This window comes from Zootoca vivipara, chromosome 14 (assembly GCF_963506605.1).
Source record: "Zootoca vivipara chromosome 14, rZooViv1.1, whole genome shotgun sequence".
NCBI classification, from domain to species: domain Eukaryota; kingdom Metazoa; phylum Chordata; class Lepidosauria; order Squamata; family Lacertidae; genus Zootoca; species Zootoca vivipara.
Window position 1 is genome coordinate 29083915 of NC_083289.1, and position 124803 is coordinate 29208717.

At 49.0% G+C, this 124803-nt stretch overlaps 4 protein-coding genes across 6 annotated transcripts in view; 2 read left to right on the plus strand and 2 right to left on the minus strand.

Moving 5' to 3' along the window:
• Positions 1-2557, plus strand: part of LOC118092847 (heparan sulfate glucosamine 3-O-sulfotransferase 2) — a 12138-nt gene extending 9581 nt beyond the window's left edge. The window contains exon 2 of the mRNA XM_060282770.1: positions 1219-2557. Coding sequence (XP_060138753.1) covers positions 1219-1840 — 622 coding nt within the window. The 3' untranslated portion in view covers positions 1841-2557. The remainder of the gene's footprint in view (positions 1-1218) is intronic.
• Positions 2558-41634: 39077 nt separating this feature from the next.
• On the minus strand, positions 41635-82350 carry USP31 (ubiquitin specific peptidase 31). Of its 3 annotated transcripts, none has more exons than XM_060282942.1 (17): positions 81424-82350; positions 61947-62081; positions 61417-61505; positions 60648-60740; positions 59714-59849; positions 59183-59327; positions 58671-58857; positions 56005-56116; positions 55479-55573; positions 54802-54879; positions 54047-54176; positions 53169-53288; positions 52605-52830; positions 52040-52198; positions 51412-51564; positions 50930-51037; positions 41635-50294 (listed from the first exon to the last, which is right to left on the minus strand). In XM_060282942.1, the coding sequence occupies exons 1-17, from the start codon at positions 82228-82230 to the stop codon at positions 48733-48735; spliced, it is 4335 nt and encodes a 1444-aa protein (XP_060138925.1). In that variant the 5' UTR covers positions 82231-82350; the 3' UTR covers positions 41635-48732. The 3 variants fall into 3 exon arrangements, with proteins under 3 accessions (XP_060138925.1, XP_060138927.1, XP_060138926.1); XM_060282944.1 differs by lacking the exon at positions 81424-82350 and adding an exon at positions 78995-81415; XM_060282943.1 differs by lacking the exon at positions 50930-51037.
• Positions 82351-84038: 1688 nt separating this feature from the next.
• LOC118079431 (uncharacterized) lies at positions 84039-91706 on the minus strand. Its single transcript, XM_060282771.1, has 3 exons — positions 89179-91706; positions 85396-86977; positions 84039-84128 (listed from the first exon to the last, which is right to left on the minus strand). The coding sequence occupies exons 1-3, from the start codon at positions 91503-91505 to the stop codon at positions 84039-84041; spliced, it is 3999 nt and encodes a 1332-aa protein (XP_060138754.1). The 5' UTR covers positions 91506-91706.
• Positions 91707-100256: 8550 nt separating this feature from the next.
• On the plus strand, positions 100257-120530 carry SCNN1G (sodium channel epithelial 1 subunit gamma). Its single transcript, XM_035131988.2, has 13 exons — positions 100257-100334; positions 105484-105814; positions 106969-107272; positions 108313-108506; positions 110473-110576; positions 111836-111999; positions 112860-112961; positions 113249-113366; positions 114744-114822; positions 115044-115101; positions 117453-117514; positions 117666-117741; positions 118420-120530. Exons 1-13 carry the CDS (start codon positions 100292-100294, stop codon positions 118822-118824), a joined length of 2040 nt encoding a protein of 679 aa, XP_034987879.2. The 5' UTR covers positions 100257-100291; the 3' UTR covers positions 118825-120530.
• The last annotated feature ends 4273 nt before the right edge of the window (positions 120531-124803 follow it).

Here is a 124803-nt window from a genome sequence, read left to right on the forward strand (position 1 = left end):
GCAAGTAATATGGAGACGATGTTATAGAAAAGGTTTAACATAAGGACCCATAGAGGGCAGGTGGGAAGTCTAGAGATTTGGAGGAATCTATAAATGTGAATGGTAGTTTTGCTATAATTATATACTTGTAAAATCAAATAAAAACTATTTTTAAAAATTTTTAAAAGTGTGCTCGCTTTGGCAGCACATATACAGTACTAAAAAATTTAAAAAGTTAAACAAGGGGGACGGGGAGATGTCCGCAGCAGAAGTCCAAATGGGGGTTTCTGGACATTTTGTGACAAAGAAGGGCTTCCAGTCACCTCCTGACCGTGCAAAGATGATTGCTGGTTCAAGGGTTTTGCTGGCAGAGTCCAATGGCCCATCTAATCCATCATTCTCTTCTCACATGGCCAACCAGATGCCCCAATGGGAAACCAGCAAGCAGGACCAGAGCACAAGGGCAGTCTCCTCTCCTGTGGTTTGCAGCAACTGGCATTCAGAAGCATTGTGGCCTCCAACACTAGAGGGAAGCCATAGTCATCTTGGCCAGCAGCCATCATATTATAGAAAAGTAGAGTTGTACAGGTCTCTGTCAGGTTTCAGGGAATCCGATCCCTCCCTCGGTGGCAGCCAAAAGGCAGATAAACAAGAGGAGTTCTTACCACGTAATTTATTCAGTATCCACAGAGAGAGAGAAAGAAATGAAGTCTCTGTTAAATAATGGCGTTGCTCCGAGTAAAGCCCAACCCCTTCTGTCTCTCTTATCCTATGTCATCTCTGCGCTGGCTTATCTGAGCTTTCTGCCTCTGAGCTTCTGTTCTACTACTCTCAATGCACACCTGGTCCGGGGTGGGGTGGGGAGAGGTCAGGAATGCTTTCTAGAGACACTGAGTCTGTCAGTTGTCTCTCCCCCTGGTGCATCTTCTTCCTGCTGTTCCTCTCCCAATATTTCCAAGCTTCTCCCCTCTGCAGCCTCTGAACTATGACCTTCTGCAAACCACTGTTCTAAATCTATACTGTCCTCCTGTTCTCGGAAAGGTTCAGGAGAAGGGGTGCGGCTCCCACCGTTCCTCCTCACTCCAGCCCCTGACAGTCCCCAAGGGTCATCTACCTCACACACACACACCCTGCAGTAATAGCCCTCTGCCTCCTGTGGGAGGGAGCCATGGGCGAAGAAGTCCTCTCTTTTTATTTGCTTTGCAACTGACCTCTGCCTGCGCTGCCTTCCTCTTGCAGGCGCCTGATGCCCCGCACCCTGGAGAGCCAGATCACCATGGAGAAGACGCCCAGCTATTTTGTCACACGGGAAGCCCCCCGGCGGATCTTCAACATGTCTCGGGAGACCAAGCTGATCGTGGTGGTGCGCAACCCAGTAACGCGGGCCATCTCTGACTACACCCAGACGCTCTCCAAGAAGCCTGACATCCCCACCTTTGAGGGCCTCTCCTTCCGCAACCGCAGCCTGGGCTTGGTGGACACTTCCTGGAGCGCCATCCGCATCGGCCTCTATGCCCTGCACCTGGAGAGCTGGCTCCAGTACTTCCCGCTCTCCCAGATGCACTTTGTCAGTGGTGAGCGGCTCATCACCGACCCGGCGGGGGAGATGGGCAAGATCCAGGACTTCCTGGGCATCCAGAGGCTCATCAGCGAGAAGCACTTCTACTTCAACAAGACCAAGGGCTTCCCCTGCTTGAAGAAGGCCACCCCCGGAGGCACGTTGCCGCGCTGCCTGGGCAAGTCCAAGGGCAGGACTCATGTCCAGATCGACCCCGAGGTCATTGAGCAGCTGCAGGACTTCTACCACCCCTACAACGTCAAGTTCTACGAGACGGTGGGCCAGGACTTCCGATGGGAATAAGCACTTGGACAGGGAGCAGCTGTGGGGGTTTTTTTTGGGGGGGAGTTTCATACAAACATAGGAAGCTGCCTTAGACTGAGTCAGGCCATTGCTCCATCTAGCTGACTGGCAGTAGTGGCTCGACAGGGATTCAGGAAGGGGACATTCCTAACTCTTCCTGGAGATGCCACAGGAGGGGATTGAACCTGGGACCTTCTGCATGCAACGCAGGTTGCTCTGTCACTGAACTACGGTCCTTCCCCTTAGGAATAAAGACCCCAGTCCTCATTATTCTGAATGAACGAAGGAAGCTGCCTTCTGCTGAGTCAGTGTCCATCTAGCTCAGCATTGTCCACACTGACTGGCAGCGATGGCTCTCCAGGGTTTGCAGGCAGGAGTCCCTCCTAACCCTTCTTGGAGAGGCACCATCAGGCATCGAACCAGGAACCTTCTGCTTGCAAGGCAGGTGCTCCAACCCCTGAGCTACGGCCCTTCTCCCTCCACCCCCTCCACTGGGCTGCCTTGGCCTTCCTCTTGGCCCGTGGCAAATGGTTGGCAGGAGCAAACATCCTGAAGTGCCAAGGGGTGCCTGTCACCACCACCCTAAGTTCACTGGTTTGTGGCCACACACTGCCAGTGCCTCCTCCCCTGGTTGCATTTTTGCACATGGGCAGCTGGGGTGGGGGAGCTCAAGAAGGTCCCTTTGTTTGGTGCAATGAGGGTGTGTGATGCCCAAGGATGGATTTTATTTTTTAATAACGATAATACATGCATATATATAAATATATATTATATATACATAAATATAGTCTATAAATCAATATCACTGCCTAGGCACTACTTGGCACCTGAGATATCCAGGGTTTCTGGTTTAAGACCCTTCAGAGCAGCCCACGGGCAAAGGAGCCAGAATGTGAGATCTGGTGGGGGAAAGCCATGGTGGGGGGTCTCAGTCCTTGTCCACCCTTCCACCTGCTGATAAAGTGAAAGGGGTCCCACACCTGCTCAGGGGGTGTAAACCTCATGCCAAAGGACTGGGCCCCTCTGCTCCTTCTCTTTGGGAGGGGGGGCTTTTGCGTGAGCCCTGTGTCTCTCTCCGCCCCCCACGCACCATCCTGTTATGACATTTCTGTCCTGTGAATAAAGCACAGATTTCTGCTGTTACGGGTACTTCAGGCACAGCCCCTTCCTTCTCCTTGTTCAGGATGTGACCCGCCCCACCCTCCTTGTCCCCTCCCTCCTGTGAAATAAAATAATGCAAACATCCATCAGAGAGAGATTTTTCTCAGTGACGCTGGGGTGGGGGTGGGGAAAGGGAGGCAACTGACCGGGTCCTTTTCTTAGGTGAGGCTCCTTAGAGCTTCTCTCCCCTTTAGGGCAAAGGGTGTGGAGGGGCTGCTTCACCAGTCCCAGTTGGGAAAGACTCTGTTTCACTTTCTACCAAAGCACTACATTCAGAAGCACCCCAAAGGCCACAGGGGGTGGGCATTGTGGGTGCCCTGACCCTGGGCACAGAGAATGAGCAGGCCCTGGTGATACTTGTGAGCAGGACATCCTGAGTGCCAGAGTCTCTCATGACCACCCTTTCACCGACCATGCCCCTGTGAAGGCTAGTCAATGAAGATGCCCTTTGACCAGTGTAGATGTTCTGGCTTCAAGACATCAGCTACGCCCACACCTGGCATTTGGAGCCCATTTAAAGCACATGCCCCTCCAGAATCCTGGGAAGTGCAGTTTGCCACCACAGAGCTACAAATCTCAGTGCCCTTAAGCTTCATGAAATGTATGGTGTGGACACAGCCAGAGAGAGCAACTGGCTTCGGGTCACCCAGTGACTGTTGTGGCTGGTTAGGGGGTTGATCCAGGGTCTCTCCACCTACCCACCCCATTTTAACCCACTGGCTTGTCCTCTCTATGACCTCCTGCTGGAGGGACGCAAGACCCAGCTGACTTTTGGTTCACCTGAAGCAACTGTCAAATCAGGCTCCTTTATAACGTGGGAGCAAAGTGTCCCTTTCCTTCCCCTCTTTGATCTTTCTCTTTCTCTCTTTCTCTTTCTCTTTCTCTCTCTCTCTCTCTCTCTCTCTCTCTCTCTCTCTCTCTCTCTGTGTGTGTGTGTGTGTGTTTTAAAGAATGAGCCCTTTCCCCTTGAACTTTGCTCTCACCCTCCCAACAGCCCCACAGGGAAGCAGAATAACTTGATCATGGCAGAGGAGGTGAGGATGTACGTAGGAACATAGGCAGCTGCCTTATACTGAATCGCACCTTTTAGCTCAGTACTGTCTACACTGACTGGCAGCGGCTCTCAAGGGTTCCAGGCAGTGGGGTCTCTCCAAGCCCAACCTGGAAAAGCCACTAAGGATCCCAGGGTTTTCTCAGGTGCAGGCAGAAAGCAGAGCGGCGATGGTGGCAGCGGCAGCAGTTCCCCTTCCTGGAGCAGGAAACAGGTGACAAGGAGAGGTGATGGCTGCATTTGTGCCAAAGTGTTGCTGCTGCTGGTGCTGCTGCTGCTCCCTCCTCCTCCTCCTTGTGCCAGGGACAAGGCAGGCCGCGCGGCTTGGTGCACAGCCAGTGGGGATTTATGGGCATGCTTAATAGTCTGTTTTATGGGAACCCGCAGTCCTAATTGAATGTCAAGTGCTGCTCTGAATTGCCTCCGAAGGAGGAGCCTCACCTCCTCTGCTCCCAAATTAGTTCTCGGCTTTAATAGGGGCTTCTCCGTTTGCAACCATGTGGGGGACAAACCAATGGTTCAAATGTAATTTGGGGTGGAAGGGAGAGGAGGAAGAGGCGTGGGTTCTGCTCAGGGTTTCGAAATTGTCCCAAATATGGGGGAGACACACTGGAGTCAGGGAGCTGGTGGAAGTCTGGTTCCTGGAATGTCCTGGCTGGAGTTGGCTCTCCTAAAGAGAGCGAGATCCCAACTCTTGGCCGCAGCTAGGCAGTACAGTACAAGCTGAGCTGAGGCTCAAGGTGGGAACTCCAGCCCCCACAGCCTGGTGTGTGCTTTTTCTGCATTTGGTGAAATAAAATGTTGTTTGCCATTTGGACTTGAAGGTCTGATTAGTACATAACAAGGTCAAACACATGCATGTCAACTGATCTTGGATTTCAGTCTGAAAGTGAAATTTAAGAGCAACTAGATTTACAATGAAAGAGCCTTGCCCAAGCCAGCTTGGGGGAGAGGGGCTCCCCCTGGAGTTGCGGTGCCTCTGTTGCCCTGTAAGGTGCCAAGCAGGAGGTGGGCAGAAGTGCCAGCATGGTTTAATGTCCCACAAGTCTGCCCTGTGTGGGGTGGGTGGCAGCAGGGTACAGGGCAGCTTTGGGTGCCAGAGTCACCCCACCCCTCAAGAGACCCAATTAGGAAATGCAAAGGGGGGAGGTTGTTCACTATGGCACACAGAAAAGGCTATACCCCAAAGTCACATCTCCCCTGGGCCTTGTGAGGCGAAATGGGCAGGAACCAGTGGGAGAGTCCTGGGCTGGGACCTGGGAGACCAAGGTTAAAATTGCCACTCCAACATGAAGCTGACTGGGTGACCTTGGGCCAGCCTCTCAGCCTAACCTACCTTACAGGGTTGTTGTGAGGATAAAATATAGAGCAGGAGAACAAGGGGTGCCACCTTGAGCTCATTGGAGGAAAGCGGGGGCTGTAAATATTATTATTATTATTATTATTATTAATGCCCCGCCCATCTGGCTGAGTTACTCCAGGCACTGGGTGGCTCCCAATCGAGTGTTAATACAGCATTAAATATTAAAAACTTCCCTAAACAGGGATATTATCAACAACCACAGCTACCACTTGGGTGGTCTGTTGCTCACCCAAGATGTTCTGCTCTCTGATCACCCTCCAGTCTCTGGAGGGCTAGGCTTGGCATGGCCCCTGGAAGCTGTCCCACTAAAACCCAGGCATCCATTCCAATGGGTCTACTCTCAGGAGGACTCGCATTAACTACAAGCCATAGTAGGCTGTTAGCCACACTAGCAATGAAGTCTTCTTGTAAACTGGCCAATGTTTGTGGAACGTGCTCTCTCTCTCTCTCTCTCGCTCTCGCTCTCTCTCTCGCTCTCTCTCTCTCTTTAAAGATGATTTTATTAAAGCCAGAACATGTTCTGAGACACATCACTAGCATCACTGCTGTTTGGCACCTGGGATCTATACCCTGGGTACCATGCCACCTTCAGGGTTGTTTTGGCTCGAGAATTAGGGCCACACAGTCTGGGTGCCCCCCCTTGCCAAAACGACACTTTCGCAGCCTTATCCACCCTCTTAGCCCCGATGCTGCCTCTCACTTCCATATTGCATTGGCTTTTTAATCATCTTTTGACATTTTAAAGCAGTCTGATCATGCTCCCATCTGCCTGTTCCTAAATCTTCCCTCATCCTCCTTGAGGGAAGCCCTGGCAGATGTCCATGGCAGGAGGGCACAGATAATATGCTCAGGAGGCAGGGCTCAGGCACCTGCAGGATTGCTCTAGGGAGGCATCCTGGGGGGGGGGTGTCAGCTGGGTGCCCCACCACTGCCCCTCAGCCATTCCCAAGATGCCTTGGGCAGACTTGCCAGGATTAAAGGCTCCTTTTGCAGAGACTGCTGCCTTGTCAACGGAGCAGAGGGCAGCTTTGTTGCATCCCCCAGCGCAGACACCTCCTATGGCAGCCTGCCTCCCCCACCCCGCTACCCCCACCCCGGCCTGCAGCGTAATGAGTCCCACCTTTCACTGCGAGCCAATAAAGCCACCTGTTGGCAGCTGATTTGCCTTGCTGAACACAGCAGACTCCTTGAATCACCCATCGATTTCTGCAGGAAATCTCAACAGCTCCTGTCAGAGGTGGCAATTTGCCACCAGCATCTAAATCACCAAGGAGCCGTTGCCACTTCCCGTTGCAGAAATGGTTAAATTAGAGCCATCTTGCAAAGGAACGGGGAAGGTTGTTTTTTTTTTACGTGGAGGAGGCAGCTCAGGAAAGATCCTTGAGTCGAAGAAAGTGCCATTGCTGTGGGAGAGGGGGAGGCAGAGAGCACAGAAACCCAGAGCCAGGCTTAGGGTGCCCCCTCCCTCCGCACTCTTATTGGTGCAGCTCCGCCTCCAAGCAGGCCGTTTAAGACCCTGGACTTCATTTGCTTGCTTTACTCAGGTGATTTATAACCTGCTCTTCATTAAAATCAATCCCTGAGCAGGGAAATGAATCCCAGGGTGGGAACTTAACAGTCTTATGGACAGAGACCCACCTGTTTTCGATAGTTATGTGGACAATTACACAGTATCTCTTTGGCTGACCCTACCAGCCACAGCGCCTCCACCACAATTCCATGCTATGCTTCGGGTTAAGAACTGTCTCTACACTCCTAATATGAGCAGCGAGGTGGCCAAATTTGCTGATCATAGAACTGTAGAACTGCAGAGTTGGAAGGGCTCGCAAGAGTCATCTAGTCCAACCCCTGGCAATGCAGAAGTCTTTCACCCAATGTGGGATTCGAACCCACGGCCCTGGATTAAGAGTCTCGTGATCTACTGACAGAGCTATCCAGCCTCGGTGTCCTAAAACAGGCATGTCCAACAGGTAGATTGTGATCTACCGGTAGATCACTGGACGTCTGTGGTAGATCACTGGCAGATCACTGTGTCCCCCCAAAGAGGCTCAACAACTTTGGCTCCCCTAAAAAAAGCTCAACATTTTTGCCCTGCACCCCCTAAAAATGTGGCTTTCCTCCTCTCTGAAAGAAGCTCAGCAACTGTGACCTGAACCCCTTAAAAACAGGGCTTTTCTTAAAAAAAAAAGCTCAACAACTTTGACCTGAACCCCCCAAAAGGGGGTAGATTACTGCCTGTTTTTAACTCTGTGAGTAGATCTCAGTCTCTTGGGAGTTGGCCACCCCTGTCCTAAAAGCAGAAAGAGATGAGCTCCAAAAGGACCACTGCAAACTGAGTGAATGGATGGTAAATGTAACTGAGTGTAATCAAGTGTAAAGCAATGCACGTCAGGGCAAACAAAGTTTAATTTCACATATACTGCAGGGGTCTGAACTGGTGGTGACTGAGCAGGAACAAGAACTTGGGGGTCTAGTGGATAGTTCAAGAAAGAGGTTGAGGTAAGGCTGCAGCAGCTTTGAAAAAGGCAAATTCCAGGCTAGGGTTCATTTGGAAAGGAAGTGAAAATAAAACTGCCTGGATCATAATGCCAAATCTATTCTGCAGTCACCTCGCCTCAAACGCAATAGAGTAGAATTGGAAAAGGTTTGAGAAAAGGGCAAGCAAAACGATCAAGGGGATGGGGCAACACTTATGAAGAAAGGCTGCAGGATTTGGGATGTGGAGGCAGAGCATAACCCTTGTGGTTGCTAGCCACTGATAGCCCTCTCCTCCACGAGTTTCTCCAATGCTTTTTTAAAGCCATCCAAGCTGGAGGACATCTCTGCCTCCTGCAGGAGAGAGATCCACAGTTTAACTATGTGCTGTGTGAAGAAGTAAGACTTTTAAACATTGGGCAGAATGAGACAGTAGGTCCTGGGGGACTGGGGTGAGGGGAACAGTGGAACTTCAGAAGCTGCCTCATTCTGGGAAGCAGACCATTGGGCCACTGACCTCTGAATTACCTCCTACACTGAGCGGCAGCAACAGCTCTACAGGGTTTCAAGCAGGGAACATTCCCAGCCCTACCTGGATAGGCCAGGCAATAGCTGCAACATGGAGGTTCCCAAGGCAACAGAAATGCAAGGAGCAAGTTTCCATCATCCTATGCCCCCCCCCCACCGCCCAAACACCCTGGGAGCATCCCCCTTGAGGTCCATGCATATAGGATCAGGCTGCTCAGCAAAGAAACACCCTATCATGAATCCCAATTAATGATGCCATCTTTATTTCACACCCGCCAAGCCAGAGTCCATCAGTGGGTGATTCCTAAAGGATTTTGCTGAGGCACTACATTACCCTACATTGCCCGTTGTTTTCTCAAATTAGCTATTGATTTATACACGGAACCGCAATTATTCTCTCCGGCAATTAGGAATTTAACTAAGTGGCATCTCCTCCTCCTCCTCCTTGCTGTCTTCCACCCCAAGAGAAAATTGGGTCTGATGTTACATTAGGAAGTTGGGAGCATATTGGTCAAGGAGGCTCTAGCTTATCCCCAAGGTTGTCCCACAAGGTGAATGGTATAGAGCATCGGCGGCTTTGAAGTCAGAAGGTCCCAGGCTCAATCCCCAATGGCAGGGCCGTGAATGTCCCCTGCTCAAACCCTGGAGAGCCATCGCTGCTGGTCAGTGTAGACAATATTGAGCTCAATGGACCCTGATGGTCTGAATCAGTCCAAGGTAGTTTCTACTATTGCAAATGTTCATAGGAGCCAACTCCCAGGGGCCAAAGTTCCTTTGCCCCTCCCCAATAAAATATTTGAGGGGGCCCCCAAAGTTGATGGACATTGCCATTCAAATGGTGTGCATGTGCAGTGCCTTGTGGCCAATTATGAAGGGCGGGGCTTACCTGGAGCTCCCAATATTTCATTCAAGTTGGCACCCCCACAAAGATTAATAACTCCTCAAACATTGGGTAGGTGGGGTGAGGGGGTGAATGGGCTTTAAATGGTTTAATTAATGATATATATTTATTTGATTTAATTTTTGTAGCTAAAAAACTGAAGATCAAACTGAAACAGTATGATTTCCTTGGATCACTGTCTCGCATGTCGTTATAGTTTATAAAGATAAAAACAGTTATATTTCGCCCGTTGGAATTGGTCGACGTGTTGCCTCTTTTTTTGGTAGTTTGACTCAAGTCTGCAACACAGGGGTCGTTTCATTAGCATTAGTTGGCAAAGTGGCACAGGAAGTGGCAGAGATTCTACTCCAAAGCCCAGAGGGGACCCTGAGAAGCTGACCAGGGTCTTTCCACCCTTAAAGGCAGGGGCTCCTAGTCTGCTGCCTCCATGTCTCTGTCGGTAGAGCTGCCCTTACCGAACTCTGTGGTGGTCAAGGGTCTCCTCCTGTTCCCACCCAAGTGGTGTGCACTGACTTGTCCCTCTGCCTTCTGGCTGCTGGGAGAACAACCCCTCCTCCTCCTGAGTGTTTGTGCATTCCTGGGCAATGGGGCTGGCTGCTACTCTGTCACTTTGGTATTCAGCCAAGGCAGGCTGCTGGCTGTTCTTGGACAGGGGAGGAGGAGGCTTGGCTGCAATCTGCTCTAGAGATGTGATGGAAATGCCCACCGACAGGATGACAAGGTAGGCCTTTCAGGGCCATGATGAATGGGTACACCAAGTTCAAAGTGCTGAATCCAGATTGCCCAGTGAGGAGAGATTAAGCTGCCTTAATAGGAAGTCAGGGGGAGCGGGGGCTGACATTCAAGAGGCAGAGCAACAGCAGCCCTGGGGCTTAGGGGTGTGAAGGCAGAACCATCAGTGTCTCTCTCTCTCTCTCTCTCTCTTTTTCTCTTTGCCAGGCCAGGCTTCCTGCTGCTCTGAAGGCTCAGGAAATAAAATAAAAGATGCCCTCTCCATGGACTCTACTGCAGCCTGCCTGGCACCAGGGAGCCCACGCCCAGGCTGAAGGGCAGTACACAGCACAGGCTCAGGCAGGATTTGCTCTCAAGTGGGTGGGGCACATGCCCACTTCTTTGTTCCCCTGGAGAGAAAGTAGGTGGAGAGAAGGAAGAGCGGGTGGGGCTGAGCGCTTCACTCAAGGAGGCCATGTGGTTATCATCAGGACTGCTGATTTATTGGGGTGTCCCATGTTCCCCTGAACATACGATGCTCGGGTTGGTTCATAGCTAGCCACCCAAAATATAAGTGCACCAACAATTATTATCCATTATATATGGAGGGGGAATCAATGAACAGCTTCATTATAACAAATGATAGCATAATATCCTAATCCTCGCTCCCATGGAGGTTTCTAAGTGGAGGTTGAATGGCCATCTGCCAAGGATTATTTAGCTGTGAATCCTGCATTGCAGGGGGTGGCACTAGATGACCCTTGGGGTCCCTTCCAACTCTGCAATTCTATGACCCTATGATAATCTCAGAAATAATTAGCAACTCACAGTGAGAAGCATCCCAGGGAGCTCTTCTGAAGAGCTGCGGATGGAAAGCCTTTCCTGCACAGCCTTGGCCGACCTGGGGTGCCTTCCAGATGTTTGGGAACACAGCGCCCATCATGCAGCCAATGGCTAAGGTTGACAAGAGCTGTTGTCCAAAACATCTGGAGCTTGGGGAAAGTGGGCCATAGCAGATCCTGTGTTGTTGATGGACCAACCTCTGGGTTGGTTCTCATCTCCACTTGGAGAAGGAAATGCCCACCAAAGAAGATCAAGGGTACACAAGGAGGGTGGAGAGAAAAGGCCTGCACAGCAAAGACAGCTTCCTGAAATTATTGGCAGCTGTGTGGATTTCTTCTGAGGGCTGGCTGCAGGAGTGGGGGGCATGCTAGCAGGGGTCTCCTTTTCCATTCTTTCCTTCTCAGGGAAATGCTGGAAAGGGAAGCTCTGCTATAGCCATGCTCCAATCCTGACTTGATATGCACAAGCAAATCTGCCAGAGAGTGTGTTGGACTGCACATGTGACTTCATCCTGCTCTCTGGGGATGGGCCATAGCTCAGCGGCAGAGCACCTGCTCCGTCCCCAGGTAGGGGAGTCTTCTGCCTAAAAGCCTGGAGAGAAGCTAACAGTCAGTGCTGACAGTGCAAAACTAGATGGAGCAATGGCCTGACCTGGTACTTTTTCATGCAGTGCGTAGTTAAACTACGGAACTCACTCCCGCAGGAGGCTGTGATGGCCTCCAACTTGGATGGCTTTAAAAGAGGGTTAGACAAATTCACGGAGGAGGAGAAGGCTATCGATGGCTACTGACTATGATGGCTATGCTCTGCCTCCCCAGTCGGAGGCAAGGATGCTTCTGAATACCACTTGCTGGAAACTACAGGAGGGGAGAGGGCTCTTGTGGTCAGATCCTGCTTGTGGGTTTCCCATTGGGGCATCTGGCTGGCCACTGCGAGAAGAGGATGCTGGACTAAAAGGGCCTGATCCTGCAGTCTCTTCTTAGGTTCTCATGTTCTTGTTTTAGGAAATGGAATGAGATTCACATTCCAGGTTCCACATCTTCCATTTTTCTTCTTTTTTAAAAAGATAGATACACATCACTCCTGCGTAATATCTCTGCCAAGGCAGCAGCAGAAGTGAGGGTTGGCCCTAAGGCAGGCAGATTCCTCTCCTCCCCCTGAATGAGACCCTTTCGGCACCGTTGAGGCATTGCTTTCGCACCATCAGCTAAACACAGAATGGACATTGTGGTCCCACACACCACCATCTAGAGCTCTGTGACCTGTCACTTCCCCCCATTGCCAAGTGAGTTTGGACCCCCATAACCTCTTTCATTTTAGAAATTTACTGCTGGGCGATGGAACAGGTGTTTCTTGCAAACCTTCCCTCAGCAGGAATCAATTCTGTTTATTTTTCATGTTTATGTGACTATAAGCCGCATCAATCCTCTCTGGCAGTTAATTAGCAAGCTGATCCAATTAGGCCACCCTCCTCCACCCTTTCGCCAAGAGCCAAGGGAGGGAGGAAGAGACAGTGAGCCTGTGATGAAAAGCAACAGAGTTACAGCACCCACCGCAGTAGAACATCACGCACAACAAATCTCTCTCACACACACACATAAAATTGTAGTGCTAGGACAGATCCAAAGTCCCATCCCCTACAATGCAGGAATGACAGCTAAATAATCCTGGAGGCAGGATGAGACAGGACCTTTGTACTGCCTGAAAAAGTGGAGATCACGGCAGCCCCTTTTACTGCACCTAGACACTCTGAATCTTACTCTTGACCCAGCTAGGCTCTCATGTTGTTAAAGGAAAGGCGTTCATAGCCAGAGTTCTCTACCACCAGGAATCATGGTGCACCAAAACCTTGGTATTTTGAAAAAAATATAAAATAAAGAAGAGAGTCTTCCAGGTTTGGGACCTGAAGCAGGTAGGAACACAGGAAGCTGTTTGATAAAAAGTCTGACCATTGGTCCATTTAGCCCAGTATTGTCTACCCAGACTGGCAGCAGCTTTCCCCAGAGAGCTTCAGGCAGTGGACATACCCATACATTCCATGATGCCACAGTTACATCAGGCAGCGGCGGAGTAAGCCGATCAGGCACCTGGGGTGGCGTGTGTACCCGTGGGGTGGGACGAGCCGGGGCAGAATGCTCCGCAGGGCCTCCAAGGAGTCTGCCTGCCTCCTCCCACTCAGTCGTACTACAGCTGAGGGGGGGGGAAGCGGGCGGACCATTTAGGGCAGCGCAGAGCCTGCAGGCTCCCAAGCCACCTTGTCACTCCCAGGAGAGACACATGACTCAGGTGCGCTGCAGGCCCAACGGTGAGTGCCGCCTGGCATTTTGTCACCCCCCCAGTGGAGACACCTGGGATGGACCGCCCCCACCACACACCCCTTCCTCCACCCCTGACATCAGGCAGGAAGTTGATGTTCTGTGTGTTTGTTGGGTAATGTGAAAAATGGTGCAAGGATGGCATCTTCCCTTCCAAGAGATGAATCCACCCCAAGGACCCGAACTCAGTAGGTAGCAGCTTCCTCAGTTCCCATGAAGTTCCTGCTGCTCTTGACAAAGGGCTGAGTGTTGCTCTACAGCCACCTCCCCAAACTGCTTCAGTCCCTGCAAGGGGGACAAGAGGCCTTTTAGCTCAACATAACACCAATGGGTTAGATAGCTTCAGCTATGCTCGCAGCTATTAGGGATCCTGTTTGCAATTACCAGAATAATACACTTTGCTGCTGCCTGAGAACTGATCACCTCCAGGTAATGAGCCTGTGCATAGTGCAGACGGCATCATAAACAAGAATAGGGCCCTGCGTAAAGGAGGCATTGTCTCCACCGGTGGCAAACACAGCAGTGAACAGAAATCCAATGTGTGTTGGGGAGACCTTGTCCACATTTCTTGCCCTGTAGCAGGCTGTTAAGCACATCCCCATCTCTGAATATTGAATTCAGTGGGTCCATCGCATATCCTGGGCAGATTTCCTTTGAATGAAGAAGTCACTGGAGGTTTTTTTTACTTTCTGTTGTTGTTATTTTATATTATTGGATTTATTGCTTGCCCTTCTCCAAAAGGCCCAAGCTAGGTTACAACAATATAAAAATGCAATATTAAAGTTAAAACATTTTACAGTCAGACCCTATAGAAGGGGAAGGGGAAGGGTAAAGGTAAAGGTAAAGGTCCAGTCGTGACCGACTCTGGGGTTGCAGCGCTCATCTCACATTATTGGTACAGCTTCCAGGTCATGTGGCCAGCATGACAAAGCCACTTCTGGTGAACCAGAGCAGCACACGGAAACGCCGTTTACCTTCCCGCTGTATTTATCTACCTATTTATCTACTTGCACTTTGACGTACTTTTGAACTACTAAGTTGGCAGGAGCAGGGACCGAACAATGGGAGCTCACCCCATCGCAGGGATTCAAACTGCCGACCTTCTGATCGGCAAGCCCTAGGCTCTGTGGTTTAACCCACAGCGCCACCCACGTCCCCTATAGAAGGGTAGGTAGGTTCAAAGCTAGACTGACTGAGCATGCAATGGATGGGCTTACAGCATTAACCCTCCAACAGATCGTGTCCCCATGTGGAGATTCCCCAATGCCACAAGTAGTCCCAATTTTATGAGTTTGGGGAGTCAGTCTGGATGGCGCCCTGAGTCCCTTCCAGTTTTGGGGGTGCTGTACCCAGTGAGGATTAGACTCTAACAGAGGATTCTGTTAGTCAGACAAGTGTCTTCATCATCATCCCAAAAGAATGAGCTAGGTTGCAAGACTCCCAAATAACGGGTGGTGCCCCCCAGGATAACGGGGAGACCTTTCCTCCACCCCCACCCCCCATCTAGCTGCTAGATAGGTGAACAATAGCCAGAGAGGTGTTTGTGAGCAGAGCTGGAAGCAGACTGGAAGCTGGAGACACAGAAACCTCCTTCCACTGTGCTGAATCCAAAGCTGTGACTAATAGAGTAGCAAGATTTGTTGGGGTGTTAATGCTGTGAGCCCCTCCATCCTTTGCTCATGTTGCATATATGTGTAAATAAAACCCTATATTCTAAAGACACCACAATCTCCGCTGACCTTCATTCCAAGGAAACCAAACCTGGGAAAGTGCCTGGAACCTTTGAAATCTCTCACCACTTGGAGATTGTGGTGGTGACATTTAACATCTGTGTGTCTTTGGCTCTCAGTCCCAGCCTGGCTGCATTGCTTTCTTTCACACAGAGAGACACTTTGATGACATAATGAGCTGTACTGGCTGGATCTGATGGGAACCGTAGGCCAACACATCTGGAGGGCACCAGCTTGGGGAAAGTTGGTGCAAATATGAAACATCTGAATGTGGCAATGGCCAAGGACTCTTTATTAGCTGCAGCTCCCTGTCAAGGGGACACCCAGGAGTAAACCCAGGACTGCTGCTGTGTCAGTTCGGGATCCTGTGGAAAGAACTTCCTGTTCCACAAGGCCAGACCTTCTCAGGAGCAGCTCCCAGCCTCACTCCCCCATGCCCACCCTACAGTCATATTTCTGCATTTAATAAATGACTCTCTCTCAGTACAATACAGACATTAAACACTAATCCCTGAAACAAAGATAACATTGCAAGATAAAGATCTAATTAAGCCCTAACTACCGGGGGTCCCTTCAGCAATGAATCACTCTGCCAGTGTCACTGCAGGGAAAGCTTTCTGCTCATTTCCCACATGGCTCAACCCACCTTACTCTGGGATCTGCTTTTCCTGCTGGCTGGGGGATGCTAGAACTCTTCATGGACAAGGATCATGTCAAGGAAAAGCCCTTTCTACCCATGAGGACCTAAGAAGAACAGACCAGAGGCCCATCCAATGCAATCCCCAATTCCCACAGTGCACAACCAGATGCAGATGGGATATGAGATTGAACCTGGGACCTTCTGCATGCAAAACAGGTGCCCATCACTGCACACAACTAGATGCTGATGGGATTATATCAGATTGAACCGGGGACCTTCTGCATGCAAAGCATGTGTCCATCATTCTCTACAGTCCTTCCTCCTTTGCCCTCTGGACTTTCATTTCCAAGCAAGTTTTTTTGTTTGTTTTTTCTAGTGTTTTTTTGTTATCTGCTGTACACGCCTGATTTGCTTAATTCTGCTTCCTTGTTGGGCATTTTACTTTCAGGGATTTTACTGATGCTTTATTTCTGACATTTTTAGTGCTTTCCTGCTGTTTACTGTTGATTTTTATATTTTGTTTGTTAGCTTAGTTGGGTGCCTCCCTCGGAGGGGGAAAAGTAAAATAGAAAACCCTCTATAAATAAATGAGATGCAGACAAATGTTGCATCGCAGAGCTAGAAAGGTGACAGATCCTTTAGCTCAGCTCCCTGACCACCCCTTCCAGGAGTCAGCCAACACAATCTGGACCACAGCCTGCCCTGAGGAAAAGGGGATGCAGAGCAGGCATCTGATCCACGTTGTAGAAAAAATGCCTCTTCCTTTCTGATGTTTCCAGACACATCAAATTAACAGCAGCAGCCAGTGCAGGAAGTAAGGAGACTAGCTATTTATTAGCAGTAGTAAAATAACAACAAAGGAGTGAAATGACAAGGGGCAAAATGTTGGGAGTATAAGCTTTTGAGTTATACAGAGCTCTTCTTCAGTTTTGAGGAAAATGTATTGCACAAAGAAAATACCTTCTTAGAATATATTGAAATGGAGGGAGGGCTGGAAAGGACAAGCAGGATTTTTCTTGGTAGGACAACACAAATTTATTTCCTGTATGTATTTTTAATCTGCTTTCATTCTTGTCATAAGCTGCCCCGGGAACTTGGTTACAGGGCTGCCTAGAACTGCCTAAAATAAATCCAGCTTTGCTGGTGGAATCAAATGACAGAACTTCCAGCAAAGTGTTTCAACAAGAAACAGCAAAGACTTGAGCCAAGACATATAAATAAGTCAGCCTGCACAGGAAAATGCAGAAACTGAGGGTGGGAGTTTGGCTCTGTTACAAGGATCCAACAATTACTGTTTTGGGCTAACATTTTGGCATGGCTTCACAGGCTATGTGATCCCCTTTGACCCTAGGACGCAAGGATGATGAGTTTGAACTTGCTGGTGGCCAGATTCTTGCCTCCCCTAACTGCTGTGGGTCAGGTTTAGCAGGTGGGTGCCACCCACTCAATAATCACCTGACATCACAAAGGTGTCAGGTGAGCTACTTCCCCTTGCCCACACATTCTGGAAATCAAACTGGCCTGATTCTTGGTAAGCTCTTACAGTCAGCTGATCCATCTGTGTGAACCAACCCAGGAGGGTAATTTGAGCCTGCAAAAATGGGGAGTGCTAACTGAGTTAGAAAGTGTGTGGCAGAAAGAATTGAAATGCCAAGGAGACCGCTCCCAAACCAAAGTGTAGGTCCCCAGCATCCCTAATGTGGACTGAGCAGCTATAAGCAGAAATGCAGATCTTGACTATGGGAAACAAGCTAAAGCCCCCTGAGTAGTGCTACAACAAGCAGAGACCTGGGAGCCTGGACCACGTGTTGAAGGACAACAGCCTTGGAAGCATTTGCCTGTCTACTTCAGCACCAGGGACAGCGCTCTCTATCTAGCTCAGTGGCCTAGACAAATTCATAGGCAGACTCAAAAAACTACCCATAACTGAGTAGGGCACCCTCATAAGAACATCGGAAGAGCCTGCCGGATCAAGCCAATGGCCCATCTAGTCTGCCTCTTCTTTTCACAGTGGTCAACCAGGTGCCCCCATTGAAAGCCCTTGCAAGTAGAACCCAAGCTCAAGCAGAGCACTCTCTCTGTGTGTGGTTTCCAGCAACTGGCATCCAAAACTATTACTGCCTCTGACCATGGAGACAGAACAGAACCATGATGGCTACTAGACGTTGATGGCCTTTTCCTCTATGAATTGGTCCAGTCCTCTTTTCAAGCCATCCAAGTTGGTGATCATCACTGCCATCCTGAAGGGACAAGTTTAGCTATGTGCTGCATGAAGAAGGACTTTCTTTTATCTCTCCTGAATCTTCCAACACTGAGCTGCATTGCATGACCATGGGTTCTACTGTTATGAGAGCAGGCTTCTAACCCAGACACAGAAGAAATCTGCTTAGAAGAAATCTGGAGAGAACTGTGGTTCCAAACACAGTGAAAAGGGGGCCTGGTTGTTTTCCAGGACAGGGGAGGGCATATCCCATCAGGTGTGATTGGAAGAAAAGCGTTGTTGAAGGGATCCATTCTGTGGCAGCCTTAGATCAGTGTGGCTTTTCCAAGAGAAACATTTGCTGCCTTTGACCAATTTGGAAGGCAAAGGGGAAATCATGTGCAACTGAGACAGGCAAATAAGTGTAGCCAGACCATCTACAGTGGTGCCTCGGGTTACAGATGCTCCAGGTTACAGACTCCGCTAACCCAGAAATAGTACCTCGGGTTAAGAACTTTGCTTCAGGATAAGAACAGAAATCGCATGGCGGTGGTGCGGCAGCAGCAGCAGCAGAAGGCCCCCATTAGCTAAAGTGGTACCTCAGGTTAAGAACAGATTCAGGTTAAGAACGGACCTCCAGAATGAATTAAGTTCTTAACCCGAGGTGCCACTGTACAGGGGATTTAGAAAGAGCTTGCATATTCCTGACAGGGAAGGAGCCATTTCACACCTTGCTCTGAGACATTCCCAAAGGCCAGCTGTACCATTTTGGTGGGGGGGGTCCTTCTGTGGTTTCTGTGAAGGGGAAGCCAGGAACAGATTTTTGCACAGGCTTGAAAAATAATTGATGCCCAAGTCCTTGTTAGTGAGAAAATTTGAAAGCAGCTAATGGTTAACACAGTGCCGTGATCTATAATTCATAGCCAGCTAGAGAGGTTTGAAGAGCTCCTGCAGGTTTTGCTAGATTTTGCATCTATTTTATAAATGGCTTTTGAGGGAGGGAGGGGGATGAGAACGCCCCCCTCCTGCTTTCTTTGGTCTGCAGGAATCTCCAAACAATTGTAAAACATCCCTGGAGAGGCAGCAGTGCATCAGGAAAGCTGCTCTGGCCAAGGCAGTGGTGATATGAAATTTCAGTGCCAGGAAGAGCAAGAGAGTCCAGGGTGAGCAGATCCAGACAAATAAATACATTTTCTCAGCAGGAGGATATCAAAACAGGAATGCCTGTTTCTTTCAGCTGCTTGCATTAGGCAAGGCTCCAGGTCCTAATCACTAAGTAGATATTTTCGCCTTCTGTTTACTTCTGGCTATGCTGACAATGCATAATACTGGGGGCAGGGGGCAGATTCCCCATCCCATATGCTATTAAAATTAAGGTGATCTATACAAAAATTCTTCTACCTCCCAAATCAGGGATTGTAATTTGGTTCAGGAAGAATGAACAAGCTGGAGCAGAACTTTGTGGAGTGGTGATGCATGCCTTGCAAGGAGAAAAGCATGGTGATCCCACTGAGATTTATTTCTGAGCTTGGGGAGCATTCAGTAGCAGCATTACTGCACACGCGCACACCTAGACACAATCACCAACTTCAAGGGGCAGTTTCCCAAAGGCAAAAGTGGTTAAAAACCTAGGGGTGTTATGCAAGCCTAATAGATTAGGCCAATGACCCATCTAGTCCAGCATCCTGTTCTCACAGTGTCCAACTGGATGTTTGCGGGGAATCCACAAACAGGTTTCTAGCACAAGAATGCTCTCCCCTCCTGCATTTTCCAGCAACTCAGAAGCATTGCTGCCTCGAACTGTGGAGGCAGAGCACAGCCATCGTGACTAGCAGCCATTGATAGCCCTCCATGAATTTGTCTAATCGTCTTTTAAAGCCATCTAGGTTGGTGGCCATCACTGCCTCCTGTGGAAGTGAGTTCCCTAGACTAACTATTTGCTACATGAAGGACTTCCTTTGGTGTGTCTTGAATCGTCCAACATTCAGCTTCAATGTGCACCAACAGCCCCAGAGAAGCTGGCACCATGTTTAGAGTGAGGCTGGGTTGGCCTCCCAGATAAAAATGGAAGCAATCACAAGGGAGCAAAGCTTCTCTTTACTTTACTATCAACCACAAGAGGATCAGACAATTTCTGTTCCACTTGAAAAGGGGGGTGGAGCAATTCCTGTCTCCCAGCTCAGCACATCACATCCTGCCTAACAGCAGCAACTCTTTCACACAGCTTACTTCCCCCCGAGGAAAGGTTCTGCAAATGCATTTTTTCATCATGTTGCACCTCCTGTAATGCAGGCAAGAACTTCCCTAGGTTTATAGATAAAAGAGCACATACTTTTCTATTGCATTGCCTCCACAAATGCTGCTTTGGGATCCAACCTCCCCCCACCTTGCAGTCCTTTTGTCCAGGGAAGTCAGGGTTTTCAAGATGTTCCGGATTGATTTCAGAGCTAAAAAGATCAAGAGGGGGAAGAGGTTTCTGGTCACTTTATTCCCAAGAGGCCCTAATGGAACCTGCCCTCTTCTGAAAAAGAGTAAAGGAAAAAGAGATTGAGAGAGGCAGTGGGGAGGAAGAGAGTGTGAATGCTTCAACATGCATGTGAGAAAGCAAAAGCAAACCCACACACAATTACCCACAACTGGCAGCTTGCACTCAGAACCCTCCTGTCTTCACCTTCATTGCATTCTGCCTCTGCCTGCATGCTCAGCTTTGAGTGCCTTGAAAATGGGCAATGAGCAGATTTTATAAAAAGGTCCCCATTGGAGAGAAAATTGACAGCCATAAAAGTTTCATTGCTTGTACATTTGGAGAGAGAGGAAACAGCTCAGTTCATTTGGGGGAAGGAAAGGCAGCCACCATATTTTATTAATGTCGCTTTAATGGAATTCTTTCAAGATAGAGCAAACACAAGTTTCACTGCTTCACAGTAAGTTTTGTAGAGGCAGGTGGGGCTGAGCTGGCTCTGCCATTGGGCAGAAGGGGCAACTGTCCTCAACAGAGGATTTGGTGTGCAGCAAGGGTTTGCTTGCTTGCTTAATTTAAACCTCCAAAGAGATGTGATTGTGGCATTTTCTGCTGCTTCAGGTGTCTAAATAACTTGGCTGGCCTTGCACCCTGAGCAGGGCAACGAGGCACCATTTGCTGTTTCCGCTCCCTGATCCAGGCAGCAAAATGTCCTGGGTAGTACCGTACTGTATTAAAGCCCATGAAAGATTTACAGTGCGATCCTCCAGATGTCTACTCTGGAGTAAGCTCCCTTGAGCTCACTGCAACTTACTCCCAGGTGAGTGGATATAGGATTGTGGTCTCAGCTGAGTTGCAAACGCCACCCCGTTAAATGCCCTGCATTTTAAAAAAGGCAGGGAGAATGGGGTATCTTTGAAATGTTCTCTCCAATGCCGCCACTCCAAGTTTTCTCTTTTGGGTGGGTGAAGATGGAAGAGAATATTGGGTTCCACGGCAAATTTAGTATTTACCAGGGCGCTGCTTTTCCTTTCTGCTGAGTAATCCTGATCTCCATTTGGAGCTCAGTAGGAAAGCAAATAGGGGCAGGGCAGCTGTGCCTGCCACTTTATGTGCCAAGAGCCTGGCCAGTTTCCTTTCCTGTCCAAAAATATGTGGTTAGCTGCCAGGAGCAGGTGGCTTGCCAAAAATAAAAGATGTCCGAAATGCCCTCAAAGCCCTGGAGAAAAGGTTAGGGCAGTTTCCAAAGCTCCTTTGCTGTCACCCTAAAGCAAAGTGGGGGTCAGAGAACAGCAGACATGGGGGACAAACGACCCGACTTTATTTCAGCCAGGTCAAAGATCCAGTTTGCACCCCCTCCCCCCATGCACATTTGTGTACACATGCACAGGCTGGGAGCCTCAACAGTGTCCCTCTGGAGGCTTCACCTGGGGCAAAAAAACTGGATAACCACCCCCTCCCCGTAGCTATGGCTCTGTCCTCCTCAGTGCTGAATCCCTCCATCCACTGTGGCTTCTAGTACAAACCTAGGCTACCTGCTTACTCAGACGTAAACCCCATAGTTTCCAGCTGGGCGTATTTTGCAAGTAAGAATTTGCAGCCTTAATAAGCAGGCTATAAATCATGCAAGGACAAGAACTACCGTTGACTGTAAGCAGATGACGGTTGTCAAGCGGTGTGATGGGCACCCGGTAGAGTGTAGCAAAGCCCTCTTTGACCAGAGCAGGAGGAGGGCAAGGCTGACAATAGATGCTTTCTGTCTCCCCTCCCCCTCCCATTGTTATTAAGCATTTATGAAGCACGCACAGTGTTCAACACGCACACACACACAGGCATTGTAATGAACTTGATTGGGAAGTCTGTGCCATCATCTGTCCACACAGGACAGATTCACCACCACAGGCAGGAATGCTAATTAAAGCAAATCACAGAATGCTCATTTATGGGAGATGCACCAAGATCCTTTCCGATATTTTGCGTCCCTGTTTAGACCTTCCTTTTACGCACAAAATTCACACCTAATGCAGCTGTTACATCTTCCACCGTGCTGGAGGCACCTGAATGAGTAAGCAGCTTGTTTCCCACAGAAGCAAAGGCCCCACCTTGGATTCCCCCCCCCCCCGGGGGGTGACTATTTCAAACTGCAAAACAGACAAATAAACCCTGTCCAATGTCAAAGAGACACGCCATCTCTCTCCCGCAACCTCAACCCTTGCCTGACTCTTCCAGAGAGTGCCCTCCCCCATCCATCTTGCATGAAGAATAATAGAATTGCAGAATCGGAAGGGATCATGAGGGTCATCTAGTCCAACCCCCTGCAAACTAAGGAATCTTTTGCCTGGTTGGAATGTAATTTGGCCTAATTTCATGGAGTTTTCTTTAGGAAGTTCTTCAGCTTGAGGTGCTTCACATTCAACCGCGCCAGATTTTAAGAAGAGCTTAAATGAATTTGTGAAGGAGGAGAATTTACCATGAAACTTCCAAACTCAATTTCATTTGGGATGATTTTTTTTTAGCATGCTTTGTCTCAAGTATGCTACAGTTTCACCAGAACAAAGAAATCAAGTGGCCTGCTCAGCCAAAGGACCTGCAGCCTCTCCTGAAAGTATTTATATTAACAGCTGGGACCAATTACTTGCTTTGGGGGTGGAGCTATGCAAAACAAGGAGCCCTCTTCTGTGATTGGACCAAAACAGAGGCAGAGGGAAATTGGCAGCTTGCAAGGATCCTTGGAAATCAAAAGTGGGGGGTGTTCACCCTTCTTTCCTCCCAGGTGGCCCAACATGGAATGCAGGTGATATCTCTATGCATGCTGGCCTCTGAGAAGAGAATGAAATTTTGCATTGAAAATATCAGTCCTGGAACGCATTTTCAGCAGTAGAGCTCAGCCCATGAATCATGGGGTGCTTTTGTGCATGTGCAGAATACCATTAGGTGCATAGGAAGCCGTCTTCTCCCCTGAAAGCAGGTCTCTGGGGTTTCACATGGAGAGTCTCTCCAAGCTATCTGTGGAGATGCTGTTGCGGACTGAACCTCCAAGACAAGTGCTCTAACCCAGGCATCCCCAAACTCAGCCCTCCAGATGTTTTGGGACTACAACTCCCAATCATCCCTAGCAAACAGGACCAGTGGTCAGGGATGATGGGAGTTGTAGTCCCAAAACATCTGGAGGGCCAAGTATGGGGGTGTCTGCTCTAACCACTGAGCCCTTTTTTCTCAAAGGGGTTGTCGCAACCATTCCTCACATCTCCAGGCGAAAAGATTCCAGGTGTGCCCTTCAAGACAAGCTGAACCCAACCCCCTCTCTCCTTTGAGAAGTTTGGTGTGATGAACCAACCCCCCCCCACACACACACACAACTTTTCTTTTCTTTTTTAGTATAGAGGCTCATTTAATGAGATTTGTCGGTGCCATAAAAATATCAGAGCAATAAGAAGATCGGATAAAATTCCTCCTGCAAAGCCACATATGTCCGGGAGGCCTGCCCAGGAAGCTGCACAAATTTTCTCTGCCATTGGGCTGGATTTAGCCGTGACCACAAAAAGCTTCTTATAGCACACAAAAAAATGCCCATTAGTGGGTTTTGAAATCAATAGGAAGCAGAGCCCCACGGCTGTAAAACAAGAAAATGATCCACGGAGCCCGCGATAGCACCTATTAAGCGTCAGCCCTCTTCCATCAACTCCTGTGGCAAAGAGCCTCCTGGCTATAAACAAGGGTGTTATAATTCCTCATGCATACGCCACATTAAAGAGAAAAAAAAGCCAATCGCTACTCAAAAAAGAATGTTGCTCTTAGCAACAAGCCCCTTCCCCACCTGCCCGCCTTTCTGCCACAGCTTTCACCCTCCCTCTTGACTCTGGGCTCCGACGGCAGCAACTCACACAAACAGCTTCTGCTTCATCCCTACAGAGGCGATTAGAATATCATGTCACCTTGAGCTGACAAAATCTGACTGCAATTAGGATTAAGAGCAAAATGGAAGAGGAAAAGAAGCTGCCTTCAAAATGGAATTTCTGTCCAGGAAGCCAAATTGACTCTCCATGGATTTGTGGGCACAGCGATGGAATCTGCTCGAATCCTGGTTTGTCCAAGGAAACTGTCTCTTGCTTCCTATTCTGTGCCAGGAAGAAATGTTGCAGTCTGGCCTTATCTCCAGTGTCGGGAAGCAGCAATGCTTTGGGATATCAGTTGCTCTTGTGCTAGTTAAGCAGGGAACAATCTTCCAGGCTGCTGGTCTAGCACAAGAACATGAGCTTGAGCCACAGACACTGTGAGTGATTCACCCTGACTGAAGGCACCTGACCAATTAGCAGGCAAGGCCAAAGGACTTCCGGAGGTTTGCAAAGGGAGCTTTAATGAGGGCAAGAAAGGGATGCCTTGGAATTCACAGTGAGCAACAAGAGCTGCCCAAAGGGCATTATGTCATCGTGATGGGTCTTTTTGTGCCTTTCATGTACTGTGACCAAAACCCTCAGCTTGTGGGGCAGGCAGGAGAGCAAACCCTCCAATTGTCGCTATTTTCCTGATTTAGTGAAGCCATCCTGGTTTCTGATTTGATCCTGGAATGTCCCACTTTTCCTTAGGATGTCCCTATTTTCATTGGAGAAATGTTGGAGGGTATGGAGTTATCCGACCCCCGAGCCATCTGAAAGCAATCCTGTATAGGGAAGTTTTTTATGTTTAATTTTTTTAAATGTTTTTTTATATGTTGGAAGCTGCCGGAGTGGCTGGGGCAACCCAGTAAGATGTGTGGGGTATCAATAGTGAAATTATCATTATGGAATGGGATGTCCCTATTTTCATCGGAGAAATGTTGGAGAGTGTGGGAGAGGCCTCCGAAACCTGTTGCAAGGCCAGGAATCCAGGTCACGTCTTGATCAAATGGAGCCTCACCTCCCAGTTCCTACTCCGCTTCTCTCCTCTTCTCTTCCCTGCCATGCCCTCACCTCTCCCCTTCCCTCTTTAAATAGGATTTCAGCCCTGGAAAAACCCTGAAGCTCAAAGTCCAGGCTGCTGGATGGAGGGCTCCTCTACCTACATGGTTCCCTGAGCATCACCCAGTGGCAGGAATCACAACCAGAAAGGTGCACTTTGCTTTCACGGAGAAAAAGAGAAATGTCGTTGTAATTAAAATAGCATGAGCACGTGGAGTGCAGCAAGGCTGGTGGCAGATCCACCCTACAGAAAATGTTTTCTAGGTCATAGAATTATAGAAGTGACACCAAGGGTCGTCTAGTCCAACCCCCTGCAATGCATATGCCTGATTTAGGAAGCACCCAGAAGTGCCACTGGCCACAAGCAGGTCTGTGTAAATGAAGGACTGAGCTTCAAGGCTGGGAGGATCTGAAAGGGGGCATTGTAGCTTTGTGGCAGAGCACTGGCTCTGCGTGAGAAAGGTCCCAGCTTCAACCTGCAACAGATATCTCCAGGAAGGGCTGGAAAATACTCACCTGAAACCCCGGAGAGCTATTTTGCTGCCAGTCAGTGTGGACTGACTGGATGGACCAAAAGCCTGGGTCGGTATAAGGCATTTTCCAGTGTTCCTAACAGGGTTTCCCAAACTTGGGTCTTCAGCTGTTGCTGGATTACAACTCCCATCATCCTTAGCTAGCAGGACCAGTGGTCAAGGATGATGGGGACTGTAGTCCTAAAACAGCTGGAGACTCAGGTTTGGGAAACCCTGGTTCCCTCTGTGGGAAAGGTCCATAGCTCAGTGGCGGGACATCTGCTTTGCATGCAGAACGACCCAGGATTCAATCTCTGGAGGTAGGGCTGGAAGAGACTCCAGGCTGAAAATCCTGCAGGGCGGCTGCGAGCCAGTGTCAATATACAGTGCTGGGCTAGGTGGACTACGTACTTGGTAAAAGGCAGCTTCCTATATTATGATGCTGAAGCACATCTATCCATCTATCTGTCTATCGAATTAACATGCCACCCATTCCCCCAGGCCAGCAAGCACACCCACAATTGAGTTATTTTTATTTATTTATTTATTTATTTATTTATTTATTTTAAATGCATTCTAAAACAGTTACAAGATTCCAGTTCCAGTTCATTTCAGGGGTTGCCAAGAATACCATAGTTTCCTTCAGCCTGTTGATATCCCACTGAGGGGGTCTATAGGGTTCTGCCCTGTCCCCAACTTCTCTCAGGGTCAGGGATGCTACAAAGCCCCAGCCCCGCATTCCAAACTGATCTGCAAAGTTAATCGGCTCCCAGCCAGCTCTCAAAATCCCCAGTGCTGCTGTTAATTTATACAGGGGCGATCAGTGTACAGTACTTGTCACTTGACAGAGCAGGAAAAGAAAAGAGAAGAAAGGTCTTTTTTGACATGCATCAACCAGAACTGGGCAAAGTGTGCCAGCCTGTGGTGTAGCCCCTCTCAGAAGGCAGCTCAGGTCCCTGCATCTCAATATTTTAAAGCTGGGAGACAAGTGCAGGGAAGAAAAAGGAGGAATGGTCAGGTCGGGGGGGGGGAACTCCTTAAGATTGGGGGAAAGGATTTGTGGCCCTCTGAATGTTGTTGGATGATAGCTCAAACTGCCCCAGGGGTTTTTTCCTGCCCCATCTGTATCCTTTGCCTTGGACCCTGTGCCAAGGCCACCTTCCTTCAGTTCAAGTGCACTGTCAGTCAGTGTAGGTGGACCATAAACCCTCGATTCCCAGCTTTCATTTAAAAAGAAGTTGTTTCTAGTATGTGGTAGCAGCCATTACAGCAGTGGGAGAGCTGGGAAGCAGGTTTCCCTCCAATGGCTCCGTTGTTACAGGCCAGCCCCATCAGGTCTCCTCTCCCTGAACGACAGCTGTTCTATCAGGCGGCCTCAGCGGGACAGACAGGAAGGAGCAGGGTCCATTGTATCAGCTTTGCTGAACGCCCAGCTCCATCTTCCACCTCCTGCCCCTGAACAGGAACAACTGCTTGGAAACTGGCACCTGAGTTTTTATTTTCCTCTTCCCTCCCTGTCCCTTTCCCCTTATGTGTCATGTTCTTTTCCATTGTAAGCCTGCAAGGTAAGCACTGCCTTGTTTTGATGGTATGTTAGTCACTCTGGGAGACTTTTTGGCTGAAGAGTGGGGTACAAATGCTCTAAATAAATACATAAATTGAGATGTGCACCCCCATGGCAAGATTCACAGCAATTGCCCCCCCCCAAAAAAAATGTTCTGCTGGTTGTACAGGAAAAGCAAACCATCCCAAGGGCTGGACTTGATGCTCAGATTCCTATGCTTGGGTTTGTTTCCCCAAAGGGCAAGCCAGCCATGGGGTGGGACAGGGGCTGCTAAAGTGGCTGAATAATCCGGGCTGGTGAGGGGCTGTTTAACCCTTTCCCGTCCAAACACTGTTGCCTTGATCAAAGTGCCTCTCCCCCCCACCAACTGCTATTAGCTCCTTGGAAAAGGAGGGAAGAGGTGGGGGGAGGGACCCTTTGCCCATCACTGAACTGTGTCTCGCCTCCATTGCAGCCTCCTCCTTGCCCTGTCCTGGTGCCATAACCCTCATCGTGGCTGAGCTGCTTTGCCAGCATCAACCCCAGAAGCCCCCAAGGATGGGGCAAAGCACCTGCATTGCAGGGAGAAGGTCCCAGTATCAGTTGGGAATGGCACCTCCAAGTTGGGGCTTGGAAAGACTTGCCTTCCTGAAACCCCGGAATGCTGCTGCCAGTCAGTGTAAATGACACTGAGCTGCAAGAGGCCAACAACGGTCTGGCTTAGCACATAAGGCAGCTGCCTGTGAGGAGGAGCTGCAAGCCGGAGCTTTGCATGGGAACTGGAAAGGGCAGGTTTCTGCCACTGCCTCCCTGCTGCCTGACAAGGCAGCCGTGACCTTTTCGCCTTTTGTGGCACTTGCAAAATGGGTGGCGCCTTCCCTGCCATGCTCAGCAGACAAGCTGCTCCCAGCATTCAGAGCCCTGCTGGTGCCATTTGCTCAAAGAGCCTTTTGTCAGCTTCAAAAGGCCCCAGCAGACACCGCCGGGGAGTGACACAGAATTGCCTGTCGGGGCGGGATAGTGCCAAGCAGTAGGGGGGGGGAGTGAACAGGCTTCCCACACAGCCACCCGGTGGGGCTGGAGCAGCACATCTTGACCCTCCCCCCCCCCGGGCAGCGAGCGGTAATTGCCACTGCAAGTGGCGGTGGAGGGTATGCCCAAGCGCCTCCATTCAAAAAGAGAGCGGATTTCATTGAGCACTTGTGCTCAGGCTCATTGCAGCAGCTCAGGCGGAGGCTGCAGCCCTGCCGCTTCCTGGAACACTCAACAGAATCATGCCAGGCAGCTGCATGGCCAAAAAATAAAAAATAAAAAGCAGCATCAGACTTAAGCTCTCAAAGGGAGCAGCGCCGGGCAGGCCATTGGCTTGTCTGGAAGGGCAGCCAGCCATCTGCAAGGAGGTGGGGGCTAGCTGGCCGGCTAGCAGCTTCCGCGATTCTGTGTTAAGAGCCCGGGCCACCCCTGGAGATGGACTTGGCATTGTGAAGGTGGCCTCCCACAGTTAAGCTATGGAACTCACTCCCACAGGAGGCAGTGATGGCCACCAGGCTAGATAGCTTTAAAAGAGGGTGAGACAAATTCATGGAGGAGGAGACGCTCCTTCAGGTATACTGGACCGAGGCCGTTTAGGGCTTTAAAGGTCAACACCAACACTTTGAATTGTGCTCGGAAACGTACTGGGAAGCCAATGTAGATCTCTCAGGACCGGTGTTATGTGGTCCCGGCGGCTGGCTGCCGCATTCTGGATTAATTGCAGTTTCCGGGTCACCTTCAAAGGTAGCCCCACGTAGAGCGCATTGCAGTAGTCCAAGCAGAAGATAACCAGAGCATACAACTCATCATCCCCAGCTTCCACAAGCCACGGTGGATGGAGCTGATGGGAGAGGTTCCCCAACAACCTCAGGAAGGCTCCTGGTTGAGGAAGGCTCAGGAGAAGACCATGGCATCTTCTTCAGACAAGTGCAGCTGTTATCCTCACTCACTCACCCCACCCCAATCCCCCTCCTCTTCTTCCTCCAAGCCCCTCCCCAGCCTCAGCCCAGCTGGTGGGGGAGGGCACTAATTAGTGGGCCACATCCCCTCCCCCTTCCCCTAACCCCTGTTGAGGAAAGAATGTTGAGGAAAGAATCAATAATAGTGAATTAATGTCTGTTAACAACTAATAACCCTCCTCTCCCTTCCTTATTACTGAATGACCTCAAGCCAGCCATTAGTCTAACAGACGATGGGCATGTGTGTGGCATGGTTAATGATGCTGGACAAACCCCAGCGCCACCTCACTCATCCAGAACGGCCTCTGCTCCAGCCAGGCTGGGCACAGCAGGAGGAGGCCAGGAGAGCAGGATAAGCACACCTGTTGCAAGGAGGGTGGCTGGGTGGCAGGGGGATGCCCCCATCAGTGCCAGGATCGGTCCTGCCCCCATGCATCCCAAAGGCAGAGAGCAGGCCCTGTTGGGCGGTGATTTAAGGTAGCGCAAGGGAAGCCCCTGTAGGGCCAGAGTAACAAATAGGCAAAGTTGGGGAGTTGCCAAGGCTTGCTCACCTGTGGTGACCTGCTCTAGCATAAGGTTACCAGATTTTTTTCCCAAAGAATCCAGGGACACCTTTTTTTCTGAAAAGAGGAAAAAAGTTATTTTTTAAAAGTTATTTTGAAATAATAATTAAGAAGTAATATCTTCTTTTCTGTGGTCGTCTCTGTTGTGCAGCCTTCCTCTGGGCCCCGGCTTGCTCTCTTGGAGCGCTAACCGCCATGGAGTAGGCTCAGGTCAGGCCTGGGTTCAGCCAGGTGTCCTTGCCCTCCTGGTGCTCTTCTACCTCTCCTCCTCAGTGGCGGAGGTGGCGGCAGCGGCACTGCAAGCTCAGAGCTCCCCTCTTTTTTCTCCTTCCTCTTTCTCTCTCCTCCTTCTCCCTGCGTCGGCTCCAGGGTTTTCCTGGCCCTGGAGCGCCGCTGGGCAGTCGGCTGGGTGGCCGAGCACTCACACTCCCGGCTCAATTTGGGTCACAGGGGGTGTCAGCGGTTCTCCCAGTTGATGCCCTGGGCATCCCCAGTTCACCGTCGGCAGTGGTGGTGGCAGTGGTTGTCTTAGCAGCCCGGAGCCAGCCTGGTAGCACAGTTGGCTCTGGCTGGCTTCAGGAGCTGCTCGCTGCCATGGCGCCAGCCATTTTGCCTCACCAGAAGTCCCCATATGATGTGCCTTATGCAACATTCATTCCCTACTAATAAATCTACAACACTTAAAATATAAATCTGGGGACATTAAATGAAATCCGGGGACATTCCGGGGACGGATTTTGTCCGGGGACAGGTTTGTAAATCCAGGGACTGTCCCCAGTAAATGGGGACATCTGGTAACCATACATCTGGCAATTTTATTATTATTAAAACTTATTAGTAGCTTCTTGCCTAAAAAAAAAGTCTCAACACAACTTACACTTAAAAGCATAAACCTAAATGCATTGTACCATGCAGGGCAGGGGAAGAAAATTTCATACGAAAATATTAACCTGATTTCATACAGGTAACTCCCAGTTTACGCAGGGGTTACCGCATGTTTAAGTGAAATCACATATATATGAAACACCATTGAAAAAGCCTGCAAAGACCCCGTTCTGTTCTCGCCCCTCCCCATTCCACCCCTTTTTGTGATGTTTTTGGGTCACTTCTGGGTTCGGCGTGGTCAGGCACATGTTAAGTGTGTGTGTTAGCAGGGAGTTGCCTGTATTTAGTCATATCTCAGTGAGTAGAGCATGAGATTCTTAATTACAGAGTCATGGGTTCGAGCCCCGCATTGGGCAAAAGATTCCTGCATTGCAGGGGGCTGGACTAGATGACCCTTGTGGTCCCTTCCAACTCTACCATGATATGATAAGACAGCATTACACACACACACACACACACACACACACACACACACACACACACACACAACTTACACAAGAGCCATAGAAAGCTTTGGCAGCACACTAACAATGAAATAGAATCAGCTCAGACCATCAAAGACCCGGGGGGAGCACCAAAATCAGTGGACGTGCCAGGCAGATCATGCCACAGTCAGGGAGCCATGGCTGAGAAGGCCCTGCTCTCCTTTTGCATGCTACACAGCTGCCTTCCCCTGACCCACCTGCAATCTAATTCACCCCTCCCTTGTTCTCTCCGCCCTGTTCTTCATCTTCCCCTTGCCTTATGCTTTGGCCAGTTCCACGAATTGATCCAGTGAAAGGATTGCAGCAACAGCAGATGGGCCCACTCAGAGAAGGGGGGCCCTTAGGACACCTTGTCTAAGCCCCCGCCCAACACACACACCCCAAAACACCCTGCAGCCCATACTGGACCTCACTGCAACTTAGTGGGCCTACATCTGGAACATTGCCTGCCACCATAGGAGCCAACTCCTAGGGGCAGTGGGGACTTTGGCCCCCACAATAAAATATTCGAGGGGGGCAGGCCCCCCACAAAGTTGATGGGCATTCCCATTCAATGGTGCATGTGCAGTGCATCATGTGATTGATTATGTGGGGTGGGGCTTACCTAGGCCCCCACAATATTTTATTCAAGTTGGTACCCCTGTCTGCCACTCCAGTTGCGGCTCTCTCTTGAAAAACATTCTTCGGTGTGACCACATCTTGAAAACCGATGAGACTGAGGACATTCCATACGGGCAAAGGCACAGCCCGGGAGGATGCAGCTCAGGCATAGCTGCTTCTGCCAGGGAAAACCAAGGAGCAAAGTAGACCACAAACTTGACATGAGTCAACAGTGTGATGCAGCAGCTAAAAAAGCCAATGCAATTCTGGGCTGCATCAATAGGAGTATAGCATCTAGATCAAGGGAAGTAATAGTACCACTGTATTCTGCTCTGGTCAGACTTCACCTGGAGTACTGTGTCCAGTTCTGGGCACCACAGTTCAAGAAGGATACTGACAAGCTGGAACGTGTCCAGAGGAGGGCAACCAAAATAGTCAACCGCCTGGAAACGATGCCTTATGAGGAACGGCTTAGGGAGCTGGGCATGTTTAGCCTGGAGAAGAGAAGGTTAAGGGGTGATATGATAGCCATGTTCAAATATATAAAATGATGTCATATAGAGGAGGGAGAAAGGTTGTTTTCTGCTGCTCCAAATAAGTGGGCACGGAACAATGGATTCAAACTACAAGAAAGAAGATTCCACCTAAACATTAGGAAGAACTTCCTGACAGTAAGAGCTGTTCGATAGTGGAATCCACAGTGTGGTGGACTCTCCTTCTTTGGAGGTCTTTAAGTGGAGGCTTGACAGCCATCTGTCAGGAATGCTTTGATGGTGTTTCCTGCTCGGCAGGGGGTTGGACTGGATGGCCCTTGTGGTCTCTTCCAACTCTATGATTCTATGATTCTATGACTGACTGACTGACTGACTGACTGACTCTCTCTCTCTCTCCCCCTCCCTCCCCCCTTTCTCTCTCTCACACACACAAACAAACAAACAAACAAACACATGCTCTGCTACACACAGCTCTTGAAGGCTCCTTCACCCGCAACTGCTCCAGCACACCCCACAATTCCTTGAACCTGGAGCCTCCCTCACCACAGACTAGAAACACCCTTCCTTTTTTAAAATAAAATGTATACTAAAAGTAAAGCCCATGGGGGCTACTGCTGCCATCTGGTGGAGGATGGAGGACACCCACCGCCACCTCCTGAGTGCCAATGCCCACCACCACCACCACCAGATTCCTAGCCAAAGAGAGGGTGAGGATCAGACGCACCATTTCCCCCCATGGAGTCTGGCAGGCAGGAGGGAACACTGAAGCCTCTTACTTGGGGCTGCAGAGAAAGAATGAATGCCCCTCCTCGGCTGCAACCTCTTTCAGACTTCATGATGGAGAGATTAATGCAAGTTATCAAGGCGTAGGGGTGGGGGAGGTTTTCATATATATATATATCACGGCCATGTTTCCAAAACAAAGTGGAAGGTAGCTTTATTACTCAGCAAATAAATACCAGCTACAGGTTTATTTTGGACACTTGGGAAGAGAGGAGAATGTGAGCAAAAATATTCAAAAAATAAAATGGATTCAATTTTACTTTAATTGACCTTTGATTCTCAGTGCAATGCCGCCTCCCCCCCCCCCGATTCCACCACCGGCATGCTGTTGCTTCAGCCTTTAATTTCTTCTGGTAGAGCGGCTGCGTTCAATGATTCATTCTGTCCCGAGGCAAAGCACACACTGTAATTGCTTTTTAAGTTCCTGGAATGTCAGAGCCAGGATTGAAATTTTACGTATCACTCCTCCTCCCCCTCCAACCCCCCCCCCCCGGCCGCTGCCGCCAACCCCACAACTCCGCCGCTGCCACCACCACACAAATTCAACAGTGGCTTTAATAATAACATTGCAGAAAGAGAGAGGCAGATTTACAGCCCCAGAAAAATGTAATCAAATTTCCAGCCGGAAAGCAATAAGTCCAAATGCTGGTTTTCATTTGGAAGCTTGTTAGATCAATGTGGTTTCACCTGCGCGGCCCCCAAAATTGTTTCTCCCCTTTCTCTGCAACGCTGACTGGGGTGAAAAGCAACAGTTGGTAGCTGAGGGCAGGATCGGAGATGGGGGGCGGTGCTCAGAGAGCTCTCCGTGGGTCACCCGGTACAGCTTCCCTCAGAAACATGGAGAGGCGGGATGTTAGGTGTGTCTCTCCTTTCTACTGGCAGACAAGAGCATCTTTAACAGTTGCATCACAGTGACAAGTCCAACAGGTTGAGCTTACTTACGCCCAGCATCTCCACAGCAAGAGAAGCTGAAGCCCCAGATTGGGCAGTGATCCTTTGGCAGTAGATCAACCTTCCAGGGTGACCCAAAATGTGAAGCAAGCTTTGGATCACCAGAACAAGCCACCAACCTGTAGGGTTCATTTCTTCTGCCTAACACTAGAACCCATGGTTCTAAAGCTATGGTTTTCCCAGTGGTGATGTATGGAAGTGAGAGCTGGACCATCAAGAAGGCTGATCGCCAAAGAATTGATGCTTTTGAATTATGGTGCTGGAGGAGACTCTTGAGAGTCCCATGGACTGCAAGAAGATCAAACCTATCCATTCTGAAGGAAATCAGCCCTGAGTGCTCACTGGAAGGACAGATCGTGAAGCTGAGGCTCCAATACTTTGGCCACCTCGTGAGAAAAGAAGACTCCCTGGAAAAGACCCTGATGTTGGGAAAGATGGAGGGCACTAGGAGAAGGGGACGACAGAGGACGAGATGGTTGGACAGTGTTCTCGAAGCTACGAACATGAGTTTGACCAAACTGCGGGAGGCAGTGGAAGACAGGAGTGCCTGGCGTGCTCTGGTCCATGGGGTCACGAAGAGTCAGACACAACTAAACAACTAAACAACAACAACAGAACCCATGGACACCCAATGAAGCTGTGTAGGAAGATTCAGGATGGATAAAAGGGCTCCCATCATGCAGTGCTTGGTTAACCTGTGGAACTCCCTCCCACAGGAGGCAGCGATGGATACCCTTCTAGATGGCTTTAAAAGAGGATTCGACAAATTCATGGAGGAGAGAGCTATTGATGGTTACTAGCCATTGTGGCTATGCTCAGCCTCCACGGCTAGAGGCAGCAATGCTTCTGAATTGCAGTTGCTAGAAACCGCAGGAGGGAAGAGGGCCCTTGGGCTTGAATCCTGCTTTGGGGCTTCCCAGAAGAGACACCTGGTTTGCCTCTGATAGAACAGGTTGCTGGGCTAGATGAACCGTTGGCCTGATCCAGCAGGCTCTTCTTATGCTCTTATGTTCTTAACATGCTTGGGTCAACGGAGAAAACTTCCAAGCCATCGAGGGAGGCTGCCAGACTTCCCCCAGTGCCAGAGTGGGGCCTGTGCTGCAGATTCCCTTGGCATGGAGTTAACAGAGGTGCCACAGCTGAGCAATAGAACACCTCATTTGCATGTGAAAGGTCCTAGGTCCAGTGGCATCGCCAGGTATGAATCAGGGAGACCACTGCTTGTAATTCTGGGGAGCCTCTGCTACCAGTCAGTGTACACCAGGGGTTGTCAACCTGGTCCCTACCGCCCACTAGTGGGCGTTTCAGGATTCTAGGTGGGCGGTAGGGGGTTCTACGGCACAAGCTGAATCCTCCTTCCATCAATCACTGGTGGGCGGTAAGGAAATTTTACCATCAAGAAAGTTGGTAGGTATAAAAAGGTTGACTACCGCTGGTGTAGAAAGTACTTAGCTAGATAGACCAAAGGTATGACTCGGTACGGGGTAGTTTCCTGTGCTCTAATTTAAATTTGCCCTTTATTCGGAATACTGAGGACTAGAATCTTTCTTTCCCTTTGGAAAGAAAGGGAAAATTTCAGTCTCTGGTATCTCCAGGTAGCACTGGGGAAAGTCTCCTGTCTGAAACCATGCAATGGCTGCCAGCCAGTGCAGACAATACTAAACGAGATGAACCACAAGGGTCCAGTTTCCCTATGGCAACCATTGCTCTGGTGACTGAGCAATGCAAATGGCAAGTCCTAGCCAGATCCTCTTGGGAAAACTTTGTGACTATTGGCTGGAGAACACCACGCCCTGCTGGATTCGTTCCCGAGCTAGTGGCCAATCCTGAGCTAAATGTGCCACCTGGTCTTGACTCTGTCAATAGCAGGCAATTCCTCCCAGCCAGCTGGCTCTTGAACTGCTTTTGGAGGCCACTGAACTTCCCCCATAAAACTCCGTCCTGGCAATAAGTCACTTACAAGCTGCTCCACGCAGTGCCGGCATTAATAGATAATCCATACGCTTGAAGGAGAGTCTATCACCAGCTCATTACCAAGGATAAATCATGGAGGAAATATTAAAATGCTTCAAGACTGTCATCCAGGCCCTGAGAGCGGCTGCCCAGAGCAGCCAACTCTTGCAGAGAGGAAGGTTATATGCCTCCCCCTCCCCAGAGCAGAGCCTTCAAGCACAGCGCCATTGAGGAGCTGGGGCTCCAACCCACAGAAGCAACAGAGTCTTGTCACTAGGAACATTGCCAGGAAAATCTGACAGCCCCCTGCCCCCACCTGGAAATTCTAGAGTTGCTTTAAAAATATCTCCAATCCCTGGAAAATTGAATTGTCTTGTAATATCAGGACAGAGGTCATACAGGTCAGCACAAACTATGGAACTCACTTCCGCAGGAGGCAGGGATGGCCACCAACTCAGATGGCTTCGAAAGAGGATTAGACCTGTCCTTGAAGGAGAGGGCTGTCAATTGCTGCTAGCCAGGATGGCTATGCTCTGCCTCCATGGTTGGAGGCAGCAATGCTTCTGAATATCAGTTGCTGGAAAGCAAAGGAGGGGCTCAAATCCTGCTTGCAGGTTTCCCTGGGGTCAGCCCCTAGGAGCCAGCTCCTAGGGGCTGAGGTCCCTTCACCCCTCCAATAAATTATTTGAGGGGGCCAAATAATTTATACCACACACATCTTATTGGGTTGCCCCAGCACTCTGGGCAGCTTCCGACAAATATATTTTTAGAAAATTAAAAAAAACTTCCCTATACAGTGGTACCTTAGTTTACAACCATAATGCGTTCCGGAGGTCTGGTTGTACACCAAAGCAGGTTTTAACCCAAGGCACGCTTTCGCCAATGGGGCCTCCCCCCAAAAATTGGTCATAACCCCCCCCCCAAAAAAATGGGTTGTAATCCAAAAAAAAGGGACACACCCTTCCAGGTTTGACGTGGTTGTAATCCAAAACGGTTGTAATCCAAAGCGGTTGCAAAGCAAGGTACTACTGTACAGGATTGCCTTCAGACAGCTTGGGAGTTGGATAAATCTATACCCTCCAAAGTTTCTTCAATGAAAATAGGGACATCCTAAGGAAAAGTGAGACATTCCGGAATCAAATCAGAAACCGGGATGGCTTCTCTAAATCAGGGACATCCCTGGAAAAAAGGGACACTTGGAGCGTCTGTTGCTGCCACTTAACTGGGCATCCTATAAACCACTGCCAGGTGAGAGACGGAGACGGATTCCTTCCCTTTGACCATCAACCCAAAGAGGTGAGTCTTGTGTGCTGCTCTCTTGCCAAAGATACGATGTAGGAAGCCTCTTTCCACCCCACCCCCCGCAGATGAATGGGGGCTTCTGCGTGGCCCTGCCCCCTTGCACAGCAGCGCTCAGCTTGTTTGATAAATAAGAGACGGCACCATCAATATTCTATAAGCCAAAGGACTGCAGTGCATTAAAAAATGATGAGGCCCAGCCTTTGGAGCCAGCCAGCCCCCCCACCCACCCCGCTCTCTCTTTGCACAGGGGAAAGAGGTATTTAAAATCGAGCGTCAGCAGCACTTGACAGCTGCATTTGTCGTGAAGGTGATAAATAGTTTTGAGGAATATTCAATATGTTCAGGATCATTCCATCACCAACAAGAGGCAGAGCATCAGCAGGCAGCCACGAACCTTGTGGGGAGAGCATTTTGAAAAGCCAGGAAGGGGGAGGCCGCCGGAGATTGGGATTCCCCCTTTGCTACAAACGTCCAGCAAATAGTTTCTAAAGGAATAATCTCACGGGGATTTAAAAGGTTCTTAAACCAACTGGGTTAGACCCAAGAAGAGTGAGCTGACCCTCCCACACACACCCAAAGGCCATGCCCAGCAGGGCAGGAAGGAGCAGGTTGAAGCCAAAGTCCCAAGGAGAAGGGATCTTGATTGGCAAAGCACTTGCTGTCTGTGTCACTGAGCTGTGGGTTTTGCATCCCCTAAAACCCCTGCGGTGAAACCACTATAAGACTTTGGATTTCAGGAAGCTGCTTTATACTTTATAGTTGGTCCATCTAGCTCACCATTGTCTGCACTGACTGGCAGCAGCTCTCCAGCAGGGGCCTCTCCCAGTCCTACCCAGAGATGCCAGGGATTGGACCTGAGACCTTCCGCATGCAAAGCAGGTGCTCTCCTACTGAGCTACATCCTGCCAGTTCAATGCTGGGACAATTTCATTCACAATCTGCTGGCAACATGGACCAGCTCAGAGGTGCAGAGCATCAAAAGAGACAGGCAATGCAATCAGTGACCAGCCCCAAACAAAAACAAAAAATGAGATCCACCAAGCGTCCCTATTTTCCAGGGACGGTCTTGGATTTACAGAAGCCATTCCAGTTTCTGATTTGATCCTGGAATGTCCTGCTTTTCCTTAGGACATCCCCATTTTCATCAGAGAAATGTTGGAGGGTATGGCAGGATGCCCTTATTTTCATCAAAGAACTGTTGGTGGGTATGGGCCATCTGAAGGCAGCCCGGTATAGTTTTTTAATGTTTAATTATGCTTTTATAGATGTTGGAATCCACCCAGGGAGCTGGGGCAACCCAGTCAGATGGGCAGGGTGTAAATAGCATAATAGTAATAGAATTGTTGTTGTTATTTAGTCATGTCCGACTCTTCGTGATCCCATGGACCAGAATAGAATAGGATGTCCCTATTTTCATCAGAGAAATGTGGGTGGGTGGGGTGGGGGGAAAGTGCAAGGGAGTCAAGGCCTGCTCCACCTGGACTGTCCCCCTGCCTCATTTTTACAAATTGTTATCAATTGCATTAGTTCTTTAAAACCTTGGGTGTCTTGGCAGTAAGGTAGTAAATAAATTCAATGAATAGATAGACTAGACTGTCAGAGCAGCCATCATCCTGTAAGCGCACTGGGGTGGGGTGGGGGAAAGGATGTTGTCCTTTGGTGTCTCCAGATGTCAACAACCCAAGATCTTGTCTTGGTCTTGTCTGCACAATGAAAGCAGCAGCCAGTCCCTTTATCCGGGTACCTCTCACTTCCCAAGGGGGCCTGTCTGTGTTTGAAAGCAGAGTCGGTCCTTCAAGCAGCCAGGAGGGCTCCGTGGCTCTTGCCCCAGTTCTCAGCTGACCTCTGTGGCTTTCAATTAGATGCCTGGGTATTTATGAAACTCTCGGCGGCCGAGGGAAGATTCCTCACCGGCTGGCTTAATGGGCTGCCCGTTCCTTGCTGCCACGCAGCGCAGGGCTAGCAGTCCAATCTATTCTGTAATCACGTTCAGCTGCCAGCGCAGTGGCTGAGGCTGGCAGTGCATTCTATTAAGAGGTGCCACTTTTGCTGAGAGAGAGAGAGCGGGTTTTATGTTACCATAAATTGTCAACAGTTGGTCCTGTGCCTGTGGAGGAAGGATCGATACCCAGCAGAGGGAGAAAGTGCTGAGAAAGGGGAAGAGAGAGATGCTAATTAGGCCAGGATTTAAGAGTCGAGGGGTGCAAGTGACAGCACTTAAACAGGGGATAAATTATGGGAAGACTCTGCCCTTCAGGCTGGGTGTACTCAATCACAAACAGAAACACAAACACCACAGAGGCACCACAGGAGGGTTGTAGGAGAGCACCACCGAAGCCAGCGAAAGGGCTAGCATCTTCCTAGAGCACAAAGCATCCCTCTCTCTGGGAGAGAAGGAAAAGGTGAGCTCAGGTAAACAGGTGAGGCTGTTCGCAGGAACGGAAGTGGGGAGAGGTTGCAGCATCCCTGGAAGTCCTCAGGTGGCTTATTCACACAGGCATGGCCATCACCGAGCGACTCAACACAGCACCCAAGGGTGCACATGCTTCCTGGAAAGGTTTGCTGTGCAGGGAACCCCCAAAGGCCAGTTTGAGCAATGGTTGGGGGCCTCCATCAATCTCTCAAGATACAGCAGTTATGGGGTGAGACGAGGCGCTATAAAAGGCTGCTGCAGGGCCAGAGGCAAGGAGTTCTCCCCGGGAGCTGGTGGTGGTCAGCAGCATCTCAATATAGCTGCTGCCATGGACTTTGCACCTCCAGCCACCCCCAGGGGGAAAAGAAGAGAAGATTCTCAAGGATTTTGCTCCTAAAGACAGTCTCTGTCAACAAGCTGCCCTCCAGACTCCTCCTGAACCCCTGGGGCCGGCGGCTGATGGGAGTGTTCAATAAGAACCTGGGAGAGACCAGGGTTCGAATCCCCTACTCAGCGGCAAAACTTACTGGGTGGCCTTGGGCCAGTCACTGCCTCTCAGCCAAACCTCCCTCACAGGGTTGTGGTGGGCATTAAAGGAGGAGAGCCATGTTTACCACCTTGAGCTCCTTGGAGGGAAAGGTGGGGGTGTAAATGGAATAAATAAACAGAGGGTGAAGACTGTTCTAATCTAAAGTCCTGGAAGCCACCCCAGCGATAAAGGAAGATTCACACAGCATGCAGAGAACCAAAGCTCTCCCGGTGCCAGCAACCCTCTGCTTTTAGGAGACATCACACACACACCCCAAGACTTCACATGTTATTTGACAGCAATGCTCCCCGTACTGCTGCAGCCTGCAGTAGCTTGCCCACCCAGCTGCCTCCAGGCTCTTAACCTCCTCCAATGACCTAGATTTGATCCTCCCCACCCCACATCTGCCACGCAAACACACACTCCCCCCCCCTCCTCTGAGAACCAATGCCAGTCCAGGAGACAATGCAATCAGGAAGAGAGATCCAGGGTCTCCATTGCTCACATGGGGCTCTCTCCCCACACCCTCTGCCGCCCCGCCGCCTCTCCTTCCAGCAGCTCCTGATCCAATAAGGAGCTATTAAAAAAAAAAGACCCTACCAGAATTGGAAAAATATTGGCCAATATAATAAACAATAAAACTATATTAGCTCTAATTTGGCATTGCCCCAGGCAGTATTAATATAGCTATAACCCAATCACTTATAAATAAATGATGGCCTTGCACTTTAATATGACATCTGTCCCAGCAATTTCCATATGTGGCATAAAATAATTATGAGCTTGGAAATGAAATCAAAACAGGAAGAGGTTTGCCCCGCTCTGTGGCTGCAGCCAAGGTGAAGGGAAGGGGCAAGCGGCAGCACACGGCGGCCAGCTTAGTCCAAATGCCAACTCTGGAAATGTATATCTGCATGCCAGGAGGTGCCAGCCTCTGGGGGCTCTTTGGGATTTTTGATTAAGTCCCATGGGAGTCACCCCCTCTGGTCACTTCTTGTCTCCCCACCCAAGAGAAGTGTCCAGTTCTGGGCACCACAGTTTAAGGAGGATATTGACAAGCTGAAAGGTGTGCAGAGGGTGACCAAGATGATCAAGGGTCTGGAAACCAAGCCTGATGGGCAACGGTTGAAGGAGTTGGGGTATTTAGACTGGAGAAGACTGAGAGGTGATATGAGAGCCATCTTCAAATATCTGAAGGGCTGTCACATGGAGGATGGTGACAAAGCTTCTTTTCTGCTGTTCCAGATGGTAGGACCCAAACCAATGGATTCAAATGACAGGAAAGGAGATCCCAACTAAGCATCAGGAAGAGATTTTTAAAGAGACGTTGGATGGCCATCTGCCAGGGATTCTTAGCTGTGATTCCTGCACTGCTGGGGGTTGGGCGAGATGAGCCTTGGGAGTCCTTTCTAGCTCCAGTTCTAAGAGAAGAAAGTCTGGCACACTTTGCTTTTCTAAGAGTTCAGATCCAGTAGAAGTAATTTGAGCCTTGAAAAGCCAAAGGGGTTGAAAGAGGAAACGGGAAGGAGGGTCACTCTTCCAACTTCCCTTTTTAGCTCTATGTAATTTTCAGGAGAGAGGAAGCTGCCCACCCTCACCCACTGTGATGGCCAATGGGTCAGTGGAGGGGGAGGGCTCAGAGTCTGTGCTCTATATTAATCATATACCCGGAGAAGAGGATGCCATGTTAATTTCCTGCCCTGGGCACCAGAACACATCAGCATCATCCTTAATGTAACATTTGTACCCTGGCCTATGTAACAGCAGTAAAGAAATTACACGGCACCCTCTTTTTCTCCACTAATTAATATGCAGTACAGTCACCCCGAATGCTCCTTCTGGTTGAAATCAAAAGATGGGCCAGAGCAATAAATACATCCACCCTCTTCCACAACTTCTGTTCATTCCAAGCAGACAACATCTCACAGCTTAGATCAGTCTCCCACTTCACTGCCCTAAAGCCACCCATTCACTTGCCTTGCCTTTACTCCTGGCTTGACTCAGAAGCCAGCATGGAAATTGTTTCATCACTACCACCACATGGCTGGATACTTAAAAGATTCAGACAACGGTGGGCCCTTGGGACCACCTATGAAACCTGCAAGACAGCCTTCAGCAATCTGGTACCCTCCAGATGTTTTGCACATAGAATCATAGAGTTGGAAGAGACCACCATGGCCATCCAGTCCAACCCTCTGCCAAGCAGGAAACACCATCAAAGCAGTCCTGACAGATGGCTGTCAAGCCTCTGCTTAAAGACCTCTGAAGAATGAGACTCCACCACACTCCTTGGCAGCAAATTCCACTGCCCCATTCGCCCCATATACTGCTGGAGGTAAACTTTTGGGGTGGGATAAAAGCATTGCAGAGCTCACAGAGCTTAGAAAGGAAGTGTGTCCCATAACAAGTTTGGCCATAGCTTTGCTCTTGCCCGCTGTGGGTGGGTGCTATGGTTTGCATGGACTCCACTGCATGCCTGTGTGGTGCAGCAGTCAAGGGTATTGGACGAGGGACCTGGGACACCAGGGTTGGAATCTCCACTTGGCCATGAAGCTCTCTGGGTGACCTTGAAGGCCAGTCACTTCGCAGTCTACCTCGCAGGGTTGCTGCAAGGATAAAATGGAGAGGGGAGAACTATGTATGCCACCTTGAGCTCCTTGAAGAAAAAGGTGTAATATAAATGAGGAAAAAACAAAGAAATCAATAATATCCAGCCCCATCCCACACTGCATAAGCTTGGCACACCAGGAAAGGTCTCTTCTGGGAAGATGCTTGGAAAGCTACGAGTGAGGGATTTGTTAGCTGCGATTCCTGCATTGCAGGGGGTTCAATTAGGTGACCCTTTCAGCTCTACAATTCTATGATTCTATGAGTGGGTGCACCAGTTGGCAGCTTCCTTCTATTGGCAGGAAAGTGGGCCCCACTCAGACCTCTTTTCTTCTTGCATTATTCCCTCAACTCATCCTGAACTGTGGCTCTCCATTTGTTGTTGGACTTTGATTCCTATCTGCTACAGCCAGCTCTAGCTCAATGTACAATTCCTGGCCTGGTAGACAGCCAGCTAGCCAGCCAACACTTAGGAGAATCATCTCTCCATCTCTAGTGGTGGCACAAAGCCATGGGCGCCATCTGGCGGCAAGGAAGAGGCTCAGGCTTAAGAGAACCATAGAAATGGTGTGATTGTTAAAAGTGTTTACCAACATGTCTACCCACCCAGCTTGGCCGCCACCCCACCCCCCAAATATACCACACGCAGTGGGGGGGGGTTCCCCAGCTAGTGCCTCCCACCATTCCTCTGCATCCATGACATCCCAGCAGTCTCAGTCCCTTGTGTCTCCAGTGATACCCAGCCTGAAACCCTGGAGAGCCACTGTTGCCCATCAGTGCAGACCAGATGGGCCAGTGGTCTGATATGGCAGCCTCCTCTGCTCAGAGAGAAGGTGCTACAAGATCTGGTGGAGAAAAAAACACATTCAGGCAATGCCCTGTAATAAATTTATTGTACTTTATTACATTTTCCCACTTTTAAATCATCCAATACCTTGTATCCAAACTCTTCTTCCTGACAGGAAATGATTTTTTAAAACATAAAAATATAAATTCTGCATATTAAAAGTGCATACAAATAAATAAAAGGCATTGACACAGTCTCATGCACTTGCCGTCAAATAAGTTAAAACCCTCTTATGGTACATAGTAATGGTTCCACCCCAAGAAGAGACACAGCCTCCCTCCCAGAGTACTGTACAGTTTTTAAAAAAAACTTAGAAATTTTTGATAGGAATAAGGGAGAGAGGGCGAGAGGGAGAGAGGAGGAAGCATCCTGTGATGTAACATGCAACTCCAGCTGTCAGACAGGAAAGCGAGTCCAGTGTTTGAGGCTCACAGTTTTTGGAATGGCACTGAAGACTCAGTTTTAGCCAAAGGTGAGACGAGGCACGGCTGGTGAGCAGCAGCCGAGGAAATGAATTCTCTGGATACCACTTCCAGTTCTGGGGGCCCAGGATGCAAATGCAGCAAGTGCCACATTTAGTTAAAAAAAAAAAGTTAGAAAAGGCAAGAGGGAAGACTTTCCAAATTGCCTCTTGCAACCAGCCCCCATGTGCTGTGTTGCAGAGAATTCATTTTAGGCCCAATCAAACCATTTCAGCACCCAGCATTCAAATCAGGTTGGCTTAATGCTTGTAAAAAGAAAACAAGTGGGTGTTGGAATTTACATTTCATCCTTCATTCTGTCAAATCCAACCCCCTGCATGCTAATGGATTTTTGGTTTGTTATGGTTTTTTTGTGTGTTTTTTTATAATTAAGGAAAGCCATGTAGTACTTCCATCTCACCACAGATTAGAACTAAATTTCAGTTGCTTCTGCAGATAATGTTGGACCCCCGACAAGTTGCTGCGGATTAACACGCAAATGACAGCAAAGCCAAAAAGAGGATTGCCCTTAACATGATTTGAACTGGCATTTGAAACAAAAACGCTTCCTTGACTGCTGATGAGAGCTTCCAGGATGGTGGAAAAACCTCCTCCTCTTTCCCTTGCTCCCCTTACTCCTCCTGTGCAGGAGCTGCCTGGGAGCTGTGGGTGGTTCTGATTTAAGGAGCAACGTCCCTCTTTGCAACAAAGCTCCCTGGGGCCTCGTTCCCAGAAACCAGAGGAGGTTCCTCTCAGACCTTCCCAGCTCTGCAGCCAGCTCTTCCTTGCACCAAAACGAAACTAAGGGGACTGGAGAGTCCTGCTTTGCCACCACTCACCCCCCCCCCAAAAAAACTGGCTCCAGAGAAGCTGTGTTATGGTGGGGAAGGAGCCCTTCTACCATCACAGAAATCTGCTCCTTAAAAGAGGCTGCCAGCTGCTAGCAGCATCCCTCAAATGGCTGGGAGCCCCTTTGAAAACAGCAGGTTGCTCACGTCTGGAAACAAAAATGCACCCTCAGAAAGAACAGGGAGAAATCACCTGCAACCTTTTAAATATTCCACAGTAACTTCTGTACCCCCTCCCCAAAAAGGTCAGTAAACAAAAAGAGCTGTACAAAGGAGAGGATTGTGGGTGCCAGAAACTGGGACCCTTGGCTGCTCCAGGGGTGGGCTGAGAGCTCCAGTCCAAGCTTAGGTGGGCATCAGATGGGCAGCAGCAGTGACAGGGGCAGCCTGGTTTAGCTTAGCTTTAGCTGCTTGCATAGTTAACATGGTCATGCATGGGGGGGGAGGGGCACAGGGAAGGGCCATGCATGTTACCTTCATTGTGGGCTTTTTGGGGAGTGGGAGCAAGAGAGATAAGTGGCCAACCATGCTAAAGAAATTCAGCACTGCCAAGCAGAGAAGAGCCTACAAAACTAGGTTAAATGTGTCTGGAGCATGGAGGTTCACTCTCTACCTAAAATGATTAGTCCGACTCAGTCGCATTGATCCATAGATACATCTGAAAAGACAGAAGCGAAAAGTGAGGTGCTTTGCCATGGCTACAAAGAGCGGCTGTTGGCACCATCTCGCCCACCGAGTACAAGCAACATGAAGTCCAAGGTGCCTCTATAATACAATCCCTCGGATATGTGCTTAGAATGTGCATACTAATTATAAACACTCTCCAAAAATCTAGACCCAAAGGATAGGAAGCCTTCTGAGATGCAGAACTCAACCTTCCCGCAACTGGAAGGTTGACTAGGTGTCATTCATGGAATTAGGAAGAAACAGGCTTTCGGGCCAATTGAATGGAGCTGGGTATGCAGGGGAGCCAGGGAGGGGGCTCAATTTCCTCCCTATTCAGGGGAGCCTTGAATTAGTTACTCCACCAACCCCTACTCCCAAAGAGAACTGCAGAGCTGCATGTCAGGAGAGGCCTAAATTTAATCCCACGGTCCTCCTGGAACTAAAGCCAACTTGTCTGAAGAGAGATGAAATTGTGTCCTTTTTTAAAAAAAGAAGAAACACAGATAGCGCTAAGGGCCTAGAAGTCTGCTGAATATCTCTTCCCAATGAAAAACTGGCGGCCAGCCCAACACAAGGAAGTGGCCCAGGCCAAAGGAACAAAAAAAGGGGGAGGGAACCCCACAAAGCTTAGCAAGGTCCCTTTGACAAAAGGAGGGCAATGAAAGCAATCACTCACCCCCACACTCAACACACACACTGCCAGTGGGGCAGGAGAAGGGGTCAAGGTTCATATCCCAGCAGCAGCGCCAGATTGGCCAAGGCTGGGCTAAGGCATCCTGTGCCCATGGATCTCTCATCATGTTTAATGGGACATGCTGCGGTCACCCCCAAGACAATCCTTTCCCCAGGAACCAGACATTTTTCTTCTAACTGCAGTGCCTCACCACTTGAGAAAGAGGAACATCTAAAAGCAAAGGGGGTGAGCTTGGCAACCTAAGAGCTGAGCACACAAAAGCTCCTGTTTTAACCTACAGGTGGGCACAAGGGGGGGGGAGGAGATGTGTTGTTGCCCCATAGGAGCTAAACTGTGTGAGGAGGGGTTTTGCCAGGTGTCACTTCCCATGGGGCTGCAGCCTACCTGTTCACAGCTCAGCAACTGGAAACACAACCCAGGTATAAGACAAATGCCTCACCTGCCACGTTTCAAGGCTGCCTGTGGCACTTAGAAGCAGACCCAAATACCCAGGATCCCTTGTTCCTAGGTGAGGAGGAGATGATAACCTGGCTGTGTAGTTGGATCTACCACTTAGGGCCGTGGCAGTGTCAGTTCCAGCCGAACAAAGACAGGCCCAAGGCAGTGCAAAGGGAATAATAAACCATGGAAGGACCTGCTGCATTCAAGGGCTGAAGTCTTGTTAACTAAACCTCCAAACAGGCAGAGGCTTCATGCCTCAGTAAGATGACATGGCCAAGGGAAGGAACCCATCTGCCACCCAGCATTAAAAAAGACAAAAGGCACAGCTTGTCAGTGACGCCTCTGCAAAGTTCCCTGCTCAAGCTGAAGGCTGCAGGAGGCAAGCAGGCAGTCAACTCGGGCAGAAGCAGATGTGGGGAACCCCTGGGCCTTCAGAAACTGCTGAACTACAACTTCCATCATCCCAGCTGTTAAATCATACTTGCCAGGGGCTGAGGGGGGTTGCAGCTCAGCATAATCTGGAAAGCCAAAGCATCCCCAAACCTGTGCCAAAAGAAATGGCAACAAGCAGGTGGGCACTGTAAGCTCAAAATCCACTGAAAGATCATGGGAACAAGAGCAATGAGCGAAGGGAGGGAAGAGTGCATGGAGGGAGTCATTGCACAGCACGCCTAAGAGTGAGGCACAAAGGTGCCCCCCCCCAAGGCTTCAGAGTGGCCATTCATTGCCAAAGCCACATGGCAGATGAGGAGCAAGAAGAGGGAGGACCAAAGGATTTGAGGAAGGGCAGCAGGAGCCTAGTTCCAGCTAGGACCCACAAAAGCTTAAATGCCTCCTTCCTCCACCATGGACTGCAGCAACAACTGATCCACATCTCCAGAGAGAGAGAGAGAGAGAGAGAGAGAGAGAGAGAGAGAGAGAGAGAGAGAGAGAGAGAGAGAGAGAGAGAGAGAGAGAGAGAGAGAAGTCAAGCATTCTTCATTGTGGACTACAGAATATGCTCATCACACACACACACACACAACCTCCTTCCACCTAACCTGTGATGCGGTGATTGCTGCAGGGCAGGAGGTCAGACTAGAAGACCCTTTGGGTCCCTTCCATGAACCACCCCCTTCCACCCTGCAGAAGTTCCAGGCCCAACCTGCTGGTTTCCAGGCTGCCAATTGGTCCCTCCCTCTTATGAGAAGACACCTCCGAACAGATAAGAGTGTCAAGCAGGACAGACTTTTTTAAAAAAAACAAAAATTCCAAACATACAGAAATCTGCTGGAATGGAGGAAAAAAAACAGAAACAGACACACTTAAAAGCAGGCTTCTCTGACGTACACACACACCCCTCTATGAGAGAGAATGCACCTTTCCCCCAGAATCTTCTGTTCCCTCCAGTACTGGCTGAGCGCTTACCTGAGAAACAACATTAGCGTTGAAATATTGCCCTTTAAGAAGCTTGGGAAATGGGGTGTCGGGGGGGGGGGGAGGAAGTGGGGGAGGAGACATTGCCTGGGGAGGAGAGACACACAGCAGAACAGGGTGATCGTCTTGCTTTTCACACGGTTTCCCTTTGCAGCTCACAGAGCAAGGCTACAGCCTGCTCAGTGACACGCACACACTGCAAGGGACAGAAGCGGTAGCTTTGCAACATGGACACAGCTGGCCATTGACATAATCCAGAGTCCCTCTTCAGAGAGAAAAGTGGTAAGACTCCCCAAGAAGGCTACTGTGCAGACTGCAATTCTGCTGTGGGGTTGAGGCAGAGGGAAGAGAAGAGAGAAGATGATGACAATGTCCTTTGGCGCGCACCCCTCCCCCCCACAAGCCCGCTACAAAATACCAGCGGCAGCGGCAGCCTGTAGTTATTTGGTACGATGGCGGAGTCGAAAGGCGCTTGAACAGTAGTCAAGTTTTCTTCAAACACGTTAGGCACATGAACAAAAAGAAGCAAAGGAGGAAACCAACCCAATTGGATTGCAGGAGGAGGAGGAGCAGTAGCAGCAGCAGCAGCCAATCACTGAGATTTCGAAGAGGCCGGCGGCGGCCGTGCAGAGGAGGGCATGCTGGGAGGAAGTTTGCGCAAGGCCTTGTCGGCTGCCTGCTTGCCACTGCTGGGCGACTGCAGGGGGTTGGCCTCCAGCTGGGAAGACTTGGATTTGCGGTTCGTGAGCAGCGAGTGTTTGGCAGGAGAGGGGTTGTCTTTTGCAGAAGCCAGGGTGGCGTTCGAGGGGAGGGCATTCGGAGGCTGGGAGGGACTGCCGCCACCACCACTCTTCTCCAGCTTCTCCTCAAGCAAGTTCTTGCTGGCAGCTTTGGAGGAGCTGCTCGCCATCTTTTTCGAGAGCATAGTGGTCTTGCCTAGGTCGGCTGACCTCCGGCTTTCCTTCTGGCGCAGGGCGGACTTGAAGAAAGAAAGCCCCTTTTCTTCCGACTTGCTATCCCTCCTCAGGCTGGCACGGGGGGCGCCTGTGGTGGGCGAGCGTAGGCTGGCCATGGAGGAGCTGCGCACGTGCTTGCCGTCCGGTTTCCTGCCCTCGCTCCGCGACTGGCTGATCCGCGGGGAGCCCGTCCGTGAACCAGTGGTAACGCCAGCCTTGTCTGAGCTGAGGCTGAGCTTGGAGCCCTCCCTGCTGAGGCTGTGCTCCGAAGTCCTGTTTTTGCTCGTGGGGGTGTTGTGCCCCCGCACAGACGACCCCGAGGAGTTTCTTCTCGTCGCAGTGGAGGAAGAGGAGGAAGCAGCTTTTTGCTTCTGATGCTCAGCAGAGGTGTTACTGGCAGCCTCTTGGCCCTTTGAGCCAGCCTCCTTCCTGCCCTGCCCAGAGGGGGCAGGAGAGCCATGCCGTCCACTAGCCCGGCTAGAGTTCAGCTTGCTCCTGGTCCGGGACGCCTTCGGCAAACTCTTGGAGGGAAGGAGCGGGGCTGCCGGTTGGCAGGACACTGGGGAATCTGTCCTGCCTTTCCTGGAGCTTCTGTCTGACTCCAATGTGTCTTTGGGGTGGGCTGCCTTTTGGGGGCTGCTGCCCGCTTTGGACATTCCACTGAAGCTTCTCCCCTCCTTGACTGGAGAGCTCTCAACAGAATCACTCTGGTCAACAAAAGCGATCTGGTTGTTGTTATCGAAAGGATCCAGGGCAGGGCAGTTCCTGTCTGCCTGCGACAGGGTCTTGCTGTAGGAGTCCGCGCTCGAGCCTGGCTTTCGACCGGGCGCTTCATCTCTGAAGACACCCTCCATGACTGCCAGGGGAGCTCTGCCTGCTGTGGGGTGTTCCTGTCGGCCACTGCTCTCACTGGACTCAATGTGGCTTCCAGAGAGACTCCTCAGGCTGCTAAAGCATGAGGTGGAGACTTTGTCGTCCGCAGACTCCCCAATCCTCTCAAGGGTGGAAGCCGAGCTGTGAACCGGAGAGTCCCCAGAGAAGCGGGAAGGTGAGCTGGAGCGCATCTGCAGCTTCGCCGACAGCGACCACGAGGGGCGGATCCCGTTCTCACTCACGGCCAAGGGGCTGGTCACGGAGGACCTGGAAGACAAGCTCTGGCGCTGGACACTCCTCACAAAGGGGCGGGTGGAAAAGCCACCTGTGGAACACAGAGGAATATGATACCCAAATACACAAACAGAGCATGGAAACATGCACAAGCAAGGAAGCCATTCTAAAATGCATTTCACTGAAAATCCCCCCCCCCCTTTATAACTGCTTTCATACGTTGAGTTTGTGTGGCTCTGTCTATTTCATACGAGAAGCTACAATGCGTTCATTTCGGGGGCACTATGACACTGTCCTCACGTTTAATTCTCCGATGTTTTAATTTGCATATTGTATGTTTTGTCACAAGCTGCAGTGAATAGCAGAGTGCACATTTTAAAACAAATTAAACACACACACACACCTCCTGCTCTGGAAACTGTGCCAACATGGTAACTTCCTTGCCTACCTATCAAAGCTCTTTCATGGGCTGAGAGATCAGGAGACCCTCCCCTGAAGGACACCCTGCTGCCAGGGGACAACTGAGGGTGGCAGCAGCAGCCAAAGCAATTCTCAGAAGGCAAAACATCAATCTAGAGTAAGTTTCTCCCGCCTGTGTGCTGAACAGTGAGGGCCCAACGCAGCATCCATAATTCAGAAAAGCAAGAATGCTGTCCACACCTCTTTCATTTGCTGGCAAGAGACAGATGTGCTAGCACAAAGGTCACAGAGAACTTCCCCACTAACCTCTGAGGAACGGTGCTGGGAAGCTGTTCACTCTGCAGGAGACATTCTCACTGCTCTCCCAGCTTTGAGCAGAACACTGCAGGGCCAAGGATGATCCAGGGGCAGAAGCTAGAGAAGGGGAAACTCCTCAGAAGAGGATACCTGCTCCCATCAGACATCAAAGGACAGACATACTTAGCGCATGCCGGCACTGAGATGTGGAGAGAAATGAAGGCAGTGGATACGATGGCCTGAAAATACCAGCAACATCCCTTTCTCCCTGGTTTCTGCTCATTTTTCTGGAGGAAGGAATCCCCTCTGTTGCTGCTGGTTTTTCTGCCTCAGCACCCCTCTTCACAGTCCCTCGGGCAAAGTTGGTGACCCTCGGGGTGGCTGAGCTGCAGAGGAGGAACCCAGTGCTCTGCAAGATCTCCCCTGCCATCAACATTCAAAGTGAGGTGTGGCAGAGCCACTCACCAACTGCACCCAGCCCTCACACTCACCGTCATCTTCGCTCCTTTCTCCCATCAGCTCCACTGACTCCGAGAGGGAGGCTAGGGAAGTGCGCCGGGAGGAGGCCGCAGAGGCAATGCTGGGCTGCTTGCTGCCTGGGAGTCGACTCACCCAGTGATCACACAAAGAGGAGCTGGTGGAGCCTGTGGAAGCAGGAGGAAGAAGTGGGTAGCAAGAAGCTTTCCTCTCATCATAACACTAGAACCCAAAGGAGTCCCTTAGTCAAGATGAACGTTGGGAGATTCAGTACAAACAAGAGAAATAACTTTTTCTTCACACAGCACATAACTAAATTATGGAATTTTCTACCACAGGAAAAAAGATGGCCACTAACTTGGATGCCTTTAAAGTGGGGATTGGACAAATTCATGGAGAATGAGGCTACCAATATGGCTACTAGTCTCCATAGCTACCTTCAGAACCAGAACCCCAGTTTCCAGCAGCAGGAGAGGACATCTTTCCCTGGTGTCCTCTTGCCTGTGGACCCTTCTCAGAGTAGGCACCTGGTTGGCCACATTGGGATACAGGTGGGCCATCTTGGGCCTGGCCCAGTTGCAGCCAGGCTCTTCTGGTGTTTCTGTGGAATCCACAAAACCAGCAGCTGCTCCAAGCCATTACCTGCCACAGAGCTGTTGGCCGACCAGGAGGGAATGGCTGTCCGCCTCTGGTAGAAGAGGATGTAAGCCGTCTGCTTGCACACCTCGTTCTCAGCCAGCTGCTGAACCTCACTGTCGTCAAAGCAGTACCACAGGCCATCAATGGAGTTCTTGCAATAGGCTGCAAGAGAAGGTGCCAGAGTTAGTTAGGGGGAAGGTGAGCATGAGGGAGCCCTGTTGGGCCAGCAGCCGAAGCATGCTGGGGTCTCTGTCGCCCAGTCATGGCTCTCCTAAGACCCCACCACCCCAAAAGATAGGGAAGAATTAAACTGCCAGACTGTGCTGAGGGCTGGGGCAACATGTTTTGCCCCCTAAGGCCACCATGTAAAAAGACCCTTAAGGAAATGCACCGCCACTACGAGAGGGGGGCTGCTGGAGAGGCTCAGCTGAGCAGGCAAAGGCATTCTGAGCCATTGGCCATCTGCCCACTTGTTAACATCCTTGTCAGCAAAGCAAGTCATGGAGGGTGCAAGGCAGGAGCAGCATGGCAGTGAGCAGAGCCCAAACTGGCAGCGCAGCCCAGTCACCTGTGTAGTGCCCGCCCTGCATGGTGCCATGGTGATTGCACACAGCATACAAGTCGTAGACGAAGTCTTCTGGGTCTCTGCCCAGGCCGTAGGGGCGCCTCCAGGGAGACCAGTGAGACGGCAGGCTCCAGCTGCTCTGGCTTCGCTTGACCACATGCGGCGTCATGTCCAGGCCAATCAGAGGGAACCTGACCATGTTCTGAAGTTTCATCCTTCTGTCTCCTTCCTGTTTAAAGGGGAAATGCAGGTTGCAACCAGCACAGAGAAGTGTGGTGCTGGAGGCGCCACATCAGCACCTCAGAGAAGAGCACACACCTCCCCCCAGCCCCAGAGGCTGCTTGGGCAAAGGCAAGAATGAAACCATGCCAAAGACGAGGAGTTCAGCGCCTGCAAGGCTAGCCCTCTTAGTTGATCACAGGGGGCTCTCCTCACAGCGGAGGAAGCAATAATGCCCCTGCATGAAAACAGCCCACATGACTAAGGAATCCCAGGGCCACTGTAGCAATCCAAGCAGAGCCCTGGCTCCTGAGTTCCCTCCAGCCCAGCAAGCAAGCCTCCTTTCACCTGTCGAAAGCGCTTCAGGTGAATGATGAGGATGTCAGGCAAAGTCCAAAGGCTCAGCGTGATGCTTCCTTGCTGCAGCTGCTTACAGTGGGGGCAACGCCATGCATCGTCCGGGGCCAGCTAGCAGCAAAGAGAGGAGGGTGCTATTAGACAGATAGGCGCGCGCGCACACACACACACCCCTGGCATATGCCCATAGCTGCCAAGTTTTCCCTTTTCTCGCGAGGAAGCCTATTCAGCATAAGGGAAAATCCCTTAAAAAAAGGGATAACTTGGCAGCTATGCATATGCCATGAACATCCACTCTTTATAAAGGAAGGAAGAAGATAAACACAAGAAATGCTTCTTGCCCTGCATCATAAGACCCCACAGCAACATGTTCAGTTATCACCTCTATATACTCCATTCTAGTTGTTATCACAAGTATTCCTATGAAACAATTGTATGTTTTATACAACGAACAACAGCAGGCAAAGCGGCTGTGCCATGACCAGCTCCCAGCCCAACATGTGCCTGCCACACTTTTGGGAGACAGAAAGCCAAAGCAGACCAATCACACATGGAAGGGGCAGCCTTTGAAGGCACAAGAAGAACTTCGAGGGTCTCTCTGACCACTCATGACGCAACGAGGAACCTCCTGGCCATATCGAGGAAGGGATATTTGGGGAAGAGCCATAACAGTAGAGCACCTGCTTTGTACACAGATATCCCAGGTTCAATCTCCAGTAATAGCATCTCCAAAGAAGGCTGGGAGAGACCCCTGCCTGAAACCCTGGATAGCTGCTGCTAACCAGCATAGACAATGCCGAGGTGAATGGGACCAACTCGGGATAAGACTGCTTCCTGTGCTGTTACTGACAGGTCACTGAATCTCTCACCTGTTCCTCTTTGGTGTAGAGCTGGAAACACTGTGATAAGGTGCAGGACTGAGGCTGGTGGTGGAGCTCCCTCTGCTGGCGGACACTCTCAGCATCCGGGATATATTCATCTTCTGTGTTGACGAACAAACTGCAACAAGGAAATGCAGCATTTAACAATTCCTGTGCTTGCAAGCCGACTAGCAAAACACACAAGTGGGGTGAGGCTGCCTGCCAACCTTCTTGGGAAGCACTCTTGGGCAGGTGACTGGCAGCTTGTAAATTAATCTACTGAGTGTGCAGAAGATAGATCGGAATCTACTGTGAAATCCCCAGGCAATTAGATCAGAAAAGGTTTCTGACTCCACTGTTTAACAATAGGAGCAGCAAAATGACTCCCTACCCCCAATTAATACTACATACATGACGAGAGCTTGGAGGAACCATGAGTGGATTTGCATGTAGAGAGACCGTGAGTTCTGTTCGGTTCCGCTATGTTGTAAAAACATACAAGCAATAAAAAATTCCTCGCCTCAGAGTTCTATCTTCTGCACTCGGCTCATGTTGGAGAATCTCAGGGTTATGGTAAAAGTGGATCCCACAAGCTTTGAGGTATGCTCAGCCCTGCTCTGGGAAGCAACTAAACACACACACACGAGAACCAGCTTAGGCAAGCCTAGAGCAGAAAGAAGTCCCTAGTCATGTGGGAAAGGGAGTTTCAAGCCACAGCCTGCCAGGAGCCCACCCCAAAGTCCCAAATGGAACATGATGCTTACTAGTCTTTTGTCTCCTTGTCCCACTCCACAACCAGCTTCACGTGAGGATTTCCACCTTGCCCACATGACTTCAGGGCCCTGTAGAAAACACACCGCAATCACTCACGAGTCTTTCAAAAAGCAGCAATGCGTATGCTAGTCACCAGCACCTTTATTTCTCTTTCTCTCTCACCCCCATAAAGAACCTGCCAAACCCATCAAGATCCCCCACAGGAACCAGCTGAGTTCAAGGGCTTGTCCACTTTTACCAGCCTACTAAAGAGGCAATAGCCACTCCATAGGAACAGTTTGAGATGACATTACAGGAAAGCTTCCCTCTAGTTTATTCTGCTCCTTCTTGGTAGAGCATGAGACTATGGATTGCGGGGTTGTGGGTTCGAGCCCCACGTTGGGCAAAATATCCCTTGGACTAGATGGCCCTCATGGTCCCTTCCAACTCTACAATTCTATTATTCTCTCTCCAGGACAAGCAGCAATCCAGGCAGAAACAGCTTGAGAGCAGCCAGCTCCTAGGAGAAGCGAGGCCTGCAGGAGAGATCAGAAGCTCCATTGGTGCCTGCCAGACTGAAGCGGCTCTCGGCAGGTGAGATGCCGTCCCCTTCCCCACCCCAGTAAAATAAGCAAATCCCCATGGCCTGAGGCCCCGCATCCTCCACAAACAAGGAAACCACACTCACCGCTCCACCATTAGGTGGCACAGAGGCCGCTCTTCCTGAGGTAACAGGTAAGTTATGCCCACGGCGCTGACCACTCGCAAGCTGAACGGACAAACCTACATGGCAGGGGAATGAGAAGAGCAGTTGCAAGGGGGAGATGGTGAGGAGAGGACAGGTGGGAAAAGAGACTCCTAAGTGGGCACACAGCTGGCATGCACTTGTCCCAAACAGGTGTGCCCACCTGCCCTTTGGGCACATGCTCCTCCAGTGCAACATGGGCCAGAAGACACATATCATCAGCCTGGCTCTCTTCCTCTCTTCACTCTCCAGCAGATGGAAAGCAAGAGGAGCAGGAACTTCACAAGGCACTACCAACCACCCCCTTGACAATGAGTTTATTGAGCAACCAGCAATGTAAGCAGCAATATTGCTATTTACTTAGCACCACAATTAGACTGGCTTCTTACAGCAGCAACTCTCAAATGCACATACACATGCTGAAAGGCAAAGCAAGGTGTAAAGAGGGCCCAGTTCCAGGCAGCTTTACCTGGACACAGGCTGAGGGCCGCAGGTAATACTGCATCTTCTCCAGAATCTCCTTCTGCAGTAGGTCCCAAGGAATCGTCTTCTCCAGATGGAGCACAAAGGGCTGGCCAAATCTGCAGATAAGAGCAAGGCCATGAAGGGACCAGCAGCTCTTTCTCACTCCCACCATTTTTAATTTTATTTACTTAAGGCATTTCTAGGCCGCTTAATCGTTAGCATTTCTAAGCAGAGCACATAAAAAATAAACAGCAGAGAATAAAGCAATAAAAGTTCATCAAACAATTGTATGAAGCCAAATAGAAACCTGAACACTACCTTAATATGCCTGCTGGAATAAGAAAGTCTTTGTTCAGCAAAGAGGCTGTCTGTCTAATTTCAGTTGGGAGGGAGGCTATTGCCTTTATATTTATTTGTAAACATAGGCCAAAGGAACTAGGTACATTTAGCCCAGAGAAAGGGATTGTCAGTCTTTTGGAGAGAAAGGCTCAGTCTTTTGTTCCCACCAATTAAGCCTTTGATGGTGGGATACAAAACAGGGCCTCAAAAGATTAATTCCACCTGCAGGCAGCTTTATACATAAGGAGGTAAATCTTTCCACTATCTCAGTCTTAAAACAGTTTAGGGCTTGAGTTTACACACATTATTGGTATACAATTCTTGTAAACAACATATCTATTAACCAAAAAAATTAATTTTGTCAAACCTTAACACAAACTGGCTTTATTTTAATCTAATTTATAGTTTATTATAGAAGTACATGTAGAAACATGAGCTCCAAAACCCTTAACAGAATTTGGAAATTTATTGAACACAATAGGTAGAGGGGGAAATGGATTAGTTTCTAAATTGTACTCTATATTGCTTAATATAACTTATGTATCTATAGAACCTCTTTAAAAAATATGGGAACTAGATATTGACACACACAAAGTATATAAGATTCAATGTATAAGAGTAAAGAATGATGAGAAGAATGGAAATGATTATAATTATAGGTTGGTATTAGAAAAAGTAAAGAATGTTGAAAATGAGAGCGCTGATATAGTTAATACTAGAAACGTGGAGGGAGGGAAGGAGGGAGTCACCAAATACAAGAAAGGAATTAGTAAAGGATATAAGAAGCTTTTATATTTTTATCCTATTTTTGTTGTATTCTTATCTGTATTTCTTTGTTGTAGAGTGTTTTTCTTTTATGGTTTGTTTGTACTTTGTTCTATATTCTATTTTTGAAAAATTAATAAAAAATGATATTATAACCTCAAAAAAAATAGATATTGACACACACATTCTTCCTGAGAACTGGAATAAAATTTGGAATCACTACCCTTAAAAATCTGTTTCTAGTTTTCTTTGGGAAAACTCCTTAAAATTATTACACAGATAGCATTGCACTCCTCTGTAAATGTCAAAACGTCTTCTTCTATATCGCCTAATCGTTGAAGAGGTTGCAATAAACCTGGCTACGTATTATCATTTATGGTGGGAATGTCAGCTTGAGTAAGATTTTTGGAATTTAATTTGGATGGAAATGATAAATATTACTGAAGAAACTCTTGTCTGTTGCCTCAGATTAATTTTACGGAGTATTTTTTTATTATTTCAATATAGCTAAATGGTCAAAAGAATTAAGTCTTATATTGGCAGCACAAATAATCGCAACTCAATGGAAAACAGTCCAAAACCTTACACTGGACACTTGGTACCATTCACTCTGGAATATAGCAATAATTGGGGGGGGGGGGGAATTACACATAATTTGGGGTTTCAACAAGGACTTTTTTAATGTTTTGGCATTCCTTTATAACATATGCAGCAGAACCATCATTTTCAAGACAGCCCTCGTCACAAGCCTGGCAAATCTAGAACTGCACTTGATAATCTGATAATACTGATAGTCTTTATTTGGTTTTTGTTATTTTAAATTTAACCCATGTGCAGTTTTGTTTTTCATCTTTTAATTCTCCTCTGGTTGTTCTCTTTGTTTTATATACATTATAAAATGAAATAGATAAGTAAACACACACACACACACACACACACACACACACACACACACACACACAAAAACACCAAACAATTTAAGGCTGTACAGGGAGGCACCTTGAACTGAGCCCAGAAAGAAACAAGACTTCAATACAATTGATGCGAGATCACTGCAATGTGGTCTAAAAAGTCTTATGTTGGAGCACAATCAGACCACCAGCAGGGTGCAAGTGATACCCTTTACCCTTCTTGGCTCACCATGGGAACAAGGGAAATGTTTCTAGACAGACTCATAATTCAGCTGTTGATCTGACAGAGATCACTTTAATCTGATAGCCCAGGCATCCCCAAACTGTGGCCCTCCAGATGTTTTGGCCTACAACTCCCATGATCCCTAGCTAACAGGACCAGTGGTTGGGGAAGATGGGAATCGTAGTCCAAAACATCTGGAGGGCCGAAGTTTGGGGATGCCTGTGATAGCCCAAAGTGAATTACAACATCAAAAACAACAGAGATTCAACTTTTTAATTATTATGGTACTGTTTAGAAATTGATACTGTAGAAAGAGTATTTAAAAAGCCAGGTTAAATAAGCAAAAGCCAAAATAAAACAATTGCAGAGTTCACTGCACACCTCTCAAAACCAGAACTAGAGGGGGCCTCTTGCCTGCAAGGCAACGGTTACCTCTTCCCCTGCTGTCCAGTACAAGCCCGGTTGCAAACCAACACCACCAGCTTATCACTTGCTGCCGCTGCTGCTACTGCTGCCACCCTGGTATTGGAGTTCTCCAGCCTCCCTTGGGTATACGGAGCTGGCCGAGGATTGTCAAGGCCATATTTCAAGTGATTCAGATTGCTGTTCACATGGATTCCTGAAAGAAAGTGAAGAAGAGACTTCATGGTCAACATGCCGCAGAGAGGGATACAGGGGCACATCTGGTGAAGCCATCTGATGGCCAAGTCCAGATAACATGGAGGTCACTGGTAAACATTTTGCGCTCTTAGGTAGCCTATTCTCAGCCTATGTGGAACAGAAAAGGAACAGAAGTAACATGGGGGAGTTGAGAAAGCACAACTTAACAAGGTTTTTTCTTCCCTTCCAAAAGCAGCCATGTTAAACATCTCCGGAAAGGTTGGGAGGCAAAAGGAAAACTCTTGCAGGAATCAGGCACATGCCAGCCTAGCAGCCCAACGTACCTCTCTGGCTTAGGATCCCCTCAGATCGGTAGATCTCTGGGGTCTCAAAGGCAAAAATGCAGTCACTCTCCTGCACTGTGTCGAGGTCATCCAAGTCAGAGAAGGAGCGGTGGAACCCATCATAGTACATCTCAGTGAGCACGATCTGCGGGAGGCCAGAGTGTAATAAATGCCCATGTTGCAGCATTGCCGAGGCCAAGTAGCAAGACTCCCAAACGCTACACCCCCAAGATAGATCAAAATAGTACAAGCTGCCCAGAGACCCGCCTAGCTAGGGCTCAGGCAGAAGCTTTTCCCAGCTTCCCAAAATCCTTCCACTCAGGGGTGGGAAACTGGATCCAATTACTTTGAGGGTTTCTACAATCATGCAGAAATAAAAGGGATCACTGAGACACCACCACCCTCGGCCACGCATCATAAACACTGCACAGGAAGAGGTATTTGGTACATTTTTAGGTCATTGGATGCTGAATAGTGAGTGTGGTACAGTTGCAAGAATCATCCCCAATGCCCTCAAGCCCGAACAGTCACCTGTTTGGTGGGGATTTTGGTTTCCCTGGACACAGCTTCTCTCAGTTGCGCCACTGTTCCAGACAGAGGCACAGCCACCCCGATGCGCATGCAGTGGGAGCACTTCCCTCGGTACACCACTGTGATGTACAATGGCCTGCAGAGAGGACAACAAGGGCACATCCTTTTTGGAGGACATCTGCTGAGGTTCAGGAAGGTGGGTGGGGTGAAACAGGACTAATGCACACATGGACATTCTAGGCCCAGCCGCAGCTCACTCTCCACAGGCTGAAAGAACTTTAGCTCATTCATTCATTCATTCATTCATTCATATGCCGCTTTTCCATACACACAAAATGATACCCAAAGCGGTTTCCAACAAAGAAAACAGGAAAGCACTTCAAAACCAAAGAGTGCAAAACAATTTCATAATAACAAAACAAAACACCACAATAGCAAATTTTATTACATACAAAGAAAGAAAAACACTTTTCACTATTTTAAATATAACAAGGTTATGTAAACAACACCCAGCATCCAATGGCAAAAATAACAAGGGAGCTTTAGAGTTTCACCCTGGTCCTAGAAATACCGCCTGCCCTGATGTTGCTCACAGTCCCTCTCCTGCAGCAGATTCTTATAAGGGTTTGAGGTCGGGGGGGGGGGAGGAACTGGAAACACCCCTTCCTTGCTTGCTCAGCACCAAGCAGCAGATTTGCAGCATAGAGTATTGCTATAGCTTGAGCTCTCTCCACATTTAAACAGTGAGGATTCCTTCCCCACCCAAATTTAACTGTGGGTCCTCAAGACTCTTAAAGAATCTGTGAGCTATATAGGAAATAATTTGGCCACCTGAGCCTGAGATTCCACATCCCTGATGTGCAGGAAAGCGCCAATGAGTGAGCAAGGTACACTCTTCCTCCCCACTCCTTTTTCCATGGCAAGGGACACATACCGTGTGTGAGGCAGGGGGATTGGCAGAGAGATGCACAGGAACGGGTCGAAGGTATTACTCTGCTTCTGGCAATGAGGACACGTCAAGGATGACCTGCCAGACACACAAGGGAACAGAAGCCTCATTTAGGACACAGCACAGCAGCCCCCCTCTCTGCAGAAGTGATAATCAGAGGCCACCCAATTCCCAAATTCCCTTGCAATTAGAGCCTGGAAAAAACCACAACATTCAAACAAAATGTGACTATATCACTAGTCGTTCCATTCCCCCAGCTCCACCTCTTGCAATGAGCAAGATTAAGATCTAGCTCCCATAAGGTGAATATGCTCTTCCACACAATATATATATTTAAAAAAGATGTCATGCAGGTTTGTAGCTATGCCTTCTCTCCGACAACCTATTCTTCCGGGTGCAGAGATTTATTCACTTTTCATTGAAGAAGCATTAAATCACATGGCAGCTGAGAAACAGATTCACCTCCTCAGCTGTTGAGAACTGGGCCCAAGAGGCTACACTGGAAAGCTGAGCCCCACACCTGCTGCCCCAAGACCTTGTTTCTCAGCCCCAAGGGAAAGCACCCAACTCACAAACCCCAGGACAGGCAGGCTGAATCAGGGAATGAAACAGATGTTCGTCCCAGGAGGTGGTTATGCTCCGTGGAGAACAAAGAGGCTTCCTCCTTGTCCCAGGGGCCCTGCGAGTGTCTCTGCCCCCAGCAAACCAGACACAGAGCAAAGTGATGCTGACAGCCAGGCAAGGGATGCCATACCTGTATTGGGCCTGAAAGAGCTCCTGGACAAAAGTGCTATTGATTGGAAATGCGGGTCCTTCAATCAGCACTTCATCTTCCAAAGGCGGCTGGAAGAAAAAAAACATCTTGTAAGGGAGGTGTTCAGGTATGTGCTGGGGGAATCACATGCTATGGTGGGCAGAGGACAGAGCTAAGCACAGGAGGAAACAAAACTATCTGCTTCTGCAAAATGCTCAGGGTGGCAACTATCTGGTTTGTGTTTGCACACCTCCACAGTCAGCATTCTGTGAGCATGCACACATGCAGGAATTCTGCCCCCAAGTAAGAAACCTATGCACATCTGGAAAGAGCTGCAGAATACTTTCCACTCAGAATGCACCTAGCACAGCCCTGGGACTTCAGTGGCAAGATGGGACTCATCCAAGTATTTCTGGGCCCGTAACTCCTTCGACATCTGACTCCTCTGGAGCAGTAGATGCACAAGCATGCGAAGTGTCAGCTGAGGACTCCCTGGGCCACTGCCAGCATGCCCTGAAGACGCGTCTCACCTTCAGAGGTCTGCCATTGTTCTTCACTATGTTGTTGAGGTCCTCATGAACTCGGTCCAGGAGCCAGAGGAGGAACTCCTGAGCATCGTGCTGTGAGCTCCCTCGATACTGCATGGCATTCTTGGAAACGATGCTCTGTGGAGAAACAAGCAGAGCAGTTCATCAGCTGCACCAAACCCCTAGGAAACACCCACCCTCACAGCTCTCCGCAACGTAGCAAAAATGAATATATATGTCACCACCAGGTGACACTGTTGTGTTTCAGCTCAAGGAAAACTGCAGTTGGGTGAATTTTTGTCCTTCTCCAAGACCAGCTAGCAGGGAAAGGTGTTGCTCTCTGGGGTCAGTAAGTTCTTCCAGAGGGAGGTGAGGCATCCCTATTAAATCCCCAGTTGTCTTCCATCCAAGACAAGAGAAACTGAGAACCCAAATAGTGTTTGTTTCCTCTGGAAGGGCCAGAGTTCCACCCTCTCCAAGGGAACACAGATGCTGCTCACAGGGAAGGATAAATACATGTACACCTTTGATCAAAGCAGATTAAGAGGAGCCCAGGGTGGGGTGGGGGACTGGATCTAGCAAGGGGGTCAAATGAGACAGGTGGAGGCTTCGCATTTGTCAATTGGCTGGCATCAGGTGGCCTTTTTGGCCCACAGGGGTCTGGCAAAGGCAGCACTATGAAAGAGTTTCTGAAGAGCCAACAGACATTTGACCTGACACCTACTGCTCTTGCTCTCATTAATGCATTACCTGAGGAAAGGTTATTTCCCTTTTTGCAAGGCAGCAGAATACCTGTACAGTGTACACAAATAACTATGACAGCTCTTCTAGAGGAAAAAAGCTCCCTTTATTCAAAATTGACCTAAAGCAATTTAAGTATCCCCTCCCCCCAATAATTGTATGCATTGTTCTCTTTGCTTGCCCCAAGTGAAACTGGACCCATAAATCCTAGCTGGATTAGTAGTCAGCTACATAGCCTCTGTGGAACAAGAAGAGAGGAAACAGTCAACAGGCAAGGCTACAGGGTTGTGCATCGTCGTTACCCATTATTACCAGAGGTTTGCATGTCTACAGCCATACTACCCTGAACACGCCCAATCTTGTCTGATCTCGGAAGCTAAGCAGGGTCAGGCCTGGTTAGTACTTGGATAGGAGACCAGAGGTTTGCATGGGGGAGGAGCACAACAGGGGCAGCAAGTGGGGCAACCCTTCCCTCAAACCCCTGGCAGAGATGCTATATCTTAGCCTGGTGCCACCTAAGAAAAAGCAAACTCTGCTTTCCTGCATTAACAGTGGCTTCTTATTTATTTATTTTTTTAAAGAGAGATTTGTTATTCGTGCGATTTATTACTGGAGGCTTTTGCTACCAGTTGCCAGAATCAAATTCCTTGGTCACCTCTGGCACCTATGTTTAGAGACCCCTAGATAAACATCGACAGCTGCCAAGATTAAAAGCTACACCATAACTCAATGTGCTAATCTACTTTCCAGCCATGCTATCAAGAGATGGAATACCTCACATAAGTTCGAAGTAATCCATTGTTCTCCATCCTCCTCCTGTTCTTTCTAAAATGCATGGGCTTAAGATGGTTAACACAGATCCAAAGAGATTAGCAACTCTTTGTTAGGCAGACCTGATTCCCACCAAGTCTGGAAAAGCGGCCACTTTCCTCTCCTCCCAAAGCTGATTCTCACTCTGCATTTCTCAGCAACCTCTCATTCAGCCCTGGCCTCCATGCGTGTAGGCACTACACGCTCCCCTTTCACACTTGGCCAGCAGTGAATTTCTCATGGATTCCATATTCAAGTACCACAAACGCAAGAGCCAACCCCCACAGAATGGCCTGGCCATTCATAAACAGAACTGAAATCCCCAAAGCTCCAGACTAGGCTGCCTATGTAGTGACACAACAGCAACAGCCCAGCAAGTTGCAAGAGACATCCATTCTTCCTACTATCCACTGACCCTCTGGAAAACAGCATTTTAAAGAGTATGTGAAGTAGAAAGTTAGCTATGGGCAGCTTCACAAATTATGTGGCAAATTTATGTTTGATGTATGTAGTCCAGGGTTTTAGGTAACAAATATGTATGGTGCGGCGTCTCTCTCTGACACAGACACACATGTTGCTGCTTATGGCAATGGTGTCAGGTCGGGGTCCTCAAATGCAGGCACACACTGTTTTGCTGACCTGCTTACTGCAGGAAAAGCTAGGGCAAAAAGTGTGAAGCATGTCTGCGCCAGACATCCTAATATTTCCTTGTGTTGTGAAGTTCTTTTTTGTCTTATGAACTGGTGGTTCTCTGCACCATCACACGTTTGCATATTACAGCCACCAAATGGAAAGATAAACAGAAAGCTTCAGAATTAAAACTCTGCTCCTTCTGCACTCCATTGCAGTTGTACCCATGTATGCCAACTGAGTGAATGTGCAGACAAAAGGAAAATGAGATTACTTGGTAGGCGGTGACAAAGATTGTCAGTCCTAACGCTGCTGCTCAGGGTGCATTTTTAGATAAGAGCAGCACTACATGCAGGTGACTGTTTCAACTTCAACCCACACAATCAATTTCCAAACCTAGAAGTGCTTCTGGACTCAAGTATGTTTCCTGAAATGTGGCCCTTTCAGGTTCTTTTAACACAAAATCAGCCCAATGAAGGCCACTTCAGGTAAATGGATATTCATGCTAATTCAGCATCCCTCAGCTACCAGATAGGGATAATACGGGGAGTTACTCGACCTCTAACCCACCACACAGAGAGCAGAGTCCAACACAACACAGTAACACAAAGGCATTTCATTGGTTGCTCTGGAATTCACACTTAAGCAGCGATATGATCCTGTTCACAAGACTGAAGGCAATACAAACACTGAGGCACACCCAATCAGCTGCTGGAAAACAAGACAGGAGACAAAGGAAAAGTATTACAGTACTGTACTGGATCATCCAGCTCAAGATTAATTCCTTCCAGTGGACTAAACTCAATGGGTGGTGGGACCTGTAATCCTTAAAAAAAAAAAGAAGCCTCCCTGCCCACAACTCACAACTACAACCCCCACATAGGTTGAAGATCCTTTTGTATCAAATTATTAAAAGTAATCTTCCTACATCACAGCCACTGCAAATCAAGACACTACAATCTGGTCGTGCAAGCAGAACATCTGTAATAGAAGCTGCCTGCTGCTCCCCTCCCCCCAATCAGTTGAGGGCTTAGCCCCAAGACAGATAATATCCTCTTTAATGGACATTTTTCACCAGATCTGAGTCCCTTGGTAGCCATTATTCTCAACATCACTCCAAGGCTCCCCAAAACAGCTAAAGAGAAGGGGAGGTGCGCATGTCCCAGTTTATTGCAGGCTGCATGCCTTGCACATGGCCCAGCAAAGTCATAGGAATGCCCCCTCCTGGATGACATGGCAAAAAGGATTTGGAGGTTGGCAAAGGGTGGAAGGAATGGGGGGGAGGCTTTGAAGCCTTCCAAAGTGGAGCACAGGGGAAGAGCAAAAGGGGCACCTCCAGATAACCTATTTATTGGACATTCATCCTGATTTCCTTGCAGAAGATTTGCATGGAGAATAGATTATATCTAATCTGAGCATTCATTCCTCCTTGTTTGCAGGGCAGTTAGTCCACAATGAGCACTCATCCTGAATTTATCCTCCTTTTCCTTGTGGGATGCCTATAAGTATTTCTTCATTCTTCCTGCACTTTACAATGAATTTTCCTGCAAAAAGTCCACGGTTGTCAAAGTCACGGTTAATTTGCTGCACTTAAAACCACTTCAGTTGCACAAACTTAAATTTCCTAACATTGCCTCCCCCCAAAAAAATACTAACCATCTGGAGTCACCCAAAGATTGACCCTTTCCACAGCAGTAAGGAGCATCAGCCTCAAAACATAACCTTTTTTTCCAGGGGTCAGTTTTATCTGTCCTGTAAGCAATAAGTCAGATACAACTAAGTTGTACTTTCTAAGCTTTCTTCTGTCACCATGAGCCCTAGAAGCTTGCTATCAAAAAAAAAGGAAGCCAATATTCAGCAGGGGCTATTATACATCCAGGCAAGCAATTTCTCTGCTTTGCTCTTGCTGTAGCACACAGCAACTAATGGGATGATACTGCTGACATCCCAGGTGCCTATAGCAAGGTGGCTGCTCAAACCTGCCTATCTAAAGAGAGAAAGAAAGTTACCAGGTGACAGGGGGAAAGAGAATGTAGTTGGAGGCAAGGGAAATAAGAGGGGCTTGGCCTGGGATCACTCATCTCCCGATGCCTCCTGCCACTCAACCACAAACCAGGCACCTCCCAAGTGTGACAGTCAGCTCCAAAGGGGGAAAGAATTTGCCTTTGCCTCTCTAGCACTAAGCACCAACGTAGTGAAAACTCATCTGCAGGTGTGAATTACGAAAAAGCAGAGGATGGCTGTTCATGGCTAAATTTAGACTTTGCTTGCAACTTTGCTGAGAACAGCCAATTCATTTTGTGTGTTTTTAAAAGGGTTGCTCCACTTGTTTTGTGCTGTTATCTATTCCGGTCCCAAAAACAAGCCAGTGACCAGATTTTAGTCAAGTATCAACTGTGCACAACTGGAAGACTAACTGCTATGCTTTGGCTGCCAAACTACCATGTGGCCAGGACAGGTGACATCAGCTATAGCTCAGAGATCCCCTCAGAGATCATAGCTCTCATTAGCAAAAGCTTTTAGGCCAGTTTGGCACAGCAACATCCAGCCACAGTTGCTGAAACGCATCGATTTCTGTTGGGCTCCTATTCTTTGGCAATCCCTGAGTTGTTCCATTTGTTTTTGGAGATACCAGTGTGCAGCGACACTCTCACAGCAAAACTTGCCAATACCAACACAATGCTTGCTTCCCAACACTTATACCGAGTTCCTGGAGCTCTGCTGCCTAACCCACTGTGCTAAAAATGTAAGCTTATCCCCAAAGAAGACCAGATCTAAAAGCAGCTGCCTGGCCTCAAGAAGCAGCCATGACTTGATCCCAGCAGTGACCTCTTTGCAGAGGAAAGGCAAAGCACAAAGAGAGGACCCAGCCTGTAGTTCATTGGCTACTAGCCACGATGGCTACATTCTACATCCACTGTCAGAGGTAATGTGCCTCTGAATACCAGTTGCTGGCAATCACAGGAGGGGAGAGCTGCTCCTGGGCTCATGTAGATGGAAGTCTTCCTCCAACATTGCTCCACCAGTTGCCTCTCCTGTTTCCTTCTTTTATTGGGACAATTAAGCTTATTTGGCTGTAAAAAGCAGGGGAGGATGCTCAGGGACAACTGTGTCAACTGTCTGGGTCATCCCCCCCCCCATTCCAGAGGTCAACTAGGACTTCAAGAGGATCACCTGCCAAAGAAAGCCCAGGAGCCATATGGAAACCAAGCAGTTTGATCAGCCTCTTTTGGCAACCACACCAATTGTTCCTCTATCCCTGCAGAAATAAGGGCCCAACCTAGACTCATTTCAATCCAGTTTCAGGCCTGCTTTTGGTTCTCAAACTGCCTGTCACACTGATGGAAGAGGACAGAGGGTGAGTAACCCTGTTAGTCCTTCTGGATCTCTCATAAGATTTTGACCACTGTACTCTTCTGGGTGGGTCTTCACATAAGAATCAGATGCCTGGTGACTGTTCTTGAGCCCCATGACATTTGCACTAAGAGGTCCTGAATGGCTGTCTTGCTGCCACACACACACCATATAGCCCAATCTTCTTCCATGTTTATGTGAAACTGTGGGGTCATCCAGGGATTGCAAAGAAGGGTTTCATCAATACACAGATGACACCAAACTCTACTTCTCATTTTCATCTAAGTCAGGTAAAGCAGTGGAAATGCTGAACTGGTGTCTGACATCAGTGAGAAGCTGGGCAAAGGCCAATAAGTTGAAATTCAATCTAGACAAGATGGAGGCACTATTGGTGGGTGCTTTGTCTGCTCAGGAAAACTGTGATTAGGCAAAATAAAAAAATTCATTCAGTAGCACCTAAAGACCAACTAAGTTTATATTTTGGTATGAGCTTTCGTGTGCATGCACACTTCTTCAGATACACTAGAAACAGAAGAGGAATTTTTTTAATTTTTTTATTTTGCTTCGACTCAGACCAACACGGCTACCTACCTGTAACTGTGATTAGGCAGTTCTAGATGGGGAAACTCTTCCCCTAAAGCAGGTGTGGGGAACCTTGGCTACAAAATAAACAATTTCTTCATGCAACACATAGTTAAACTATGGAAGTCACTCCCACAAGAGGCAGTGATGGCGACCAAATTGGATTACAGTACTTTAAAAGAGGGTGAGACAAATTCATGGAGGAGGATAAAGCTAGCATGGGCTACTAGCCACAATGGCTATGCTCTCCCCCCACAGCTGGTGGCAGCTATGCTTCCAAATACAGTTGTACCTTGGTTCTCGAACGCCTTTATACTTGTACGTTTTTGGCTCCTGAACGCCACATAGCCGAAAGTGAGTGTTCTGGTTTGGGAACATTTTTCGGAAGTCCAACGCAGCTTACGCAGCTGACGACTGAGTGCAGGAAGCTCCTGCAGAAAATCGAAGCCACGCCTTGGTTTTTGAATAGTTCCAGGAGTCAAACGGACTCCTGGAACGGATTAAGTTGAGAGCAGTACATGTGAAAAGGATCTAGGAGTCTTGGTAGACCACAAACTTGACATGAGTCAACAGTGTGATGCAGCAGCTAAAAAAGCCAATGCAATTCTGGGCTGCATCAATAGGAGTATAGCATCTAGATCAAGGGAAGTAATAGTACCACGGTATTCTGCTCTGGTCAGACCTCACCTGGAATACTGTGTCCAGTTCTGGGCACCACAGTTCAAGAAGGATACTGACAAGCTGGAACATGTCCAGAAGAGGGCAACCAAAATGGTCAAAGGCCTGGAAACGATGCCTTATGAGGAACAGCTTGGGGAGCTGGGTATGTTTAGCCTGGAGAAGAGAAGGTTAAGGGGTGATATGATAGCCATGTTCAAATATATAAAAGGATGCCATATAGAGGAGGGAGAAAGGTTGTTTTCTGCTGCTCCAGAGAAGTGGACACGGAGCAATGTATTCAAACTACAAGAAAGAAGATTCCACCTAAACATTAGGAAGGACTTCCTGACAGTAAGAGCTGTTCGGCAGTGGAATTTGCTACCAAGGAGTGTGGTGGAGTCTCCTTCTTTGGATGTCTTTAAGCAGAGGCTTGACAGGCATATGTCAAGAATGCTTTGATGGTGTTTCCTGCTTGGCAGGGGGTTGGACTGGATGGCCCTTGTGGTCTCTTCCAACTCTATAATTCTAAGTTCGACAACCAAGGTGCCAGTTTCTGGAAACAAGAGGCGAGAGGTCTCTTGTGCTCAGATCCTGTTTGAGGGTTTGCCATTGAGGCATTTCCAATAATTTTAAACTTGAAAAAATGTATGTGAAGTTGCACAATAATCGAAACATCAAAACTTGACAAGCTTTTTGATATCCTCAGTTACAAGTGTAAGATTTTTCTTTGCTCTGAATTTGACTGCCCTACTGGTTGCTGCAAAAAAGAAGCTCGCGTTAACTGTACATGCCCTATGGAGATGAAGATCCCTGGGAAGGAACTTGCTTTCATTAAAGGTCAGAGAAGACTGGTTTGATTGGGCCACATCAGATCTGTGTTGCCAGATCTACCTGAGCATAACAGACAAGTCACAAAGCAGAAGCGGCAAGAAGATGAGAGAAGACGACTTGCTGAATATAAGCAGTGAAGTAAGTAGGATGGTTGAATACCATGAAATGAAATAATTTTCTCTGCTAGTGAAAATGAAGATGCCCAAGATGGAAATGATGGAAGTTATGAATTGACATTAAGAAAAACAAGTACGACTTCCACTTCAAATAAAAAGACAGAGTACAACACATTAGAAATACATAATGTTGCTAAGTAGAGCATCAGATAGGGTGTTGGCCTTTGTGCCACAGCTGCCCTCACCACTGCCACCTTTATGGATGCTGGCTTGATCACTGAAGACAAGAGACTTGATCACAATAAAGTCAAGAGGGCCAAGAAAAAGTTATAAAATCCCTGGATCAGGAATCCGATTACCTATGTCAGAAGGATGAAATTGACAGCATCTTCTTTGATGGCCAGGAAGATACAACTAAAGTTACGCTCAAAGCAGACAATTCAGATCAGCAGTTCCCAAGCCTCATCTCAGAACAGAATTAATCTGTGTGCAGTGAGCCGGTGAAAGATATCTCTACCACTTCACACTGGAAAAAGGGGAGTTTTTGCTAATAATTTTGTAGATTTCATTAAGAAGAGCAGCATTGATAAGAGCCTGAAGGCCACTGAAGGTGATTCTACAAATCTTAACACTGGCTCGGAGGGTAGTACCATGCATTGGGTAGAGATCAAGCTTGGTTGTAAGCTGATCGGGTTGGTTTGTGCCCTCCACACTGAGTTACCCCGTGACAGTTGATCTAGCACTCAATGGAAAGACCTTGTCTAACAGCAAGTGGACAGGTAACATTGACAAGATGTTAAGACACTGCTACAGAACTTGACATTGATTCTTCATTAACCAAACTCACAACTGGAGAGCCTCTTCACTGACAATGTCATAATAGATCTATCTACTGATCAAGCGTTCAAGTATTGGATCACACAGGCCATAAGGACAGGAAAACTTCCCATGGATCTGGTCCTTCTTGAAACTGGTCCAGTAAACCATTAAAGGCAACCCCCCCCAAACAACTTAAGACTGATAGTGGAACACATTGTTTGCATGTACTACCCCCTGCTGGTTCAATATCAAAGGAAAACAGTCTTGGGTGAAGGCCCACACCAAATCTTGTTTCAGCTGCAATGAGTTAGGCTGCAAAAGAAGGCTGTAGTGTATGCTGTTTTGCCAACCACTCAACATTCAGTGAAATGCTAATCCACATACTCTTGTGCTTAGATGACAATGAGGAGAGGAGATCAAACCTGAAACCTTGGTGTTATCAGCACCACACCCCAACCAGCTGAGCTATCTTTCCATGGGAGTAACTAACTCAGGGCAATCAGCTTTGAACTCTGCTTCAATGCCCCAATGCCACATTCACAAGGAATTGATACAGGGAGACTCCTCCCTGCACCACCCCCACCCTGGAGCACGGACACAGTGCCCGGCATTACTTAAGTACACAGACAAAATGGAATTTGAAGATTTTGTCACTGTATTGATTGAGTTTATGGCTTCCCTGGCAAGAATCCATCCTGAATTTTAGTCTGGCTCAACACCCCAGGAGGCTTACAACTGCAAAACAAGAGAAACCACTATGATATAAATATAAAAGATTATTTAAAAGAAGCCATCTCCCATGTAAAGCACCACCACACCCTGGGTGAAAACTGCTCCCACCCTAGGGACCTCTGCTGAAGGACAGACAGATGGCTTTTGTAAGCATGAAATCAGGCATAATAGAATAGCCATGGGCTCACTCAAGCAGGTAGAATAGCAAACCATAATGTAGGTCAGCCGAGGAGATTTAAGGCGGTGGGTGCAGAGGGATTTTCAGAACCACCAGGCAACCTAGATACCCCCCTTCTTGTTATTTTGCTGGGAAATCCTCAGGCAGCTCTGAAAAATCCCACCCGGCCCTATTGTGGCACCCGCTGCTTAGCCACAGGGGCATGTAGCAGTTCCAGCTAGAAGGAGACGACAAAAGGCACTACAGAGCTTCCCCTCCTGATACACAGTAAGTGCTTGTCACCATCCCATATTTCTCAGTGAGGAAGATAGAGCAGAAAAAGCCACAAACAAGAGGGGGAAGGTAGCACTGCTCATGCAGAAAAATGCTGAGCAGTCAGAAGAGGCCGGCTGCAAGGAACCGATCTGGAAACACTCAAAGGAGAACAAGGAAATCACAATGGGGTGCATTCACACAGGCAGTTTAACCTTAAGAACCCAACAGAAAAACTGCCTCTGCCTACCCCAACAAGCAAGAAAGGCTGTCTAGTCAAGAGATGCAAATGTTGATGGAAACCACACTGGCTCCTTGGCAATTAATTGGAACTCAGAAATAAGCACAGGCCTCGCCAAGCAGTGTCTGCCAAAAAGTGGGAATGAGCAAAGGAGAGCAGGACTAGGCCCCATTCCTAAACATGTAACATGATCAAGCCCCCTTCAGACCCTTTCTGCTTTGTCAGCAAGGTTGCCGAATGAAGTTAGTTTGCATTCTGCGCAAAATTCCTGCTCCACACAATGTATCTCAGGAAGTTATGGGTTTGTGTTTTTATTTAGCTTTAAGCGGAAATAATAACCACTAGCGTTAACTAAAGCAATCCAAGAGATTTTATATAAATTGCATGGAAAGCAGGAAATAGTTAAAGACCCTAGACATCAATACCAAGTTTTTAGGGAGTGTAAGCAAACATGAATCTGGAATCCACCACTACCACAAGTAGTTTCATATTTATTGCACATCCCTGAAGTTGTACATTTGCCGTATCTATTAAAATTGCACCAATTCCTCTTTGTTTTTGCACTGCTTTAAAAACCATAAATACTGTGTACCGTGTGAAAGCATAAAAAGCACTTTAACTCTCAACATATCCAGCCCTAGAGCCCACGAAGGAAGGAACTGGAGAGGGAAACATCTACAGGCACAACTTAACTAAACCAGCCCTGTTTAAGTCAGAGCAGCAGTTGCCCCCCTGCATACTGCCTGGCGGAGCAGCAATGAGGTGTGGGTGGTCAGGAGTCAGCGTTTTCTGTGTCTCCACAGAGGAAATGCTTCAGCTTATGCCACCTCTTTTGCCAGCCTCATATTCACTCACTGGCAGGGCAGAGACAGGGTTTGAGGCAGCTTAGGATCCTGACTAAAATCCTGACCCTCCCCATGACAACCCTCGAATCCTGCCCATTTCCAAGCTAATCTGGCATAAAGTCCCAAATGCTTGTGCCTCCTCAAGGGGACTGTCAGGATCTCAAGCACCTACACCTCTGTCTACCACATTCACTCAGGCAAGGGAGCTGCTGTCACAAGCTGAGCCTTCTTCTCAGCTTTGATGTTACTGTATTTATTATTTATATCCCGCCTTTTCTCCCACTTTGGGATTCAAGGCCGCCTGCAAGGTTTAAAAACAATGTTACAAAATAGAAGCAATAAAAACAATCCAGTTAAAAACAGTAATTAAAAGACATAAGAACCCAAGAGTTGCAGAGGTGGGAAGCAACAGCCCTGGCAATTCTGTGGCAGTCCTTTTCCCTCTCCAACTCTGAGGCAGAGTGCAGGCAGGCTGCTGCGTTCTCAGAATACCCGAGAGCATGCCATGTAAAATCAGCAGCACACCACTGCCCCAGACGGGGAATCCTTGGCTGACGCTTGGCCAAGATACCCAAGCTCCTTGATCACATGATGGCAAAACAGGAAACCCCCCTGCCTCCCTGTTCTAGCCTGGGAAAGCAGGATGAGGTACACTGGAGGCAGCACGACAAAGGTGCCCAAACAGCAAAGGGAAGAACAGCAGGCAACAACAAGGAGAGCTTCAAACTGTTAAACCACTGCAGGATCCCACATGAAGCACAGGATAGCACTGTCAGTCTTGTATCATTCTGCTACAAGCCCCAAGACCAGCCCTACCATTAGGCAGAGTAGGCTGGTAGGTGCAGGCCTGCTGCTCTCAGGTGGGGTGCAGGCATGGCCAGTTCCCCTCGGGAAGCAGAATTTTGGGGGTCAACCCTGACATGCTACACACTTCCACTGCTTCCTGCCTAAAGATCGCAAGATAAACTTTGCATCCTACCATAGTATACTTGCAGGAGTTTACTGAAAACCCCTGAGCTGCAGGGTGGAACTGCAGTTTTCCACTATTAATCCAGGAACTCTTACCCTGTACATTGTTTACAGACCATTCAAGACAGGAAACTATTAGAGAAAGTTGCTTTCTATTTATTAAAAAAGGTACGGTACTTTAAAACGATAAATTACTTGCTTCGCCTGCAGTTCCCAATCTCAGCATTAACCAGTATGTTTACTGAAACATCTAAACAATAGTTTGCTAACCTGTTGGTAAGCAAATACAATCCCATCAGTCACAGAATTTGCCAACTGTTAACATGCCTGGACAAACCATGTATACAGTTAATCCTATGAAAACAATCAAAAGTGTACATAAAACAAAGTATGACCCAAATCTCAGAATCAGACTCGCCTCCTCTCTCAGCACGCGAGGAGACAAAAATTGATGACTGGGGTTTATTTATGATAATGAGCCCTTTAAGCTTCATATTTGCCTCTCCATTGGATGTGTGGTTTAAAATCCATAAGGACATCATCCTGCATTCTGTGACCCACATCCAGGAGGGATACTTCTTGTCAAGCACTTAAGCTGACACTTGCAGTGGCTGTTAGGGTCTTTGGTATCCGTTTGCTCCAATCCAGAGATCTGCAGATCCCCATGTGGCTAGACGCAGGGATCAAACATTTCTGAACTCTCTATTAAACAAGATCATGAAGGGCCTTTTTAGAAGGGGGTTCAACTTCAAAGGGTCTAAAAACAGGTGAGGTGGTTTACTTCTTTATTTGATTGCGTTTCACAGATAGAATGATAGAATTTGCACTGGTGGGGGGGGGGGGAAATCTGTATGTAGAACTTTTAAAACATAAGCCACCTGCAGCCTATGGAGGAAGACAATTCAAGAGGATACCAATGTGCTTATTACACAGAGCTACAGGAATCTCCCTCATTCTGGCGTACAAAGAGGCACGCATTTAGCTGCTACTGACAAATTCAGGGCAGGAATTGGAGTCTTCTCTGTATCCAACTGCAAAGACCAAGAAAATGTTTAGGTAGGCAGAATACAACTGACTGAAATAGCTGACACAGACAGAGAGGTTAAAGCAATCTTGTCTTGCAAAAAGGAGCCTTTTGGAACAGAGTTTGACAATGACAATACAGGAAACAAAATTCTTGTTCATTCAACAGTCCTACTCACTTATGAGAGGGAAGCCCATTTTACTCCTGACAACCTTGCAAAGCTACCTGGCTACAGAAAAACCAAGTGCACCCTCTTGGCTTGGCCAACTTCAACAAGGCCAGAGAAGCAGAACCAGAGTAACAATTCTACATCAAGGGTGGGGAACCTTTGGCCCTCCAGGTGTTGCTGAATGGCAACTGCCATCAGCTCCAACAAGCACGGACAACAGCATGGGATGATAGGAGCTGTAGTTCAGCAACATCTGGAGGGCCAAACATTCCACACACCTGATCTCCATTTAGATGGGAAAAGGAAGTAACAGTGATAACTATTACTGTAAGCATTTTCCAGGACCATGAACTTTAGTTTTGCATTGTTCATTCAAAGACTCCATTCATTACAAAATGATAACATTCAATTAAATAATGAGCCGTATTCCCAAGTCTGCTTTCTACATAGTGTTCTAGTTAGCACATCACATTAAACCATATTTAAAACAAGCTATGGATTAGTGTGAACAAGTGGTTGCTGGTGCATGGTTATTCAACCGCAGGCACTTTGCTCCTTCCCTGCTCCTGCCACACTGAGAAGGAAACCAGCTCAACAAGAGAGCCTTAATAGCACCTGAAAGACTAACAAATTTAATATGGCAGAGGCTTTCTAGTCCATGACATAATAAATTAGATAGACTTTACATTACTACAAGACTCTCATTTTGCTCCAGCATACGACATACAGAAGCTACCCTCCGAACAGAATAAACTATCCAGCTTTCCATACTGGAAATGGAAAGAGAAGCCATTCGTTAGCAGCATTCTCCTTAATAGTTCAAAAGGGGCTTCCACTCCTTTGCAAGGAGGACTGCACATCCTCTCCTTCTCTCAAGGGGAACAGCACAAAATGAAAAGGACATGCAGGAGACATACAGGTCTATGGTAACACGGCACAGTACTAAAACCATGCTTCTAGCTGTTTCCTGATGTATTTGCAGTTGTGCAACATGTGAAGAAATATGTTGGTACGTGTAAAGCCCCCCCCCCCAGGCTCACCATGTAATCACTGCCGCCATCTCCTCCTCCTCCTCCTCCTCCTCCTCCTCCTCCTCCTCCTCCTCCTGGTGGGGAACAGTAGCAGGAGTGGGGCAGCAGAATGAGTGAAGAGGCCGGCAGGCAAGGAAGTGTGGAAAGAATGTGCCTCCCAACCACAGCTACAGCCGCTGTCTCTTGGGAAGGAAAGCACCCCACAACCAACTGCTCAAGGTGGAAGTGGCAAAATTCCACCACTACAGGCAACCAGCTTCCTCAAAAAGAGAAGAAAGCAGTGGTCGAGCATCCAGCCACTGACTGGAGCACATAACAGGCCTCAATGTGCCAATATTCTGTAACCACAATGACCTTAAAAAGTTTTAAAATAAGTTCACAGTGCCATGAACCTCTTCTCATCCATCTTCTCCTCGTGCACTTGGTTCAAGTGAAGTAACTATTTCTGTGATGTAGCAAGCAAACCAGTGGGGACCCTGCATAAGACCTACCACCATTAATAGAGTAAATGCCCAGTTGAGTTTCTGACCTTGTGAACTATTTAATAGTTTAAAAGCTCCACTAAATATTCAAAGTTGCTACAATAAACATAAAGCAGACACCACAGCATAGCTGTCAACCCCCAGATTTGAAGATAAGGAATCCTATGGGGCTGTCAACTCCCAGATATGAAAGTAAGGGTGCTGAATAAGGGAATTTCCCGCAAAAAAAAGAGGGAAAGTTGACAGCACTGCCACAGATCTATGGTAACAAAACTGCTCCAAATGAAATACTCCCTTTGCCGTCCCCCTCCAAAAACTGGAAACCCAGAATTACAGAAAATCACAAAAGATTCACTTCAGTGCCAAGACAGCTAGCACCAGCCCACAGGCTGAGGCTGGCTTTCCTGATGGGCCTTAATCAAGCCTTAATAAGTGCATGAACAATTGTGCTGCACAATGACCAACAAGGGTATCTATCACCTCTCAGTTCTTTCTTTACAAGCAGATTTGATGAAGTTTCTTAAGTGTCACAAGCTGAGTCTACATTACATTTACATTTGATTTTACATTAGGGTATTCTTAAAACGGAAATGCTTATCAAGGAAAAATCTTATCACTTTTTTTGAAATTATTTTTATCCACCCTGGCTAGTAGCATGACTGCCATCTCTCAGCTCTTTGGAGAAAAACCAGACAGATTATTTCCCTCAAAATAAAGATCAATTTCCTCCTTTTTCCTCTCTATTTATTCATTCATTCATTCACTCATCCATCCTTTATGGTTAAAAACTGCCTTTCAGTTCAGTTTCCAAGAATAAATTGCTCCCCATCTGCAGCAGGAAGATCCTAAGAAAGTAAAGCATCACATGAATGAGAAGCCTCTGAACAGCTGTTTCCAGAGTAGCAGCCATGCTGGTCTGCTGCAGCCAACATCCCAAACTCTTGTGGCTCCTTAAAGACCAAGCAGAAAGCCCACTTCACCAGCTTAGGCTACAATAAACCTGTTGGGCCTTTAAGTTGTCACCAGGCTCTAAGCAGCAACTATCTCTTCCCCAGGCAACCTAACAACAGTCACCATTCCTGCTCAAAACACCAAGTCAAATTTGGTGCCATTCTAAAGCTTCAGGAAGGAAAAGTTTGGATAGAAATCTGTGGATTTTGTTTAAATCTGTCCGGGATGGTTATTCCCATGCCCACCAGTTTGGAAGAAAAAACAAGGTAATGGTTCCTTCATACTCAGGAGGATAACTGCAATGTATTAGCTTTATAAGAATAAAGCAGGCATCCCCAAACTGCGGCCTTCCAGATGTTTTGGCCTACAACTCCCATGATCCTTAGCTAACAGGACCAGTGGTCAGGGATGATGGGAATTGTAGTCCAAAACATCTGAAGGGCCCAAGTTTGGGGATGCCTGGAATAAAGCAACAGGGTGCAATGAGCTTCCAGGACCTCCAAAAACCTGAGGGCAGCTGAGCCACAGAATGTCAAGGGTGTCAGCTAAAAGGAAAAGGGTCAAAGAGGGAAGGGACTGGAGGAACTGGCCAGCTTGAGCCCTTAACCAAGTTTATTTAACAGCTTGTCCCAGAGCATCCTGGAAAGAAACTTAAATAATCCTAGTGGCCATTAGCTGATACCTGCAGCCATTCTGTAGGCAGAGTGAGCCACTTACAATCTCCAAGCTGCAACGGCTGCACCCATGAACTGCCTGACAAACACATTATGTCCCATCCCTGGTAGGCAGTTAGGGCACACACTATGTGGAGGAAATATTCAATGTCCAAACCTATTCAAATAAATCTTCAAGCAAAAAGGTACCCTTGCATGTGTACCGAAAAGTAGAGAGTAATTAATCCCTTAATAGAATGATCACAATTTTGTGACATTTTGGCTGGTATTAATAAAGGCATTGCCCACAATGAACCAACATGGTTTCCTCCTCTTTTATTAATTTCACAGTTGTTCTCCTCCCCCATATGGGATCTGTGCAAATATGTCGATTACTAGTCCCTAGAAAGTGTAAAAACTCTGCTTCCGTGAGTTTTGATGCTGGCAGCAACAAATAAACACACTTTCTAAGGAAAAATCTGAAATACAACATGATCAAAGCTGTTTTTGAAACAATTAGAACAAATGTTAGAATAATAATTTAAGTAAGTCTATTCCACTGGTAATCAAAATTGCTGAAACAAGACTGAATCAATTCACTCCAAGAAATGGCAAATATCCACACAAACAGTTATGCCCTTTTCAAAATCTCAGCAATCCACTGAGAACATTAGCTGGCCTTTTTGAGCTTGAACCAGTATAGTGGCACTAGATCCACTGTTTATGGCAATCTGACCTCAGAGTTTGCTAGGGACAAACCCGGCCTCCCTCTTTTCTTGCACACAACAGTAGACTCTTGGCTCTTGTAAACAGCGGGTGGCCTCCTGAAACCTGGCACCCCACTTGTTTTCCAACATCATGAGATTAAAAGAGAAGCAGCTCTGCTGGAAAGTGTTCCATATTCTCCTGATCCAGTCATTAAAAACAAGCAATGAACAATCTCCTCATTGTCCCAAGCACCGAATCATAAACAAACAGTACCCTGAAAGCAAGGTCCATTCTAAGCAGCCCTTGTTGAGCAGCCAGGAAGCCTCATCCATGACCAGAGGGTACAAAGTGGAAGAGCAGCCCCCCACCCTGAAAAAAAAGATCAAGAGAAAATACATGACTGATCTGTTGACCAAGCCCAGCCATTTTCCAACCCAGAACTTTGCTAACTAAGGCTGAACTCCTTAACGAAGAGTAAACCACACTGAATTAAATAGGGTTTACTTCTGAGTAGGCATGCTTAGGATTGCACTGCTTGTCATCTACCAAAGGAGTAAGTAGGAAACAAGACTAGATCAATTGTTCCTATACAATTACTTGCCTCCAATTTCAGTTAACAAAGCAGCCACAACCTTTGCCAAAAAACAAAAAACTCTGTTGACAACAGAACTGTGTGAAGTTGCAGTTTTTCCATCACCCAATATTAAAAGAAGGCAGAGTAGGCATCACAGTCATAGGCAGGGTCTTAGTATGATCAGAGTCAACTGTGAAGCGTCATTGCTCAGGTGTTATTCATAAGCCAGGAGTACTGACTAGCATGTATGTCTCTTTCTCTCGGATACACACACACACTGCACTTATCTTTCCACACAAGTTTTTGGGGATCTTGGGCATAAACTAACTCACTAGTCACATCTCTCTACACAGCAAGACCAAAGCCTGCAGAGGATGCTGTGCCATTGGGGAAAGGTTGTAGCTAGGTGGCAGAGCATCTGGTTAGCATGCAGAAGGTCCTCTTCAGTTCAATCCCCAGCATCTCCAGGTACGACTGGGGACGTCTCCTGCCTTAGACCCAGAAGAGCCACTGCCAATCAGTGTAGACAATACTGAGTGAGATTAACCAATAACCTAATTCAGCGTTGGGCTGCTTCCAACGTTCCTATGCAGAGAGGGAATCAGGGCTACTATCTATAAACTACCAGAAACACGTGTGTTTAACTAAGAATCATAAAAGGTAAAGGTAAAGGGGCCCCTGACCATCAGGTCCAGTCGTGTCCGACTCTGGGGTTGCGGCGCTCATCTCGCTCTATAGGCCGAGGGAGCCAGCGTTTGTCCGCAGACAGCTTCCGGGTCATGTGGCCAGCATGACAAAGCTGCTTCTGGCGAACCAGAGCAGCGCACGGAAACGCCGTTTACCTTCCCGCCGGAGCGGTCCCTATTTATCTACTTGCACTTTGATGTGCTTTCGAACTGCTAGGTTGGAAGGAGCTGGGACCGAGCAACGGGAGCTCACCCCATTGCAGGGATTCGAACCGCCGACCTTCTGATCAGGAAGCCCTAGACCAGGCATCCCCAAACTGCGGCCCTCCAGATGTTTTGGCCTACAACTCCCATGATCCCTAGCTAACAGGACCAGTGGTCAGGGATGATGGGAATTGTAGTCCAAAACATCTGGAGGGCCGAAGTTTGGGGGTGCCTGCCCTAGACTCTGTGGTTTAACCCACAGCGCCATAGAATCATACCAGTGCTAAATACCTTAACATTCTGCCATGAAGAAGATGGAGCAAACTCATTCTTTGTTGCTCCATAAAGCAGGACTAGAACTGATGGGTAGAAACTGCAAAGAAGCAAATTTTGACTGAGCATTAAAAGAAATCCATTAAAAGAAAGTCCAACTCCTATGATCCTAGGAAGTAGCCCCTCATCTATTTGGTCTGATAGAATTCTCTGTGCAACTCCAAACTTTATACCCTCCTATGGAAGGTATAACAAGTAACATACTGTATTTAAATGATGTAAACGGAACTACTGTATTTCTCTCATCTCACTCAATAGGAATTGCAGATAACACCTGAAGGAGATTCTAAGCAGGTATTTTCTGCTATTCTTCATTCACTGCCAGTCAATATGAGTCAAGACTCCGCAGAGCTCACCCCTGGAACACAAGGGAAACTACAGTTATCACAAATGGCACTCTGCATCTGCTCAGAGGTTTCCTTTCAGCCAGCCTATAGGTAGAAAGAAAGAAAATCATCTATGCCAATACTGATTGATAGAAGCATCTTAAGTTGCATAAGGGGACGACTTGAACTAGGAATTAAACAAAGGTATCACTTTTCCACTGCCAGTTCTCAGCACCTGTACCTGTGAAGTTGGAATACACCACCTCTGGAAGCCATAGATGCCAGTGACAGAGCTTCCTAAGAACAACCAATGCACCTCCCTGCCCCAAAGAGCTTACAGTCTAAATGTGAGGTCTAACCCAAGGGAATGACACCTTTGCCAAGAGTACCCAGGTCACAGCGTGGCATGCCTTCAAAGCAAGCAGGGCATCTGCTGATTATTTTTAGGTGCTGCAGGTCTCGATGCACCGGCGCTGCTGCTGCTCTTGGTGCCTCTAAACAGGGGACCCTGGCCAGATTAGATGCTTCCCCTGCGGAGTGGCTGCTAAGAGACGGCAGAGGAGCGGGAGAGCCCCTCACCTTGAACTCCCGGCTGTGCTGCGGCGTATACTCAAGCGTCCAGAGGGCCCGCACTAGGTGCGACAGCTGCTCCGTCACCTCGCCCTTGCAGTTGTCCGGGGCGGGCTCCGACTGGCGGGCGGGAGCCACAGCAGGCACGTCCCTCTCGCCGCCGCCCTCCTCTCCCTCCTCCTCCTCTCCGCCGGCGCCTCTGCCTCCGTCCCCGGCTTCTGCGGCGTTGGCGGCGCGGTACTGCTCGAGGGCGAGGTACTCGGCGAAGAGCTCGGTGTTGCTGAGGCACTGCAGGATGGCGTTCATGAAGCACGTGTTGCCGTGGTTGCGCAGCCCCGCCACGCCGGGCACGGCCGGCAGCAGCAGCGATCCCGCCGAGGAGCCCGGCGGCGGCGGCGGCGGCGGCGGCGAGATCAGCTCCTGGGTCGCGGGAGGCTGCGGAGGAGGCGGCGGCGGGGGAGGCGGCGGCGGCTCGGGCTCCGGGCTGGGCTGGAAGCAGCGGCCCAGGCTGCTGCTGCCGGGAGGGTGTCCGTGGCGGGCGGCTGTGGCGGTGGCGGGCCCGTGCTCGGTGCTCAGGTGGGAAAGCGTCGAGAGCGTCTTCAGCACGCGGCTCATGAATCCGCCCAGCGACCTCGAGGAGGAGGAGCCCGAGCCCCCAGTGCCGGACCCACCGCCGCCGCCCACCCGGCCCCGGAAGAGCAGCCGCTTGCTGAAGGAGCGCTTCTCCTTGACCGCCGCCGCCGCCACCACCGGCGAAGCGGCGGCGGGCAGCACCGGGGCCGCCACCGCCGCAGCGCCACTCGCCCGGGCCGACATGGCGCCCGCTCCCCTCGGGCCTACCACCGCCTCATCCCCGCCACCGCGCCTGGGAGCTTCACCGGCGGCACAGCCGTGCAGGAGCCGGAGCTGCTGCTCCTCCTCTTGCTGCTGCTCAGGCTGAGGCAGTGGCGGGCGGGGCGGAGCCCGCGCGGCGAGACGGGCACGCAGGAAGCCGGCGCCGCCATGCTGGTTGCGGGCAACCGCGGGAACAGCCGGTCTACCCGTTTCGCGGCCGCCGCCATCTTTGGTCCTGGCAAAGGCCTCTTTTTTTTTTTTCTCCTCCGTCTCCCTCAGTGAATGAGAGAGGCAAATAGCGTAAAAGGGCGGCGGCTTCTTCTTCGGCCACTCTTGCCAGCCGGGCAGCTTTCAGCGCGGCCCAGTTCCCCTCGGCGCTCGCTCTCGGCTTCCTCTTCCTCGGCTCCTCGGGACTTCCCGCCAAAACCTTCGTCGCCTCAGGGAGCTCACGGGGAAGCCAGGAGTTGGCTTTTCTCCACAGAGACGGAATTATCGTAACCGTAAATAAATAAAGTAGCTAACATGCAAACATTCTCTCTCTCGCTCGCTCTCTCTCTGTCTCTCTCTCTCTCTCTCTCTCACACACACACACACACGGAAAAAATTAAAATAAGGCACAAAACCAAAAGGGCCATCAAGTCATGCCCTGCCAACCTCCTGGTCTGTCCACACCAAGCAAAATGGCGCAACCCAGCAATCTGCTTAGCCCCTCTGAGACCCATGCACCCAGTTGCCACCATGTGCCACACTAGATTGCTATACCCGCCCTTGCCCAAGAAGCTTCCCCTGAGCAAGGCCGGTGTGACCACTGCTTTTGTTGGAGGGCAAAAGCAGGTGTGCCACAGGGCCTGTCCTGCACACACACACACACACACACACACACCCAAACTAGCCAGGAGCCTTCAGGTGTGCTGCTATCCTGTTGCCAGTGTTGAGTTCAAGTCCGTTCTCAATCCAGTTACCTTCTGAACTTGGGAGGGAGGTGCCATCTTGCCCTTTGCCTCAGGCAACAAAATGTCTTGCACCAGCCTCTACCAGCAAACACAGCAATCCCCCCCCCCCGCACACGCACACACATTTGCAGCATCGCTGACTCCAGCAACATCAGTGCTCCTAGTTCTCCCCTACGGAGCAACACTTCCTTTACTGCAGAGCTGTCCAAACTCTGTGTCACGACACGTTAGTGTGTCGGCTGCAGTGTGTAGGTGTGTTGTGCGCTCCTCCCAGGGCTGGAAAGGTGTTCATTTAACCTTTGGTTTGCTAGTAAAACTGAATGACTGTGTCACAAAATGATACACGTCTAAAAAGTGTGTCACCAACATGAAAAGTTTGGAAAGCTCTGCTTTCCTGCTTGAAGGAGGAATGTGTTCCTGATGTGTTCCTGTGATGCGCTGCTGTTTTGGCGATAACCTTTGGCATCTTCAGCAGAGGCTGCTGCAAGGGTATTGTTAGGGCAAAATCTGGGTGCAAAGCAGCCGGACACCCAGCACATCAGGCGAGGGCCTGCGGTGATTGCGGACAGCAAAGGAAGGAGGCCAGCCAGAGGTAGAAGCAAAAACACCAAGGTTTATTGCTGCGCAGCAGGTTCAATGCAGAGAATGAACCCCGAACAAAAGGTTACAACAACTTTTAAAGGTTCTCAACATTTCCCATAGAACACTGCAGAAAGTGTCATACATACATCATTGATACATCATGGACACGTCACGAAAGGGGAAGGTACAGAACACATTTCCATATGGGTAAACAAGTTTTATGGCCAAGGGGTTGACAGACGACCCCTTGATGGGTTACTCGATGGCCCAGGCATTGAAATCTCCAGGAAGATGAGTATTGGTGGATGTTCCAGATATGCACAGACAGGAGGTAACAAAGGAACCCTAGAGGGGAGGATATTCAGGGATTATACCTGATGGGTTTGTGTACAAGGTGGAGGGGACATTTTCCTGTGTACGTGACTCCGCGCTTTGGGGATTATGTCGGAGCCTGGGGTCTTGGAAAGGCCTTGGTGTCTGTATCAAAACATCGTTGGTTCCGAAGGAATCCATGTTTGCAGTGATTTTATATGATTTAATAAAGATTCTTGAGTTCCCCTATCTGGACTTGCTGTCTCGTTCATTGCCTGGGTAGCTTGGATACATTGTAGCAAGTTCTAATTGGATTACCAGCTTCCGAAGGTTCGAAGAACTGTCAGTGATTGTTCTCCTGTCATCGCCTTGTCAGAGGCTTACTCAAGCGTGCAGAGCTAGCTGAGCTAGGCTCTGCAGAGAGATTGCAATCATCTGATTGGCCAAGACGCAGCGGACAGGAGAAGGGGGTTTCATTCATAATTTTCGCTACACTCATAACTTGGTTTCATTCATGGGTTTGTGACAGTGTTACTATCATATAGAAAGGGTTATACAGGGGAGAGGGAGAAGCGGGAATGGAGAGAAGCCTTTATTTTGACAGGGCTCATTCCCATGGGTTGTGGGTTTACTTGTGGTGTGCCTGTGGGGATGTGGCCTAGCCTGGCGGGGTCATCTTGGGGTCCACTTTGGGGACCAAACTAATCCTCGTTTGGTTGCCCCCCCCCCCGTAAAATTCCCTAACAGTCGCCCACTCGGAGATAGATTCGTGACGAGTTCTAAAAGAACCACGAATCTTTTCTCCGCACCCCCCTTGCATCCCCTCTGGCTATATTTCAGTGATTTGGTATTCACCTTCCCCAAGATGTCGCATTTGGACATATTCAGGGAAAAGACTGGTATTTGGTGAATAGGCTCTCAGTGGGAACAGTTGAGGGGGATTTTTCTCGGGAAGGCAGTGGAGTAGGGCACAACAAGGATTAGCACAATGTAAGGCACAGCAACACATAGACACACACAAAACACTAATAACTAATATTGAAATAATCACCTTAAGTATAGACCTTACCCATCCTAAGTTGGGGAGCCAGCCCCATAGGTCAAAGTCTGAGAGTCCCTCATGTTGAATCGCTTCAAGTTGTCCTGCCAGTTTGTGGATGTTGTTTAGGTGTCCGGTTATGTTTAGGGTTTGGTCTGTCACGAACGTGCAGCATTCAGAGCCAATCAGAGCACAGGTCCCACCCTCACTGGACAACAAGAAGTCCGTTGCAATTCTGTTCTGAATCGAGAGTTGGCGTACCTGTGACAGTTCTGTGGTGAGGGAGTCCGTGATTTGTTCTGCTTCCTGCATGAATTTCAGAAGTACATCAGTAAGTTTAAGGATGTCCACATGGTTGGAGCCCGCTCCATATGCAGGGAATAATGCCCTGCCCCATGTTTCACCGTTGGCTGCCACATCGGAGAGATCTGAGAGGGATTTCTGCCCTCTCCTGTTCCTTTGCCTTCCAGCTGGTAAGTTGTAAGTGACTCGGATTCCAGGCACGATGTATCCGATGAAACAGGAACCAGACATGTGGGGGCTCACCCAGCTGTATGCGCGATGCCCACATACCCAGAATAACCCTGAGAGGTAGGATTCCATCCTTCCGGAAGCGAAGGGCCGCAGGAGCAAGGGGTTCGGGTTGTATGTAGAGTTTTTAGAAGGGCGGCCAATCACCGCGACCCATGCCATTGAAAGATTGGGGTAAATGTGGGAACCTAGATGTGAGGAGATTGTCACCTGTCCAGAAGCATGGAGCTCGAGGTTGGTGGTGCAGGTGCTGGTACCTATGTGGGCCCCGCCACCGGCGAAAAGTCGGCAGAGGGGGCCCTTAGTTGGACCCGTGAGGTACAGGTACTGATGAGTCAGGTTCATAGCGGTAAGATTCCAGGATGTCATGTCCCCGGAGCGGAATTGTTCTAGGGTGACAGGCACTGGTACCAGGGGTAGCCCTTGCCGCATGTGGCTTGGAGCATGGGCGCAAATCCAACAGTCTTGTGGAGGGGCCTCCTTAGCTACCTGGCTAAGGAGTTGGAGGTAAGAGTTCTTGCCCCAGGAGGAGAGCAGATCAGGCTCCTCAAGAGTGGAGTATTCACCGAGCTGTCTAGGAGCCGTTCCGATAGGATGGAGGGGGTCAGAGGTGCTTAGGAGGGTCGTATTCTTGGCGATTCCCCCACATCGCTGCGGTCCATCGTGGTCCCACACTGGGGAATTGTTTGAAGATCCTACAGGGTGGTACCAGCCTTCAAGGTATTCCCCTCCTTTCCAACCCTGTGTGTAGCCCAAGTTCCATAGACAACAGAAACGCCTTAAACAAACTCCCTGTAGCTGTGGTTTCTCCGGCTTCGGGGTCAAGAGGAGGCATTGGAACCCAAATATCAACCTTTCTGATGGATGGTGGTTGTCTGTGTAAACGGGTTGGGCACCTCCCTTTTCCATCTCGGTCCAATTAGGGTAGCGGAGGATGTCCCTTTGCCCGTAGAGGAAGTATGATCCATTGGTACAGTGAAGTCGGTAGTACTGCTGTTCCATGGTGAGATTTGCAGATCCAATGCGCTGGTAGTTCCGGTCCCGTATGAAAAGTTCCCAGTATTGGGTCCCACTGAGCCTTGGGACCAAGGAGTGACGAAGGAGGGTTCGGGATTCCGGGAGGCAAAAGTTGAAGTCGCCCACTCGGTCCGGGTTCTGGTTGCCTCCAAGGTCTGCAGTATGGTAGTCAAGAAAGCGATAGTCCGTCTGCAGACCGGAGCACTGGTCTGATAAAGGCATGGTAGGTGGGGCAAAGAGGAGGAGGATGAATAAGTGAAGGGTAGGTTCCATGTCCAGTTCACGAGTGTTTGGCCTGCGTAGGGGTTGTTTAACAGAAGGAAAAATAAGTGGTTGTTGGGTGCCAGAGACGGGAGTTGTCAGACTAGTCAGAGGAGAACAAGCTGTCAAACCGTGGCGGAGAAGAACGAGCGGCTGAGAGCTGTCAAACAGGAGCTGTCAAAACGTGGCGGAGAAGAACGAGCGGCTGAGAGCTGTCAAACAGGAGCTGTCAAAAACGTGGCGGAGAAGAACGAGCGGTTGAGAGCTGTCAAACAGGAGCTGTCAAAACGTGGCGGAGAAGAACGAGCGGCTGAGAGCTGTCAAACAGGAGCTGTCAAAAACGTGGCGGAGAAGAACGAGCGGTTGACAGCTGTCAAACAGGAGCTGTCAAAACGTGGCGGAGAAGAACGAGCGGTTGACAGCTGTCAAACAGGAGCTGTGCGTCGGCAGGAAGCAGGAACGAAGAGAAGCGAAGCGATGGCTGGAAGCAGGAACGAAGAGAAGTGAAGCGATGGCAGGAAGCAGGAACGAAGCGAAGCGAAGCGATGGCAGGAAGCAGGAACGAAGCGAAGCGAAGCGATGGCAGGAAGCAGGAACGAAGCGAAGCGAAGCGATGGTAGGAAGCAGGAACGAAGCGAAGCGAAGTGATGGCAGGAAGCAGGAACGAAGCGAAGCGAAGCGATGGCAGGAAGCAGGAACGAAGCGAAGCGAAGCGATGGCAGGAAGCAGGAACGAAGCGAAGCGAAGCGATGGCAGGAAGCAGGAACGAAGCGAAGCGAAGCGATGGCAGGAAGCAGGAACGAAGCGAAGCGAAGCGATGGCAGGAAGCAGGAACGAAGCGAAGCGAAGCGATGGCAGGAAGCAGGAACGAAGCGAAGCGAAGCGATGGCAGGAAGCAGGAACGAAGCGAAGCGAAGCGATGGCAGGAAACAGGAACGAAGCGAAGCGAAGCGATGGCAGGAAACAGGAACGATGGCGTCGTCGAGGGGGTATCACTGGCGTTTCAGGCGCAGCTTGATTGCGGTGGGGTCTGGGACAATTTCCGAAGTCCAATTGTCCCACAAAGGCGTAGCGGCAAGGTCTTCCTCAGGTCCGGTCTGTAGAGCCCGATCTTGGCCCCGATCGTCAGGTCCGGTCTGTAGAGCCCGATCTTGGCCCCGATCGTCAGGTCCGGTCTGTAGAGCCCGATCTTGGCCCCGATCCGGGTCCGGAGTTGGGAGCAAGGGAGGCGGGTCAGGCTCGTTGTCCTCTAGGTCAGCAGCTGGGAGGGTTGGAGGTTTGTCAAAGGTACAGTCCTCCCCCTCCCCGTCCCCAGAGTCTGACGGTGGCTCGGCTTTCTTGCACCTGGTGTGGTGCACCCAGGAGCTCTTCTCCCCTATTTTTAAAGCGGTAGGTGAGGTGAGGAGAATTTGAAAGGGTCCCTCCCAGGAGGGTTGAAGTGTCTGCTTGTGGTAAACTTTCACTAAGATCCAATCCCCTGGATGGAAGGAATGGGCCGGAACATCTATAGGCAGATTCTGACCCTCTACAGCAGCGTAGGCATGGAGTCGCCGTAATTGCTTCTGGAGTTGGACGACATATGCCGTGAGTTCCGCTTCCCCGGTATCCAACTCAGCAAGCGGGAATTGTGTGGTATAGACTGGTGGCGGTCTCCCGAATAGGAGCTCGTATGGGGATAGTTTTAGAGCTCTTGTGGGAGCACATCTAATGTTATGTAGAACTAGAGGTAGTGCGTTCACCCATTTCAGCCCCGTTTCACTGCAGAGTTTTCCAAGTTGCAACTTGACTTCTTGGTTTATACGCTCTACTTGGCCAGAAGACTGAGGGTGGTAAGGGGTGTGTAGTTCCCACTTAATTCCGAGTGCCTGGGCAACATGTTGGGCCACCTCTGCAGTGAAATGGGTTCCTTGATCGCTGTCCAATTTACGGGGGATCCCATATCTAGGTATAATTTCGTGGATGAGAGTTCTAGCGACTACAGAGGCCGTCGCCCGTCGGGTAGGAAATCCCTCTACCCAATGGGAGAACTTGTCTACAATGATTAATGCGTGCTTGAATCCCTGGCATGGTGGTAGATCGATGAAGTCTAATTGCAGGGTCTCAAAGGGGACGAAAGCCCACGGTCTAGCTCCTGGGGGCCGTTTAGGTTCCCGTTTCGGGTTAAAGTTTTGGCAAGTGATACAATTCTTGGTAGCTGCTGCGGCCGCGGCTGCAGTCCCCGGCGCATAGCAGTACCTTTGTATGAAGTCCGTTATCTTTCCCTTTCCCCAGTGGGTCTGTTGGTGAAGTGTCCTTGCGAACTTAGGCGTCCAAGCCTTGGGTAGAACTATTCTACCATCCGGCAAAGTCCAAATCCCGTCGATTTCGGACGCACCGATAGAGATCCACTTTGCCAGTTCTTCATCAGTTATGGCCTGATAGATATCTTTCAGGTTTAAATCAGCTGGGAGTTGGATGCACTGAAAGTCCATTTCCTCTGAGGGAGGTTGGAGTGCAGCCATTTGGGCCGCTCTATCCGCCCGGCTATTCCCTTTGGAGATGGGATCCCTCCCTCTCGTGTGCGCTTTGCAGTGAACAACAGCTATTGCCTCGGGTAGGTGGATAGCATTCAGGAGCCTCTCTACCAGGGCAGCGTGCGATATTTGGGAACCCGCCGCTGTCAAGAAGCCCCTTTGGAGCCAGATTTGCCCCGTGGTGTGCACCAATCCGAAGCAATACTTGCTGTCTGTGTAGATGGTGGCCCGTTTGCCTTCACTAATTTCACAGGCCCTGATGAGGGCTACAAGTTCAGCCGCTTGGGCACTATACTGCGGACTTATTGGGTTGGCTTCTATTATTTCAAAATCCGTGACCACTGCATACCCCGACTTCCTTTCCCCGTCTACAATTTTGGAGCTGCCATCGGTATACAGAATTAAGTCCGGATTTGGCAGGGGAAGATGATCTAAATCTTCTCGGGGTTTCTCTGCCTGACGGACTATCTGGGCGCAATCATGGTGTGGGGTGCCATCATCTGGTAGAGGTAAGAGGGTGGCAGGATTGAGGGAGGTAACTCGTTTGATAGTTACATTCGAAGGGGTCAGAAGTAAGGCCTCATAGCGGTTTAGTCGCGAGTTTGAGAAGTGGTGCGAACCCTTCATTGTTAGGAGAATGGACACCGCGTGCGGAACATGTATGGTGATTTCATGTCCTAATACAGTTTCCTGAGCTTTCTCAAGGAGTGCGGCTGTTGCAGCTATAGCACGGAGACAGTTGACAGTTCCCTTAGCTGTGTTATCCAGCTGAAGACTGTAGTAGGCTACTGGTCTTTCCCTATCACGAAAGGGTTGTGTGAGGACCCCTGATGCAACTCCCATTTGTTCGTGGACATAGAGATTGAAAGGGATACGGTAGTCTGGGAGTCCCAAAGCGGGAGCTGAGCGGAGTTCCCGTTTTATTCGTTCAAAGGAGGCATAGGCTTCCTCATTCCATTGGAGTTTATCGGGGTGGTCCTGTCGGGTCATGGCTGTCAGGGGCTTGGTGAGTTCAGCATAACCCGCTATCCATGATCGGCAAAATCCAGCCATCCCTAGGAACCCCCTGAGCTGTCTTTTCGTTTGAGGTAATGGGATTTTTGTGACTGCCTCAATCCTGTCAGTAGCTAGGCTTCTAGTGCCAACCCCCAGGATGTGGCCTAGGTATTTCACCTCTTGTTTGCAGAATTGCAATTTCTTAGGTGACACCTTGTGTCCCTTATGTGCCAATTCCATGAGCAGGTACTTGGTGTCCAATCTGCATGCTTCCTCACTAGTAGAACACAATAAAATATCATCTACGTATAAGAGATAGGTGGATCCCCCAGGAAGGTTCACATCCTGCAGATCTTGGTGGAGGACCGCAGAGAAGATTGCGGGTGATTCAACATATCCCTGGGGTAGCCGAGTCCAGGTTAGTTGACCCGGTCCCCATGTAAACGCAAATAAGAACTGACTTTCTGGGGCCACCGGGATGCTAAAAAAAGCTGAGCACAAATCCGCTGCACTATACCAGGTCGTGTCGGGCGGGATGGCGTTTAGGAGCGAGTTCGGGTTGCCTACGACGGGGTGGCGAGGGATCACGAACTGGTTCACCAAGCGGAGGTCCTGAACAAAGCGATAACGGACAGGTGCGCCTTCCCCTCCCGGTTTTTTGATTGGGAGTACCGGGGTGTTACAAGGGGAGGCGGTGTGCACCAGTATTCCTTGGTCTAGAAAGTCCTGTATCATTGGCGTGAGGCCGTCTATAGCCTCTTTAGGGAGCGGGTATTGCTTTGTGCAGGGGAAAGGTACGTCAGTGCGGTAGGTAATTCTGACAGGTGTAGCTGACTTTAGGAGTCCGACCGAGGTAGATTCGGTGCCCCAGAGCCAAGGGGGCATTTCTAGCTCGAGTTCAAGGGGTAAGTCCGGGAATTGGTGGCCCATTTTCGCCTCCTCCACGATGCCTTGGAAGGCTAGGAGGGACTCTTCAGGGAGGTGTAGATAAATCCCTTCCTTATTACACTGAATGGTAGCTCTCAACTTGCAGAGAAGGTCCCTGCCTAACATGTTCACCGGGCTGTTAGTCAAAAGGAAGGTATGTTCTGCCAGCAGGGGTCCCAACCTTACTTTAGCTGGCTCAGAAAGGGGACAGGTTCGGGGTATCCCATCTAATCCAAACACTTTGCGAGTTTCCCTTCCCGGTTTGAGGTGACTGTCCGACAAGGTAGAAAAGGTGGCTCCCGTGTCCAGCAGGCAATCATAGGATTGTCCGTCTATGTTAAGGGTACAGACTGGTTCCTCAGGTGATAAGGCGAGGACCGGGCAAAGTGCGGAGGCTTGAGTGGGATACCCGGCTGATTGTCAATAATTCTGCCCTCCGGGTAGCAAGGATTGGGTTGAAGGAGCTGGATTAGGCTGGTACGAGCTTCCATACTGTGGAGCCTGTGTCTGATACCCTGAGAGGGGCCGGGGGTTGGTGGCCTGAACGTTTTGTCGGTTCCCAGAATTAGGGGGGTACCGCTGTCCTGAGGCCATAGGTCCGGGTGCCGGTTGGTGTGGGAAGGTGCTGGTAGGGGGGTTTCCGTAGGGAACTTGTGACGGGTAGTAACCCGAGCCAGAGAGGTACGGACAGAACTTTTTGATGTGGCTTTCTTCCCCGCAATTGTAGCACCCCCCTGTGTTGGGTCCCCACGGCCTGGGAATTACTGGTGGTGCGCCTCCTCTACCTCTTCCCCGGGCCATGCCTCTTCCCCGGAACCCCCTAGGTTCCATGTTGAGGGCCAATACCTTCTCCTCCTCAGCTGACCCTTCTCGCTTGGTTTTCTCATCTCGTGAGTTGAAGATGGTCTTTGCAATGGACAGAATTTCGCCAATGGGCTTTCCATCATATCCTATCTGGAGGTTCAGGGCCTTCCTTATGTCTGGGGTGGCCTGGTCCTTGAAGAATCCTTTAACTATAATTTCATGCTCCGGACTTTCTGGGTTTATTCCACCCCATGTTTTTATCGCAGTTGTTAGTCTACTGAAATAGTCGGAGGGGTGTTCGTTTTGTCCTTGCTGGACCGCTTGGACCTTGGTCCAATTGACTACCCGTTTCCCGGCCGCCCGGATCCCTTCTAGGATTGCCCTGGTGAAAACCTCTAGACACCAGGTATGATCTGGATTGTTATAATTCCATGAGGGGTCATTTCGCAGCACGGTGGCTGTGAGAGGTGCGACGCCTCCGGGTCGGTTAGGTTGAAAGTCAGGGAGATTCAAGGCTTCACCTGCCTTGGCTAAGATGTCTGCCTTCTCAGCCTCGTTAAAGAGGGAGTTCAGGAGTACCTGAACATCTGCCCAGGTAGGGTTATATGAAGAGAAGATGGCGCTGACTTGCCGGTGGCATTTATCGGGGTCATCTCTCAGGGAAGGCATCAAATTAGACCAGGTAACAAGATCAGTGGTGGCGAATGGTCGGTGAGCGTACACCATCCTAGGTGGACCGTCAGGGGCGGAAGGAGGGATGGGTAGCCCTCGTAGGGGCATCTGTGCGTCCCCTTGGCTGCTAGGACCGGCCCCATCATTTACTGACGTTAGCTTGGACTTTGCCTTTAACTCTTTCTTAGTCTTTTCCCTTTGCGCCAAGGTCGAAGCCCTGGCTGTTCTTCCTTGCCCTTCGCTGCCACTCATTCCATCATCAATTTCACCCTCACTGCTAGTATCTTCTGAGGTGGCCGTTGGGTAGTAAAAGGGCAAAAGGGACTGATCGAAGGAGTCGCTGTCATCTGCTGGGTCCTCATAAGGAGGGGGTGGCGGCAGATTCCTTTGGGACCTAGGTCGGCGGGCTTTGGATTTCAAGACCGCTAGGTGTCTCGGATTTCCTCGTCCTGAGCAATCCGGGACCGTTCTCTCGGCGGCTTCAAAGAGACTTAAATATTGCAGCTGCCGGGGCTTTTCTTCCCTTAAGTGCTTCTTTAAAATCTTAATTCGATCCACGTTAAAGGATCCCTCCGGTGGCCAACGGAGTTCAGGTCTTGTAGTCGTAGTTAACTTTGGCCAGGAAGCCTGACAGAGGTCTTCCAATTTTCGCTTTGAAAGGGTTGCATGTCCTGGAAGTTGACTCCAGCGGGCTAGCACGAATTCAAGGGGAGAGTCGGGGTCCCGCTGGGATAGAGAAGGCGTCCTCGAAGCCTTCTTCCCAGAGGGAGTCCGCTCTGGCTTCGAAGCACAAGTGCCCATTTTAAAGGGTTTTCTGGTGAAAGAAAGGAGGACGGATAAAGGGTAAGGGCTGGGTCACTCTAACGTCTAGATTTTTAACAGGAAACAATCTATCCTATCAAGTTATACTTTTCCCAAAACTCCTGCGGGTTTTCCTTCCCACTCTGCCGTGTCCCCCTAGGCTTCCGCTAGGCTCTTCCCTCCTGGCAACCTCCTACCTATCTCTACAATCTGAAGAAAGAAGAGAGTCCTACTGAACGCCCGCGAGATGCGGTGCCAGATCGGGTGCTCTCCGGATAGAGTTTGCGATCCGGAATACCCCCCTTGCTTTCAGAAGCGAGTTCACGCACGACCCGCGTGTTACGTGACTCGACTGGTGCGGCTGGGGTAGAGACAGTGCAGGAAGGCTCCAACCAGGTGGTTGGAGGGTGGAAAAAGAGCTCTGGCCCCTTGCTTTCGCTGGAGATCGTGCCCCAACGGTGCGGCTGGTCAGAGTCCCCCACTCTCACCTGGTCCCTTGCTTTCACTGGAGATCGCGCTCCAGCGGGGCGGCTGACCAGCTGAGGGGGGGTTCGAGGAAACAGGGATAGAGCTCAGGACTCCCGTTCGAGTCGAGCGCGGCACTCGGTCCGAAGAGAAAGGCAGAAGGTAAGATAGGTAAGAGGGCAGAGAATTCAGTTGCCAGGAGATACCACCCGCTTCCCACCAGTGCACTGGATTTAACCTTATACTCACACACCTCCTCCTGAGAAGATCCCGGGATCGATGAGGTTGTCCGGCCGGTCCCTGGTTTTGCTCCCTGGCTGGGTCCTTCGGGGACCTGTAGATTACCGCCCGGTTGGTGGCTGGAGGTCCGGAAGATCCCCACAGGCAAAAGGTGCCTGATGCCGGCTTGAAGACCTCAGGGCCCCCGGTCAGCAACTCGGGAGAACCGCAGGTCCCTGTTCGGGCGCCAAATGTTAGGGCAAAATCTGGGTGCAAAGCAGCCGGACACCCAGCACGTCAGGCGAGGGCCTGCGGTGATTGCGGACAGCAAAGGAAGGAGGCCAGCCAGAGGTAGAAGCAAAAACACCAAGGTTTATTGCTGCGCAGCAGGTTCAATGCAGAGAATGAACCCCGAACAAAAGGTTACAACAACTTTTAAAGGTTCTCAACATTTCCCATAGAACACTGCAGAAAGTGTCATACATACATCATTGATACATCATGGACACGTCACGAAAGGGGAAGGTACAGAACACATTTCCATATGGGTAAACAAGTTTTATGGCCAAGGGGTTGACAGACGACCCCTTGATGGGTTACTCGATGGCCCAGGCATTGAAATCTCCAGGAAGATGAGTATTGGTGGATGTTCCAGATATGCACAGACAGGAGGTAACAAAGGAACCCTAGAGGGGAGGATATTCAGGGATTATACCTGATGGGTTTGTGTACAAGGTGGAGGGGACATTTTCCTGTGTACGTGACTCCGCGCTTTGGGGATTATGTCGGAGCCTGGGGTCTTGGAAAGGCCTTGGTGTCTGTATCAAAACATCGTTGGTTCCGAAGGAATCCATGTTTGCAGTGATTTTATATGATTTAATAAAGATTCTTGAGTTCCCCTATCTGGACTTGCTGTCTCGTTCATTGCCTGGGTAGCTTGGATACATTGTAGCAAGTTCTAATTGGATTACCAGCTTCCGAAGGTTCGAAGAACTGTCAGTGATTGTTCTCCTGTCATCGCCTTGTCAGAGGCTTACTCAAGCGTGCAGAGCTAGCTGAGCTAGGCTCTGCAGAGAGATTGCAATCATCTGATTGGCCAAGACGCAGCGGACAGGAGAAGGGGGTTTCATTCATAATTTTCGCTACACTCATAACTTGGTTTCATTCATGGGTTTGTGACAGTGTTACTATCATATAGAAAGGGTTATACAGGGGAGAGGGAGAAGCGGGAATGGAGAGAAGCCTTTATTTTGACAGGGCTCATTCCCATGGGTTGTGGGTTTACTTGTGGTGTGCCTGTGGGGATGTGGCCTAGCCTGGCGGGGTCATCTTGGGGTCCACTTTGGGGACCAAACTAATCCTCGTTTGGTTGCCCCCCCCCCGTAAAATTCCCTAACAGTATGAAGACAAGTTGCAGCTTCACCCGACCTCAGTTATGCCTTCAGTCTTTACAGATCTTCAATGTGCGCTGCTCCTTAGTTGGTCTTTAAGGTGCTACTGAAGGAATTTTTTTATTTTGCTTCGACTCAGACCAACATGGCTACCTACCCGTAACTGCTCCTGCTTTGTAACTGTAAAGGCATTGATGAACCACATGGGATCTATTAAAAACAAGCAGCAGATTATTTGGGAGTGATCAGACTCCCACTGCTTTACAGTGTGTTATGTGGTTGGGTGGCAGTGCTGAAGTTATCACATATATTTATGTATCCGTCAGTGGTGGCTGTTGTTCACAGTCTGGTAGAGTTTAAGGAAGGAGGTCAACAGTAGGGGGAGCCAGAGCCTATGAGTGAGTTCACTGTAGAACTGCTGAGTTCTACAAGGGCAGGACTGGGGCTCTAGAGCAGTGTTTCTCAACCTTTTTTGGGCCATGGCACACTTGTTACTTGAAAAAAATCACGAGGCACACCACCATTTAAAAAGTTTAAAAAAATAACTCTGTGCCGCCCTATATTGACTATAATTATGACTGTAAGAAACACTTGCCAATTGCTGTGTTGGTTGCAATCTCCTGTAATAAGGCTTCACAAGCCGTCCGGCAGGGCAGCGATGTGTATTGGCAGCCGCCAGGCTCGTTTGTACTGAGCTTTGGGAAAGAGGAGGAGAAATATTGCTTTCCGGCGGGTTTAGTGACAATGCAAATCGCCGTTCTTGTCGCCGCACGTCGTGGCACACCAGCCAGTGTCTCACGGCACACTAGTGTGCCGCGGAACAGCGGTTGAGAAACGCTGCTCTAGAGGAGGAAGTTGATAGGCATTGCTACCCTCTGGACTGGTTGTAAGAAGGCAGGAAGGTCATAACCCACTTACTCTCCGCAACCAGAAGCACCATAACCAGACACTGGAAAGACCTGTCAGGAGTAAGCATGGACCAATGGTACCAAACAGTATGGGAAACAGCCCTACTAGAAAAATTAACCAATAAGCTGAAAGTGACACGGGGACAAATAGAAGAAGACAACTTCACCCCGGTATGGCTCCCCTTTATCACATACACAGCCCAACAAGACAATGACAAAAATCCACCAACAGCAAAGAAATCAATATGGCTAACCTGATCCAAAACAACCATCCACCCCACTCACACGAAACAAAAACCACTACAGCCAACCACAAATGAATAACCATACCCTAGACCAACCCCAACCTCTCTCACCACCAAAGGAACACAAGGGAACAACAGAGAACCTGCACAAGTGACGCTGACAACAACCCCCCCCCCCACACACACATATACAGTCATACCTTGGTTTAAGTACGCCTCGGTTTGAGTATTTTCAGTTTAAGTACTCCGCCGGCCTGTCTGGAACGGATTAATCCACTTTCCATTACTTTCAATGGGAAAGTTTGCTTCAAGTTAAGTACGCTTCAGGTTAAGTACAGACTTCCGGAACCAATTGTGTCTGTAAACCGAAGTACCACTGTATTAAGTAAAATAGAAGCATCGTCACCTGACCCCCCCCATCTCCCCCCATCTACTTCTATCCCCCTCTTTCTTCCCAATGTCTCAACAAATGAAACCGATTTGTAAAAATGTTATGAGAGGCATTGCATATATTTATGTAAATCAAGAAAATCTTTAATCAGAAGAGGAAGAGGAAGAATAAAGAAAGGTAGGGCTGGACAGGGCAGACCAAGGCTCACCCTAATGAATCACCCTCCAGTGGTATCTGCATATGTTAAACTGAAAGTCTACGTAGCAAATGTTAAATTCACATTTCAGAAAAGCAGCTGTGCTAGTCCTTAAAAACTAACTGTCCAAGATAGGTCTTGTGAATGGCGCACACACACACACACACACACACACACAATTCAGTATTCAATCCTATGTTTTTCAAACAATTGCCAGCTTTTCAGAGTTTGCAGACATTCCCAGGATTTGCCTGAGGGCTGTTAACCTTCATGTGAATGTCAGCATTCACCATACCTCATACAACCACAGTTATTGTAGGCTGAGAGAAAATACTAATGACACACTGCACTGAATCATTTATTTGAAGTAAAATAAAAAAATTCCTTCAGTAGCACCTTAAAGACCAACTAAGTTTTTATTTTGGTATGAGCTTTCGTGTGCATGCACACTTCTTCAGATACAGTGAAATGGAAGTTTCCAGGCACTTATGTAGAGAAGGGGTGGGGAGGGGTGGGGATGGGGAGGGGGGATCACCCAGAAGGGTGGTGGAAATGGGTGATTGACTGACTGATAGCTGTTGATGACCGCAAACGACTGCAAATGGTTTTGCATGAAAAAGCAAGGGTTGAGATGGCTGAAGATCGCTTATCATGTATAATGAGATAAGAACCCGATATCTCTGTTCAAACCAGGTCCCTCCATGGTTTTGAGCTTGGTGATAAGTTGCAATTCAGCAACTTCTCTTTCCAGTCTATTTCTGAAATTCTTTTGTAGTAAGACAGCTACTTTGAGATCTTGTATAGAATGTCCTGGGAGATTGAAGTGTTCTCCTACTGGTTTTTCTGTAGTGTGCATGCACACGAAAGCTCATACCAAAATAAAAACTTAGTTGGTCTTTAAGGTGCTACTGAAGGAATTTTTTTATTTTACTTCGATCCAGACCAACACGGCTACCTACCTGTAACCAGAATCATTTATTTGAAGCATTTTTACCACCTTCTTCAGCCAAAAGAGGGGGGGGGCTTGTTTTTCTTCTATGCCTCATTGTAGAAACACCTCACCATCAAATACATATCTAATTATATAGTTCCAAAACTGTATGGTTGAGGACAACAATCCCTGCTGAGTATTCATATAGGTGAAGAAATCCCATATTCCCCTTGTTTATGGACTCATTTATGGACTCACTTACGGACTCATTTGGATGGGAAATTCCCACGCTTTCCTCATCTATCTTTCCATTCTAAATGTCCGATTGCTATACTCACTCCTGCTTGTTTGGTGGCATGTTGTTCCATGGGATCAGTGGTTTCCTGTGCTTGGTTGCCTTTGGAAGGAGCTCACAAGAGATTTGTGATGTTTTGTAATATTTGAATTTGTCTACAAGTTGAGCATAGCTGGAGTTTGGTTGGCTATTATTATTATTTATTTATTTATTTATTTATACCCCACCCATCTGGCTGGGGTTCCCCCGTCACTCTGGGCGGCTTCCAACAAGGACCAGGGAGTCCCCCACACCCACCTGCCCCCTGTCCCCCCAAAACAGTACTTCTGTCTTGTCAGGATTCAACCTCAATCTGTTAGCCGCCATCCATCTTCCAACCGCCTCCAGACTTTTGAAGTGCCTAAGGTCCTCTGCTGCCACATTGGATTGATGCAGAGAAACAGCCAACCCACCCAAATACAGTTTGCTTACAAACCCCAAGTCAGTTTTCTATGGGTCTCTCCAGACTCTTTTGTGGGAGCAGGGGAGTATTTTGCGACACATCATTGATACAATCGTAGCACATTACTGGTGGTTTATACTAAAGCCTCCATTCTGCTTTATAAGTTGCTTTCCCCAATGTTACCATATTATTGCCACTATTGCCAACTTCTGCACTATCGTGCAACAAAAGCAAGGGACAGGAATAAACCCCAAACCCAGAATATTTCTGGGATGAAAAATGTTTGTTTCTTCTTCTAACAGTTCTCTTGGTCTACTCTGAAGTGATGGTTTTGACCTTTAAAGCCTTAAATGGTTTGGACCAAGTTATTCAAAGGTCCATCTCATCGCTACCTTGCTTCACTTGCCCATCTCTGAGAGCATAGGTTAGACAGGAGGGAGACAGGGGACCATGTTGCTTCAAGGGGCTGATAGGAGTTGTAGTCCAAAACAGCTGGGGAGCACCAGGCTGGCAGGGGTGGTAAAGACTCCCTTCTTTTCACTGGCTTCTTTTCAATTGTTGATTGGTTTGGGTTGTAGTTATGTATTGGATTGTCTTTTTCAGGGAGGGTGGATGTTTCCTTGCATTCTTTTTGGCTTTTCTTACTGATTATAAATCTGCAGTTGTATTACAGTATATAGTTTCAAACTAGTATGTAACATCCCCTGGGGGTGGGGTTCCACCCTTAAGGAAGGGCTAGAAGTATTTTAAATAAGTACATAACCATGAAGCAAATCAATGCAGCATAATATAAAGCTACTGCTCCACTTTGACGATATGGATCAAGACAAACAAACAAACAAACAAACACACACACACACACACCATAATCCTTCCTTTCTGTTCCGCTGCTGGACCAGCGTTGCGCCCGCCTTCTCCTACGCTTGCTGCCGGCAGGGGCCGCTGCAGGGCAGGGAGCGGCGGGCGAGTGGCGCGGCAGGGCGGCGAATAACCTGCAGGGGGCGCCTCGAGCTCGCAGGGCGGCGGGCGCGTATTGCAACCCGAGCCTGGCGAAGGCGTGGCGGCCGGCCGGGGGCGGGCTGGGGCGGCCGGGGCAGAGCAGAGCCAGCCGCGGCATCCCGCAGTAGGAGCTGCGCCCTCGCCAGCCTCACCATGCAGCCCCAGCCGGCTCTCAGCGTCAACCGCGGCCCCGCAGGTGAGACGCGGCGGAGATGAGCTTCTCGGGTCTGCTCTCCGGGGCGCTTCTGGAAGCTGGGAAGTGCAGCTGCCTGGGTGGGAGGGAGTTTGGAGGCGCGCCCACCTCCGAGGGTCCAAACCGAGGGCGGGGAGCCAGCCTCGACCGGAGGGTTGTGGGGAGATTTAGGGCAGGCAAAAGTAAGGACTTAAACTATGGAACTCGCTGCGGTGGCCCCTGATTTGAGTGGCGTGGCATTAAAAGAAGATTGGGCTGTTATATGGAGGGGAAGGCTATCGATGGCTTCTAGTCCTCTTTCGCAAGCGAAAGCTTGTTTTCTCCTGCTCTGGAGGGTAGGTCTCGAACCAATGGCTTCAAGTTACAATAAAGGAGATTCCGACTAAACATACGGAAAAACTTTTGACAGTAAGAGCTGTTCGAGAGTGAAACAGTCTCCCTCCCTCAGGAGGTTGTGGACTCTCCTTCCTTGAAGGTTTTGAAGCAGAGGTTGGATGGCTATCTGTCATAGATGCCATAGCTGAGTTTCCTGCATTGCAGGGGGTTGGACTAGATGACCCTTGAGTCGCTTCCAACTCTATGATTCTATAATTTGTTTGTATATTCATTCCGAATACCGGTTGCTTAACACCACAGGAGAGGGCAGTGCTGCTCTTACGCTCAGGTGCTGCTTGAGGGTTTCTCAGAAGAGGCATCTGTCTGGCCACAGTGAGACCAGGATGCTGGACCAGATGGGCCCCCTTTGGCCTGATCCAACACTGTAGGGCTCTTCTGGTGTTCTTACTCCTCTGCAGTGAGGCTCTCCAAGGGCAGGCGTCTGGCCTCTCCAAGGGGTGGATGGAGAGGCGGTGTGTGTGTGTGTTTGTGTGCAGGAATCCAGTGCCGACCGTTTTAACTAGCCCTCCCCAGGGAGAAGAGGGGGTCTCCCCAGTGTTTCATTTGCCACAGTTGGAGCTACTGCCTTGCCTCCAGGCCCCCTGACATCTCCAGGCACAGACTAGACTCCTGCCTGAAATCCTGGAGAGCTCCTGCCAGTCAGTGTTGACACTGCTGAGCTCAAATGACTCAGTTGAAGTGGGGCTTTCGGTCTTCCTCCTCCATCGCTCGGAAGACTTCCTTACACCCGGGTGGCACCATTTCTTCCTGATGGTGTCACGAGAAGATGGGGTTGTATCAGGGATATAACACCAATGTTCTTTGATTTCCCATGAAATTTCCTTCTTCCCTTTTTTCCTGGGGATTGGAGAGCAGGGAGGAGAGAGGGAGGAAGGCTGTTCCACCTTTTATTCTTCTGTATTTATTTCATTTATATGCCACCTTTTTCTCCCAGGAGCTCAATGCGGCATCCTTTGTTCTCCCCCTCCTCATTTAATCCCTGCAACAACCCTGTGAGGTAGGTTAGGCTGAGAGGCGGTGACTGGCTCCCAGTGAAGATCTCTCACAGGTCCTAGCCCAGCACTAACCACTGTGCCATGCTGGCTCTCTCTAGGGCTAAAGTGAGATTCCCAGGTGGGGGGCAGGTCCCTCTCCATATGGGGAGTGGCTGTCAGGGGCTGCCCTGAACTGTGTACCATCAGCAGAGAAGCCTCTGGCCTCTAAGGTTAATCCCTGTGTGGGAAAAGGTCCCCTGGAACACTGGAATTCCCAGAGGTGTGCGCATCTTAAAGATGGCTTTTCATCCCAGTCTAGAAAAGTTGTTGATGGGAAGCAGGTGTTTGCTACTGAGAGAACCCATTTCAGGAAGCAAAACAAAACAGATATCCTCTGGCTGAACAGCCACCCATGGCTATAGGGAGATGCAAGCCTCAGAGTTTCACAGAATTCTTCAAACTGTAGCATCTCCTCTATCTAGGCCTGCCACATACCCTTTTATATACTATATTCTTTGTAAGCTGCTTTGAGGATTTCCAAGCGGCATATAAATTTTATGAAATAAATATATAAATACTCTTGGCCATCTGTATTTTGGGACCAGGACGGCAACTGGAGGATCTCTTTGTCTTGTGGCATACCCAATCCTCAACTCACTGAAAACAGGGGGTCTTAGCATAAATTACTAGCTTAAAACACAGTTATGCAGGGCTTTTTTCCTCCGTTCAGATGGAAGTTGGTTTCAGGGTTTCAGGGGAAATGCATCAGGTTGCAGTATTTTATAAGAAACAGCAGGATTGGTATTGCATATGGCTAGTGTGGTGTGTAAACCACTTTCCAAACCAGCAGTGGGATGCAGAGTAAACAGGTGCAGTGTGGTGCAATGGGTAGTGTGTCGGACTAGGGACCTGGGAGACCAGGGTTCAATTCCTCAATCCATCATGAATCTCACTGGATGAGCTTGGGCCAGTCACTGCCTCTCCATCTAGCCCACCTCACAGGGTTGTTGTGAGGATAAAGCACACACCCACATGAGGGGGGGGGGCTGGTTGGTCTCAGCCAGACATTGGGCATTCAATGTTCCACCAGCCCCATCCTGTGCAAACAAACACTCTCTGGAGATTCAGCAGAGGTCCTCCTCCCCTTTCACTTTCAGTCAACTCTTTGAATTTTTATTATTTAATGCCAACTGGCCTACGCAGTTCTAGGAAATGTTCCCGAGTAGCCAGTCATTGTGATGACTGTTCCCTACGGCTTTTAAAAGGGGGAGTGGCCTGACTTACTTTATTTATTTACCAAGAGTATTTATATAGACCTCCCTCTGCTAAAATTATCAGGGCAGTATACAGCGATAGAAAAAATGCCTGGGATAGCTCTGTTGGTAGAGCGTGAGGCACTTAATCTCAGGTCTGTGGGTTCAAGACCCATGCTGGGCAGAAGATTCCTGCTTGGCAGTGGGTAGGAGGACCCTCAGGGCCCCTTCCAACTCTATAATTATATGGTACTGTGAAAAATACTCTGATAACTAAATAATAATAATAGTAAAAGTCGGGCCAGGCCTGTGCCTTACCATGGGAGGAGGATTATGTGTCTTTATTTGGACCCCTCCCCATCTCAAAGGTTGGTCTTGGGTCGGGGTCAGCAAACTCTTTCAGCAGGGGGCCGGTCCACTGTCCCTCAGACCTTGTGGGGAGCCAGACTATATTTTGAAAAAAAGAAGAATTCTTATGCCCCACAAATAACTCAGAGATGCATTTTAAATAAAAGCACACATTCTACTCATGTAAAAACACGCTGATTCCCGGACTGTCTGTGGACTGGATTTAGAAGACAATTGGTCCAGATTTGGCTCCCAGGCCTTAGTTAGCCTACCCATGGTCTTGGTGTATTGAATACACAGCACAAATGCAAGGCTGTGGTTTTAAGAACAAAACAGCTCTAGGAGTAGGAAGGAGGGGCCAGCAAATGTCAGAAGGGGCGGAGGCCGGGGACCCCTTTCAGGGAGGCTGCAGCAATGGAGTGCCAGCGTTGGCAAAGGGTTGGCCTAGATGTTCTCTGAGGTCCCTGCTGACACTGTGTTTGTATTATTAAAGGCTCAACGGGTATCTGTGGCTCAGGTGGAGCCTCTGACAGTTTAAACAGGTTTGTGGCTGATTTTAGATGTGCAGCGGAGGTTTTGTGATGATTAAGCCTGCCATGAGAACTGCTGGAAGAGCCTGCTGGGTCAGGCCAAAGGGGGCCTTCTGGTGCAGAATCCTTTTCTTCCTGTGGCCAACCAGAAACTCATTACAGGAAAGGCTCAAGCAGGACCTGAGCACAAGAGCCCTCTCCCCTCCTGTGGTTCCCAGCAACTGGCATTCAGAAGTATTACAGCCTTCTAACATGGGGGCAGGATATTGGCACCACGGCCAGTAGCACTGACAGCCCTCTCCTCCACGAATTTGCCCGATCCTCTTTTAAAGCTGCCTAGGTTGGTGGCCATCACTGCCTCCTGTGGAAGTGAGTTCCGTAGCTTAGCTATGTGCTGCAGGAAGAAGGACTTTCTTTTGTCTGTTCTGAGTCTTCATTCATTCATCTTCATTGGGTGTGCACAAGTTCTAGTGTGATGACTGTCTCAATGCTATGTGCAGTTTTATAAACCTCTGGTCTGGGTAGTTCAGTTGGTTAGCAGGTTCAATCCCTGTATGGGGCAACCACATATTGCTGGGCTAGATGAACCTTCCAACTCTACAATTCTGTGATTCACCTCTGACTCACCTTTTCTCTGAATGAAAAAGTCCCTAACGTCGCAACCTTCCATCATAGGAAGAGTTGCTCCATCCCCTTGATCATTCTGCTTGCCCTCTTCTGAACCTTTTCCAACTGTACAATATCCTCTACAACAGTGTATGAAGTTAGCCAGGTGCATTTTGCACCTGGCTTTCAACCACTTGCAACCAGGTGAAGATGCCTGGGTGCCAGGATAGCACCTGACATCTCCACCATATGGAGATCATCGGATCTGGGTTGTTTTCACACACCAATAACCCGTCCTGTAGAATTCTATCAGTGATATTTTATCTGCACAATTGGAATGCGTTCCTGGAACCAAAATGCTTTTTCTGTGCAGCTGGAGCCAGAAGAGACACCATTAAAGAAAAAGAGGTTAAAATAGGCCAATATATATGTGGACTTTCCCAGGTTCAAGTCACTTTTCTTCTTTTAAGTTCTCATCTGAAGACAGCCCTGTTTAGGGAGGCTTTTTAATGTTTTAGAAATTAGTATATTTTAATGTTTCTGTTGGAAGCCGCCCAGAGTGGCTGGGGAAACCCAGCCAGATGGGCGGGGTACAAATAATAAATTATTATTATTATTATCAAAGCTCTTAACCTAGCTCAAGGTTGCCATCTGAACTTGAAATATGTTTAACTGAGAATCACAGTCACTGGCGAAGGAAGAGGAGTGGGGGGGGGAGCGCACCGATCCCGGCAGTGCGATCCCGGCAGGGTCTGCCCTGCCCCAGGACATGCACCAGCCCCGCCCCCCCTGCTCCCCGCCCTCCTCCCCCGGGTGCTAGAGCATGAAGCTCCTCCACTGATCACAGTCAGTCCATCATCTGAAACGAAGACTTTAGAGCTGTCTTGCCCACAAATGGCAACTAGACCTTCCGTTTTGGTGACTTCAGCCTTGGTTTAAGGAGCCACTGAGTGCTTAGCTTATATATCTGAGTTTCTAACACTGCTCTACAATATCCAGTGCCTGCAATATCCTTGATTTTTGCTTTGTGTTTCCCCCTCCAAAGTGTCGGCCATTAGCATGGCGCCTGCCAAGAAGATCAAGGCCAAGCTCAAGAAGACATTGCCCGTGACCGGCCCCCAGGCGCCCACCTTGCGGGAGCTGATGCACTGGTACTGCATGAACACCAACACCCACGGATGCCGGCGCATCGTGGTCTCGCGGGGGCGCCTGCGCCGCTTCCTGTGGATCCTGCTCACGCTGACCGCCGTGGGACTGATCCTGTGGTACTGCGCTCAGCTGGTCCTCAACTACTACAAAGCCTCTGTCTCTGTCACGGTCCAGTTCCATGCACTCCCCTTCCCAGCCGTCACCATCTGTAACATCAACCCCTACAAGTAAGTGAGGCTCAGCATCCAGGAAAGCTCCCCCAAGCCTGCCAGTGGACAGGGACAGTGAAGGGTCAGGGTCAGGGTCAGGCCAGGCTGCTTTCAGCACAGTCCTGCTCAAGAACTTGGAATGTGGAGTCAGGGAGGTGACGCCTCGGGTGGAATAAATAATGGCAACTTATAGTAGCAGCATTTAATTATTATTTGGAGTGCTCAGAAAGTTCCAATTCACAGTTCCCCACCCTGGTCTTTAAGATCCCCGAAAGCAGCTCTGCTGAGTTTGCAGCCCTCACCTGTGGAATTCCCTGCTTAGGGAGGCCTCTTCGGCCTCTTTGGGGAAACGAGTAAAATCATCTTTTAAGAGGGATTCTTCCTTCTCTTGAAAATGCCTGGAATAGGAAATGTTGCCCTGCAAACCTGTGACATGAGTGTGGCGGTTGCAGCTGTATTTTTGTTAATAATCTCTTTGGACTTGTTCAAAAATTGCCATGGTGGAATTTCATATATTTTGTGTGTTGTGGTTTGTAAGACGCTCTGAGAGTTTTGAATAATAATAACATTTCCATTGCAATTTAAATTGCATAGGATTATGCCCAGAGGGACTTCTACAATAAAATAGTAACGAATGTTAATCGCCCCAGAAATATTGACAATAACCCTGCAAAGTAGGCTACTGTTAAATGTCCGGCTTGTGAACCTGATCACTATGGGGCTTGTGTTATCTTGCTGCTGGACTATGGGAGCGGGTGGGGTGATTTTACATTCATCGAAAGTGGCGTTTTATGTTCTTGTTTGTTGGGTTGTCACAGTAAGTATAATCCATTAATCCAATTTAAAGATACCTATTGATATAAGCAGATCTTATGCCCAAACAGATATCCAAGCAAGGTGAGTGATTATAAGACATATTTCCTAGTGTCAAAAGTGCAGTAAGATCTTTGGACTGTTGAGTGATGTGTAGCAGCAGTTTATCCTTCTCACTTTGAAACACAAGTCTGCTTTAAAATAATTGTGTGTCAGTCTTGGTCCTTGAGCCCAGTGCTGGGCTGAGTGGATGCACCCAGATCCTGGCTATCTGATTTGTACACCACCACCCCTGCTCTCCTTGTAGCAAAAGATCTTGCCCCCTGTAGTAACAAGATCCCCTGTCTGTCCCCTGGCAGGTACAGTGCCATCAAGAAACACCTGGCCGAGCTGGACAAAGAGACAGAGAACGCGCTGAGGTCCTTGTATGACTTTTCGGGAGGTAATATCAGGGAGCGTCGTGATGCTGGTGATCCTGAGCCAAGTGAGGACAGAAAATTCCACAGATACTTTCCCTTGACGAATTTAAACAACCTCACTCACCAGCAGCCTTTTCCAAACCCCTCCTCTGGTTCCAAACGGCGAATGGAGGCCAACGTCATTTCGGGGGGCTCCAGCATCGTCAGCGTCAAGAACCCCCAGGATATTGTGGGATTCCAGCTGGTGAGTCACCATGCTCTGTGGCCTATGGGAGAACCAGATGCAGTTCTGTTGAGTCTTGGCACAGGCAGGAGGGAACTCTAGGAGATGGGGAGCCCCATGCAGTGCCTTTGGGGCTTCTTCCGAATCATTTTCCATCCCCATGGTCACAGCCTTCCCCAACCCAGTGCCCTCCAGAGGTTTTGGACTACAGCTCCCATCAGTCCCAGCATGAAGCGGCCATGTGCTGCTGGGGCTGCTGGGAGATGTAGTCCATCTGGAGAGCAGTGAACAGGCTTGTGAGCTCAACAAGTACCGTTCACAGGGTCAGACCTGCACCTTGGATCATGCCCAAAACTTTACCATAGGAAAGGGTGCCACTTCCCTCCTGAAATGCGGCTGGCCGCAGCCTGCAGTGAGTTGGGGGGCTTTCCTGTTGTAGCCCCTGCTAAGCGGAAGCCCCTGCCAGGCAACCTTGGTTGTTCTCCACTTTGGGCATCTCCATTTGAGGCGGAAAGTGGGTTATAAATCCCACTGCAAACAAATATAAATACAGTATACACATTCATTAGCTCAACAAACAAATGCGACAAGGAGTCCCGTTGAAGGTGTCTTGCCTGCAGAGTTACGAGTCACCTGCAATTCCAAGGCTGGATCAGAGAGATTTTCTTTCTGGGTTCAGGCATCTGAGAATTGTGCTCATGCCTTCTTTCTCTTTATGAATGACTATTGTCATTTTCATTTGTTGCATTGATACCCCACCCTTTTTGTCCCAAGTGTACGTGGTTCTCCCCCTCTTCATTTAATGCCCAGAACAAACCTGCGAGGCAGGTTAGGCTGAGAGGCAGTGACTGGCCCAAGGCCACACCTAGTGAGCTTCATGGCTGAGTGTCGGGATTTGAACCCTGGTCTCCCGGGTCCTAGGCCAACACTTTAACCACCGCACCACGCTATTCTGCGCTGAGCCACCTACCTATTTCCACACCGCAAGGCAGCGTATGCATCTGTGGGGCAGCCCCTCGGCCTGCCAGCTTGCCTGAGCCCCTGCTTTCTCTCCCTTCCAGTGTGACTCCCACAACAAGAGTGACTGTGCCCTTTACACCTTCAGTTCGGGTGTCAACGCCATCCAGGAGTGGTACAAGCTGCATTACATGAACATCATGGCCCAAATCAGCGCTGAAGAGAAAGTGAACATGAGCTACTCAGTGGAGGAGCTCATCTTGAGCTGCTTCTTTGACGGCCGTTCCTGCGATGCCAGGTCAGTCACTGGGAACAGAGGGGGGGGGGGCAGAGCATGCTCCAGCAGCAGAGGTGGAACATACCTAATGCAAACTAAAAGTGCTTTAGATGTGGGAAGTTTAATATGGACTTTTCTCCAGCATCCTTGGGGAGGCCAGACAGAGGTGAGATACGCACCCAATTGGCCTTGTGTTCTTGGACAGGTGTTGAATGGCAGAGCTCTTGGCCTCATGTGTGTCTTTGTAAGGACCACCTCTCAAGCCTTCACGGTTTGTGAAGGTTGGTGGCTGGAGCAGGTTTTAGCTGAGTTCTTTTGCTGGTGAAGCTCTGAGGCAGTACAGTATAGACGCCACGAGGGCAATGCCCTTTCTGCAGCAGTGTCCAAGATGTGGTTTCACCCATTAGCTTAGGACTGCAGATATGGATGTTTCTGCATGGCAACCCACCTGGTCTGCCTTGTGGTTTTCAGGTAGCAGTTTTACAGCCCACCCTCTGGGATCTGCTTCCCCAAAGCATCTGTTTCCCCATCAATCCGTGGGGAGAACAGGCCTGTTCAGGTTCCCAACTGGGTAGTGGTGAGTCATGCCAAAGATCTTGCCATCGCAAGCGGAAGCCTAGTCACTCGGCTCAACCCACCATTCCTGCTTAGCCACTTGTTGCATTAACCCAGACATCCCCAAAATGCAGCCCTCCAGATGTTTTTAGTGTTTTGTTGGAAGCCGCCCAGAGTGGCTGGGGGAACCCGGCCAGATGGGCGGGGTATAAATAATAATAATAATAATAATAATAATAATAATAATAATAATAATAATTTATTATTTATACCCCGCCCATCTGGCCGGGTTCCCCCAGCCACTCTGGGCGGCTTCCAAAAAAACAGAAATTCTAAAATACAGAAATCCATCAAACATTAAAAGCTTCCCTAAACAGGGCTGCCTTGAGATGCCTTCTAAAGGTCTGGTAATTGTTCTCTTTGACCTCTAGTGGGAGGGCATTCCACAGGGTGGGTGCCACTACCGAGAAGGCCCTCTGCCTGGTTCCCTGTAACTTGGCTTCTCGTAATGAGGGAACCGCCAGAAGGCCTACTTGTATAGAATTATTATTATTATTATTACTATTATTATTATTATTTGGCCTACAATTCCCATGATCCCTAGCTAACAGGACCAGTGGTCGGGGAAGATGGGAATTGTAGTCCAAAACATCTGGAGGGCCGAAGTTTGGGGATGCCTGCATTAACCCATCCTTCCCCAATCTGGTGCCCTCCAGATGTTCTCAGTGGGGATCATCATATATATATACCCTTAAGATGTTGTTGTTATTACTCATTAAACCTTATTAGTTTCTCTTTTTTTAACAGAATAGCTCAAAGTGACTTAGAACAGCAACAGAAATAAATAGCACCTGTATTACGTCAGGGATTCTTTTGTTGTGATTCTTCCATTGCAGAGGGTTGGACTAGATGTCCCTTGGGAGATCCTTCCAGCTCTATGATTATATGATTCTAAAATCAGCATAAAACGAAAACCTAAAACTCATTCATATTTTTAAAAGGCAGGACTGAAGCATCCCACCCACAGGAGGAGGCCACAGATCATGAAAACCCAAAGGTCTAGCAGAAAATAAACGTTTTTGCCTGGCCCCAGGATTAAGTCTTGGTGGTGCCAGGCAAGCTTCCCTGTGGGGCCATCACTGAGGGGGTCTGCTCCTGTGTTGACACCCTCCACACGTTCCCCAGAAAGATCCCTCTTTGCTGCCTCCCACTCCCCATGACATTTTTTAAAGAGTTGGGCATCCCCTAAATAATTTCAAAACTAACTCTTTGTCCTTGTCTGTTGTGAAGCTGAACAAAAGTCCCTGCAGAAACAGTTTATTTCTCATGCAGTTCCTGTTAATTGGGCAATTTAAGCTCTCTTGTTGAGTTTATCTACAGTAGGTGGGGTGAAGTGCTTTTGAAAAATAAATATGTCTTTGGTCGGCGCCAGGAACTTCACGACATTCCACCATCCGATGCACGGGAACTGCTATACCTTCAACAGTGGGCAGAACAGAAGCATCCTGAACACAACCACCGGAGGCAGTGAATATGGTAAGAGAGCCCTCCAGATGGTTTGCCTGCTTCATCTCAGTCATGAGTGGGTGTGGGTGGCCTAGGTTCTTGTCCTGAGCTCTGTAGCCACTATCCAGAGTGCTAAGAGAATATGTCCACTCGATCGCTTCGACTAGCAGAACTGATTCCGTTACAGATGCCACCTAACACCCACTCCACATTTGCAAGAAATCAGCCTTTTCTTGTGGCAGCACCTACACTCTGGAAACTCCCTGCCTATTGATATCAGGAAGCCTTCACTGTACTCTTGTTGGCACCTGCTAAAACCAGTTTTGTTTAGGCAAGCCTACCCAGACACGTAGAATGTGGATGTTTGTTTTAATCTGTTTTAGTTTATTGTTATTTTTCTCTTTCAACTGTTGTCAAGAGTTGCTTTTAGTAAACTGCTTGGGGAGTGCGTGCGCGCGTGCGTGCTTTACAACCAAGCAGTGGATAAATTTTATGGGGAAAAATAACTAGCTAACTAAGAGAAGCCTACTAACTAACTAAGAGAAGCTGCATCCAGCTGCTCCTCCCTAGTTTGGCAAGCTCCCCCCCCCCTGCCCCCTGCCTCCCCTCCATGGATAGCCTTACCTGACCTAAATCTTGCATGCAAGCCTCTTTTACACCATTAAGATTTGACATTTGAAATATTCCTTGTCTGGGTAGCTGGTCCATAGTGGCCTGGTGTGAATCTGGCAGCCAAATCTAGCCTTGGAGTGGCACAGGAGGCTGGCAGAGTGAAGCTTACCTAGCTACTCAGTGCCACTGATACGATTCTACTGTTAGATCTGTTTTTATTAACGTTTGTGTGATTTTTTAAAAAAATCTTTTAAAGATTTCGATTATAAATTGCTTCAGGACTTTTGTAGTGGAAAGCAATGTAGAAATCTAATATACCCAGGTTTGCGGCTGACCACCATTTTTCACTGCCAAGTAATTGCCTGGCTTTGCCCAGACTCAGCAGAGTGATCTGTCTGCCTGCATGGACTTTTACATTTTGGTTTTTCGCTGCAGATGTGTTAGTTTTCACTAAAGATGTGTTAGTTTATTTTGTTAGCTGTTTCAGGTGCTGCACAGAGAAGCAAAGGAGAGAACAGGAGACGCAATAGTTTAGCTGGCAAGTCTCATCCCGTGTGCCCTGACTTTTTTTTAGCCCCCGTCCCCACAGAGCCTTCTCCTCCTCTTCTTCCGGAGCCTCTCTTGGTCCCGTGCCTTCCACTAGACTGGCCTAATCCTGTTCTCCTTCCTTTACACAGGGCTGCAGGTGATCCTGTATATAAACGAAGCAGAGTACAACCCTTTCTTGGTGACATCTACGGGAGCCAAGATAGTGATTCACGGCCAGGATGAATATCCCTTCATCGAAGACGTCGGCACCGAGATAGAGACGGCCACAGCCACCTCCATCGGGATGCACTTTGTGAGTGGTGCGGCTGGAGCAGGCGGGCAGCAGTCACCCTGGGCAGATTCTGCTTTCGGCTGCACAGGAAACCCCCCTCCCAGCATACAGCTGTCCGATGCTCAGAGCTTTCCAAACTTTTCACGTTGGTGACACGCTTTTTGGTGACATGCATCATTTTGCAACACAGTAATGCAGTTTTACTAGCAAACTGGGAGGTTAAATTAATTAACCGCTTATAGTGATACGGACACATACATAAATTGTAATAGTGTGGCACCCCTGCACACTGAGCTGATGTACTAACATGTCATGACACACAGTGTGGAAAGCTCTGCTATTTTGGAGGAAACTTTCTTTGCCATGTTCTTTGTCCTGTGTGGCTGTGGCTGAGGGTCAGGGCTGCATTAAAAGAAAAATATCTGAACTTGTACGGCCAATGGTGGGGGCTGGAGTCCAGCAATATCTGGAGTACCACCCCCGAAAGTGAAACTCTGAAGTGTCCACCCAATGAAAGATTGGATATACATGAGACAATGTCAGGTATATGGCAATGAGGGAGCTAATCCATACTTCAGAGGTACAACATCCACTTCAATCCTGGGCATTGCCAAGTATTTTTTTAATTTATTACAGTTCTTTCAGGATGTAAATCCTGCCAAACTTCCTTTGGGATGCCAGGCCTGGCATCGGCCTCTTGGGATAGAAAATCCTGATAGCACACAGTAGAGTGCTTCTGAGCACCTGCAAAGTGCCTTTCTAGCACCCACACCTCTGGGATTAAAGGGAGAAGCACAAGGGCAACACAGGATGCCACTTCTCTGCCCCACAGGCCCCTCTCCCATCACACACCAACAGAGCTCTTCCTTTCTGTTCCACAGACAAAGTCCAAACGACTCAGCCTTCCATACAGCAACTGCACAGAGGACGGGTCTGACATCGATGTGAAGAAGCTATACAAGAACAAAACCTACTCTTTGCAGGTGAGGCATATGCAGTGGCTGGGATGTGGGAGTGTGAGAAGTTATCCCATGCCCTTGCATCCCCACAAGGGATACAGGGGGTGGGCAGGTAAATTGCACCCAGGCAGCCTGGAGCCCCAGGACCTCTCTGCCTCATGCTTTCACGCAGCCTGCACCAGCAACCGCAATGATTTGGGCTGATGGAAATTGTAGTCCAAAATGACCATGCTGGCTGGGGGCTCATGGGAGTTGTAGTCCACATCTGGAGGGCACTGACAGACACCCTGCTTGATTTCTCCCCCTCGCAGACCTGCCTCCATTCCTGCTTCCAGGATGAGATGGTGAAAATGTGCGGCTGTGCCCAGTACGCCCAGCCCCTGCCCGAAAATGCTGAGTTCTGCAACTACAAGAAATATCCAGACTGGAGTAAGTCTTCCCGTCACTCCACCTGCCCGCTCTCCTCAGGAGCTGGGTCCAAAGGGTCCCCCTCCCCCAGAGGGGGCTTAAGTTTCTCCGAGACGTCTCTTTCCAGGAATGCATCCCACTCTGCCTTGAGTCCAATGTGAGCTCTTTGTTGCCATCCATGATCTCAGGAGAAAACGCCCTTCCTTGGGAAGCCATAGCTCCAGGGCTAAACCAGACTTTAGGCAAGAAGAGGCTCCTGCTTCCCTCTCGCCTTCCGCACACATCTGCTTACATGGCCTGCTGCCAAGCTGCCCTTCATCATCCATCGTCATCATCATGATACTTGTATAGAATCATAGAATTGGAAGAGTTGGAAGGGGCCCCAATGTCGTGCAGCGCAGGAATCATAGTTGAAGGATCCCTGAAAGATTCCCACCCAACCTCTGCTTTAAGAACTCCAGTGAAGGAGAGTCCACCACCTTCCGATGCAGTGGTGAACTTTGGGCTTTCAAATTTCAGTGGCAATGCCAAAATTCGGTGCCCCCCCACCCCCTGCCTCTCTGCCATTGTTGCAGTGTCCTCTCAGCTCAGTGCCCAGCGCAGGTGAACCAGTAGCGCTCCCCTAAATCCACCTCTGTCCGAAGGAGTCTGTTCCACTCTCAAACAGCTCTTAGCACCAGAAGGTTTTTCCTGGTGTTTAGTTGGAATCTCTCTCTTTAATTGGAATCTCCTTTGTTATGCCACCCTTCCATGAAAAGAATCATGCCCAAAGCAGCTCTTCCATAGCTGCCAAGTTTTCCCTTTTCTCACGAGGAAGCCTATTCAGCATAAGGGAAATTCCCTTTAAAAAAAAGGGGAGAACTTGGCAGCTACGGTATGAGCTCTTCAAGCAGGAATTGCATCTCAGAAATCAACCTTCGCAGGAACAATTTCACAACAGCATCCTGAAACAACAACGTAACAGCAAATATAGCAACCTACAAGAAAAACACCCACACCCACATTTCGGAGCTATAAATAAAACCAGATTGCATCAACAAGATGACTCCCTTCTAGCCATAGCAAAAATAGCAAGGGGGTTGGACCCGTTTCTCCTGGGTCCCAGGAACACCCCCTCTCCTTAATGTTGCTCACAGTCCCCTTCCTGCAGCAGCTTCTCTGGAGGCTTCCAAAGGCAGGAGCCCTTTGCTCAATCTCAGCAGACAGCAGGAGTGAAGGCCATGCTTGTTGCCTTCTCCTTGCCCAAGATGCTTCCTCAACAAAGTGGGAGCTTGCCTCTGTCCTGCAGTTGTCCCGAGACCTTTTTCCCCAGCCGCGCTGGGATTTTTGCAGGATTGGTGGAGGCCGCTGGGCTGCTCCTAACAGCCTCCCTTCTCTCTCTCTCTCCTCTTCCTCCAGTGTATTGCTACTACAAACAGCATGAAAAGTTTGTGAAGGAGCAGCTGGGTTGTCAGAAGATGTGCAAAGAGGCCTGCAGGTAAGTCGTCGTCGTCGTCCCCGCCATCCCTCTACCACCACCCCACAACTAGAATGCTCCAGGCTCCAATTTCACCAATGGCAACTTCCTGCATCTTTGATTTGGGTGGGTTTCCAAAGGGTGACCGGGCCGGGTCTTCTGCCACTGGGGTCCCCGGAGAAGCCATCAGGGTGCTGAGTCCTTCCCTCCATGCTTGCTCACTGCCTACCTTGCCTCCCCAGCTTGAAAGAGTGGACCCTCACCACCAGCCTTGCCCAGTGGCCTTCTTCAGCCTCCCAGGTGAGTGTGTCCCCCACACAAGTCCTGTTTGCCTTGACCTCCCTTTGCCTACGATGTGGTGCCCTTTCTGCACAAAAGAGGGCTGCCCCCTTTCCTCCTTCCTGTTCATTTTATCCCTTGAAAACTTGGCTTTAACATACCCGTCAACTGCCCCGGAAAAAGCGTGACATCCCGTTTTCTCTCTCGCAAAAAGACAGTGACCAAAATGGCCGCTGCGATTTCGGGCCGCACTTTTTCAGGCATGGTGCTCGAAAGCAAATACTTTTGGTCACTGTTTTTAAAAAAACAAAACAAAAAAACTTTTTCTGGGGGGCATGATCAATGCAGGTCAAGTGATTTGTGTGGGAGTGTGGCCTTGGAAGATGTTGCCCTGGTTTTCAGCCGGTTTGTATTGGAAGGAATGCTATAAGGTTTTATAACAATAGATTGATCCAGGGGTTTCCAGTAGGTAACACCACCTCAGCATAATTGCTGATGACGTTGCCATCATGCTTCAAGATAATAATAATAATAATAATAATAATAATAATAATAATAATAATAATGATGATGATGATGATTTATTAATTATACCCCGCCCATCTGGCTGGGTTCCCCCAGCCACTCTGGGCAGCTTCCAACAAAATATTAAAATACAGAAATCCATCAAACCTTAAAAGCTTCCCTAAACAGGGCTGCCTTGTTGGGTTGCCCTTCCAGAAGTATGTCAAGGAAACTGGGATAAGTAACATCTAACTGGTTTTTTTTAAAAAAACCTCTTGATGTAATATACAGCCTTTTATCCTAGGTACTCATTGTTTCAGTCATAGGTTTGTGTTTCTGTGTATCTTGCAAGTCAGGTGTGCCCCACCCCTTGTTCTCTCATTTCTTATGATGGGACTTTTCACTTACCTTTCTGCATCTCATTGCAAGTATCCGGATAACAAGCTTTATAATTTCTTCTTGTGAATGTAACATCCCATGCCCGCCTGGGTTTGGTTTGGTTTGGTTTTTATATACCGTATGTGTTTGTCTTGTGAAGTTCTATTCAATAAAAAATACTTTTTTTAAACAAAAAGATTCAGAAGTTCCACTTCTGGGGGAATTAAGACTATAAATTATTTTGGGGTGGTGTATTGTCTCCAAATTATTATTATTATTATTATTATTATTATTATTATTATTTACGATATTATTATTATCCTATCGGACTGGGTGTCCCAAGCCAATCTGGATTCCTCCCAATACAATATTTAAAAATTCTAAAATTAAAAACTTCCCTATATAAGGCTGCTTTCAGATGTCTTCTAAAAGTCAAATAGTTGTCTATTTCCATGACCCCTGATGGGTGGGTGTCAATAATAATAATAATAATAATAATAATATTTATATAAACTATGGCAAATCAGTCTCCTTTTTCTGCAATGTGAACCCCCCAAGACCCAATTAACTAATAGATGGTCCCCTGGAATTAAGACTTGCAGTATTCCAAGGAATCTGAACAAATTGTTTCATTTTTAAAAAAATTAAAGAATGTGCCCCTTCCATATGCTCACCTGTACTGGCACAAGATCAGATGCAAAGCCCTCTCTTATGTGTAAATCCTGCCCTACCTAGGGAGCTCCATGGGAGGACCAGGCTAAGGGATGGAGGCAGGGAGTTGGTTTGCAAGGCTGACACGGAAATAATGGGGACAGGAAAGGAAAGAGCTGTGAGTGAAGCAGCGGAGGGCAAGAGTCAGGGCCAGGGCCAGCTGTCAGCTAAACTGGGCCCCAGCCTGTGGGGCTTCAAAGGGCCTCTCCCTGCCCCTGCCCCTTCCCCCCCACCCATGATTTTTAGTGCCTGGCACTTTTGAATAGGAGTCCAGGAGATGGTTACCTCCATCAAAGGGGCAGCAGCGGTGGTGGCTGCCAAATGCAAGTCTGGGCCCTACCCTAGGCACAGGGGCTGGTCCTTGTCAGCACAATTCCGAGGGGGCCCCAAAGCCCTGAGGAGGGGGGGGGTGGCAAATGGGAAGGACAAGATCACAGAGGAGACCACACAATTGTCCTGCTTGTGTGCTTCTTCCCTTTGGGGCATCGGGCAAGCCACTGGGAGAACAGGAAGCTGGACTGAACTTCAGGAAGAAGTTTATGAGGCTCAGAGCTGTTTGACCGTGGAACTGATTCCCTCGGAAGATGGTGGAGAGGATTATCTGTGGATGGGTTATCTGCCTGGGATTCTTCAGCTGTGATTCCTACACTGCAGGGGGTTGAACTAGATGAACCTTTGAGTACCTTCTAACTCGATTTTGTGACTGGATCCTTATCCAGTTGCACGGCTTTTCTGATGTTCGAGCGTGTTCAATTAATTCTGGCTCTCTTCCTTTAAAGGAATGGATGCTCAAACTTCTGTCATGGGATAAATGGAACAACCGTGGTGAGACCTTTAAAAAGTAAGTCCCGTCCTGTCCCCCCCCCCCCCACATCCCGTAAGAAGCCAGGGCTGCCCCTCCTAGGTGGGACGCTGTTGCTTCCCAACCAGCCCTGCCTCATCCAGCTCCACTTCTCCTTCTCTCCCCCCACCCCACAATTTTATTTTCTCAGGGAAGACCTGGCAAACCTCATGGTGTTCTACAAAGACTTGAATGAGAGGGAAATCAAGGAGAATCCGGCAAATGATGTGAGTGTTGCCTTTGGCCAACTTCTGAGTAGCCCCTTCTGGGAGGACACTTGCCAAGAGGGGCTCCTCCACTCAGGCTCAGGAAGGAGCTAATCCTGGCACCGTTAAGGGGAATCATCCCCCATGGGCCCCAGCCTGGCCCCCCTCGGGGTTGGTGGAGGGAGGCAGGGAGAGGGATCCATTTCCACCATACCTGCGGATTTTGCCTTAGTGTGGTGGAGAGAAAAGCCACAGCTCCATGGTCGTAGAGCACCCTCTTTGGAAGCAGAAGGCTGCAGGTTCAATCCCTGGCAATGTTTCCAGGTAGGAAGACACACCTGGAGAGCCGCTGCCAGCCAGTGCTGAGCAAGACAAGCCACTTATCTGGCTTAGTAGAAGGCAGCATCCAACAATGGCCGTCATTCAGGGGCCATTTGCTTTGCACAAAGAAGGTCCCATGTTCAGTCCCAAGTGTTTTCTGGTAGGGTTTGGGTGGGGCAAGGAGACAGTGGAATGGAGAGAGTGTCCTTTCAGTGGCCAGGGGAGTGGGGAGCCTTCAGTGGTCCATGGAACATCCTGGGCTTATCAGAGGCTGGGGTTTCCATACAGGGAAACTCTTCTCCGTGTAGAAATTAAACCCTGCCAGGAAACCCCCAAGGGGAAAACTGGTGACGAAGTGTTCCCTCTGTCCCTTTCCAGCCCGTCATTCTTGTCTCCAACATTGGGGGCCAGCTGGGCCTCTGGATGAGCTGCTCCATGGTCTGTGTCATCGAGATTGTGGAGGTCTTCTTCCTCGACACCATTTGCATCATCCTGCGCCGCCACTGGCAGAAGGCCAAGAAGTGGTGGGGTCAGAACAGGGAGCAAAAGGAGGAGGAGGAAGAGGAAGAGGAAGGATCAACCCCCCAAAATGGCCTGCAGGGTCACGACAACCCAGCCTGCACTGCAGACGACGATCTTCCCACCTTCAACACAGCCATATGCCTGCCCCTGTCGCTGGAGCACCCACCCCCCAGGACCCCCCCGCCCAACTACAGCACCCTGCGGCTGGCCAGCACCTTTCCAAAGCAGCTGGATGACACCCTGGAGGTCCAGACAACCTAGTGATGCTCTTGACCCAGCAAGAAAGGCCGCTCCTTGGACTCGGCGGCTGGACTTACCCTCTGGCGGGACGGGGGACAGAAGCCGCTAGCCCCAAACAGAACTGTACCTGCTACGTGCTCTGCCATTCAGCTAGCCAGACACTTGATGCCGTTTCTGTATTAATTCCCCCTCTGCCCCTCACTGGGGGCGAGCCAGGCTTTTCACAGGGGTGGCTGCTGTCGCGATGCTCGGGTGTCCGAGGGCAGTTCCTGTCTGGAGGTGGGAGCTTAGTCCATGACCTTGGACCCCCAGACAACAGCTGTGGACTCTGTGGCAGAGAGCTGTGGCTTCTTAGGGAACGGACAAGTCCAGCTGCACCTTGACCCTCAGGCACGGAAGATGGTTGTGGGTTCAGGAAAGATCCAGGTTCCCTTTTGCTGTAACTGAAAGCAGCTCCCTGGTTTCAGCTGGCCTGGAAGGGAGCTAAGTGCTACCTTCAAGATTTTGCCTTTGCCCCAAGGCTGTAAAGGTTGGTTCTGAGAACACACCTCGCAGAAGGAGCAGCCTTGGCTCTCAAGGGGTGCCTTTTAATCCTGCTTCTGAAAAGACCTGCAGCCCCATGCCCAGCTACACCCACACCTGCACCCTCAGCCCTGCCAGGTGCACTTATTGGGGTACATATTCCTGCCTCCTGCTCCCTTGCAAGGTCCATCCACTGGAGGACCTGGCAATACTGGAGGGCAGGACACCTCTCAGTGCAAGCGGCTGGGAATCACATGTGGGGAGACGGCTGCTGCTATTGTTGTGCTCAGGTCCTGCTTGCGGGCTCCCCATAGAGGCATCTGCCTGGCCGCTGTGGGAAAAGGGGGCTGGACTCCCGACAGGCCCCCTTTCACCTCATCCAGCACTGCAGGGCTCTTTGGATTCAGGGCTTGTGGCAGAGGTGGCAAGCAGGAAGGAGTGAAAAAAAAGACTTGGCTCATGTGCAATATATGGTGGTGGTGTTTTTAAGGTTAATAATTTAACAACTGAGACCAACTCCTGGGAACTGTGGAAGGGGAGAAATGCCTTTAATAAAATATTTGTAAGGAACAACCTGTGTCTGCGCATGTGTGATTTTTTTCCCTGGGGAATCGGGCAGGGATGTGTGGGAATGTTAGGGATGTGGATTAGGATATATTATTAGATAGATCCTATCCAAGCTTGTGTTAGCAAGCTTCCAATATCAGCAGAGTGACATTCCCCTTTTGTGCGCAGCAAAGCGTGTGTGCTCAGGTTTGCTAAAACCTGTACAATATTATACTTCCCGGCAAAGTCCCCTTTGTCCCTCTTAAAAGAAATACACAACACAGTGTTTATAAAATAAGATAGAGTTTACTTACAGTTTCATCCTGAGTTAACAGCATAATCTCAGAAAGGCAGGCTTGCTTAGAAAAGTTACAGATATATACATGTGGAGACTACTTGATAAAGTAAGGCTCCATTTGGTCTCTGTCTTGGCTGCAGGCCAAGATGGAGAACCATCCTAACTGGAGATTCTCTGGAGATGTGTTCCCATCGAAGGAGAGAAGGCTAAGAGAGAGAATGGCTGCTGGCTAGGGGCTTTTGTCCCAGCTAGTCCATCTAATTTGCATGTCTTTAGGAACAGAACTTAATCAGGTGTCCCTCCAGGTAAGTTCCTGTTAGTGGACACTCTAGGAACTGTTGTGACTTGTCTGCCCCAGTGTTTCATCCCACAGGATGGAGCTAAGGATCTTGGGGCCTCCCTGGAAGCTGAAAGGGACTCCTGCCAGGGTCCTTCCACCAACCAGAGCCAATGAAAAGGGGTGTAAGCATCTGCCTCCACAAAGGTCCTGGACACCCTGTTCTCTGCTTTGCCCCAGTCATGAGCCACTCTCTGACACTCAGCCTTGGCTCATTCCTGCTTTCAAACACATGGTGAGGTTGATTGATGGCAAATGAGGCAGTAGGGCTGGCAAGCGTGGGATTCTCAGCTCAGACAGGAGCTATTGTTTGCCCCCTGGCACCATCCCAAACCTGGGGGGCGGGGCACCTCTGGATACTATTGCCTTGGCAGGCAGCATCATAAATCAAGGGCAGGGATACTGTTACCAGTTCCGAAGAGGTAGCGATGGGGGAGGGGGTCTTACCTGTGTACACATCACATCAGCCATGGTGGAGGGGGGCATGCCCAGTTGCAGCTGAGGGTATGATGAATATTAGTGTCACTCAACGGCGGGATAAAGAAAGAGTCCCATCTCCCTTGCCCCATGGCCCTTGGAAAGCAGGGGGCAAACAGGGTCACCTCGGTTTTTTCCCTCAATGCACTTTCTCTGCCCTCCCTCCAAAAAATACCTGCCCCATCTAACTGCCAGGGGCTGTACCGATGCACTACAGTGAAAGGTGACGTGGCAGAGACATGGCACCCTGGACACCTGCTACTTCTGGGAGTTTGTTTCAGGGAGTTCACACAGGGTCATGGATGTAAGAAAAAGTCTCAGCCCCAACCTGGTCCCTCCCTGGGCGTTTTGCACAACTGGGGCTCTGTCGGAAGTCATAGAAGAGCCAATCTGTTCTGACCTGAAAGGCGGGACTTCACCAGGCTCCTCCCACAGGTCCCATCATGGTTCAAAGTCCATCCTGGAACCCTTTGGCTCGCTTCAGCAGGGACATCTCTGCCAGAAGGCGTTGGGATGTAACTCAGCTTGCAACGCAGGTTGACAACATCGGGAGAAATCTCCAGCCTTCCTAGAATGTCCTCTTTCCGCTGACCGCTTGGTCTTCCTTCAGTGCTGAGCTGATGCTTGCAGGGTTGCTGAGCTCATCCTTAACCTTGGGGGAGGAGAGATCTTTTGAACCTCTCCTGCTTAAATGAAAGACCAACTAGAACTCCAGCTTATTAAATGAAAGACCAAGCAGGGGTCATTGCGTTTCCTCTTAGTTAGTTACAGCTAGATCTTTCCTATCACATATGTACAGTATATCCCCCAATAACTGTACCCCTTTTCTTTTCCTAAATTCAGAACCTCAGTATAACAACATCCAGGGCAAAGTGTGCTCCTCCAGCTTAGCTTCTGTGAGCGTGTCAAGTCCAAACACCAGCCATCTCTGGGCATATGGTGGACCAGGCCCTAAAGCAGAGGCGACTAGACTAAAACTCCCTGAAAATTGGTGCCATGACTAACCAAAAGTGAACCCCCTACGAACCATATTTTGTGCCTCCTCCCCATATTGCTATTTGGATAAACTAAACAATCAAATAAAATATTTAATTTGCAGGGGAATCTTATTTTTTACTCGAAACAAAATAAGCACCTTAAAGACCAACTAAGTTTTTATTTTGGTATGAGCTTTCGTGTGCATGCACACTTCTTCAGATACACTGAAGCAGAAGTCCCCAGGCGCTTATGTAGGGAAAGGGTGGGGGGGGTATCACTCAGAAGGGTGGTGGAAATGGGTGATTGACTGACTGATAGCTGTTGACGACTGTATTTTTTACTGGTAGTCACAATATTCATAAACTCTTAAAATGCAGATTGTTGTTGTTGCTGCTGATGGCCTTTCTCCCATGTTGGGATTCACATATTATACAATGAAAAGCTAGAATTTTGTTTAACGTCAACTAGAGTTTGTTTGTCGTTGATTGCACTTATATACCACTTTTCTAGATACACAGATACAAACAGATAAGAATCTCTCCCAATACCCACCCCACCCCTTTGCCCCTGTGGACGAGCCTCTTTATTGGCATCTTCCAGACCCACAGAGGTCCAGTGTGCTCAGCTTCTCAGAGAGATGAACCTCACTCTCCCACCCATCCTGAGTGCTGGAGGAGAGGGCTGAGTCTTCTAGACTTCGGACTCCTCTTTAGAAGAAGGGTTGAGAGAGCTGGGAATGTTTAGCCTGGAGAAGGGAAGACAGAGAGGCGATATGAGAGCCATCTTCAAATATCTAAAGTGCTGTCATACGGAAGATGGGGTAAGCTGATTTTTTATTTTATTTTTTGCTGCTCCAGAGGGTAGGACCCAAACCAATGGATTCAAATGACAAGAAAGGAGATTCTGACTAAACATCTGGAGGAGGTAAGAGCCATCAGACAGTGGAGCAGACAAACTTGGAAAGTGGTGGGCTCTCCTTCATTGAATGTTTTTTTAAATAGTGGTTAGGTGGTCATCTCTCAAGGATTCTTGAGCTGTGATACCTGCCCTGAGGAGGTTGGACTAGATGTATGTTGGGGTATCCAAGTCTACAGTCCTGTGGTTCTGTGTGTGTTTTATGCCACTTCAAAATGGAACAAGCCAGCCCTGCTGCTGTACTGCTGAGTGGGGCCCCTGGACCTCTGACCCAAAGCCCTGCCCTGATAGCACATTCGATACAGGGGTTTCTGGTGGCCGCCAAAGCCCTCTTGTGACCCAGAGGAAGCCACTCTGTTTTCTTCCTGGTGAGGGAGGCTAGAGAAGGTGCTGAGCAAGTTCTACCAGCTGCTGCTGTCAAGGGTGATTTCCTGATCACTTGGTGCTCTCCTCCGCCCTGGCAATTGCACTAACTGGGTCAAACCACCTCCGCCACTTGGCCTCCTGCTGATGGTGATGGGTGTGTCTTTCCAGGGCTGACAGGGATCATCATCCTCACTGCGTCATCGCCTTCCTGATGATGCTGAGGGCCAGGGAGAAGATGTCAAGTGGCTCATCTTTGAAGTTGGGCCATCTTGGAGGCATCAACTGGGGGCACAAGTCACGAGTCACAAGTCTCTCTCTCTCTCTCTCTGTGTGTGTGTGTGTGTGTGTGTAATTGAAATGGAATGTGGGACTTCCCCCACTTTGATGCAAGGTAGGGACCCAGGTGGCGCTGTGGGTTAAACCACTGAGCCTAGGGCTTGCTGATCAGAAGGTCGGCGGTTCGAATCCCTGTGACAGGGTGAGCTCCCGTTGCTTGGTCCCAGCTCCTGCCAACCTAGCAGTTCGAAAGCACATCAAAGTGCAAGTAGATAAATAGGGACCGCTACAGTGGGAAGGTAAACGGCATTTCCACGTGCTGCTCTGGTTTGCCAGAAGTGGCTTTGTCATGCTGGCCACATGACCTGGAAGCTATACGCCGGCTCCCTCAGCCAATAATGCGAGATGAGCGCGCAACCCCAGAGTCGGTCACGACTGGACCTAATGGTCAGGGGTCCCTTTACCTTTACCTTTAGGGTTCTAAGTACACCTGCCCTGTTTGATCAGGAGCCACCAAAAGCAACTGGGAAAAGGGAGGTGGTGCTGGGTGAGTAAAAAAAAAACCAATAGAGAAAAGGGGGCATGCTTTCAGTGAAGCCAAGGAAGGAGCTGTAATAAGACCAGAAATAAGAGAATCATAGAATTATAGAGCTGATGTACTCTGTGATTTCTTGCCTTCATGTGTGTGTAACCTTGCTACGTGAAGAAGCATCTATACACCCTGTCTCTTTTCGCTTCATGTACTAAACCAACCTTTCTTCATTCCTTTGGTGTGTGAGAGAGTGGCTAGAGAAAAATTTTTCTCCCTCTCCCCTAACACTAGAACTGGGGGCAACCAAGGAAGCGGAAAGCTGGAAGATTCGGGACAGAGGAAAGGAAGTCCTTCTTCACACAGCACACCATTAAACTATGGAACTCCCTACTGCAGGAGGCAGTGATGGCCACCAACTTAGATGGCTTTGAAAGAGGACTGGACAGATTCATGGAGGAAAGGGCTAATGGTGGCTAGTAGCCAGGATAGCTACGCTCTGCCTCCACAGTGTTTCTAAATACCAGTTGCTGGAAACCACAGGAAGGGAGACTTGTCCTCAGGTCCTGCTTGTGGATTTCCCATCTGGTTGACCACTGTGAGAACAGGATGCTGGACTAGATGGGTCACTGGCCTGATCCAGCAGGCTCTTATGTGAGCTTATTAATTGGGTATAAGGTTATGGGCAAGCAGGTGTTCATAACAGATGCATGCAATGAATCCATGAAAAAGATGACAGTCCTCTCCGAGCTGTAC

What these genes read in the sequence shown, in the direction of transcription:
- LOC118079431 (XM_060282771.1), bottom strand. Translation starts at nt 91,505, where the DNA reads ATGTTAGGCAGGGACCTTCTCTGCAAGTTGAGAGCTACCATTCAGTGT. An exon ending in ATAACGGACTTCATACAAAG is followed by an intron (nt 86,978 to 89,178) that starts GTACTGCTATGC and finishes ACCCCTACGCAG; the next exon opens with GCCAAACACTCGTGAACTGG. An exon ending in TCACCACAGAACTGTCACAG is followed by an intron (nt 84,129 to 85,395) that starts GTACGCCAACTC and finishes CCTCCCCTCTAG; the next exon opens with GGTTCCTTTGTTACCTCCTG.
- USP31 (XM_060282942.1), bottom strand. Translation starts at nt 82,230, where the DNA reads ATGTCGGCCCGGGCGAGTGGCGCTGCGGCGGTGGCGGCCCCGGTGCTG. An exon ending in ACTGGACAGCAGGGGAAGAG is followed by an intron (nt 56,117 to 58,670) that starts GTAACCGTTGCC and finishes TCTTATCTGCAG; the next exon opens with ATTTGGCCAGCCCTTTGTGC. An exon ending in CCCAGCACCGTTCCTCAGAG is followed by an intron (nt 50,295 to 50,929) that starts GTTAGTGGGGAA and finishes TGTGTTCCACAG; the next exon opens with GTGGCTTTTCCACCCGCCCC.
- SCNN1G (XM_035131988.2), top strand. Translation starts at nt 100,292, where the DNA reads ATGCAGCCCCAGCCGGCTCTCAGCGTCAACCGCGGCCCCGCAG. An exon ending in GGCCGTTCCTGCGATGCCAG is followed by an intron (nt 108,507 to 110,472) that starts GTCAGTCACTGG and finishes GGTCGGCGCCAG; the next exon opens with GAACTTCACGACATTCCACC. An exon ending in CCTCCATCGGGATGCACTTT is followed by an intron (nt 112,000 to 112,859) that starts GTGAGTGGTGCG and finishes TCTGTTCCACAG; the next exon opens with ACAAAGTCCAAACGACTCAG.